At 42.2% G+C, this 141,177-nt stretch overlaps 2 protein-coding genes and 1 long non-coding RNA gene across 8 annotated transcripts; 2 read left to right on the forward strand and 1 right to left on the reverse strand.

Annotated features, from left to right (window-relative positions):
- The first annotated feature begins 5,038 nt into the window (after positions 1–5,038).
- Positions 5,039–98,994, forward strand: FGD3 (FYVE, RhoGEF and PH domain containing 3). Of its 5 annotated transcripts, none has more exons than XM_064723716.1 (19): positions 5,039–5,365; positions 52,719–52,860; positions 57,187–57,355; positions 58,464–59,061; positions 65,586–65,675; positions 66,880–67,016; positions 68,311–68,467; positions 72,355–72,493; positions 73,288–73,346; positions 74,896–75,042; positions 75,713–75,805; positions 77,699–77,778; positions 78,164–78,194; positions 78,681–78,782; positions 82,819–82,881; positions 87,197–87,319; positions 89,602–89,754; positions 91,275–91,415; positions 97,594–98,994. In XM_064723716.1, the coding sequence occupies exons 2-19, from the start codon at positions 52,836–52,838 to the stop codon at positions 97,816–97,818; spliced, it is 2,532 nt and encodes an 843-aa protein (XP_064579786.1). In that variant the 5' UTR covers positions 5,039–5,365; positions 52,719–52,835; the 3' UTR covers positions 97,819–98,994. The 5 variants fall into 5 exon arrangements, 4 of the variants coding, with proteins under 4 accessions (XP_064579786.1, XP_064579787.1, XP_064579788.1 ...); XM_064723717.1 differs by lacking the exon at positions 5,039–5,365 and adding an exon at positions 32,966–33,259; XR_010441764.1 differs by lacking the exon at positions 5,039–5,365 and adding an exon at positions 95,920–96,012 and having other exon boundaries at positions 52,696–52,860; positions 97,594–97,731.
- LOC135453076 (uncharacterized) lies at positions 66,606–68,948 on the reverse strand. Its single transcript, XR_010441765.1, has 2 exons — positions 68,776–68,948; positions 66,606–66,985 (listed from the first exon to the last, which is right to left on the reverse strand). It is a non-coding gene; the product is annotated as an uncharacterized LOC135453076 (long non-coding RNA).
- An 11,631-nt stretch (positions 98,995–110,625) lies between the features above and the next one.
- On the forward strand, positions 110,626–136,764 carry SUSD3 (sushi domain containing 3). Of its 2 annotated transcripts, XM_064724114.1 has the most exons (5): positions 110,626–110,864; positions 123,910–124,098; positions 126,349–126,496; positions 129,674–129,841; positions 136,367–136,764. In XM_064724114.1, exons 1-5 carry the CDS (start codon positions 110,780–110,782, stop codon positions 136,578–136,580), a joined length of 804 nt encoding a protein of 267 aa, XP_064580184.1. In that variant the 5' UTR covers positions 110,626–110,779; the 3' UTR covers positions 136,581–136,764. The 2 variants fall into 2 exon arrangements, with proteins under 2 accessions (XP_064580184.1, XP_064580185.1); XM_064724115.1 differs by lacking the exon at positions 129,674–129,841.
- The last annotated feature ends 4,413 nt before the right edge of the window (positions 136,765–141,177 follow it).

Here is a 141,177-nt window from a genome sequence, read left to right on the forward strand (position 1 = left end):
GCCCAGGCTGGGCAGGAATTTGGTGATTGTCCGGTTTTCGGCTGTTTGAAGGGCCTGGAAAGGCCCGGAGTGGCCTTGGGGCAGCCTGCGTATCAAAGAACGAGAAGAGGCTTCAGTTCTTCTTTCGGTCTTTATGTTTATTAATTGTTTATCTAAAAGATTTTCTTTCGGCCCGACAGAGGTCTGCTCAGCAGTCAGCCATGAGCACACTGTGCTGCCCTCCGGACAGCCACCTATCTTTATACCCATTGTTACGTGTACAATATTTATCATTTTTCCTCAATACCATTTATTCTTATTGCCCGGTGCACTTTTAGTAATGACCAATCCTAAAGTGCCACCATCACCATAGAAGATGGAGGAGAAGAAGAAGAAGAAGAAGGACAGGACACGCCCCAATTCCTCCATCTTACTTCTCTAAACCCCCCTGTACATAAATCCTAAACCCTGTGTCTCACCCTCTAATTAACTAATCCCTTCACCATTCACTCCGGTGAAGTCCTCCTATCCTCATACAGGTGTCGTCTCCCGTGTAGGGTCAAAGTCCAGCCACCAGACACTTCTGGCAACATTCCAGGACTCCCGAGCCCCCCAAGGGTGGTTGCGGTGGCTCGGCACCTCAGGACTGAGATGCTGAGATCCCACAGGTGATCACCCTGGGATGCTTGAATAGCTCATGACACTATTGAAATCACCAAGATCCTGGTAGCACATAGACCAGCCAAGTCTGTGAGAAGAGCAATTGATGATGGCTGGTGTGAAACTTTATGAGAACCTTTGCGTAGTTTCATGAAGAGTCATAGAGAATCTTGTTTTCAAAAAGCATACATCTGTATTCTGGATAATTTAATAATAGATTACAGAAACATTGTACTAACCATTTTGCTTTGGGTTTTTTTCAGAGCTAAGTTTTACTAAATATTTTGGCTTCAGCTAATTTGCTGGGTCACCCTTCAGTAATGGAGTGATTCCATAATTGATGAATTGTACGTAGAGTAACAAAAAAAAGAGATGAGAACTCTTTTATCAGAATTCAAAATGAGTCAGTGTTTGTTTCTGAACCCAGATTATCAGTGGCTAGGGTGACAAAAATCAAGTGCTGAAAGTTCCCTCTTTCTGTTTAAAAGCTATACCTTATGTCTGCCAGACCACTGTGGCATGTATTATAAATCAACATTTCTGGAGTAAATTTCTAATCTAGTGGTGCCCAGGAAAAAACAGTATTTACCTCTCCTGTTTGACAGAGATTCCACTTTTACTACCTTTCTAATCAAAGCAGCAATCTGACAGAACCTCAGTTTGGCTGATTTCAGGGTGCTGAAAATCTTGTGCAAAATCTGCAATGCCCTTTAGATTATTTAATTTCTGAAAGGGCTTAACTCTAATTTGCTCATTGTTAAAAGCACTAAGGTACCTCTGTGCTTTTTCCTTTTGAATAATGAGATTTGTGTTCCTGAAAGTCATTGACTGCAAAACACATCACCCTTGATGCATGATTCAATTCTTAAAGCACATCTTGTTTTTGAAGGTAATGCAAAAGTCAGTGTTGTTTAAAAGTGTTAAATTGAATGGTGACAAGCTATAGCTCCTCATTTACTTTATAATGTGATACAAGAATAAATTATGAGCATGGACCTGAAAAAATCTTCTGGGTCTCACTGAGTTCACCCCCACTGCTGCAAATTAATGTGCACATCTGACAAGTGTACAGCTTTAAGTAATCCAAAATATAATGCAAACCCACAGTAAACAGAACCTAATCTATACACAGAAGTTTCTATAACGCTACTGTGCTCTGTCATGAGTTCAGCCCCGGTATTCTGGTAACAGCCAATAAACAGAAAGACAGTGACTGAACAGGCGAGGATTCTGGTGTCTGTCACACATATTGGCTGTTAGCTAGTGGTCAGTAACACCTCCTCATCCTCATCATCCTCTCCGGTGAGGACAGTAACACATCAAGTGTAGCCTTTCTGGTCAGCATATTATGAGTCCCCTAATGATCCACCCTCATTTTATACCCCAGAGACAGAAGTGAATGAATCCACCACCCTTGTATTGTAGCTCAATGGTTTTTTGTCAAGCAGTGGCAACAGGATTGCTGTTTTACTGAGCCCAGCATTTAAAAGGTGAAGAATGGCTCTTGTGCCCTCCTTGGACATAGAGGTCATTTTCAGTTGTGAAGATAAGGCTCCAAAAACAGGTGATGCAGTGATCATTCCATTACCTGTTGTATGAACCTAATTCTGCTTTCAGAGAGCCCAAATAATAACTCAGAGGTGTATTACCTTAGAAATATCTGAATCAATTTAAATGAAAAAAAAAAAAACCACCAAACTGTGAAGTCAGTGTATAAAAAATACTAGTGATATTAGAAAGTCCAGGATTGGAAATGCCTCATTGCCTCATTCAAGCCCCAGTAAATATTTACATTCAATTACTTCATGATGTGCAGCTAAAATACTATTCCAGTCTGCTATAAAAACCTCATGCAAGAGTTTAAAGGCTGCCACAAGACCCATGTCCCAAATGGAGGGCTGCTTTACTTTTATCTGCAGTTCCTTATTTCTGTATATTGTTCTGTGGGTTTTTTCTTCTGGATTCTTGGCTGCTGTGATAAGAGGGGTTGGTGAATAAGGAATAGACTTGCTATTGCCTAAGATATCATTAAAACAAAACCCAAATCCTACCACAGCAGAGTTTTGGCTTAAATAAATTTTGTCTTGAAAACTAGCTTTGATCAATCATTTCTTTCAAACTTTTTTTTTTCAAATTCAAAAGCAACAGAATAAGTTTCAGTGCTCCCATAAAATTTATTTGTTTTTATTGCATTTTCTGGTTTAGTCTGTAATGAGAAATAAAGCAGTTCTGCTTTATCTGCAAGTGCAAAGGCCCAGCCTCAAATTAATGAGAATGAGATTGCACAAATACTCAAAAGACGTCACAGTAATCTTCAAATCTTAATTTTCACATGAAAAATAGTCTTTTCAGAATGAGAAGAAACTCCAATCAAAATTCCAAGATTTATAAGTAAGGACTCAGTGCACAAAGGAACTCTGTGTTTGCCGTAGAGTGTCATGTGCAAAAGCATATGAAGGTCACCCCAAGGACTATGTGATCCAGAACAAAACACAACATGCATCTCCTACAGGAAAAGCGTGTCAGAAAAACCCCATGTATTTGCAAAGCCTTGGTTTTTTGGTCTCCAATGTCTTTTTAAATCTAGAAGAGGTTATTCTTTCCCCCATTAAATCTATCTTTCCTGGACATGCAGTGGTAATCCTCATTGAACTGCAGATACTGAGTGCCTAAAATGAAAAATGGTCCAATTCTCGAGAAAAAAACAAATAAAAGTGCTGGCTAGGGTGAGGAAAGAATTGGATGGGATATAAATAGGTAATTTTAAGGGATGCTGGTTATTTGGTGTTCTGGTGCTATATCTAACAAGTTAAATGCTTAAAATAAATCTTGTCTCAGCTTCACACTGTATAGCATGGACCTTGCTTCCATGAGAGCAAAGAACCTGGGAAACTTCCAACAATTTGTAAGTTTTTTTCTGCTGCTGTATCTCCATTATACCTGATAACCATGCAGTGATTGCTGGCCAGCTTGGCTCTTTTCTGGTGAAAATGCTATAGAGAAGACCCACTTCACTGACCTAAAGGACAGGACTAATCTAAGAGAGCCATATCCATTTTTACAGTAATATATTTCTGAAATAATTTGTTGTGTATTAAATTTGTGTATGTATATTAATGCTTTAAGGTAGGATTTGGAAAGTAACAGGTTGGATTTTCAAAGTAACAAAAAATCCAGATTGGTTCATCACTGATGAATCTGCTTTCTTACTCTGGTTTATCTAGACCCTATTTATTCATAGACTTGATATAGAACAGCTGCTTTTGTTCTGGAATGATTAGTCCATGGAAATTATTTTTGGGAATGTCACTGCAAAACTGTGTTTCCATTCCAGCACACTATTGAAGTCCTTGACAGTATATTTCCACACTAATGCCTGCATCAACATTGGCTATTTCAGGGGGAAGGTAAAGAGCAATGACGAACTACTGGGTAATAAAAAATAGACTGAAGCCCAACACAGATAACTTTTCATTTTATTGTTTTGCTATTTTTTTCCTGAAAGTAAATGCCTTTGTGAAAACCATTTCACATATGTTTTGTTTTCAGAGACAGATTGCTTGATAGGTACTTTTGTTTTTCTTTGTACTATTTACTCCTTGTGATGAGAAGCTGGGAAATCTCAGAAAGCTCTCCTTTAAATATGTGCCTCACCTGAAGAGGCAGGGTTTTACCTCTGTGGAAGGAGCACTTCACCAGGGCTACAAAAGAGAGCATCGCCCTCCAACTCTGCTGCAATCCCTCCAACTTACAGCATCCTACTCCCTGTCCAGGCACAGAGTAGTATGTCAGGTGGGCTTTTGGGTCTAGCTATTTAAGAAGCTCTTGTTTTTTGGAGCGGTTCTGGGAGCTGGGAAGAGGCTGGCAGGGTTTGGTTCCCTCAGAGAAAATTCGTATCTGAACTGCTCTCTGATGCATCCATGGAATAACTGGTCAGCCAGAGAAGCCATGCACAGCCCGGGGTCTCTCCTCTCGGCTTGTGTCCCACAGCCGCCCCCAGCAGCTGCACCGAGAAGCTTTTGCCTCCAAGGGCAACAGCCGGGATAGAGCCTGTGGCCATTAGGTTTCCTTTTCTAATCCTTGTAACGTGATTTTGAGCTTCGCCCTGGGTTCGTCCACTAAGGGGCCCATAAACATCCCTGTGGCATGCGAATGATGAGGAGCTTGAGCGCCTCGTGCTCCCTGCAGCTGCATCCCGGAGCCCACTGGTTCGCTCAGGGGCGAGTGGGATGCGCACGGTTAGCCCAGGACGGGTCTGGCTCAGCGGGAGCTCCTCGCAAGGGGCCACGCAAGCGGCAGGCGTTGCTTCCCCAGTGTCGGGCGGGAAGGGGGCAGGAAAGGGTGTTTTCCCCCCCTCCCCTTGGCTCCCGCTCCCGGCCCTAGGGAGGGGCCAGCCCCGGCGGGTGCGCCCTTTCCCCGCCGCTGCCCCCGGGCCGGGCGCAGCCCCTGGTTCCCTGGCAGCCGGGGCGGCCCCTCCGGCGTGTCCCGTTGCCGCTTGGGCCCGAGCTGGGCCGGGGCCGGGGCGGGGGCGCATCCCGCCTCCGCCGCCTTCAGGGGCGCCGCGTCCCGCTGGCGGCGCCTCATGGCGCGATGCAGCTGCAGTGGGAGGGAGAGGAAACCCACCCCCCTCGCCCGGCGGCCGCCTTTGTAACCGCCCGGCCCAGCTCAGCGCGCAGCGGCTCGGGGAGCGCCGGAGCGCGGCGGCGGGAGCAGATGGAGCCGGAGGGTAAGGCTGCGCCCAGCTCCCCGCACCCCGGCCGCGATTCCGAGGGAGTTCTCGGTGGAGGCTGCGGCGGCCGTGGGGACCTGGGCCGGGAGCGAGGCGGCGCCGTGGTCCCGGCGGGCCGCGGGGTCTCTGCAGAGCGGGCGGGAGGCTGGTTCCCGGGCCGGCCCCGCTCCAGGTGTGCGGGCCCGCCGCCGCCGCCTCCTTCCCCTGCCCTCCCCTCGCCGGCCGGCGGGCGGGCGCGGTCCCGCCGGCTCTGCTGGCGCCAGGGCCCCGCTCCGCCCGCGCCCTCGGCGGGGAGCCTGGGGTCGGGCCGCTCCGCCGCGGGGAGGCGGGGGCCCAGCGGAGCAGCTCGCACGGACTCGGAGGCGCCTTCAACTAACTTTCTTTCTTTAATTGATTTTTTCTTTTCGTTCCCTGCCCCCGCGAGCGGCTGGCGCGGTTCTGATGCAAACCCATCGCCCGGGGGGCCGGCCCGCCCTCCCCAGGCTGGACCCGCAGCGGCGCTGCCCGCGCTGCCGCGGCCTCCCAGGCGCCAGCTGCGGGCTCACCCCGAGCTGCCCCCGCACACGCACCCCGGACCCGGCGTCCCTGTGTGCCTCACAATGGCCAAGGAATCCATGTTTGAGTAAATGCAGCACTGAGTTGTGTAAATATATTTTTAGTTCTCGTAAAACCACACAAAATCAGTTCTGTTAAACATTAATTTCATTAAGACTGCTATTAACTGTAGAGATTAAATTTATTTCCTGCCAATCCATATTTAGGCACTTATGAAATGCTGAGGTTTTTTTCCTTCTCTCCTTTCTCAATACCTTTTGGAACTGTTACTAGTCTAAACATAAACCATTTCCAGTAGCAAATTGGAAATCTCTGAACCATAATGATCTGTTCTGTTTAGCTGGCTGCCTCTGTAAAACCAGGATTCTCGTGGAAAAAAACAAAAACAAACAAAACCCCCCCCCAGAAACAGAAACAAGGAAGGAAGGGGGGGAAAAGCCCAAAAAACCCTGAAGAGATTTATGTTTAGAAAACTGGCCACATTCATCGTACTGTTTTTTAAACTTCAGTACCTATGTCACATTTTCCATTCCAAATATTAAGAGTGGTGTAACTGTGTTAAAGGGATATACTCTACTTTCCATTGCAAGCTTTAGGAAATTTTAACACAAAGGAAAACAGCTCTGCAACATAAAAGAATCTTGCAGTGCCTGATACACAGCGGCACCAAGGAATTGGAGAGACTATTGGCAATTGTTAATGACCAGAATTGGTTTTGTTGAGAAGCATGCAGAATGGAAAGGGGTTATGTATGGCGACCAATACATTGATAAAAGGATTCTTGCATTCTTTAGAAGAAGTTTGTCTTTCATAGAAAGCTGTTTTTCACAATTCTAGGAGGGTGTTTTAGAGTTCGTACTCCATCTAGCAGAGCTGTGTTTATAATATCCCTTGGAATAATCAAGCTGGGTTGTTCCTGATTTAGCTCATTTGTGACCCAGTTCGTTATGTTGTAAGTGTTCTTACCTTAATAATGCTAAAGAAAAATTATAAAAATTACATTGAGTTTGAAGGAACTCCTTTTAAAGAAATAAGTTCTTATTTTTAAAAAGTGGAGGTTTTCTGTCCTGCTTTTACCTACAAAAGCTGGGTCAACCTAGGAAAGATGATGGCGAGTTTCAGAGCTGCTGAAGTTCCCCACCTGCCCTGGATCCAGAGATATTCAGGCAATCTGACTTCTGGAACCTCCTGAACTTTGTGTACCAATCTTCAGTACATTAATTTTTAGAGGCTGGTCCTCCCACATGGGTTGGAGCCTGCGTTAGTGAAATGCCCATGTTAGCAGCCTCCTGCTCTGTTAGTGAAAGAGTCAGGGCTCTCATGTCAATTGCTTGTGAATTGCAGTATGAGCAGTATGTAATTGCAATGTCAGTTGCTTGTAGATTGGTGCAATATGTGTCCCTCTGTATGTGTGTGTTTGTGATTTCCTTGAGTGTGGTGCATCTCGCTAAAGAGCATCAACCAGTGAGCCTTACTCTTGTTTCCAGAGTCAGGGGACTCAGAGTGTGGTAATATAAGGGAAATAGAGCTTGCTTGCTCTTGTGGCTCTGATCTGATGTGCCCTTCTTGCATAGTCCTGGCTGGAATCCTTCTTGAATGGAGCTGGAATTGCTGTTGTTCGGTCATATTTGCCACAATTTCCTGCATTTAAATGTATATCTAAAACTCTTGCTGAAAGTGGAGTCAGGACTTTCTCTTTCCAGAGGACCTTTGCCTCTTGCCGAGTGTGCAGATCTGAGGCCTGGCAGGTATCTTCTACAGAAGCAGGAAGAAAGATGGAAAAAAAAAGCTTGCCCTTTCCTTAAGGAAATCCAGTGTAGCGTGCGAATGCTATGGAAATACTGACCGACACAATTCTTGTGGGTGTCTCCCCCGCTCCCAACAATGGCTGAGGTGATAATGTAGGACAAGGTTGGGACTGCAGGGTGTATCTGGTCTTGGAGTGTCTCAGAGGTGCAAGAGAGAATATTACATTCAAAACAATAAAAGCAGTAGAATCATAGTGATGATGGTCCCCATGGCTTTTTGTGTGGGATGAGCTTCTGTAGCATGATCCAGAATGAGGAAGACTGCCTTAGGTCAGTGGTAGTGGAAGTGGGATGTTGAAACCTTGTGACACCAGGAGTGACAGACTTGAAAAGTCAAAATCCCAGGTGACGATTTTTTAGTTGTTCATTGTTTGCACTGCATTGTTTTCAAGGCAGTTTTTGTCGCATGGTTTTCCAATGGTTTTACTCTGAGTTATACTCTGAGTTCCCTGATCAGGTTCAATGTGTTTGGTTTTGAGGAAGCTTTGTTCTCAAAAAAGCTCTGTGAGGTGCAGTGGTGTGGGCAGGGCTGCTCTCTGAAATATGACCGAAAGTCCAACTGTTTCCTACTGCTTTTCAATGAAAAATGTACAACTAATTTCTGCAGGAAGTTTTGGGAACAGCTATGTCTTCCCATGTGTCTATAAGCTTAAAAAACACTGAATTTTCCTAACTGAAGCATGTCAGTTCCTGCTGACTGAGCTTAATAATTATGGGTGCATGGGTTTTTTTCCAGACTGTCTGGTTGGGTTTTTTTTAGGGATCTCGATAAGATTATTGGAGATCAATAATAGTCCTGCTTTGGTCAGTGAGTGTGACCAAGGGGTCTATGTGAGAATTGAAAGGGCAGGGAGTATACATGCAGCAATGATGTGATTAGTGCTTTAGTTAGTTCCTCTGACTGTGTACTGCTTTCTACCACATAGCACACAGAAGCTGTGAACTTCTGAAATGCTTTTGCGCAAGATTTTGAGTAAGATTAATTTTCTTCTTCAAGCTGTTTTGTTGAAATTTACATTTTAATTTTTAAATTTAAATTTTTCATTTACTGAAAACTCAATTTGAAACTAAAAGAGGTGAGTGGTAAAACCTAAGTAATTAATATTTCTAGCTCCCTGGATACAGATATTGTGTTAGACATTTGAGCCATTGATTGCATTTGAGTTGAGTGAACAGTGGTGAATAAAATCAGTAATAACTACTGTAGTATCCATTTGTATTGGCAGCATCAGATTTGTGGAATTTGATGTTTCACTTGAGAGACAATGACTTGTGATTCTTACACAATGGTGAATATTGATACTCTTTTGAAAATATGTCTCTTGTTTCAAATTCTCTGAACTAGCTGAAAGTTCCTTTTAGGTAAAAAAAATAATGTGACTTCATATATTTCAGATGTGGGAACAGAGCATATGACATAACCTGAGCGTATGACATAACCTGAGCTAAGATGGGTATGAGTGAGAGAGAGGAGGAGGAAAGTAGGAGGGAGTATTGTTGAAGTCCTTTCCATGATGTGACAGCTCTTGAGCCATGCTGCATGCCCGTCACCAGCTCTCAGGGCTCTCATTTTTTTTGTTCTCTGCCAACCCCTTTGAACACCATGCTGAGAGCTGAGCCTGGCACCCCTGAGCGCAGGACCCCAGACCTCCATGGTGGAAATCCATGTGAAATTGAAAATAGATGTCTGCAGCTCATTGTTGCATTCTCTGGAGCATTTGGGAGGCAGTCAAGTCACAGCACGGAACTCTGGCTGGTTTGGAGGTTATGAGTGGTGAAATTTGAGATGCCTTTGTTGGTGGAACAATAGTGAGGTATACTGGAAAGTGCTTCCAGGAGAACTTTTTTCCCTCCCTCTACTCTCCCCCCTCCCATTCACAGCCAGGTCCTAAAAACAATGGTTATTATAACTTGATTTACATTTTACACTTTGCAGCATCTTAAAATTTAATGGGCCTTTGGGTTTTATTTCACAGTTTGTGGCTGTTCATTCTGTCTGTGCTGCCTGCAGTTAGGAGTTGCTGATATTACAATACTGCGTGTTTGCTTTACCTGGGTATCCAGCCTGTGCAGGAAGATGTGCTGGTACGGGCTGTCCCTGCTGGTGATGCTCGTCGGAGTGACAGCCTCATGCTCATCTCCACTCCCTTGGTGGTGTGGCTGTTACCTTTTCTGTCAGTGGTCACCGCGTCCTCTGTGAGAAATATCCAGGTCTGCAGTTGTGGTCTGTCTTGTCAGGGTTAACTTGTTGAGTTTAAGTGGCATTATTTAAAGCACATTGCCTCTGTGGTTCCTGACCACTGATCACAAAATGCTATTCTCCCTGCCTTTTCTTCTGGTTTTACTGACTTCCATTGCTTTTTTTGTTGTTCTGTGAAAGAGTTTATTGGTATTACCTGCTTCCTTGTTTTCTGGGTTGCACTTTTCTTGCTATTTGTCTGGGATTAAGACCCTTGTGTGGGACAGAAAGCGAGTGATTCAACTGCTGTGAAAGGGCTCGGTGAAGAATTGAGGTGGAAGGCTGAGAAGTGGAGGCTGTTGACACAGCATAATCTCAATCATGGCATACAAGACTCCCTGCAAGATCCTTAAGGGGCTCAGCAAAGTGAGTTCATCAACTCCTCATCTGTAGCAACCTCCATTAACAGAGGGATGAAATTCCTATTGTGAAGCCAGGCCGTTTGAATAACCTTTCAGATATGGGCACAATACTTTTGTCGCTCAGTCTTTCTTTTCTCCCTCTTAGTATAATTAATTTTGTGGTTATGAACTCTAAAAACCAACAGCTCTTCCACAGATAACCATCAGCATAAAAAAGTTGCAGGAGTGCTAAAATGGGATTTTTCTCCTTTGTTGGGGAGCTTGGTAGTGCTTGAATGATGTAATGTATGTTAATGGTGGGCCTAGTAAATCTGGGTTCACTGTTACAAGGCATCCCCAAGAGGCATTGTTGGTCCCTCTCTGTGCTCGTGTTGGGCACCAATAACCTGAGAAGGATGTTTTGTGTCTCAAAGAAATATGTCAAGTGTTACCAGCTTTGGTGTCTTAAATGCTGGTGAATTTCTAGAGAGCTCAGAGTTACTAGAGGCAGCTAGTAAACTAGCAAAACTAGCAAACTGTTTCTAAATTTAAAATTTCATAGGCCTCTAGAGTACATTTAAATGTGCTGGAAGTATTGATAGCTGTTCAGAGAGCACTCTTGAGGCTGGGTCAGAAGCAGTCGTTGGGCAGTGAATAAAGTAAGGCAGAATTAATGGTCTTCAAATCTGTTGATTTTTTTTTTCCTAGTCATAGTAAAAATGCATCTTTTGGGATGACAGAACCTTCAAGGTACTAGCAGGGACAGAGCAGACCACTGACCTTTGCTGTGACAGGTGAGGAGCTTTGAAACTTTTTAGGTCCTCGCACATTTCAGCATGGCCATGAGCAAGTACTTTACTGTAATTGCATTTGAAAATCCTGAAATGTCCCCTTTTGTAAGATTGCTCTAGTTCTTTATTTCTTCTTTATTTGTTATTTGTTGCTGCTTTGCAGAAATTCTTTTGTTTAATGAATGTTCAAGGAGAGAGCATTTTTATGCTGGACTATTGAATGAATCAATTGCACATGCAATTTACCATTTTTCTCTCTTGAAGCATTTTGAGTAATCTCCACTGAAGTATACAGAATCACTGCTAAAAGTGTAGTACCTTTACAGGTAGATTCTGGTACTCATTGAGCTGGTTAATTAATGAGAATGGCTAAAACACTAATAGAGAGTCCAAAGCTGACACTGGTTAGATGTCAGCCTGTTATTGGAAGCCCAGCCTCTATCCTTGGGATGGAGCATTTGGGTACAGTGTGTACAAACAGCATACACACCTCTACATGGCATCACGGCAATCTGCATGGAGATTTTTGGAGGATAGCAGTCTTCATATTAAAGAATCTAATTTCTAAAAGTCTGAGGAACCCAGTAGTCCCAGTATTTTTTGAAAGACAGGGTGACATCTAAATATCACTTGGATGTTGGAGGTTTCTCCTCTTTATTTTATACTTCTGAAAAACAGGCAGGTGTCTGACTATAATGAAGGAATTTATCACTGGGCTCTAGTTTTCTTAAACTCTTGGCCTCTTTATATTCTCTCTTTTTGGACTTGCAGGCTCTGAGCAGAAATTCTCTCTTGGTAATTTAACCTTGAGCAAATATTTACATTCATGAGATTCTTGCTACTTCAGTAATCATTTTGAACCGTGAGGTTGGGACAGGGTGAAAGTTAATGTACCAAACACTGGGCAAGGAACTGTGAAAGGAAGACCAAAGAAGCCTCCAGACCTGGGTTTACCATGTTTGATATGAATCACCTGCTAAGTGTAATTTGGTTATCACTTCCAGAACGAGATCTACAGAAATACCGTGTTTTCTGCCACTGGCCCTATGTGTCTGATGGGGGCTTGTGATTTGAATTTTAAAAAGCTGAATAAAACTGTTTGTGTAAAAACTGAATGGAATGAAGAAGTAGAATAGAAGACTGAGATAAAAAAGGAAGGAAAAAGTAAGTACCATGCAAAAAAACCTCATAGGGGTGTAGGAAGAGATTTTGAAGAAAGAGGGTTTTAAAGTCGAAATTAGTAAGTAATCTGAATTTTGTGGAAAAGGAAACCTGTACAAAACGCTCTGGGAGATTAACCTGTGGGCAGGTGAATTCCCTTACTGCAGAAGTGAGGGGGAAGTTCTCAAGGGTAACACCAGCAGAGAGCTGAATAAATGCAGTAAAGGAAGGAGTGATCTCTCAGCAGACCAGTGAATGAAAATACCACCAGATCTCAGCTTCCTGTGGGTTTGGTTTTTTTCCCTGGATTTTGCTGTTTCAATCTAGCATCGTGCCCTGTGCTGGCTGCAGTGTTTCTGGGAAAGACAGGGGATGAGAGTGTACTCAGTTCTCACACCTCTTGGGGGAGAAATATGCAAGGTTTCTCATGGAGGTTCTCGGTGGAGGATGGAGCTTCCTCATACAAGCCCACCTTGGCCACACCTTTTGAGCTGTGTTTGGAGCTGCAGAGATTTGGTAGTGGTGTGGCCCTTGGGTCACGCTGCAGCTCCATGCTGCTGCTGGTGAGCTGCCAGGAGAGCAGGATTGTGTGCACCTGCATGGGATAGCTGAACACATAATCCAGTGCAAGCTGGGCATTGTATTCCCTCTTAAATTGGATGGAAAAGGGGATTGTGCCCTCATAGGTAAAATTGTACTGTTGGGTGACATGGTTGTACTGGAGCTGTGCAGAACCTACAAAAACTGACAGTGATTAAGGCCTAGCCTCCAGGCTGTAGTAGTGTACATCTTGAAACTCTTAGAGGTTTGTATTAAAGTAACATATATGGGTTTTCTATTTAATTTTTTCCCCTTTTTTCCTTGTTTGTTGAATATCTGCAAAGCCCTTCACTGGGGGTAGATGAATTTTGCCCGGAGGAAACTTCAGCCATTCCAATTTCCTGTTGGAGCCAGGTGTGCCACCTCTGTGAATCACTCTCACTGGCTGTGGGAGTCATCCATTCAGAGAGAAGTTTCCCATGGAGGAACAAAGGGTGCTGCCTGCTGTACTCTCCTGGATCTGTTTTGCTAATTGCTATTGAAAGTCTAACAGCCTGTTTCTTGGCTGTAGAAATTCTGGGGCCAAATATCAGCACTGTGGGGAGAAGTCCCCTTCTAATTGTGGCATGGTTGAGAAATGCATTTCTTAAAATTTTTTTCATCTTATGCAAATACATGCCTTGCTTTGCTATTTCTAATTTACTGTTGGAAGTGCAAGTGTTCCCAGCTAGGGGAGCGTAAGATTTCCTCAAAATAGTAAAATAAAAGTAGTAATTTAAGAAAGTCCTGTCTCATCCATGATGTGTGGGGTTGTTGGAACTGGGTCTTTGATTGGAGTTATGGCTGCTTGATCTTGATGGCTGTGCAGTCAAAAAAGTTGCTTCACTTGGAATGCAGAACAGATGCTTTTCTTATTCACTTGAAAGGATAGTCTGGTTTTTTATTGGTATTTTCCAGACCATGCAAGTCCCAAAAGTTATTTTTAAAACTGCTAATCCTCTTAGGACAAAGAAACTGCCGAAGCAAATGTTGAGTATAGGAGAGCTGCTGAGTTACTTGTCCCTTTACTTTGGGGTTCTGGCCACAGACTGAAAACCTTTGTAGCAAATTGGTTATAGAATAACTGGCAGCAAGAGGTGGTTTTATTATTTCTTTTCTTCTCCCTACTCTCAATTGTTTAAAAATTCCGTTGTGTCTTAAAGCTAGAGAGTTCATTGACTCACAGAATTCACGGCCTCCACAGAAATTGACATTTTCTTATGGCTGGTAAAGAATTTCTAGTCGTTCAGAAGCTGTATACAGAGTTGTGCCAAGTTGCTTTACTTGCATGTTTGAAGTGTTAAAATGTTGCATCATGACAATATATTAGGAGGGTGAGGTGAATGTTCCAACCCACTCCTCTGTACAAAGTGTTGAGTTTTGGGTTTGAGCTGATTCATTCAAAGCTGTAAGGAACCCGCAGGTGAGTTGCCTCAAACTGCACAGTGTGCACAGTTTATTGCTCCCTTTACTCCCTCTTTGTTGGATTTTCATGGAGAATTGAGCAGGATCTTGCTGAATGATTTTTGATGACAGCAGAGCCTCTATAGAGTGGTGGCTTCCTCTCTCTCCCATGGAGGGTCAGAGACCCAGGAGTCATAGATGGTGCCTGTAATCTGGGAGAGCCTTGGTGAAATGCTCTTAAAAATCTTAAACTGTGAGAACACAGCTTTTAAATGTGGCTGCTTGATTCCCCTACATCTGCTTTTGCACCTACATTGCTTGGGTCTGCCAGCCACAAAGGTCTTGGCTGCTAAGACTACATTCCAAATTTGCCAAACACATTAGATTTTCCTGTCTCCTGGTTCCAGATCTGTTCCATTAGCTTTATAGGATGAACATCAAACTCCTGTTGAGTCCTGGTCATCTGTTTGTCCCACTTCACAGTGCCTGAAGAATCCTTGAGTACTACTGATGTGGCTTAGCATCAACTTAGCACTTTTTTTTCCCTCATTTTCAACTATTCTTGGTCTCTTCCCTCTGACATATTTAGTTCTGAGTGACACAGTTCTGTGGAAGCTCGAGGATATTCCTGATGACATCTGTTCTAAAATGTTTCTGCTGTTGCGTCTGCTTGGCGGACTAATAAAAATTAATAAACCCCAAGTTACTGCAGTTGGAGCTGAATTTAGCCTTGATCTTCAGATCCTTCTGGAGACCAAATTGCAAAAATGCACATTTTTGTGCATTACTTTCTGCCCTCTAAAACTTTTAGTTTCATATCCAAAACTTATTGAGGTTTAGATAGATTGTGTTTGTGGAGTTATGATAACTCTGTGCTGCTGTTTCCCTCATTTTTTAATTTTATTTCATTTAATTCCCACCTCCCACTGAATTTATGTTCCTCTATCTTGTGATGGAAGAAGTGATTTTGCATATTAAATGAGAGTTTTGAGCATGTAATCTCTTGGTGTAGCTTGAAGAATTCTGGATGTGGTGATATGATACGTAACAAAATCCATTGTCATTGTCATTTCTTAGTACCATGCATCCCACAGGGAATCCCTTCAGGCACCTACTGAGGCGGTGCTTGGCACTAAAAGCTGATTTTTTTATTTCACCAGATAGTGAGGAAAATAAGATGAGACTTAATCTAATATCCATTTGATTGGTAAATCAGTATATTGATCTGTCTTTTGAAATGCATTAAACATGTTTAAATAACATATGTCTTAGTTTCTAAAAATACTGCAGAATCATCATTTGCAGTAAAGGCCTTAAAATACTTTTTTATGAAATAAAATTGGTTTTTCTTTTTAAAATGTTAGTAAGAATTTTCAAGGGGATCACATTTATAGAAGGGGGAGTAGTTAGAATATGATTCTCTAACTTCCATTTTGGTTTTGTTTGTTTTTTTAAGAATTGAAAATCAGATGGTGGTTTAAGGATTTTTTAAGTTGATGCTGGGGATTGCAGTGGTGTGCCCTTGCTGAGAAGGCTTGTGGCAGACCTTCAAATCCAAATCCTTATTTTTCAGTCTGGTGTAGTGAAGATTACTGTCATTTATTTCACTTAGAAGCAGAGTAGGCTTTTCAGCAACTTTGGTGTTAAAAGACTGACAACCCAAAAAAATTTTACAGCTTTCCCCCTGATGATTCTGCTGCCAGATAGATTTATTGGAGGGCAGTCAGACTTTCAGGGATTAACACAGCCTGGAGCAAGATAAAGCCTTCTCTGAACAGAGTAGGCAGAGCTTTGCCTGGGCATTGCTTCTTCGATGTCTTCCAGTGTCAGTGGGTAACCAGTGCAGGACGAGAGCTGATAAGCCAGACTGCATGCCCAGATTGCATCCCCAGAGAAGGGGAATCTGTTGGAAAAAATGCTTATCCAAAAGGGAGCCTGAACTGGAAATATGGTGGTAACGTTCAACTTACGGATGGATTTATAATCAGAGTTCTGCTTAAAATGATGCATCTTAATTTTATGTATTTTTAGATCATGTTACTGCTGGGTAATAGACTTGTGTAAATGTGTCTACTGAATAAATGTGTAATTAGTGTCCAGAATAGAGGAAATGTAATTAACAAGATTTTTCTTCATAAGGACCGCATTTATCAAATAGGTTTGTTTTTCTATGTTAGCAACCTTGTCTAGTGGAAATTTTCCTTGCCCATAGCCAGGGGATTGGAATGTGGTGGTTTTTAAGGTCCCTTCCAATGCAAACCATATGTAATTCTGTAATATGAATATGCAGAAACTGGATGTAGATTGTTATATGTTCTTGTTTTGGCTTTGACTTGTACTGGGTTTGGTTTTCAGTGATAAAAATGTGTTGCTGCGTCTTTAGCTGACTCTGAATTTGTCCCCATGCCCTGCACCCAGCTGGTCTGTTCATGATGTGGTGTAGAGTCTTCATTTCCACTTGCTGATATTGATTAAACTGTAGTGCCCAAATTTTTTTTCCTCTTCCTTTTGGAATACATTAAATACATTTTTTAAGAGCTGGATGTCACAGTTGCAAGATTTGGACTAGTTTGTTCAAAAACTGGAAGTCTGTGTTTTTTCTACATTGTTATGTTTAGGTTTATTTAATGACAGTCATGATAAAGGCTGATTTATGCAGGATTTGAAGTGTAGCTAGGCTGTGGATTTCTACAGCAGTTTATAGAAGGCGTAGAAATGTTTGTGGAGGCTAGGTAGTGACAGTGTTTGGTTCTGTTGTTTGGCTGAAATATGTAGCATACTCATTAAAGATATTGACATCTCTGGTCTCTTGGAGTTAACCTAGATAGGTCAGTGTTGCTGCTCTCTGTCAGTCCTGCACATTATATCTGTTCTGATTTTCTGGTTTTGTTGATTACTGATATTCAATCTAATGTGTTTTTTGACTAGGATTTTGTCTTGTAGGGTTGGGATTTTTTTTTTTTTAACTAATTGTGTTTTGAGGGAAATCAGGAGTATGGCTTCCTTCTTTCCATTTTTTTTTCAGTGCTGGCAATTGTCTCCTGAATGTTAGATCTGAGCTGACAGATCCACACTCCATCATGCAGACCTGCTTCTGAATACATTCCCAGCACACTAACTATTCCAGAAAGCTAATGCAAACACCTCCAGTTTCTTCTTCCCTCAGCTTCTGTCATACTGACCATGTAGAAAAAGCTATTTGTGTCTAGATTTCATTTGTTTCCCTGTGCTAGTCTCCAAATTTGGAGCGCTCATTAAACTCTCTTCTGCTAAAACAACTTGCAGGAAGTCAGCTCCTTCCTTTTTGGGGCTGTCCCTGTTAACTCACCTGGAGTCTAGCCAGCATGGCGAAGGGTCTTCTACCTGGGAAGATAAAGAAATCTTTGTTACAAGTACTGTTTCGGGGGTGTTTTTCTTGTTTTTATTGGGTGATTTGTGGTTTTTTTTTTTGTGGGAGGAGGATGTGGTTGGTTTTGTTTGATTTTTTTTTTGTTTGGGGTTTTTCTTAGTTTTGTTTGATTTGGTTATTTTGTTTGTTTGGGATTTTTTGAGTGTGTTTGGTTTTTAAGAAGACCTTCAAAAATAACATTATGTGTTTTATACATGCTGGAATAGCTTCATCCCAGTGAAGGCAAGCAGCAGATCCTTGGCAGTATAGCTCAGTATAGTAAAGCTCAGGTTTAGTTTCCATTATATGTTATTTGATCCCTGGATGGATTTTCCACTAGAAAAGAAGCATTATCTTCTGAGTTCAGGTAGGCTAGCCCACTATTAAAAGTTGGCTTGCAGTGTTTGTAAATGTGGGCACATCATAGTTTTATATCATGTAACCAGGATTATGGTTACGTGTTTTCTGCTCTTTGTCAACATGCTCGGTTTCATGTGTCATGGTTTGGGAATGTACTTCCCAGCTAAGTGTTCCCACCAAGACTCTCCAAGCCATGCTCCACTTGCTCTCTCTCCCTTGTGGCAGCTGGATAGGAGAATTGGAGGCGCAGCAGATAAAGATCATGAGTTGAGAGAAGACCAATTTACTGAAAACAGCGATGAGGTCAGAAAATAAACAGTAAAGGCAGCAATAGTAATACAGAATGAACAGGAAAGAGGCCAACAATTCATGTCTCATCACCATGCAGGACCCTTGACAATACCTGACCACACCATGCTGTGCCACCTGGAAGGTACTCCTTCCCCCATCCTGGAAAATGATGTGAAGTAGTACAGCATAACCTCTGGGCTCTACAGTAAAAATTAACCCTGTCTTGGCTTGAGCCCAGGACAAGTGTTCTTTTTGGGATGATGCTTCAGAAACGAGTACTGACACTTGAGGTTTTAGTACTGTAGTCAGCTTGCAATACTAAGCAGACCCAGTATAGCAGAGGAAAAGTGTGTGTCTTGTTAGGGAAAAAAAATATTCTTCTGAGTTCATGGGGGTTCAGTATATTCCCTTGCAGATCCAGCTTTGTAAGAAAACAGATATTTATTTTCTCCAGATTTAGGTCCCAAGTATGCTCAGAGATCTGAACCAAATGTAGAGTTCCCTACAAGTCATTTTATGAGTGTCCTCCACATTCAAATGTTGAGTAATCTCCTTAGATTATCTTTAAAAGTGTTTGAGGATACAGATTATAAAATAATCTTAGTTTAAGATCTGGGGTGCTTAGCAATTGAGGATTGTCTTCAACATGTCAATATCATTAGGTAAAAGCCCAGGCTATTCTAAATAGTTCTTCTATTATCTTTTCCACTCTCTATTTACAGGCTTGATAGAAATTTTATTGTTTATGTGGCATGAAAGAGTTTGGTCCATAAGAGCAGGAAATGACAGGAAAAAAAATCTTTACTGCCTGTTACACCACTCTGTTCCAATGGAAAAATAAAAGTAGGAACAAAATTTTGTCTCCCCCCCCCCTTTATTTTCCTCTTTGTTCGAGGGGGTGTGTTTGTTACAGTAGAAATTGATTGAAGAAGTTATTTTTGTGCTTCAGCTTGTGAAGCACATGGGTCCATCTGGAAACACTAGATTTCTTTCAGTTTGGGGGATTAGGAAAAAATTGCAGCAGTCACAGAAAGGTATCTGTCATTTTTTGAGGTAAACAAAGGATATTTAGTGATCAGTGGCTAAGATAGTTATGTGAAGGCAAGGGAAAAATGTGATGCTGAAAAGTGGGAGAATTTGAGTTCTGCCAAAGAAAAGAGCTTTGTAATGGTCTTATTCCTTGGTGAGTAAACTGTTGTCTCTGCAGAGTTCACAGGGCCCTGCAGTCACAGTGGTAACAGAGGTTGTCTTATAATGGCTGATCGGGTCTGAGAGAAGAAAATAATTTTCTGCATTTCAGAGGTGTTCACCAGTCAGTGCTCTGCTGGTGTTACAGGAAACTCCTAATTGCTAATATTGTCAGGAATGGTCCTCTGCCCCCCTCCCCCGTTACAAACTTGAGTTACTACTGTACTGGCAGCCAGCAGTCTTGAAAAACTCACTTTGAGGTACTAGTATACAGTGCTTACACTTTGACCGAATCAGCTACTTCTGCATTGAAGTAGCTGAGGTAAAGCTTTGAGGTAATGCTTTTTGGTCTTTGTGGGCTCAGTTGGACCTCTGACAGCAGTTGAGAAAGTCAAGAAGAGGATTGGCTGTGTTTCCTCTGGCCTCCTGAAGCTTTTTGTCTCTTCCGTAATTCATCTTGGTGAGCTGAGGACTTTATTTGGAGTCTGTAAAAAACAGGATTAGGTTATTTGAGCTGTCTGGAAAACCCTGTTAGACTTGGATCTGTCGCTGAAGGACACGAAAGAACACAAGCACACCACCGCTCTCAAGGTGAAGGAAAAAAAGGGCAGTTTTATTCTCTGACTCCGATATTTATAGTTTTACAAAAGTGACAGCGGATTGGAAGGTGACAGGGACACCTCTGCAATGACACAGGTCAAACCAACAGTCCATCAACTCTCTCCTCCTCCATAAAGGAATGAAAAAACAATGAGTTATTTACAGAAAGTGTGTGAGAAAATTCACTACAAGAATGTCAACATCAGAAGGCTTAGAAAATCTTAAAAAACCAGGGTGACATGGATCAGCTTTAAGGCTACCCAAAAGATTGGGCTGGATATCTAGGCCAGTGTGTTGCTAGCAAGACACCTCTTGGCATGAAGAACTAGTGGTATTTTGGATAACCTTTAAGATTTCAGCTTGATCCAGAGTGCGCAGATGCACGCTCTCCCTTGCAGCTGGATGGATTCTCTCCCTCTGTAGCATTGGCATTTATTAGTGGCAACTGTGACTTGGGATGCAGAGACTAACAGTGTCTACAAAACTTTTCTTAGTGAATGCTTCCTGTTAGAAATTCCTGATAAGAAGTCTGGTCTCACTTGCTCTGGATAGGCTGGACTTGGTGATTGCCTTCTCTCTTGTGTCAGTTTTGGGGAAAGACTGGATTTGGCTTGTAAGTGAAGAGTATAAAAAATTCTTGGAGTATTTCTGTTTCTGATTGAGGTGCGGGAAGCAGTTATAGTGGACATTGTTCCGTTTGGGATGTATTCTTAGTTTTTGGTATTTAGCAGTAGATTTTGCATAGGTAAGATGTTTACTTCAAAATATCAAAGAAAGAAGAATAGCTTGTATTTGCTATGACTACATCAGCCTATGGAACTGGATCTGTGGAAGGAAGATGGTGCTGAGATTCACCATCTGCCCTGGGTGTGAGTGTGAAGGGCTTTGAGATCAGCTCATGGTAGGCCCTGAAAGACCACGTGCCTGTCAGCTGCTGTTGTGTGCTTGCACACTCACTGAATGCCTGTCCTTTTGAGAGAGAGCAGGTCATATGCTCCCAGGCTGTGCTTGGCTACAAACCAAAACACAGTAGTATGAAGTGAGGTGGGAGATAGCTTCAAAGGACCCCTCTGGCTAGCACTAAAATGGGGAAGGTGACATATCCTTGGAAAACCCGCACAATGGAATTTGACAGCCAGCTTGGTGGGGCCACGACTCAAGGCTCAAATTGAGCCTTGGCCACTCTTCTCTTTGATCCCACATAGGAAAGAAGTGTCAGAGAGCAGATTAATTCTGTGTCTGTGAGGTGTTCTTTGCTCATCAGATTGACTTTGGATAATGATGAAATTGATGTTTGCAAATGTCTGACTGCATAACACAGAACAACCCAGTCTAACACAGAACTCAGCCACTAGACCCAAAAACTAAAGTAGGAGAACCTTAATCCTTTGCACTTCTTCTGGTTTGATGGCAGTGACAGCAAAAGATACCCAGAGCCTGGAGATGGACCACAGGTGAGCAGGAGAGCACCTGAAGGACAGTGCAAAGCAATTCCAAGCCAGTAGATTGGCATCACAAGGACCCAGCTTAAATTCCCCTATGCACATGAATACAGCATGGGATATGAACAAGAGGAATTAAAAGCGTCCAGTCCCATGATTGTACCAGCTAGGGCTGGAGCTGTGCTGAGAGAGCTGGAGGCGTTCAGCCTGGAGAGGAGAAGGCTCTTGGGAGACCTGAGAGTCCCTTGCAGTGCCTAAAGAGTCTCTAAGAGATTTAGAGTGGGACTTTGGAAAAGGGCCTGGAGTGACAGTGACGGTAAATGGCTTCCCACTGCAGAAGGCAGAGTTAGAGTAGATTTTAGGAAGAAATTCTTGGCTGTGGGAGTGATGAAGCCCTGGCACTGGGTACCCAGAGCAGCTGTGGCTGCCCCTGCATCCAAGGCCAGGCTGGACAGGGCTTGGAGCAGCCTGGGAGAGTGGAATATGTCCCTGCCCATGGCAGGAACATCTTGTTGAAATGAAACAATCTTTAAATTGCCATTGAGCCCAAATCATTCTAGGGCCTTGACAAATAAAGCCATGCTGTGAGGGCTGGGCTGCCTTCTCTGACAATTGGCTTTTGCTGTGATTTCAAACAATTAAAACTTGCTTTAGTGCTATCAGTAGCCATGACCTTCCACAATAAGCAATGAAATTGTTTGAAAGGTCAGGAAGATGTTGCTGTTTTTTCTGCCTCCTAAGTTGATCAACACTTGTCTTCTTCCTATAAACTGGAGTGTTTCCTGGAGGTATATACCCCATTGTTTGCTTATCAAGATTGCTAAATATGTTTTACAATCAATGTCTTTAAAGTAATATGTTCATTTGAAGGGGGGATTACTTTTAAAACTGAAGCATTAAAACTGATAGAAAATAATTTTGTGGTGATCCTGGCAATTGCTCCTTTTTGTTTGTTTATTTAGGTTTCATTTAAAAAAAAAATTTTGATTTGTCTCCAGGAGCTTCATTAGTAGGAGTTTCTTGTAATCTGTCTTTTTCTTCTTGGTTCAGTCTCTTCTCTTTAGTGGAATTAAAAGGGGATGTCTGGTTTTAAAAATCATTATATCAGAGCTAATTAACGTTGGTTGAGAGAGAAGCACAGGATATATGTTTCAAAGGCACAGAAAGAAATACAAAGCTTGATTTCTAGTTAAAAATTTGCTTTTATTTAAAGGTTTGCAGCATCTCTGTTTGCCTTGATTAAGGCATCTGATTTTTAATTCCTTTGAATTATTTTTTTTTCCTTGATGAGGGAAAACAGCCTGACATTTTACCCAAGGTGACAGATTTCCTTTAAAGCTCCAATTCTAGATTCAGGTAGTTACTTATGGATCTCAGATTAGATTAAAAAACTAAATAAATATTTGACTGAGATTTTTCAATGTTTTTGTTGGAGGCATACAGCTTTTTAGACAGTAAGTCATAAAAAAATTGCGTCTCCCAAATTTCAGAGAGGTAAGTCCACCAAATCCCTGGATGTGTTATAAAAATCTTATGGCCGATTTCATAATACCTGCACCTGGCAGAGGTTTGGGCTTCTATTCTTTACATTTCTGAGGCCATAGGTAAATATTGGCCCTGTTTAGTTCATTTATTTTTTCCTCCCTAGCAAAATTTTTTGTGTGAGGTTCTTTGGTGCAGTTCTGAGTCAGTCCACCAGATGACACTTGATGCTTAAGGATGAAACCATGAGTGGTCCTGCATGAAAAATTCTGCATTCCTATGTTGATTTAGAAAAAATTTCAGAACATCTTATTTCCAAAATGTTTTCTTTTGATACCTGTAAAATTTGAGGGGTATGTACAAATGATGCTCCCCGTCCCTGGGAGTGTTCAAGGCCAGGCTGGACAGTGCATGGAGCAAGCTGGGCTAGTGGAACGTGTCCCTGCCCGTGGCAGGGTGTGGGATGAGATGAACCTTGAAGGCCCTTCCATGATTCTATACTCTTGTTTAATGAGAGGTTACTGGTGGGGGTAAAGACTCTCAGAAGGGTGTTTTCTTACCCTGTTAAAGTCATCAGAATGTGAGTAGTTTTAATATCCATTAGTGTGGTGGAGCCCCGGTGCCTTTGCAGGTTTTACCACAATATTGGCAGCAGTTACAGATCCTCCAGGCTGGGGTTTTACAGGCCATAGTTGACAGGCCATGGTATGCGTTTGTTGTGTTCTTTGCTGCCCTCCCTCCTCCCTTACCATCTGTTCCCCAAATCTTTTCTTTTTCACTTTAACTCTTCTTTCACAACTTTTCTTATAGTATTCATGATCAACTCTTCTGTTCCCTTCAGTTTTGTCTCAAAACCCCATAAAAGAATTACATCAAAACCATAAAGCAGTAAGTGAGACAAACGGAGCTTTTAAACTGTGTTCAAAAGAGATTTGAAATTGAACAAGGGGAGGTTTATGCATCCCTAATTAGAGGCAAAGCTAAGTAAGCATGACAGATTTATTGATGATAAACCTCAGTCCTGTTTAAACATCTGTTGAAGCCCAACTTAATAAGTAATAGCAGATTATTGCTGCCTCAGATGCAATTCCTGGGTGCCTGTGGGACTCTGGAGGAGCTGCGCTGTGATGTGGTTGCAGGGCCAGTCCCAACAGTCCTGGGACTCTGTCTGCTGTGCAAGGTTTACTACAAGTGTCCAGAAAATTGTCTTAAAATCAACTTGTTTCACTTAAAAAAGAAAAAAAAATCCAGAATATTCTCAAGGTGTATTACTCAAGGGGGCAAAAGATGCATAAAATTTATTTTCTTTTGGATTAAAGAGGATCTGAAGAGCTCTTAAAGGCAGGTAGAAGACTCTAATGTTCCAAGGGCAACAAAATATTTACCTTAATATGAACGTGAAATTACTTGTGTGGAAAATCGTGTTTTACGGGTCGGAGAAGAGTGGAGTGGGACATCAGTCACAGGGTGGTTCAGTGCAGCTCTGTTTTAGTGCTGCTGGCATTAACTGAGGGTGGTTTGTTTGACTGCATTTGCACACATTTTCTCACAGTAGGAAACTTGGAATTTATTGGAAGTGGTGTTCTGCCTTTTCTGTCTTCACTTGTGCCCTGCTTTTCTTCCTGTAGTCCAAGTTTCATAACCAGTACAGTAGTTCTCCACCTTTTTCATACAGACATCCTAATTTTTCATATTCATTTAACTTGGAAGGATGTTTCCTTGAGAAAATGTGGGGTTTTTTAAGCCAAGAGTGCATTGCCAAATGTTTGTCTAAAGGATGTCACTAGTATGGAGGGAACAAATGATAACCATCCTAAGTCCAAACCTCTTGGCAGCAAGCTACAACAAAGAGCTTTTTGGACTGTCTTGTGCCAAACATTTAAACCTGTGTGAGAGGCTGTGCTTAAAAGAACAATATTCAAACCAGAAGCCCTGCGTGCCATAAAATAGGCAACTCAGTGCAAGACAAATGCATTGTGACCTTGTTCCTCAAGCCAGGGTGCAGTTTCACGGCTATTTGAAAAATCAGAGGACTAAAGTAAATGTTCCTTCTGCAGGTACTGAGCTAGTTCTGGGTCCAGAGCATCTCAGACCAGGCTCTGGTCACAGAGCAGTGCTCTCCAAATTGCCATGCTCAGCGCCCAAAATGGCAGCTGGCAAAATTCAAAACTGAGTCTTTTGATTTGTAGTTCTTTGTCTAGGTGCCTTCATCAAAAGCTTATAAAAATCTCAGCTAGGAGGTGTTTGAATGTCTGTAATTGATATATTGTTTCATATGAATGGGAATGTTACTTCATGAAGTGCTTTGGGATTTTTGGGGGGTTTTGAAAAACACCTTTTGTATATTAAGATTATTATTAAGCCTGATTTATTCTGATTGAATGCATTTCAAAATCCAAGATGACGGCTCTAAAAACTACAGGCTTGAGTTGATTTGAATTTTGCAGATCTTTGTACAGGCACTGATTTTGGATCAATGCAATACTGAAACTAGTAGAATTTTTTTCTTCCTTTTTAATTTTTTTTTTTAATTTGTATCTATAAAGCTTAAACTTTTCCTTTGGTGTGGAGTGAGATGCATGGATTTGCCATGTCAAGCAAGTGTGCTGCTGCTGTTTGCTGGCAATGAAACAAGGGCATTTGTACCTCTTAGGCCTGGTAGAGAATTGAGAGAATTGAGAGAATTGAGTCAATTGTAACCATTTACTTTACAGCAAAGGATAAATTGAAAGACAAAATTGAACAAAAACACTTTTTCTTTGTTTTTCATGAAAGCATGCATATATACAACTAATTGCAAAAGCTGCAGAATAAAGCTTTGAGTGTTAAAGCTTTTTTCATAAACCAGAAGTAGAGCAATAGTCCATGTAAAAATTGCTGATATAATCACAGGCTCTTTGTTGCTGTGCAAATTTCTGCAGTGTTTTGTTTTAACACCATTTTTGGTGTTTCTGAATTGGAAACTAAGTAAGAGAAAGAAGGACCGCTGGTGGTCCAGTTGTATGTTTGATTAGAGGAAAGCAGTGTAGCATTCCGCCTGCTCCAGCAGGAGATGCTGCACTGAACCCAACAGAAGCCCAGAGGGGAGCTCTGCTTTTCCTCTGTGCTGAGCACTGATGAGGCTGTGCTTCAAATCCTTGGTTCAGTTTTGGGCCCCGCCTTGAGAGTCTGGAGCGTGTCCAGGAAAGAGAACAGAGCTAGGGAAGGGTCTGGAGTGCTAGGAGTGGCTGAGGGAGATGGGGGCAGTAAAGTAGGGTCAGGGGAGACTTTGTCTCTTTCCACAACTCCCTGACAGGAAGGGGGCAGCCGGAGGTAAATCATGATCTGCTCCTAGGGAACAAGAGACAGGACAACAGGAAATGACCTCTTCCCCACCAGGGAAGATTTAGATTGACTGTTAGGGAAAAGTTCCTTCACTGAAAGTGAAGCATTGGACAGGCTGCCCATGACAGTGGTGGAGTCACCATCCCTGGAAGTGTTAAAAAAATGTTGCTGTGGCACTCGAGGATGTGGTTTAATGGTGAACGTGATGGTGCTGGATTGGCAGTTGGACTTCATGATCTCCAGGTCTTTTCCAGCCTTAATGATTCTATGATTGCAAGGTTCTGTCACCCTTAGTCATGAAGAACAGATGTTAACTCAATGAATCCTTACACTTCTTTTTGTCTAAGGCTGCTGTATTATGGAATTTGGATGGGAATTGGCCCTTGTTTTGGACATCCCATATTTACATTATAGATTATTACAGAAATACGGTTTCTGTTCTGGATAGTGTTACTTTGGTATAAATCCTTATATGAGCCTACCTGACACTCTCCATGTGCTAACAAGTATCTTTAAAAACAATTTTAATGGGCTTGTGACAAGTAATCCAAGGGTCTTCTATTTGTAGAAGACAAAATCTTTGATCCATTAAACCTTGTATGGCAGCAGTGGGATGACCCTGTTTTAGTGTGCCATGAAGAGGATTTAGATTCTTTGAAAAACTTGAGTTTTTGCTTGGAAGAACTGATTTAAACCTGATTTCTTTCAAATACTCTTACTGCTCAGTGCAACTGAATCAATACAGGATACTACTCTCTTCTTTTTACTGCTTCTTGCATGAAATGATACTAACTTCTCTGCATAGTGTCAGTATCTGTGCTTCTTCCCTTTTATTTTTTTTCCTGCAGAATTGTGCATGCTGTTTGCATTGGGCTGTGACTAATGTACAGATTTGCTTTCTGTAGTGCCAGTGATGTTCTGCCAGTGTTGTAGTAGGGGATTCCCACAAGAATTCCCCTGCCTCCCCCATGTGGAGGAGTTGTGTGCACCAAGAATACATATACTTCAGTTATTTACTTTGTGGGGTGGGAGAACAAAGGTTCCTATTTACTTCTTTTTATTTGAAACAATACTACCAGCTCGCTAACCAGTGCTGAAGGGAGTTAGCCCTGGCCCAGGAGCTGGGTAGGACACTGGCCAGGAGTCCATGCTACACTTCTGTTCCTGCTGCGAAACCTTGGCAACACTTTAATTTTTTTCTTTTTTTTTTTTTTAATTTCTTCCATTTTAAAGCATAATTTGATTGAACTGTGAACAAAGCCTGTTTTTAGTAAGTATTTGTACAGTGCCTATCTTGATGGGCTCTGCTTTCTTTTGGGATTGTTGTGTGCCTTTGTAGGAATAATAAAATTAGAAACAGCCAATGGTCCAACAAGCTGCTATCAAAGGGCTCTCACCAAGAGCAAGCCCTGGTGTTCCACATCCCTGAGCTTCCAAAAGACTGTGAAATCCCTGGAAATGCAGACGGCAAGTTGCTTCATTATACATACGCACATATTCAGCTAATTGCAGAGATTCATTCTCCTCTCTGACCACTTCAGTATATCACAGACCTGAGCACAGTGTGCTGCTCTTGTGCACTGTCTGCTATGGGAGCAGTGATAGGAATTTTGGGAAGAAAATTGTTCAGTGATGTTATTTGTGGATAGATTTATATTAATATTTTTCTTAAAGAGATGATACATAAAATTAATCATGAACAATTACTGTAACATTAGCAAACTATGTTTCCTTAAGTTTGAAATTATTAAAAGGAGTGGTTTTCAAGGTGTATATGAGTACATATATATATGTATAGTATATGAATGCATATATACAGGTATTGAAAATTAAGAATTACATATAAAAAATTAAGAATAATTGGCTTGGCTCATGCTCTTACTATAGCTGTGTGGTGTCATGCACCATTCAGAGCATACAACTGTTGTTCCCCTTGCACAAAGACAACCTTTGTTTTTTGGGTGAAGTCATGGTCTATTTTAAACCTCGTGTTTTAATAATGAAGTTCACTGTAAACTGAAGGAAATGAGACCATGAGATTTTGTCCTGATAAAAACCAAACTGGAACTTGCAAAGTCAACTGTGAATAAATGTGCATGTCATAGTTTATAGTTTCTCCTTTCAAGTCTGGTTCCTCTTTTCCAAATGTTTTGGAAGAAAAATACGCTCCCATCAGTGACCTCATACAAATAAGTTCTGTTTACTTTCAAAGCATTTTCTGACTATGAAAATAAAATGAAAGTGGAAAAAGGCACTTCATACGTCTCATACTTGTTTGACAGATTTCATTGAGTTGAACTTCCAGCTCCCCCTGTTCCCCACTTCATGCTGGCTCAGTTCTGGGTTTTCTCCTGGTGTGATTCCAGAGCAAAACACTCTGGGGACATGCAGCTCCAGGATGAAACGAGCACTGTATCATATCGCTTTTTAAAATTGATATTTATAGCAGCCAGGGTCTGTAGGGTAGCACCTATATGTGTTATTAGTGTATGTGAGGAATTTTTCTGCTGCCATATGAGAAGCAAATGCTGGGTGTTAGCAGAGATGGTGTTAAAATGTTGAAAACTCAAGGAGAATTGTGAAAAGTCATCTTTTAAAAAATCACTTCTGTTTCCTTTCAGGTGACTTGGACTAGATTGGACTAGACTATGACAAACCTGTGTGGCTCACAAAAGTACACCCTGAGTGTTCTGCCTTTCTAACCAGTTAGCTCTGCACAGGAGAAAATTATAAAAATACATATTGCAAACCACAGTGTGTCCTCGGATGTAACTGGGACCTCTGTAAATTTACATTTCCATGGGCTGGTGTACCATTTCACCTTTAGTGGTGTTATTTGGGAACCAGATAACATGATGCACTTGTGCAGCTCTTAGACAGATCAGTAATTGTATGTATTTTTGTTGATTATTTAAAAGATATTATTCCACTAAAAAAAAAAAACAAAACAAAAAAAAAAAAACCTCCTGGCTCACTCCACTGTGGCTTGAGAGATTTATTGTATATTCTTAGTTTGGTTTTTTGTTTAACTTTGGTGAATGCAACTAGTGAAAGTAGGAATATACAGCAATGCAAGTGTCTGCATCAGATGTTGCAGTTAGGCAAGCTGACTTCTCCTTTGTTTCATTGGCAGATGAATGTAGTTGCCAGAACACAAAAAATAAGGTAAACAAATAATAGCTATCAACTTGTTCCCTGTTTTTCTGGGTACATTATTTGAAATGGTAGTTTATCCTTAACAATGTCTCCTTTTTGGTTTTGGGTTTTTTTTTTGTAATTTTATGTCTGTTCTTCCAATAAGAGGTTATCAGTCATCTAAAAGCTACCACCACCCATGAGATCAGCTCTTCATTTCTTTGCACATGCAGTGTTCTGATAAAAAGCTTCAGTAAGATTACAGGAGGATCATGTAATAATGAATAGCCAATCATTTGTCAGTTTTGTTCTGTTTATTTTTTTGCAATAAAAGACTAAAGTCCGTTTTTCCCCTCAGCTTTGCACATCTGATACCTTGCCTTGTTATTAGGAGACAAGGTATGATTTCTATGATGTGCATGTTCCTGGAGCACAAAGGTTTTAGCCACATAATCACAGAAATGTTGGCCGGTCAGTCTGTTGCTATTTAGCTGTTAGAAAGTCTAAAACAGTGATGCTTTTTTGTTTGTTCAGGGTGGCTTCAAAGAAATCTCCTGGCTGCCCTTTCCAAGACATACCTAGGTATGTATGATACACATAAAAATCAATATATTCTTGACTTTTAATAATCAATATATGCTCTCCCTGCAATTTCTTGGCCTTCTGCTCAGCCTCACTGTATACCTTTGTCTCTCCCTAGCAGGTGCCTTTTAAAGAAAAGAATAATCAATCTGAACTGCTCCCTGGTCTTGTTGATCTTCCCTGGTAGTTGATGGTGTGGCTTTTTATCTGGTTTCCTGAGTAAGTGAGGTTTATGCATTGTGCTTTCTGTCCCTTCTTCCTCCTCGGGCTCATTTCAGACTGGTCAACAGAAGGGCTAAGCAAGTGGTTTTTTCCTTTTCCTTTCTGTTTTTCCCTAAAGTCTACTAGCCAGATAGACTGGTTCCTAGAGAGGAGACAAGTGGGCAGAAGCATCAGGATGACAGCTGGACAGTGGACATGAGTTGCTCTGGACTAGCCCCATCCTGCACCGCTTGGTGCCTGCTGGAGCTGGGAGAGGGGCACAGTGGAAAGCTGGCATGGTGTGAGGCAATGTGGCTAGAAACACGTAACCCATGCCAGGTGAGCCCTGCAGAGCTGCTCTGTGCTTTTGGCTTGCTCTGGTTTCCGGCTGTTTGGATTTTTAAGCCCTTTCAGCATTCTCCATTGCTTGTGTGTAGTAGCTAGCATTTTATAGTGTTTTGCTGTGCTTGCATTGGCAGATTTAATTCTGTTCTTCCTTGACTTTGCGTATGAAGTGAGATTTTGCTGTGAGTGAAATTTTGCTGTTGGCAGTTATAAAGACATGATGGCGAGGCCGCCTGGAGGAACTTGGGAAAGCATGGAAAGTTGTACTGTGTGATCTGGGTCAGGTGTGATCAGCAAAACTGATTTTTATTGTGATACCATAAAATCAGATTTGTGTTTTATTTTTATTAGGGTTTTTGATTTGTGGTCTTGTAAAGAAATGTTGAACTTGTATTTGGCTGAGGAGGAACACAGGTGGAAATGGTGGGTTGGACTGTTTGCTCCTGCCTTCCTCAGGTCCCAGCAGTGTGTTCTAGGGATTTTATATGTGTAAATGTAATGTACTCGTTAATCTTACTGCTGTGACATGTTGCAAAAACCATGTTTTCATATTCTTTTTCTTTCTCTCAATTCAGATTGGGGCAGAAATTGCTGCAAGTGAGAGAGGAGTCAGAAAGGGACCTAGCCGAGGTTACTTCTCAAACCAGTTCTCCCTGGTCCCACTTTGGTAGACGATATCAGCCACTTCTCTTGGGGCCTCAGTGGTGTCTCCTTTTCTCTGACATGGGACTGGAGAGATGAGGGAGCTCCAGGGAGCAGGTGGGGACTGGCTACAGCAGCTGTGGAGCAGCCAGCACCGGGGTTTTCAGAAGAAACTCCAAAGCCTGACAGGTTTTTTCCAGCCTTGTGCCCAGCTGGCTTGTAATTGCTCTCACAGTATCTCCACCCCCCACCCCGGCTTTACTCTGTCCTTTTATATGGCCCACAACTTGCTTACCTCCTCTCTTTTTGGCTTAAGTTTCTAAACAAGCCCATTGGAATTGAGAAGTAAATAAATGGTGCCTTTTGAAGTGAATTGCCTTTAGCTGCTGTTCTTGCAAATCAAAGTGGTCTTTGTGTTGATGCAGGCTTCTTGGTATCCTCTGCAGAGAGGCTGAGGAGGGAGGAGGTCTGGCTAGTGTGCCAAGGTGGAGCTCTCTATTAATTAACTACTGTTAAAAAACATTTTCTGTGTGTTCAGAGACAGTGCTTGGAGAATTTTTTGATGTGCAAAATTAAATTGCATTGGTAGTAATCAGTGGTAAGCTGATGACTGTGGAAGTTGCTTTGTTTTGTGGCAAATATTGGACAGTGAGTATTGCACTTTGGTTGGAGCAATGTGTTAATGTCGCTGTAGTGAGCAGCTCTTACCTCTTTCTGAGGTTGGAAAAGATCTCCAAGATCATCAAGTCCAACATTCGACTGAATGCTATGATGGCTCCTAAACCATGTCACCAAACATCATGTTTGCTTGTTTTTTGAACACTTCCAGGGACAATGACTCCACCACTGCTCTGGTTTGCCTGTTCTAATGTTTAGCCATTCTGTTTCAATGAAAGAATTTTTCTTAATATCTAAAAAATACTACTAATAATATCCTAATTAAATTTGTATAAAATATAATCAGTTTGATGAAATTGCATTGGCTGTTCTCACTGGGATTTTGGTGCCAGGCTTCCACCTCCCATGGATTATTTTGGTTGACTTATCGTGGGGACCCTGACAAGACACAAGGAGGGGAAGGGTGGGATGGTGTGAGTCAGGATCTCATGGAGGAGCACTGTGGAGCAGTGTGCCACAGTGTCCACCCTGCTTTTGTTGATGAACTTTTCTCAGTTTCACAAGGGACAAGATCCTTGAGGTGATCTGTCTCATACTATATCCAAGAATTTTTTGTAAAGGAAAGGCTACCTTGTATTTTCATGATAAAGTGATGCTTCTTATCAGGCCTTTGTGAAACTAGTCCTCCTTGCTACATCCTCAGCTCTGCAACATGTTCATCTTAGTCAATCAAGTTTTAATTGCGATTGAGCATTAATTCCTATCTGTGTAAATATGTAAATAAAGTTTCTTCAGCTCCTCATTGGAGGGATCTTACACCGCACTTGTTTCAACCAGCATCCCCTCAGCATCTCAGGGAAGTTTCATGCTTTTCTACTGTGTGAAATCTGGTGCAAATGAAAGGGAGTGCAGATAAAATTATAGTAGTAATAGTAAAATGCGTTTTCTTCTCCTGGACTACACTCCCACGCAGTCTGGCTTTAGAACCGAGTAGCAGCAATTGCCATCAGTGAAGCCCCCTCCCCTTCCCACATTTATTTCCATGGTAACCCACAGAAGGCATTCTGCAGCCTCAAAACTACTTTTGCTCTTTCATCATGCAAGCTGGCATTGTCAAGGGCTGAGTGTATTCCTACAGCTTTGAATGAATATAAAAAAAAGAAAAAGCCTGAATTTGGCTGGGCAATTTTTATTTGGGAGGCCCTGCAGCAGGAAGGAACAGGCAGCCTTCAAGTGGCTTAGTGTCCGTACATTGCTTAGTAAGGAAAAAACAGTCTTGCTTCATTAATTGATTAATGGGGAGGGTGACGGTCATCAGAATGGTCTGTCTGTGAAGCAAATGCAGTGATTTCCTGAATGCTGGGAGGTGGAGGGCAAGGGCAGATGGCTGGCCAGGCTGGGCTGGCGAGCTGCCGGTAAGTGTGCATGCTGTGATCTGTTCAAATAGCGCTTTCTTGTGGAGTCTGTAATGCTTTTTCAGGTATGATGTAGAAAATGGTGTCTGACTAGATGCCTCCTCCTCGACTGTGTTATGCATTAGCCTTTTCCTGGTGTAGAAGTGGGGGGGTTTGGCAGTGTTGGTCAGTGCTTGCTGCGTGTGAGCAATTTAGTACTGGTAGTAAAACATTTGCTATTTCTGTACAGCGCCATAATGAGCTGTATTGATTTTTTGCCTTTTTTAATCCATATTTATGCAGTATTTGCATGTAAATGTTGAGAGGATTTTATGCTTTTTGAACCGGCTAAGACTGTTTGATTGCTCTGTATGATAACAGCGGCATGTGGAACACATAGTACTTGGTAAAAGAAAACCAATTGCTTGCAAACAGTGTCTGCAAATGGGGGATGAATTAAATGATATTGTAAGTAATTATTTTTTTAATAATCTGAAAGCAGAAACCTGTCTGGTTCAAGTGTGTTCTGAGTCTTGTATGATAAAGGGATTGGATGGATTTTTAATTAGAATTTTCTGCTGATGTATTCCGTGTTGTCTGAGTATCTGATTCACAGTGCAGGAAAAGTATTGGTTAAAATATTTCAGGGGTCCTGCCTGATCAAAGAATTTGGTTGCCATTTGGTTGGCTTGGGACAAGCTAGCAGGGGTTTTTTTCCATTCTTACATTATTTGGCAGGGAGGGGTGAAAATATAGCCTTTTTCTAAATGTCTCTGAAGTACATAAATGACTGGGAAGTCACCATGACAACATGGGGACTTGGATCAGACTTCTCTCCATGCTTATGCCGTTTTGGTTTTTTTTGTTTAATATTTGTTATTTCGGCATTCCCTAAGCTGTTTGAGAGAGTATCCTACAGCTCCTGTTGGTATAGGACTTTTAATGCTATCCGGCTTTTAAAGTAAATTATTTATGCGGGGCTTTTTTGGCTCAGTCCAATGTGTTATTTAGTTTGCGGTATAATTAAGGTAGGATCTAAACAAGGACATGAGCACCTTCAGCAGGAGTGAAGGGTCTGCCTTTTTTGCAATTTTGGTGTTGCAGATCTTTAAAACTTCTGCTGAGCTTTTCCTTGGTCCTGAGGATTCCTGTGTGGTGTTCCCATGTAGCACCCAGAGCCTGGAGATTCCTGAAAGTTATGTGCAAGCTAAGGTGTAAGAGAATGTTTGTACAGGAGTGCCTGGAGTTAGGGGCAAGCTCGGGAACAGCAATAAAAGGGACTGATCATAGTCAAGAAACAAACAGTTCTTCTACCCTCCTTTGCTAAGGGATGCTGAGTGTAGCTCTCAGGGAAGAAGAGGGTTTTGTGAGATATGTTTTGCTGGCTGTTCCTCTGCACTTGTTGGGACATAGTGAAGTAATGTGGCCTGAGGGGAGTAAGGTAAGGTTTGTGTTCAGTTCCTTTCTCCATCACCACTTACAGATTTTGGAGTGGTGAACACAGACTGTGAGAAGTTGGACCATACAGGGCATTCTGAGCTCTCCTGAAGTCCTGGCACTGTTCAGAAGGGAATGAATGACTTCCCATGTTAGAGAGGGTGTGCAGGGAAGGCAGTAGTGGCAGCATAGTAAAAAGCTTTGATGGGAAGTTATGGAGTTTGATTTCTGGTCTCACTGCCACAGCTATGGACATGTGTGTGGAACTGGATGTGCCTGTTTTGTGGTTAATATTTTAGGGTGATCCAGCTTAGGAATCTTCTAGAAGAGTATTTACTTTGGGGAGGAGACATCTTACCTATAGATATCTCCCTGGTGCTGTCTTCTGCTCCCGCCTGGCAGGGTTACTAGGGTTGGAGAGGTGTTTGTTTCATACTTGTAGCAGCAACCTATGTAATTGATAGTGAATTTGGTAGAATGATGTACTAGATGTTCTGTGGAAGTGGTGTTTCAGTGTCAGCAGAGGAGGGTAATTACATGCTTCTCAGTTATCATCATACTTGATGGAAAAAAGCCATGGTAATTTGGGTAAACGAAAGTAAAGTCATTGCAGTTGTCACTTGTGCCCATCTAAACTTGGAGAGAAAGTAGGTCTGTGATGTTTTCTGAGAGTGTATGGATTTACTTGCCCTTGTGGCAGAGCTGTGAGTATGTTTCAGTATTGGGGCAACTGAAAAGTAAGTACAGCATGACAGTGACTTTCACGTTGTATTATTACACTACATCTCAACATGAGAATGTGAAGAACCACGCATTTTCCTCTTGACACCCATTAATCTAATGTTTTCTTTGATGCCAAATGAATAATAAAATGACTTTTTTAATTTGGAAAAATGTTGAGTTCTGTCTTAAGCTGGAGCAAAATTTTCAAGTATTGCTGAAAAGAAATTTTCTACATCTGGGTAGGATTATCTCCTTTGAGATAATCCTCCACAGACTACATCAGTATGTCTGTGTGATGTAGCCTATTTTCCCTTTTTCTTGAAGTTACCTGATGTTATAATTTTGAATATAGAAAATGTGAGGAAAATTTAGTCCTTCAGAAATCCATCTCACATTTCTGAGAAAAGATTTCTTTTGAGCTAGAGGCTCAAATAATGAGATAAATCTGTTATGAGAAAAAACAAGTAAGAGCAAGAGACTGGTGGAGTTTGTTATATAGACTTCTGTGGTTACATACCTTGCTTTCAAGATTCTTACAGTTATGATACATAATATTAGAGGCAAAAACTTGAAAGTCCCAGATTTAGGAGTAGCTAATAAACAAAACAAACATAAACCCACCCTTCCTTTCCCTGCCAAAAATCTCCAACTGCAAACAACAAAATAAACCTCTTCTTACTTCTAGGGTGAGAGTCAAGCTTGATGCTGTAAGGAAATCAACACCAAAAGAAATAGTTCTAACATATGAAAATCCAGTGGGGATAGGGCAGAGTGACACTGGTGATGCCATTACAGCATTCTTGGTACTTTGGGATTCTGAGGATGAAAATGATGCTTTTTACTCCACCTGTTCTCAGCAGTAGTGCTCTAAGAGCTCAATGACAGTCACCTGAAATCAAGGCATCTGTATTTATTTTTTCTTACTAATTTTTTTTCATTTCTAAGTGGGGAAAGAAAAGTCTTGGTATCAGTCCTACAAAATAGGATTAAATTAATTTGCAGTATTTTATTAGGAACAACCTGGTTTTGCTGTGTGTCAGAGACTGGCACTAGCTTGCACTTTAATCCTTCTTCTTGTCCCTTCCTAGTACATGGACAGTGTGGATGTATGGACTGCCATGAAGAACTACATCCAAAGTTTAAAAATTCTTTCCCACTTACTGGGTCCCACTTACCACCCCTTCAAAAAAAGGGAAGACTTCATCATAGTGTATAAATTCACAATTCAGTGTTAAAACTGAATCTTGGTTTTTTTAGAGCTATTGTTCTTTGCCTTGGCGCCCCCCCCCAAAAAAAAAGAAGTTTTTGCATATGCAAGTTCCAACAGGAAACCAAAACTCAGCCTTTTCACTTAAGCATGGGATCAGTTGAAGTTTAATTTCCCCTGTACATGTGATATGGCAATGAAAAACCCTTGCCACAAAAATTGTAGATGTCTAGAAAACACACTTCAATGAAAAAGCTCAAGGTCTTGACCTCTTTGGTTATAAAAGACAAACTGCTTTAACCTGGGTTATATTTAGTGAATGAATGGTAAAAATGCTATAATCTGAGAAGGTGGAAAGATCAAACTAGAGTTATTTTCCTTGTAAAGGTGACTTTGCTTTTAAGAGGAATAAATGGTATCAGTTTTCGAATACTTTCAATACTTCTGATTCCCAGTGAAAAAGTATTTTGTTGCAGAACAAGAGGTTTTGATATATTTTTTTCCATGCCATTAGGTAATAATAACTGAGATGAAGTGTTTCTGTTTGCTGGCCAGTTGAGTTGCAGTAAACCATGTCATTCCCAGGGTTCTGCAGAGTGTAGGACCTGTTACAACAGCAGCCCTGCTTGCAGTACCACTGTAGAAGATGCCTCCAAGCCCAATTCCTTTTTCTGCTGCCTGTGGTCTTACTGGCTTCCATCCTGAGTGCAGCTTTCACACCACTGCCCTATTTATGGGATCAGTTCGATCAGTTCTGAGCTGGGTCAAAACCTTCCAAGTAAGAATAATGTAATGCCTGTGGTTGAGGGAGCAGGGCAGGAAGACTCTTTCAGTAGGAGGACTCAAAGGGTAGTATTAAACCATACCATTAGTCCCACCACATGTATCTCGCACCTGTGTAAAATTCTGTCCTTTAGCCCAGGATTTACCATTTCTTTCTGCAATTGGGTGTTTTGTCTGGTTTGTTAAAATGGAAAATACTGCTATGAGCAGCAGAATGACAGTAGATACAAAACATGGAATGCTCGTGGTGCTAGTGTGCCGTTCTTACCAGGTATTGAGTCCCTTCCAAAGGAGCTGCCCAGTGCTCTTGTGTTTCTTCTGACCAGCCTGGATGGAAAAATAAGAAAGGCCCTCAAAGAGTTAAATACACAGAAGTATTAATCAGTGAATATTTAGGTCATGGAGGACTGAGACTGGAGAAATACAGAACATTACTGACAGCGAGGGGGGTTTATGTTGGTAATGGACTGGGGAATATCTTCTTGTCGAGTAGTAGCACCTGACTTTGACTTTGTAATTGTAGTTTCTGTTGTGTTTGTGTTCTTAGTTGCACTGCTGTTGCTTTGCAAGATGTGTGATGTTCAATAAGTCTCTAAATGGGCTTTCTAGAACCATTACTCGTGTCTTTCATCATGTCCTGCAGCACTAGTTGGAGCTGACTTCCTAGTAATCGCAGACATTTTGATTACCTTTAATCTTCAGGTAATTAATTTGTAGTCTTTTCTGAGGAAATGATTACAAAACTCAATGTCTTACTGACTTTTTGCAGGGCTCTGACCCATAAATCACTTGTCAGTGACAGGGATAGTTCCAGTTTGAAAAGTGTGGTATACAGGCTTTGCCCTGTCCTCCAAGGCTTTGGTTCCTAAGGGCAGGACTTTTTTGTCTTATCTGTCTGTAAAATGTCATTGAACATCCATGGTGTGATCTGCATAAGAATGGTAATGATGAGCTTACACTGTGTGTATATCCCTGGGGAGAGAGGCAACTCCTGCCTGCTGTCCCTGATGCCCAGATGGTGGTGACTTCTAAAAGGCTTGTTTGCATCCTCTTTGAACACCAAAACTGCTTGAAGCCTTTGTCACTTTCAGGTGATTAAACAATCAAATGTAACAATTTGTTTAAATTTTTTTTTCAAATGTCAAAACCCAGTAGTTTTAACATTATCATGTGTATTTCCAATAGATTGCTGAGTGAATTGGAACTTTATGCTGTTAAATGTTATTACAATTTAGGTTCTTTAGTCAAAGAAGCCAATATATTGTTATGGCTTGTATATAACTTATTATATTTTTAATTCTGAAAATGTTTTGAAATAAAGCATATCTTACTGTACAGAAGAAGGAGGAACCCTAGTGTATAATAGTTTAGAATGTGTGATAAATTGAATTTTACTTGATATTAAGAAATTTGTATAGTTTTCATAGCTAGAATGAATTCTTTCATGGAACTGTAATATAGCTGTTGTAATTCCATCATCAGATGAGGTCACTAAACTGAAATATTTGGACAACATCCCTGGTTGGGTCACTTATTCTGAAAACTGCTTATGCTTTGTGTATGCTATGCACTCTGGCATTCTAATGTTATTTAATGTTTTTAAATGACAGATGCAGAATTGTAAGATTGCTACAACATGTATTGGGTAGCCATTTTTATTAAGTGCAAAAAGAACTGGAGGTTGATGCACTTAATGTTTGTTATACTAAGCCAGTCACACGTTCCTATTATCAAGTGTAGAAGATACATCTACATTTGATGTATCTTCTACATTTGATAATCTTGTAGAAGATTAGTAGAAGATGAATATAGTATCCTCAGTAGAGTGCATCTTGTGCTTTATGCCTTTCTGAACATATTTCTGTTGCAGGGGATGTTGCTTTTTTGTGCATCTGAGAATTTCAAACTGGCTGCTCTGAGAGAAAGAGGGATCTGTTTGGTCCAAGAATGTTCTTTGTAGATATTGGGTTTGGGAGTGCTGTAGGAGTTGCATTCAGGTATCTGGGCAGGAAGAGAAGGTGCACTATGGTAAGAAAGAAGACACTTTTGGATCTGTGACCAGAAAATTGGAGAGATTACCTAGGATTTTCAACTTGCTTCTAGTTTTATTTTGTTTGTTTTTTCACAAGGCCAGATTGAATGGGGCTCTGGCCAACCTAGTCTAGTGGAAGATGTCCTTGCCCATGACAGATGTTGGAACAAGATACAGTTCAAGGTCCCCTCCAACCTAAACCATTCTGTGATTCTGTAACTCTGCAGGGAGCAAAATACCTGATTCTTCCTGACCATTAGTGCAAATGGGCTTTTCAGTTAAAAACCATCTTGAAGCAATTATTTTGCTCGACAGTCTGATTTTTCCTTTGCCACAGTACCTCACAGAAACTGATCAAAGTGTTCCATTTTGAGAACACAGCTTTAGCCAGTAGACACTGGAGCTCAGGGCTGGTCTCTCTGAGTGTGTCTCTGTGGAGTGTTTGCAGGGAACACAGAAGAGGAATGGCCCCACAGCACAGTGGTGTGGTATGGAGTGAGGGTGGGGGAGCAGCAGGACTGTGCAGGTCTGTGCACGATAGGATGTGCACGACAGGCTGTGCTCTTGGCCTAACTTAGAAATTGCCAGAACTGCAGCAATCCTGTTTGGCTTCTCTGAGGAGAGCTGTCCTTCTTGAGCAGCGCAGGTGGGGAGACATGGCTGATGCAGACATTTATGAATGCCAGATTTGAATGTGGAGGGATGACATCTGAGCTCTAAGTGTCTCTGAATTAGCCTCAGTTTATTTGTGAGCTAGGATCATGTGGCTTAAGGTGCCTTTTGAGCAGTAACTTTGTGTGGTGACAATCATCACAGTGTTTTAAGGGGTCTGCCCATCATGTGCAGAAGCTGACCCAAGTGCTGCAGGGGAGTGTGGCTAAGGACTGTGCCACACAGTGTCATGATTAATGACAGTCAGTGAGTTGGGGTGGGTCAATCATCCCAGAGTGGAGCAGGGTGGCCAGGGCGTAATCAGGCCTTATTGCAATTCGTGTATGCATGTGTTTGGTGGTTTTTGTTTTTCTCTTTTGGAAGGGCTATGGAGGGCTCAGTGGTGTTTGCTGACACCAGCATGCTGCAAAAGGAATCAGGAAGTGACCTAGGCAATTTGGAGTTGTATTAATGTTACTGTTTTGTTCTTTATTGATGGGTGCCAACTCAGATCCTCACTTTACATGTAAAGATATTGCTCTGAAAGGTGTCTTGTTCCTCTCCTTGTGAAGTTGGCAGTAGTTAAAGCTCTCTGGGGCCAATATGACACAATAGATCTGAAAAAAATCCAATCAAACAAAAATTATTTATCCATAACCCATTCTAAGCAACTGATAGGATTATGATGTTATTACTAAATTACACTTTCACTGTCAATTATTATATGAGCTCAAGATTGTAAATTCATTACAAGAGTCATTTATTATCTGAAATAATCTTGTAATGATTTTCTTTTACTGTTTTTCTTGTACAGTGAAAATTCTTTGCATTTGTCTTAATAGCATCTAAATTTCTGTATTGAGTTTTATTTTTAAATCGCTCCAGTCATCCTTTCTTAATAATGCAGCTTTGCCAACAAACATACATTGTATGCATGGAGATTTCTCCAATAATGAAAGAATAATATGGAATAACGTTGAAGAAATTATAGAGAAACCAGTAATTTATTGAAACAGTGACTGCCACGCAGTATGTGCTGTTTTATGTAATATAATTTTAAACACAAACATTCAGCTATCCTGTGCAAGTGACATAGTTTGTAATTATCCACATTGGCTATGCATACATATTGGAAAATGCTAGTTGCCTGTTATATTTTATGTAATGATAGACCACACTCTAAGTTAACTTCAGAATTGAAAGCTATCACCTAAGCAAGACAGAATGTGTACTATTTTCACAATAATAATTTGAATGCATATTTTGGGTTAATGATCTGATTCTGAAATTGTTGCCTGTTCCTGTCCAGCTTTAAAAAAATTATTTATTTTAAAAAATTATTTTAAAGTAATTTCTGGCAGATTTGAAATTCAATTTTGAGATTGTGGTTTTTTTTTTCTTTAGAATGGAAATTTAGCAGTCATTCACTCGGATTTTATTTTTTGTGATTTATAAGTTATGTCCCAAATGATAACTTGGGTTCTTGAAAAATGTCCTTTGTTTTCATGTTGTATTGACGATGGATTGGATGAAAGTGCAGTTGTAGATAACTGGAGAGATGGAATAGCTGCTATAGATATAATTAATTAACTGAAGTTTTGTTGAGAAAACTTAATACTAATTCCTTTTACTCCAGTTTTTCTCTGTACTCTATATTACAGGCCTTTGATCTGGTGTTACTTTCTTTGGAGCTTGCCAGGCTGAAATAAAAGATACTTAATCCTATCCTGTGACTGGGATCCAAAATACTGGAGCTGGTTCAGTGGTTTTCAGTCTCTTCCACTTTGTTTATCTGTGTGTTGTTCCCATGGAACCTTTAACCTTTCCCAGGTTCTTTTTCTTGCTCTCACTTTGGATCTTAGAGACTGTGGATCGCAGAGTGAGGAAGCATTCATCTAAGATAAGGAGATGGTCATGCAAGTGAAAGAGTGCTCTTGGCTCTTGGTTCCTCCATCTGCAGTGTACAGAATGTGGTTGTGTGTCCCTTCAGAGCTGGAAGAGATGTGGAGTTTGACCTCAGGAGTGGCTCTGGGATAACCTGGGTGTGCAGGTCTCTGGAGGAGCAGGGTGTGGAGCCTGAGGCCACAGAGAAGGGTAAAGATGGTGTTCTCTAGTCAGCTGAGAAATCAGCGCAGTGTAGTGTGGACCTTTGGTCAATGTCATAGGCTGCTCCAAGTCTCCAAAAAGTAGAGATTCACAGTGGCTAGATCCCTCCAACATTTTCTTGCGTTGGATTTGCAGTCATTGTGTGGGATTGCTTTGTTGGAAGTATAGATATGAGAAAGGGGCACAGGACTAGGGATGCTTTTGCTGTTAGCCTCTCAGTGCTGTCCAGGCTCTTCCAAACTGCGACTGTGCTTTTGTGAGCCCACGTAGCACTCAATCACCCAGTCCACAGCCGAGGCACCACAGCGACCTGTTTGCTTCTCATGTTCAGATTATCAGTCAGAAATGTTTTATTCTGTGTCCTTTTCTCAATATAGGAGTTAATATTTGAGAACGTTATTTATTGGTAGTTTACATTGTTATTTTGTTACATTTGTTTTAAATGGGACAAAAAATATTATTATACATTGTACATTATACATTGTAATATGTGTGATTGACCTAGTCAAACCAGCAGCCGGCTCTGAGTGGCCCTGCTTTGAGCAGAGGGGATGGACTGGGTGATCTCCGCAAGTTCCTTCCAAACTCAAAGAATCTGTGGCTTGGCCGTTTTCTGTCAAAGCTCTCAACTTCAAGTAGGATGTTACTGAGCCACACTGAGAGCTGAAATATGTCTTCTTCTAGTGATTATTTTGAAATTGTTCTGGATTTTGAAACATGCAGCTTGTCAAAATAGTGTAAAAATACTCCTTGTGCGTTTCAATAATGAAGTTGTATTTTCTTAATTTCTGCAGTGTGGAGTGACAGCACTTTGTGATCACACAGAAAAGCTAGACCTGCCCTGCAAGGCTAACTTCTGTAGCAATGAACCTGAGCTCAGTTTTGAGCTACTTTTCACTTACCTGCTTTTATTTAGTACCTAAATAGACTTTTAAATCAGCAAAGGCTAATTATTGGTTTACTAAAACTAATGAAACAATTCAGGATTATAAAGAGAAAGCAAGTTGGTTGGGACACTGTTGGAGATGAATTATATTGTCATTAAATCTTAAGTGGAGGGTGATTTTTACTCATCTTGCTGGTTAAATAAGATCTTACACATTGCAATGTGTAGCATTAAGAAGATGCACAGGCACATCTGCTGAGCAGAAAGCGAGATCCTTGCATGCTGCTTTTGTCATTAGGAATAATTTAGTAAGCTTTCAGTAAGAGAAGAAACAAAGCACACAAAGCATTTTTTGACATGGTTTTGAATGAAGGCTGGAATTTGCTCATAGGACTTGACTGGGCTGTTTCTCATCATTTCATCTTTTAAATCACTGGAAGGTGGGCAGTGTAATGCTTTTCCCTGTTCGGAGAACAGAGAAACTCTTCCTGCAACTCTGGGAATTGGAGATCTGCCATATTTCTCTTTGTTCTTGGGAGAGAATCCCAAAGACAGTAAATCACACAGCTGCAGGTAACCTGAAAGGAACAAATTGAGATGGCTTTGACTGCAGTAATTTGTTTGTAGAATAAATCTCTTTAGGTTTTCACAGTAATGGATCGTTTTGATGTTGCAATTCCTGTGTTAAAGTAGTACAGATGTGAAGTTGTGGGTATATTATTAGGCTGAAATAGTTCATTGATTTGCAAAATCAGTGTAATTATTAATTGGGACTCTTTAATCATAATGAAAAACCTTTTACTTGAAAAAGAAAAAGAAAAAAACAAACTGTGCTCATCTAAGAGGAAAGCCTCAGGAATGCTGAATAAAGATTCTGTCTGCATCCCTTCATCAGGATCTGGTTTGTGCATCTTCGAGGAGGCTCATCCAGTGTGGGCATCTTAGAGGTGGTATAGACATCTGACATCAGTGAGGGCTCTGAGGCTGTCAGGCAAAATGATAGCTTCATCTTTGAAAATCCGTGGTGAAAATGCATTTATAGTTGCAGCTACACACTGCACCTCGTGCTCAGCTGCCTCTGGGGACCCTGTAGAGAGATCTGTTTGGTATGGGGTGTTCCCTTCTGGGAGACCAGGAGTTGTCCGTGGGTGAGCATCCCTGTGTCATGGAGGAAGCAGCCAGACTAAATGTGGAGACCAGAGCTAAACCAAGTGAATTACCAGAAGCATGAGATGCAAAGCGAGTTTGAATGGGAAAGAGGCAGGAGGAGGAAAAGATATGTTGAAATGCTGCCGCTGAAAGACTGAAAAGTGGTGGTGTGTGGGACTTGTCCTGTAAGTCAGAGAAATGCCCTTGCTTGTGCTCACCTGGCTAGAATAAGAACAATGAGGGTAAAATTATGGTCAGAAATGCTTCACTATAACTAGAACTTCCTTTGAGAGAGTTCTAGCCTGTTACAAGTGCTTACTTTATTTTTTACTCTGTGCATGTTATCTGCCCAATATTCAGTCCTGAACTCAGGAAAAAATTAGAGGAAGGCCCATTTATCTTCCATCTTCAATGAATCCTTTTGCAAAAGAAGAAATCAAAACAAAACACGGTCTTTCAAATTAATGAATTCTGGGTTTCATGTTAGTTATAATGAAATATATGAATGAAAACCAATTCCCCTTTTCCCTTCTAAATTAGGCACGTGCAACAACTTAAGAGGGACTTTGATATCTGGACCTTGGCATCTGCACCTTGGCCAATGCAGAAATTAAGTCTTGAAATCTACTGCTGAAGTTAAACAAGTTGCTTTGCATTTCATCACACAAAAGTAAGACAAGACTTGTATGCACCAAAGAAATGAGTCTGACTGGTCATCTCTTCTTACCTCCATTTTCTCTAGTAGAGGAACAGTGTTTGACAGTCCCATGTGATGGCTGAATCTCCTGTTGTGTGCAGCGTTCTGGCAGGGCTTTTGTCTCCTTCAATGTCAACCTGGCTGACACCTACCCCAGGCTCCTTCTCCTTTTCTTTGTCACTCTTTATGCCTCAGTCTTTTTATGTCATCTAACCTGCTTTTCTTACTAGATAGAGGAGTCTCAGGGGTTTTTCTCTTCTACCTTTGATCTTGTATCACAGAAAGTAACTGTGATGATAATTTTTGCCTAATTAAACCATTTCCTCATTTGAGGGGGAAAATCAGCTAAATGTTTCCTCCAGAAGAATGAGATTTTCACAGCCTCTTTGTTATATTTTGTTAGATCATAAAAGTTTGTAACTGCCTTCATTTATAGGGATTTGATGTTCAGTATCCCCTAACATCCATTCTCTATATGTCAATATGAAGAGCAGGCCAAATGTAAATACTGAGAAGACTATGGCTAAATGCAGGAATTTGCTTACCAATGAATAGTCTCCAGCCCTAGACAAAGATAATAAACATGTTTTTTTCAGATTGGAAACCTGTTTCCCATGTGCCTTGTCTGTTTCCTGTACAGGAATGTCACTGGAGGTTTGAAATCATAATGCCAAAGTTTCAGGGACCAGATCTGTAAAGATATGGCAAATTCTGAGGTATGACAGAAATGCTAATGCAAAAGTTACTGATGGGCATCTGTGTCCAAGTCAACTGAGAGACAAAACCTAAGGCCAAACTGATACTCTCCAAAGGGATACAAATATAAACAAAATCTGAAAGAATAACTTTGGTACCAGTTTGTCACAGAATAGCATGGAAGAACTTGAGCATTGCCACTTCGGTGGGTGTCAGTCTCTTCTCCCGTGTAGCAAGTGACAGGACAAGATGAAACAGCCTCAAGTTGTGCCAGGGGAAGTTTAGGTTGGATATTAGGGAAATTTTTGTCACTGAAAAGGAGGTCAAGCCCAGCACAGGCTTCCAAGGACAGTGGTGGAGTGCTCAAAAAGTGGAAGTGTTCAAAAAAAATGTGTAGAGGTGACACTTGGGGGACATGGTTTAGTGGAGAACATGCAGATGATGGGGAGATTGATGGTTCAACCTGGTGCTCTTAGAAATCTTTTTCAATCTTAACCATTCTGTGATCCTGTGATACTGTGGAGAAGCACACAACGTTGACATTGGTTCAGGACATTTACTGTGTAGTTCATTATCACACTCAGCAGCACTGCAGACATAGATCTAGAAATTACAATATTTGTGTTAAACCACATGAACATATATGACTACTTAAAAAAATCTCCCAAGCCCCCACAAAATCCATTAATCCTCATCTACTCTCCAGCAGAGTTTGGATTATAATCACTTAGAAGTTTATTAGCAAAGAAATAATTACATGTGGAGTTTTCCACTCTTGGGACTTGCGTCCATGTAGAGCTTTGATAACAGTGATGCACAAGGAGGAGCTGCTTCACCACAGTCCCTCCTTCTCTGCAGGAGATCCTCAGGCTGGACTCGTCCCTGGGGTGCCAGCTGGATGAGCCAGGTGCCTTCTCACAGAGGGGTTTCAGTGCAGCCCTGTAATTTGGGGCTGACTGCTGTGGCTGAAGGAGGCTGGGGCTGAGCAGCAGACTGCATATCCTCAGTCTTGTGCATGTTAACAGAGGACTCAAAACACAGTCAATAAAAACACAAGACCTTTTTTTTAACTTTGTACCAATAACCCCAGGAGCCGAAGGTAAGTTCTTGCTAACTGCAGTACCACATCCTGTTTCATACAGGAAAGAAAAATATTTTTGTTTTGAGACTTTATTGTGCCTGTTTTTAGTCTTGGAGGAGAATATATTCTGTGGTGCTTTTTCTTTCTCATTTTCCTTTTGAGTGAATTTATTCTGTTCTCTGTGTGGCTTTTCTGGTTGTTGCTTCCACTCCTTAGGCCCCCTTGGAATCCCTAGGGTTGGAAGCTGGCCCTTCTTCCCATTCAGCTGTTGTGGTTTTCCCCTTCACTCATTTTTTGGACAGAATTTGCTTGGCAGCCTGCTACAGAATAAAAATAAAATAAGAAATACCACTTTCCTTCTTAACTAAGGAAAGATTCCATACAGTTAGTGACAGATTCTGATTTTTTGTTCTGGAAAGGAGTTTAAATTTTCTCTGTGGCAACTCAGTGGCAGGTTGAGTTGATTCTGTATTATGTCTCAAGAGATGGTATCATTGCCACTATGGTAGAAATTATGGGGCATATTTGACTGGCCTTGGAAGGATCCTTGCTTTGTGCTGTCTGTGGGGGATGTAGTGGCCAGCTGCACTCAGAGCAACATAAAACACCTAACAGTAGAGTGCCTGCTTGATTTTTTTTGTCTGTTTTTTTTCCTTGCCCCAGTGTAAAATTGTATGTAATGACTTTATAGCAGCAGGATTTCTGAGATGTGCTTGTAATTTTGTCAGGAATTTGGTTCACACATCTGTGTTAACTAGTGCTGCAATAAAGAATTAGATGTGGATGCTTCTCATTTATGTCACTCAGAAATCTTCTCCTGACCATTGTAATTATATAAATTTAAAGTAAACACTTAAGAATCATTATAATAACCAGTTTTCAATAGCAGTTTGCCAGCTAACCCATATCTAAGAGAAAAGCCCTAGTGCCCAAGCTGCCCCTGCAATGGTGGGGGCCAGAGAGCCTGTACTGACACTGCATTCCTGCTTCATGTAGAACTAACAGTGCTAGGAGTGTTTCTAGCTGGAGAAATGTGGGTCTGCAGTGTGAAGTTTTTTTATTTACATGCAAGATAGAACATGAGGACTGTACTGTACTACCCTGTCTAGGGAGCATTGAGTGGGACAAGGAGTGTGCTTTATTGTTGTGAGGAAAGGGCTGATGTACTTCTCTTGAAAAGCTAATTCTTCAAATGAAAGTATACCAGATTAAATGAGTAATGAAAATTCTGTAATGGTTCCTTTAAAGCAGTTATGGAGAAATCCCTTGCTGCAGGATCAAGTGTGAAATGTCCCAGAGGCAGAGAAGTGTTGGAAAAGCTTTGCACAGGTAGCTGGGTTATGTGCTGTTCTGGACAGGGCAATAAAAACAAGAATGCAATGACAGATACAGAGACTGCACTGAAATGAGTGTGTAAAAGAGGTTTTTACTCTTTGTATGTAAAAACCTGTTCAAGGAGAACAGAAGTCAGAGCTGAAAACTCCTCAGGAATATGCCTGCTGTGATTCAGATGATGAGATGTAAGGTGTGTGCTAGTGCTGGTAAAGCACAGCCTTTATTTGGATTAGCTTGCAGGAATGTACCATAGGAAAATCTAATGAGAATAAAGGTGGGGTATTTTGATCCAGATTTATGGAAGATACAATGACAATGATGTTCAGTAGTGACACTTGAGAAGCTATGAAACATCTGTTAGAGAAAGCATTCTCATCTAAGGCAGTTAAAATTAGTCAGAGCAGGATAAAGGTACACCAAATCCCAAATTCCCAAATACTAGTGTTATAGGTCTAGGGAAGGTTTTGGTCCTTTCTTGTGCTTTACATGCACAAATTTGTTAATTTCAGCAATGTGCTTCTTTCACAAAAAACTTTTTTTGTGTCTGTGTTTCTGTGGTGGTGTGAGATGAACTGAATAGACCAAATTTCTGGCAGCCCTGCTCAGACTGAGCAATTTGTCAGGGTTTGTCAGGTTTGTGTTTTTTGTAAGAGTTCAAAGCAGCAGCCCCTCTGTGTCTCCTCGAAGATGGAGTCTGCCCTGCAATGCAGCATTCATTCAAAAATTTTAGATTTTGCTTCATCCTTTATCATTTCCCATGGAGATTCTGATGGGAGAGCAGGATAGGAGAAGAATCTTTGAACATCTTCAAGGCATTTGATGTAAATCTTTGAGCAAGCTCCATCCCATGCTGGTAGAATTGCACTTATTGTCACTTTTGTGGTCCCTCATTTCCCTTCTCAGACTGTGAAGCAGAGTGAGAGTTTGCATGCTGAGAACTGTGTTTTTGTTGGTTTCCATGACATGTTACTGCTGTTACTGACTGTTCTTGCATTAATATCAAACTATATTTAATTAAAAAACTCTATAAAAATATGAAGGAGGCCTACATCTCCTCCTACAAGGAGATGGATTTTTTACAAGGATATGTAGTGATAGAACAAGGGCGAATGACTTCAAACTAAAAGAGCTTAGGTTTAGGTTGGATGTTAGGAAGAGATTCTTTTTGAGGTTGGTGAAGTTGCCCCGAGAAGCTCTGGCTGTTCCATACCCAGAAGCATCCAAGACCAGGCTGGATGGGACTCTGAGCAACCTGGTCTAATGGAAAGGGATTGGAACAAGATGGTTTTTGTTTAAAGTGCCCTCTGCTCCAAACCATTCTGAGAATCTATGATTCCATAATCTAGCTTTCTCTTTTCTATTTCAGAAGATTCAGGCATCTAAACCATCCACATCCTTTGTATCGCATTTCAGATGGTTTGAAAGTCAAAGCCAGCAGAAATCTCGTGTGACTTGTGCTTAGCACAGCTCCTCCATGGGCATTTGCCACGTTTATATGCTTTGACTCACCAACCGCAGTGGTGGTCGGAAGTGAGCTGGGGGAGGTCACTTCCTGTGAACATGGCATTTAACCCATGAAATGAAAGCTGCAGCAGGAGCTGTTCTTCCTTCTTTTTAGTTTTCTTACAACTTAAGCAAGTAAGAAAAAATGTGTGAGTCTCTGCTCTGTCACAAGTAAGTGATATGCCTCTCTTTTGGTGGGGAATTGCAGTCCATGCCAGATTCTTGCTTGCTTTGGAGCATAATGTTTGTTTGATTGCATCTGTTTCTGAAAGCTTATGGTGGTATCTCTGCTATCACTTTTTTTGCTGAATTTGATGTTTTGGAATGTCTGAAAAATGTAAGCTAATTGTTGTCAGTGTCACTGAGCTGGGTTCTATAGCAGGGCTGTACAGCCTCAGCACAAACACTGCCTTACACCCCTGCCGAAGTCTCAGCAGGAGGACGGGAGGAAGAGATGAGCTTTAAGTAGGTTTGAGCAAAATGCTGGAGCTAATAAAGCAGCATAAGATGAAGAATTAATGTGTGAATTTATAAAATAAGGGTCAAAACACCTACTTTGCAGTACTGTAAGTATCTCGTAAGAGGTTTTTGCCTAGACAAAAGGGGTGTCTGGTGGTGCCACACATTTGAAACCAATGAAGGAGCCACTAGCTTTTGCTTTCAGTATAAATGTAAGGTGGCTCACAGCAATGAACCCCAGGAGGAAAGAAACAGCAATTGGGGTTTAATTCCTTTTGAAATTTCACAAAATGATACCAACATGTGACAGTGGTTAAAAAAGAATGGGGAATGCTTAGGGTAACTGGTACTTTATCCCAAGCCAGCATGGGGTAGCTGGGCTCAGCTTAGGATGTCCAGTTGGGGATCTCCTGGGGATGTGGTGTCTGAGGGCAGGAGAAGCTGTGGCTCTCCTGCTTCAGCACCTGTGGGGGACTGTGGACGTGTCTGGCATCTACCAGGAATTCAGTGCTTTGCCAGATCTGAAACCAGTGCTGTGCCTGTGTCATCACACAACAGAGCGCAGATCAGAGGGGTCTTCTCATATTTTTCTAGAGCTATGGTAGGGGCAGAGATTTGACCGTTGAGGAATTGGATCACTGAAGCAGTTTTTAAGAACATACAACATTGCTAGATTGCATTCCAGTCACATGCTAGTGAATACCTGCTGAAATATTGGGCTCTTTTTTCTGCATGCTGCCCTTTATAATTTTCTCGAATTCAAGCTTTTCCCTTGTGCACTGTTTTAATTTCTGGCTGTGATGAGCTACTGTTCATAAGGAAGAAGTTCTAGTCCCTCCCCTTAAAATCTGGCCTGTGGCAGCACTGCTACTGTCACAGAGAGCTTTTGGTACCCAGAGCCAAGCCATCAGCGTAAATTCTGTCAGTGATGATGTGTTTGCAGTAATCTATTAATCTGCTCTAATAATCCTCTCTGTTTTCACCGCATTTTTCTGTTAAATGAAATTATATTTGAATAGAACTTAATACTTAAAATTTCCTGGTTTTAGCTGGAAGGATGTTTTAATAGCTGGTCTCAAATCTGCTGAAAAGAAGATATTTGTGGTAGAAATGCTAATGAAGCTTCAACCAGCAGCAACTGGCATCCATACATGGAGAATTCAGGGATTGTATATTTGGGTGGCAGAAATCAGTAAGCAGATTTGTGCCATCTGAATCTATTTTTGACAACAAAATCTGCAGTCTGCATGGATCAGACTCCAGGGGCTTTATTCAAAAGGTCACATCCTGATTTAATACCATTAATATAAATCTAGGAAAATTTAGTTGATGTGAATGGGAGTGCTTTTCATTTCAGGCTTTTGATCTTAATAGGAATCTGGGAGAAAGCAGGTTGCATTTTTGTAGCTAAAGCCATGTTGTTGAAGATATCACAGAAAGGCAAAGACAGGTTTTTCTTTAGATGTATTGTTTCTATGTGATGTAGGCCACCCTCCACTCTGGTGAGATTCTGGTAAATTCAGCTAGTCCATTTCAAAACAGTAATAGGGAAAGAATGTTTTCTTTGCCATTTTTTAGTGCATTTATGTCAAATTTCTAAATTTGATGTGTTTTCCATTTCTGAGTACTGCCAGAACCCCATATGATTTATATGTTCAAAAGCAGCAACTTTAAACCACATTCCTTTTTAAATTCCTTTTTCAGCCTTCTTATGACACACTAGAAAAGCTGATGTAAGGGTTTTATGTAGCCTTGCCACAAATCAAAAAAAACTTCAAATTAAAAACTGTGGGGTCCATGTTGGTTTGTTTGCTGAGTCTTCATAGAATTGAATCAAGAATGTAAAACAAAAAAACAACAATCATATTAACCACTTCTTTCTCTCTGTTGCCACTGGATTGTATCTTAATGGCATCTTCTACACTGGAGCTTTTGCAGGCATGTTAATCTTTTACATAAGGAGGAATAATAAATAACTGGAGTGATTAAATCTGAAGAAATGGCACTTGTACCATTCCCACCACATGGAACATATTCCTGAATCATCCTAATACAGTTGTATTTTATCAAGTAACAGAACATTATATGCTATAACACTTGTATTTCTTTTTGGAGAAATAATTTTGAAATGTTTTTTAACTTTTATATTTGCTCTTTTATTTTGGGTGCCTATGGTAAAGATGTAAATAATTCATTAAAGACAGGAATGCGGAAATTCTGCCTGTCTTATCAGTCAGGCAGTTTAACAGGATTATTAATGCTGGTATATTGATTGTAATAACTTGTGAGTGAATGGCTCACCCCTCTCCTTTCCCCCTTCCCTTCTTCAGGGACTTGAAAGAGTGATATAATTCCAGAAGTAGCACAAATTTTCTTCAGGATCAATAGAACACATACTAACATTTTCCTCATTTTCCTTCCTTCCTTCCTTCCTTCCTTCCTTCCTTCCTTCCTTCCTTCCTTCCTTCCTTCCTTCCTTCCTTCCTTCCTTCCTTCCTTTCCTTCCTTCCTTCCTTCCTTCCTTCTTCCTTCCTTCCTTCCTTTCCTTCCTTCCTTCCTTCCTTCCTTCCTTCCTTCCTTCCTTCCTTCCTTCCTTCCTTCCTTCCTTCCTTCCTTCCTTCCTTCCTTCCTTCCTTTCTCTTCCTTCCTTCTTCCTTCCTTCCCTCCTCCTTTCCTTCCTTCCTTCCTTTCCTTCCTTCCTCCTCAGTTGCCTTGTTTCTCCTTTTCAAATCAAGTGTCACATTGACTCCAGTCCTGCGTTGGAAGCATGTGGGGAACTGCAGCACATCAGCTCAGCACAATGTCTCCATCAGGCTGGAAGGAAGCCCAAAACCAAACCTGCACTGGCCAAAATGCATCCTTTGCAGAAACCCCAAGGTAGGTGGCTTTGTCCTTCTAGAAATTGTACAAGTTTCTATTGCACAGGAAGTATAATATTTTAAAATTATTGCTTCAGTTTGAGTCACAGCAAACCAGTTACTTTTGCATTCTAATGTATAGCTGGTATGGTTTTATTATCTTCATTTCCCAATGTTAAATAACCACCTAGAGAAGCCTTCAAGAAGAAATTGATTCAGCAATAACCAGTTACTTAACTTTTCACTTTATATTTCTTGTCCTGTTGGTATACTTCATGCAGCTGTGAAGCGTAAGTTGAATTTAGCAACATTGTTTATATTTTTGATAAATTTTTTTAGAAGTATTTTAGGTAATAATATCTTATTGTCAAAACCTGGTCTGTTTTCCATTTATTGTAAGAACTACATGTGGCAGCAGGAAATGCCTAGATGGAGCAAATGTATTTTGAAAATATGGTGTAGAAGCTAAACCAATCACCCGTGGGTTGTGGTACTTCCACAGAACTGCCAGCTAATAGTCAAATAGATGGCACACCCAAAATATGATGGAAGAGGAGCCAGGAAGTAGTATGTTCCAGCTGTTCTTTTGGTCTCCCCAGGCTTCTGAATTCTACAAAAACGATTGCAGATTCTTGAAAGAGTAGAAATTGTTTTCATGTTTCTTCATCAGTGAAATGACATGTGGTCTGTCTTTGTAATGCCAGCTTGCCAAGAGTCCTACTCTCACCACCCCATGCTTTGTAGAATTAATTGCACTTATGTGTGTAATGGGTGCTTGCATCAAGGGAATTGGAGATGCAAAAAGCATGGAACTTGAAAGGTATTTGAACAAAGGAAGCTAAGCCTCAAGAAGATACTACGTTCATAAACCAAAATGTTTAGAAGATATGGGTTCATGTGATAGATGGTCATTGTCATCTGAAAAAGAAGATGTTCTTATGTTGTACACTCTAAGCCATTGCACTACCACCCCATCCCAATTAAAATATCTATACAAAAGCAATTCAGCCTTAAACAACAACAAAGAAAGCATAGTATTTTCTGCTTCTGGAAGTAAACCTTAAACATTAAATTAATATACTACTTAATGCTTGACACATCTCACAAGGTCTGTGTCTTTATGGAGCTTTCACCTAGAGGTCTTGGTAGCCCAAGTTTAATTAATGATTGTTCCATGAATGAATGTTGTTATTACGGGCAACAAAAAGGAATAGCGAAAGTGTCTGTTCAGTGAGAACTGGAACAAATTCATCTGGTGCAAATACTTTGCTGTTGTATTCATGGGCACTGATTTCCAATCACTGAGGATGTTTTTTCTATGTGTGTATTTCAGAAAGTTGGAGGGGCCCTAGATAGCTTGATTCGAAGCCATGAGCTGCTGTGTAAAACCTTCAGGAGAAGGAGGAATGAGGAGATATCTTCCCAGCATATGGCTTCAGCCTTCAGGTGGCACCTGAAAGTGCTTTGTAATGTTGGTATCTTCCATGTAGCAAACTTCTAGTTTTAATTAGAGCCAAAGAATCACAGTTTGGGTGAAAAGGGAAACTTAGACTTATCTTGTTCCATCCTCTGCTATAGGCAGGAATGCATTCCACTAGACTAGGTTGTTCCAAGCTGTGTCCAACCTGGCTTGAACACTTCCAGGGATGGAGAAGCCACAGCTTCTCTGGGCAACCTGTGCTGGGGCCTCACCACCCTCATGGGGAAGAATTAATTCCTAATTAATTAGGAATTAGGAAGAATTAATTCCTAATATCACTTCTAACCCTGCTGTCAGTCAGGAAGCCATTCTGTCTTGTCCTAGTGCTCCAGGCCTTTGTCCAAAGTCTCTCTCTCCACTTTTCTTGGAGACCCTTTAGTCACTGGAAGGGGCTCTAAGCTCCTCCTGGAGCCTTCTCTTCCCCAGGCTGAACACCCTGCCAGCTTTCTCAGCCCAGCTCCTGAGCAGAGAGGCTGCAGCCCTTGCAGCATCTCTGTGGCCTCATCTGGTTGCAACCAGTCAACATCATTCTTGTTTTGGGGGCCCCAGAGCTGCAGGTGGGGTCTCACCAGAATGGAGCAGAGGCAGAGAATCTGCATTACCTGGTGCTCGTGCTATAGGTGGGGATGCAGTCCAGGACACTACAAGGTTCTGGGCTGTCAGTGCATGTGCTCAGGTCATGTGAAACATCTTGACAGCCACACCCCAAAGTGCTTCTTCCTGGGGCTAATCTTGATCCATTCTCCACCCAGTCTGCATCTGGGATTCCCCTGATGCAGATACACTTGGCCTTGAACCAAGGTGGTCTTGAACATCTGGTGTGGCTGAAATTTTGCTTGCTAAGTAGTCCTTGGTAGGGTTAGTGGCTTTGCCTCCATGTTGAAGTCTTCATTTCTCAACATTACTTCAGTAGGTAAAAATTCAGAATTAATGAAAGGGTTTTCCTGCATCCTTTTGGTCCAGTGCAGAATTTGTTGTCTGATGTGATTCAGATGAATCCACTAACAGGAAAGACATCAAATGTTTACATGGACAGCAGTAAGACCCAGTGTAAATGCTTTGATATTATTATAAAACCTTGGGTGTATGTGGGGTAGGTTCTGACATGTCTGCCTGCTGCACTGTGCACCCTCTGTAAGGAGCACAGAGCTTATCTTTGGTTGATGGGCCAGATGGCTGTGTGCTTACTTGTTTTTAGGTTGTTTTTTATTTTTACATGGAGAAACATGGTCAGACGCTCACTGATCACGTGGTCTGCACTTGAAAACACAGATCTTCACCATCCCATTTATATGCAAGAAGATTTTCTTCTCCTGTTTCCCTGTTATTCCTGTATAAGATAGGGCTTGTAGAGGTCCTTTCAGAATTGGACTTTAACATCTTTATTTTATGATAGAAATTTCAGATGATTTTGGAGACTGGGCAAATCAGTCCTCTTATAGGAAGTGTTCTCTTAAGGCTCAAATCTTTAAAAGTTTTGATTTAATTCTTTCATGCTGAAATAAACTCAGTTATGTAGGAAGTCTAAAATCTGACCTATACTGAAAACTCCAAAATGCTTTAACACCTCTTCATCACTGACCTCAGACACGGTCTGGCTATGGACTACTGTGGCAGCTCCCCATTGGCTGGAGCAGGGCAATCTGGGCTGATGTGGATCTTAGAACAAATGCAGAATGAAGGGACTTATGCAAGGAAGGGACAACTGGAATTTACTTTTTGGGCACATATGCCTCAGTTTATCCTCCTAAAGAAAGTAACCCTGGAATTACATTCAGAACAGTTGTCAACTCAAGCCCCATTACAATGCTGATCACATGTCCCAACTGAGGGACATGTCAGAAATGGCTGAAAGAAACTGTTTTCAAAAATGTTTTTTCAAAATACAACATGTAGTTAGAATTTCCTCACGTAATGTGTCAACTCATTGGATAGTCTAGATTGGAGGGCACACTTGGCAATCCTCCTCCATGCAGTGTGTGCTTTGGGAGCAATCCCACAGCCAGTTTTCCTGCCTTCCAATGTCAGTTTTTCCTATGGGAGTTGTTTTCCCTGTGTGAAACCATGACAGCATGGGAATTTGTTGCCATGAGTTACTGCCTGTCTATGCTAAATAATTTACTCTGCAACTAATGTTAAGGTCTGAATAATCTTTTTATAATAACATTACAATTTAATGCCATTTTTAAAAAATACTGTATTAAACTTTGTGCCTTGGCCTCCTTGTGAGTCCTGAAGAGGAATGTGAGTGTTCTTACAAGACTTGTTTTATTTATACCATATACAACGCAACGTAGAACCAAAAGAGGAAGGAAATTTGTGAAGACTAGTACACCACAGAAGAGAGGGGGGAGAGAGAAGGAGAGGAAGAAAAGCCATTATGTTCAGCCTGTGGCATTTTGGACCAAGCAAATGCAAAATCCATGCTGGGGTTGGGTTTTAAAGGTTTATTTTGGGATATGGTTCATCCCTCTACCTTTTTTTTCCCCAATATAAGACATTCAATGGGGTACCAGAATTTTGAGAAGTCATGGAAGGGGAAGCTCATTAGTGTGATTGAGATAGCAAGCAAATTTGCAAACTGAAGCGTAAGCTCTGCATCCTGTTTGGTAATGAGGAAGCAGTGCAGTGCTGCAAGCTGCTCAGTTTGTTAGCATGGCTGAGCAGCTGTAGAGACGCAAAATAGAAGCCTGTCATATTTTCTTTAGCAGCTTGCTTTGGTGCAAGCAATACTTCAGGACTGCACCAGTGCCGCTCATAAAAAATGAGGAAAGAATGGATACCTTTTGGTCTGGATTTTGTTCCCAGTTTAGGATAAAGACGATGGAGATTTATCCTCCTGTTTTTTCTCTTCTCTTTCATTAGTACCTCCTAAGCCTGTCCATCTCAAACCTGGGCAGGAAAGAATTCCTCCTGCACCATCTCGGCCTTTACCAGCTGATCCCAAGTCATCAAGGAGCTTAGCACCTGGAGAGGAAGAAATACCAATATCAGCAGGAGTCAACACGCTCATTGAGAAATTTGAAAGTATTAGGTAAATATGGCTTTGCCAGATCTGCTCTCCTCTCCCTTTTCTGCATTTTTAACTTAGAATATAATAGTAGAAAACATTAACTATAATGATTCCCTGGAAATCATTGGGATGTACATCTTGTCATCTTGTACATCTACTTTCCAGTAGAAAACATCTTGGGATGTTTTCTACTGGAAGTGCAAAGTTTCACTGAGGATAAAGAATATTTTTAATACAAGCTGCAAGTTTTAGTTTGTAACATGCAGTCATGCTTAAGGAGTTTAAGACCTGCTGAATTTGGTAAGATTCTAACAAAGGCAAGTAGCCCACAGTCTGCTTTTGGTAAGTTGGCTAGATGTGGGAATTGCATAGTAGGAACTCGATTGTTATGACATTAACCAATTTAGCATTTTGTCTGACATACAATAAACATCAGATCTTTCTTCTTGGAGGCAGGGAAGTATATAGGGTACTGTAAAACAATGTCATATAGAACAGCAGCTGTTTTAAAACTTTGTAATGAAAGACACTAAATTGGATAATATATATATATATTGGTGTAAAACCAGCTCATTTTGCAAACACACAAGAACTTTTCCTGAAGAATAAATCTGCCTGATGGAGCTAAATGATGGGTTTTTTTCCACAAAGAGGGAGATGGAGACAGTCATCATACTGTGCCTTGGAGTGTTATCACCTGGGTGAACCTGGTGTCTTTCAAAAAGGAAAAGTAGTGCCTTCTCATGCACATCCTCTCTGGCAGAAAACACCTTGCCAAAAGAGCTTAGTTCTGTTGAAGAATGAGAGTTTCTGTTTAAATGAGCCCAGAACCAACTGCTTCTTTTTAGAGGTGATTTCTTCTCCAAACCCTTAAACCAGACTGTTCTTCAAGGTGACATGGAAAGCACTAAAGGCCCAGGATTCTGGTGGTGCCATTTCAGTAGCATGTAGGGGTGATGTTTTTTCGCTGGGTGTTGTTGGGTGATCATTATTATTGCAAATGTGCACACTCTTGCCTTCTGGGATTGTCAGTGGGGTGCTTGAATCAAATGGCAATCACACCCTCTCTTTCAGGCACTTGTGAAACGTGAGTATTAATATGACTGTGGTGCTTTGTTTTCACTCACAGGCAACCTGTACATATTCTTCAAAGAAACCAGCTAAATTTAGCTCTTAAAATGGAACCTGGCCTGGACTCATCCAAGCAGATGAGCTTGTGTGACCGTGACACAGTGGCTTCCACTGACTCTTCCACAAATGACAAAACTGAATTGGATGAAACTGAGCCCAACATACCATGCAGCATGGATCTAACTAACACAGACATAATGAAAATTAAGGAGCTGAGCATAGGTGATAGCAAAAGCCATGAAGACTCTACTGCTGTGACTTTGAGCAAAGAGTCCCAAGAAGAGCTTGGCAGTAAAGATTCAACTGCAGAACTGAATGGGAGTGGTAAAATTCCCAATAGAGACAGTGGCATTGACAGTCCTTCTTGTAGTGTGGCTGGGGAAACATTCCCCAGTGAAGAAGGGGCCGAGCAGAAGAAGTCCAGCATGGCTGGGAACCCAGGAGAGATGGAACCTGACAGAAAGGGCACCAAACCTTCCTCTGTAGAGCAGAAGAGAGACTCCACGCAGGATGACGACAGTGACATTGATGAAGGAAGCAGTGAGGAGCAAGAGATAGCAGAAGTGCCAAAGTTGGAGTATTTGGATGTAAACAAGGTAAGGGAGTTTGTTTGTTGCTCTCGTGCGCTCAGAAACCAGTTCCTGACGCTTGCATCACTTTAATACATTGTTTGGATCATTTGTTTCGTTGGTTTTTCATCAAAGGATCATGATAGTCAGTATTGTTTCCTGCTTTATGCAGGTCCTAACTTGTTTCTGACCTAGATAGTTTTTTAGAAAGGTTCCCAGCTACTTCAGAAGGTTTTATATAAGAGAATGCATCACAGCCAGAGGTTAGCTGTTAAAATTCAGGTACTTTTGTAGGTCAAGACTCCTACCTTGTGTTTGTTGCTTGGGTTTGTCTAGGTTCAGCTTGTTAGAGCATGTTCTTTTCCATGGAGCTCTGTTATTCAGAGAGTTAATTGGCTAGTGCATCTTGCAGGGTCAGGACCTTGCATCTGAGTAGAATGGGCAGGATCAGAATCTTGTCTCACGCAAAATTTGGAGTGTTTTTTTTACAGAAACCTGTGCTGCTTTTGATGTGACCACTTCTTGAGTGCAAAGAAGTTGTTTTAATGCTAGTTATGTCAAATTACTCTTCAGGAAACTGAAGGTGGAAAAGAGATTTTTCTTTGATTCCAGAGTAATGTAATCCAGTTGTGTGTTTGCAGCAGCTATGTAAGATTAATGTCAAATTCTTTTGATTATCAGCTTATCAAGACAGTTATTTTTAGAAATAGTGCTGTTAAAAGGGATTAGATTTTTCCAGAAAAACAGAACAGAGCATTGCAAAATATCTGCAAAATATTCCACTTTTTGCACTTTTTGTTTGGTGGCTGTTTTTGTTTGTACTTGCAGGTGTTTGGGTTTGTTAGGGTTTCCCCCCCCACCCCAAGCCATGATGACAGTAAAGTTAATATGTGGGATTTTTGTGTTTTAAAGAATATGATCAGCAGCTGCAGCTAATGATCTGTAGCTAGTGAAATGTAGTGTCCACACCTCAGTTTTTATAAATCGTGTGGTTCTGTTGAAATCACCAAGTACATAATGATTTGTGCCAGTCAAGGGCTTGTCCCTTGGGAAATGTGGACATTAGAATGCATGTCTTAGTTTCTAGGTCAATCATCTAATATAAATAAAAGAATGATGAAATGGCATGCAAGTTCTGTACCTCAGAACTTGACAAGTGTGTTTATACCTACATACACACACTTTGACATACTTTAATTGTTTTATATTCATAATGTGCATGTATGTGCATGTGTGCCACTGAAATATTATTTGAAAGATATGTTATCAGTTGCAACAGGCCAGCAAGAAAGCCTAGAATTGTAGAATTTCCTGAGTTGGTAGGAACCCATAACAATCATCAAAGACCAACTCCTGGAAAATAATATATTACATTAAAAATCTTTAATCTGGTAATTAAATTTACGGTTTGGACTAGGAATGCTGTATCAATCCAACTGGAACAACCCCAAGCTGAACACTTTACCATATGATTAAGAAGTGCTTTGTTGACAAATACCACTGTTTCATATGATATCAATGATTTGATGGCTGGTTTTGAGTCTTGTTCCTTAGGTTATGTGTCCATATAGTAGGAAATAAGGATGACACAAAATTATGAGGCTATAATTCTCTGGAGCTCACCTGGTAAATTTATGAGAGGTATCTCCAGAAGAAAACTCATTTGTTTTGGTTTTTTTGTATTACCCTTCCTCCTTTATGTGATGCACTGCAGGTTTTCCCACGCAGTTGGAGTTTATTTCCCTTTCCCAAAGGCAGTTTTGAAGCTCACCAAGCTACACTAAGTTACCTGGTTTTTGCAGTCACATAGAGGAGGAAGGCTGAGAGAGCAGCTGCCTCTTCTTCAGTGTAAAGATTGTGCCCTCTTCTGGGGACACATTGGGTGAAGCTAATTTCTGTGTCAAGTGTCCACATAAAATCATAGAATCATTATGGTTGGAAAAGACACTGAAGATCATTGAGTCCAACCACTACTCAAACACTGACTGGTCCACTGTGTCCCGAAGAGCCACATTTACCTGTCTGTTGAACACTTGCATGGCTGGTGACTCCACCACTTCCCTGGGTAGCTTCTTCCAATGCCTGACCCTTCAGTGAAGAAATTTTTTCCTAATATCCAATCTAAACCTCCCCTGGCATAACTTGAGGTCATTTCCTGCTCCCCTCTTTGATTCTGTTGCAGATTTGGGGCACTGTGGACTCAGGGTTAGAGTGAAGGGCCACAGCTTCCAGCAAGGAGAGCTAATGTGATTCAAAGTTGACTTGTTCCATGGTTATTCTTAGGCTGGAATTTCACATCATCCTTGACAAAACTGATAATTTTCCTGCTTGAAAGAAGAGAGAATTCAATTGGCATCAGCTGCTGGCCTGGGAGCTGGGGAGCCCTCATCTCCTTCAAAAAGCCTTAGGTTGGGAAAGTATTTTTATTGCATTTCCCCTCCTACCCCCAGTACCAGGCTTTGCAGCTGCACCATGAAGGTAGCCAGTGGTCTCATTAAATGTGAAAGCTGTTATAGTTGGAGGAGAATCGTAAGTACAGCTGCAGAGTGATTTAATGATGGATCAGTAACTCCTAGGATATCAGTGTAAGTGAAGATCATGAATAACTATTCTTTTCTACTTCAGTGGTCCCTCTATCTTCCACCCAAGCTTGCACACAGCTCATGCTTGGGGAAGGTAACTTTACCTGATATGTGAGTGGTAATGTTTTATTTATAGGCTTAGCTATGCAGTGATTCGTTAAGAGTCTGCAGCAGTCTAACAGGGCTCAGTATTAGCACAAATTATGTTTTTAAATCTCAGGAGTGATTTACTGAGATTTCCAGTTATCTTTTATCAAAATAAAAATTAACCAAGGGAGGTTATTAGTTTTGATAATGTCTCAGAAAATGTCAGGAGCTCCAGGAAGTGATGCACATTAATCTGGATGGTTACAAAGATGGCTGCAGAGAAAAGAAGTGACATAAAAGTGAGACTGAGGGACTGTCGTGCTCCAAAGTCCCAAGACTTCTGCTGACTGCCTGAGAGCCTGAGTAATGCTTCTGGGAGGGGTATCTGTGCTTCAGAGGGGTTTTTTAGGCATTTTTTCACTAAGAGTCATATATGCTCATTTGTAATCACCAAAGAATGTTTTTCTCCCTCTGTCATGCTTCCTGATGTGTAAATAGTAACAATGGAGCCCCCCTTGGGTCTCATGCATTCATGGACACATGCTTCCATTCTGCCTGTACATGGCTGGGGTTTCACATCTGATTTCATTGTCTAGTGTTTGTTGTAAAATTTGGCCTGCAATCCTGCTACTATGACCTTTGGGTGAGATTATCTCCATGTATATTCAGAAAAAAAGTCTGTATGTCAATGTTTTAGTCATAATGTTGGTTGAGAAAATTCAGATATGACATCATCATGATTTAAGTATCTTAAGGAAAATGTGATTTCAGTGCAACAAAGACAACCAAGCACAGGATAACTTTTCTGTATTATTTTCAGGATTGTTGAGTAGGAAGTGGCCTGTAATATTTCTGTGACTTTTTGTGGTCTTTGCAGGGCTGACTGATGGAGTTTTGACACATAACTATGTATGATTTTAACCTAAGCTCTATCCCAGCAGCTCTCTTGCAAGATTTGCTGAAAGCCCTATGTGCCCTATGTGAGACTGATGCTGACTGAATGTAGTTGTGCACACCCATTGTATGAAAAATGGTTGCTGCAAGATTTAAGGTGCAAATGCATTCCAAGCGTGAATCTGACCTTCATTAGAAACTGGTTTTGTTTGATTTCAGGCTGTTGTTTCTTTAAAAAAAAAAAAAAAAACAAAAACATATTTTAAAATGTTTTATGGACAGTTGCAGCTGAAAATGAATTTTTGAATCGTTCACAAAGTGAAAGTGCATCATGCTGCATTGAGCACTGGAGTGAATTTTGTGTTGTGAAGTCAACACCTCCCTCTTCAATTTTCTCACCTTTCTTGTCACCCCACCAGCCACACTGTTCTGTCCAGACTTTGCAGTAGGTGTAAGGCTCTAGGGAATGACTGCACAGGAGATGCTGTGGCTTGTGGCAAGCAGTCACTCAGCAAGAACACTGCACAAAGCAGAGCATAATCTCAATTTGCAGGTTTGTTTTACTTTTCCTTTAGAAGCATGGACCATGAAATATCTTGTTCCTAGTGAACTGAATGATGGCTTGGGCTTTGTTAAAGCTATCCCACCATGGCACAAAATGAAGTTAGAAGAATGGGACTGCCTCACGTTTAATTAATCTATAGTTTCATTTAAAATGTTATGCCCATTGAAAGCCAAATAAGTTGCAAATTTGTCTGAAAAATGTGCCTACCGCTCTGCTTAGCAGAGAGAGCAACTGAAGATAGTGTCACTGTAAAACTGAGCTGAAGCTGATTCTGTTAAGCCCTTGTTTGGTATTTAAGCAGATGTCAGCAAGTTTTCTTGAAATATAAGCTGAATTGCAGATGGTGAAGGTCAGGACCTAAAAAGCTACCTGTGCTATGTAAAGATTTACTTCTGAGTACAAATGTATTTGGTTGGCAATAAGTATTTTTCCAATTCTGAATTCAAACAACTCAAAGGATGCTCTTGGTGACTGGCATGCCAGCTGGTTACATCAGTGCCTTTCATTTGAGCACTTCTTTGTACACAGCAACACCAGTAGATAATATCTTTCTCAGTGAGAGATCCTTGTAGTTACTGGGTTTGACTGGGCCAGCAGAGCACTGCAGTGTAAACGGTAATAAGACGTATTTGCTTGGAACAATTTCAAGAATTATTGTGCTGTGGTTTGTTTTGTTTTTCACTTCCCCTAAATATTAATATCTGGTGAACAGAGCACGATGTTGTGTAGCATGTTGAAAGAGTGTAAAAGAGTATTTGACTTGGAATAATTTGAGAGGCGGGGCAAAGACAGTCCCTGTCAGAACTTCATGTTTGCCTATCTTCAGATTTGTGCCTGGAAATAATTCAAATTTGTGCCTGGATTGCTTCAAAGGAAGTCTGATGTTGCTTCAAATAAAGGAGAGCTATTTACTTTCCTTCAATAATACTTACATCATGGAGCTATGAGTACTTCATGCCAAGTAGCACCTCATTCCATGTAGGATAATTGTGGGTCTGATTTGTTGGAGTTCACGGCTTTCTGTGAAAAACCTTTGAAGTTTTCAGTTGTACTGCAGTTTGTCTGACTCTCTGTGGAGGGCTGGTGTTTAAATTTTTCTCATCAACTTTATTTGGAAACAAAACACGGTAATGTTGAAGAATCTTAAAGAGAGCCTTTATTTGATGTTTTCCAACAATCTGATGGTGGCTCACAGGGTTATATCTACAAGTCCTTGCCCCAAATGTGAGCACCAGAGACAGACATTTGGGATTGAGCACTGCTGCTGGTGACAGGCCCAGGTACTTCCTCAGCTGGCAATTGCCCCATGTGTTTAATAGACTTCAGCTAAATTTTTCCTCTGTGGATATTTCTGGTTCTTTTGTGAACCTGTGTGAAGGTTACTGCCAGCAATGTTGTGTTTCTTGAGGAAGCAGCGCCTTGGTGATTTTATTTGATGCCCTTCAGTTTTCCCATAGAAATAGTGATTAATTGCACCCAGTCAATGTTCTGCATTCCAGGAATCGTTAATGCACCTCTTACCTTCAGTGCATTTGTCTTTTTCTGGATCCAGCCCAGTATAGTTTCCCTACATTTGATCATCCTTGCTGCCCATTTTCCATGCTTGTATTCCTGAACACAAGCCAGCCAACACTGTTTTGGACTGGTTTCATTATATGTAGGCATGGTGTTTAAAGTCTAACACTTTAAAAGATTGTTGGGAAGCTCAAACCTGTATTCTAGTAATTCAGGTATTATTAAGCACTTAGTGAGTGAAGGGTCTATGTAGCTTTTGGCTGAACAGTGCCTAAAGTCAGTGCTTTAAAACTATATTTAGAGTTTTTAAGTAGTCCTTTCTCTCTCTCTTTTTTTTTTTTTTTTTTAATGAGCTTGATGAAAGGCTTCACTGAGTAATTTTGGTTACCTTGATGAAAATTCTTTCCAGGGAACTGGCCTGTGTATAAAGCTGCACAAAAATCTTAGAAATATGCCATAGAGAGTAATGCTGTGCTAGCAAGAGTAGAAATCTGGCCAAACAGCCTGATTTCTAGTTTTCATTTAAGTTACAGGACCTGAATCCAAAAATGAGAACAGTTTATTTACAATCTATTGCCTTGTTTTTCAAATTAACTAGACTTATTTCCAGGTTTACAGGATGTTTCTGGTTCTTTTTATAAAGCCATAATGAACTCAAGTGATGTCCTGACCAGACACTGATTGCATTACTAATTGCTCTTTCAGAAAACAGCATTAAAATATCTCTGGAGCAAAGTGATCTTTTGAGAGGTGTGGGACAGATTCTGGAATGTGTTAACCTCTTTCACTCCAGGCTCCTCTGCTGGTAGGATTTAGGCCACTGACAAAATGAAAAACAGAACAGTTAGTGGAACTCAGGTGTGGAGGTGCAGATGGATTGTGTCATTTGTAACTTTTTTTTTTTTCAGTGTACAGAGCCCCAAAAGCTATTCAACATCGCCAGTGAGCTGCTCCACACAGAAGAAGCGTATGTTAAAAGACTCCATCTCTTGGACCAGGTAATTCCATTTTAAATTAACTCTCCTTTCTTTCCAGTGAGCAGCAATGATGTCTCCTGTCCACTGCCTAAGCTGTAGCTCAGTACAAATGCTGTGTGTAGGTGGAAGATGGAGTTTGCCTGTCAGGCTGTGTGCCGTGGATCCCAGATGTGAGCTTTGAGCAAGAGGGTTCTCTGAAAGGAAACAGAGGATTGGGATGGCAGAAAGGGAAATGGGAAAGCAGCAGTCCAAGACACAGACACTGCCAGCATTTGGTTCCTCCCTGGGTGTATGGGGAGAGGAAATCATAGGGATAATGAAAGCACTAAGAAATGATGAAATCTGTGATTGCTCTTTGATGTGCAAGAAGTTGAAGTTTTACTAAAATCAGGCCACATGTGTTAGCCCTGAGCCTACAGCAAGCTATTTTTTTACCAGTCTGTTTTGTAATTGTTGCCCATCATGTTTACACATGGTGATGAAGTGAAACTGGTGTGATGAGTCTGAACTTTCTTCTCCATAGACTTTGAGTTGGCGCTACACAATTCAGACATTTCTATAATTACCTCAAAGAAAAAAGACATGAATATGCAGGAAAGAAATAAAGATGAGGATGAGACACATTTCTAGCAAAGTGCTTTTTAAAAGTTAGTAGAAGAAAAAAAAAATAGAAAACTGTCACCTGGCAAAAAATACTGTTAGAAGCTGTAACTTGGAGAATGCTTCACCCTACAACTCTTGGAGCTGTATGAAAGACTTACAGTGCGTATATTAGATTAACAAAAACTGTTTCTGGACCATAAAAATCTAGGCAATGTCTTTTCCTTTTGTTCAGTATAGTGTAATTTTTCCTACTGAGAAAAACCCAATCACATTATTTATTTTGCTTTGTGTAAATAGCAGTAAATGCTTTTCAGGGACTGAATGATGTTTGCAGCTTGCACTCAAATATGAGATGTCTGATCTTCCCAGTAATTTCAATCTTTTTTGAATTATAGCTCAGATTTCCTAGTTTTTTCAATGGCCTATAGTGATATATCTAACTCTGGGTGACAGTCCGCTTAAATTTTGTGAAACTCCTTAAGACTCCAAGGAGTGGCTACCAGGGGTGAAAATCTGCAGCTCTGTTCTAAGCAGTCAGCTTTGCAAAATTGCAATCTAAAATCAGCATGTCTAGGACTGTTTTTAGTTAAAAATGTTGGTACTGTCTTGTTGCCTTCTGCAGGTTTTTTGCACTAAATTGTCCGAAGCAGGGATCTCATCTGAAGTGATAACAGGCATCTTCTCAAATATTTCTTCCATCTATTGTTTCCATGGACAATTTCTTCTTCCTGAGCTCAAAACGAGAATTACACAAGAATGGTAGGTAGCTGTCATTACAATTATTAAAAAAATACATTTTCAAGAAACTGTAGCAACCATGAGGCCTAGTCTAATTCCAAATTTTTTATTGTTTAATGCAGTAGTTACTTTAGTTATTTACTAACTCTCAAACATTTCTGAAGTCTCTCAAACATTTCTGACTTAAGGAGTAGGCCTGAGCACTCAAAACTTCCAGAATACATTGTGAGCGTTTTTTTAGTTGGAAGTATTACCAGAGCTGTTTTCCTTACTGCATTCCTACTCTCCTATTATTGCAGTACTATGAAATTACAGTACTAGGAAGGAATAAAATTGCTTCTTTTGACCCCATAGCTGAAATAAATATTTTCGAATACCATTTAAAATTTGGCTGCTTTAATGAGGTTGAAGGTAGAACTTATTGGTTTTAGAGGTCTTTTCCAACCCTAATGATTCTGTGATGCTGTAAGCTGTAGATAAGGCAGAAACACAGTGATAGGTCGAAAGGTTAATTGTAAGTCAGATCTAGGAGATCCAATTTGAGGGGACACATTGGGTGCATGGTGTCCTGCAGCGGCAGGTGCAGATAGTGCTGACCTTTGCAGGTCCCCTGATTGATCAAGACAAGACCAGGGTTTGCCTCTCTCTTGGCTGAGTCCAGTCTTCACATGTTTGTCAGTGAGCAGAAGGGGTAAATGAGTCTCAGCACCTCTGTGCCTGACTTGCACTTGCAGGGACAGCTGTAACAGAGGAGAGGAAAACTGCAGAGTCTGGGAGTCAGAAGAGGATAGAAGCTTGTCAACTGACTAAAGAGGGGCTTGCAAGCAGACTGGGGGAGAATGGCTGGCTCTCTGCCTGGCCATGTCTTTGGCAGAGAGAGATTCGTGGTTACTGCTGCTCCAGCCTGGGGTTACTAGCCCCTAAGGATTACCCTGTTGAACTGAGCCATCTCTTTGCATTAAAACCAAATCAGTTGTTTGGCTGTGGTGGAAGAGATTATTTTTGATAAGTAAAAGTTTCCCACAAGATTTTGTGTTGGGCAGAAGTTCTTTTAATGATGTATAGTCAGTCTGCTTTTCACTTAAGACAGTGAGGGGGGAAATGTCATCCCTTTTACAACAGGATTCACGTTTGAAGTTTCATCTAGGATATTGCATAGATTACCATAAATTGAACTTAGCCTGTCTTGATTGCACATATGTGTAAATGCTTCTGCATGTGGGAGACAACTGTGGAAATCTCACAGCTGTGTTTTCTCTCTGAAGATACCATTCATTTCCAGAGATTTCAGTAGTTACCTGTCTCTTTACCACAGGAGCGTCAACCCACGGCTAGGAGATATCCTGCAGAAACTTGCTCCTTTTCTGAAGATGTATGGAGAGTATGTAAAGAACTTTGACAGGGCAATGGACATAGTGAACACATGTATGCAGCGGTCCTCTCCCTTCAAAGATGTTGTTCAGAATATACAGGTATGTTTTGAATTCACATAATAGGACTTGGAGATTGTAATGGTTTAGGAATGGTACTCCCCAGTTTAGAGACTCCAAAACCACACTACTACTCCTTTGTTTTCCCCCACTGCCCTTTTGCCCTCCTCCTGGAGTACCTGAAGAGGAGAGCTGGAGGCCCAAAAAGCAAAAATCATGGGTTGAGGTAAGAACAATTTACTGGAAACAATGAGATAAGAAAACAAACAGTAAGAGCCACAATATTAATAATAAAAATAAAGGTGTACCAAAAAGAGAGTGCAGAGTTCAATCCAGCTGCAGCTACTCACCAAAACCACTTCCTCCAGTCAGGACCAGCATCACCCAAACTGCTCCATGTGCCACACTTGCTCCACCATAAGGAACCTTCTCTGAAATAAGACCCTCTCCTCCAGCCTAGCAATGACCTGAGGTGTTATCCACTAACACTGAGGCCCTGGCCACACCCCTCCTGGCTACTGGAAAAAATTAACTCTCTGCTGGCTAGAACCAGGAGTGAGAGATCCTCAGTTCAGTGTATTTATTTGTTTCCCAGTTAATGACACACATTGTCAAGATAATAAGGCATACTAAAATTACACAATTTTAGTGGCATTCCTTTCTTCTCTTTTCTGTTTTTCTGGTACACAGATTTCACACACAGCTTTTATTCCACTCAAACTTTTTTTTTTTTTTTTTAATATGGCTTTAAACTTACAGAGGCCAGGGTTAGATGGGATATTGGAAAGTAATTCTTCCATGTGAAGGTGGTGAGGCCCTGACCCAGGCTGCCCAGAGAAGCTGTGGCTGCCCCTGGATCCGTGGAAATGTTCAAGACCACGCTGGATGGGGCTTGGAGCAACTTGGGACTGTGGATGAGGGTTAGGCTGGGTGGTCTTCAAGGTCCCTTCTAACCCAAACCATTCCATGATTCTGTGGTTTAAGGAGAGTATCAGATCACAGAATGAAACTTCACCCTTGGACCAGTAATTCTGACTCTTTTGAATTTGTCTTCCTCATTTCTAACTTTATTTTTTTTTTTTTATTAAAAAGAGGTGGGTGTGCTTCGGTTTGGATATGTCACTGACAGCATCTGCTGTTTGTCTGGTTTTTCTGAGGCTTCCAAAGTGGCAATCTGCTCTCAGGATCACAGTTCCACAGGAGGATGCTTGAGATGGATTTTCATGTGTTTTCTCATAATTGCACAAAAAGCTGTGCAGGGAGAGAGGAAGAGCTCTGGTTATGCTGGTGTATCCATAAAACTGTTCTATCCTGCTCATCCCCTGGGCCAGGTGAATGGATGCAGGCTCCAGGATGCTCATAAGCATCTCTCTGCCAGTCTTTGGAAGGCAGATACCATCCTTTGAGAAGGAAGGGCTGGCAAGGAGTGGGTTAAGCTGAACAGGGAGCACAGCTGCCTGCCCTAAATGGGAGGACTGTGGCTGGGCCAGCTGTTGGGAATCAAGTAATCCCCTGGCAAGCTGGGAGAGGAGAGGCCCTGAGTGGAGGTTTAGGGCTGTGTCAGAGACTCAAGACAGAAGTTTGGAGAAACAAGGACTGGGGGAGGTCCTTTCCTGCCACGCTACTGCTCCACAGGACTTTTCTTACCCTTTTTTTGCCTGTACCTGTCCTGCTCCCACTAAGGGCACACACACCTGTGTTTTGCTGTCCTCAGCCAGTGGCAAGCCATGACTTTCTGCAGGGTAATCCATTTGGGACTGTTTTCCCTACAGCACAGGCAGCTCCCTTCTCTAAAAGTCACCTGTCTCTTCCCACCAAGGAGCTTCCAACATAAATGATGTATGTCACCTGTTGGTCTACACCGGTTCCAGACCATGGGCAGCTCTGCTGTTGCTTGAGCAGAACTCTTGCCAGGCAGTGTGGGCACTGGTGATGCAGGCAGGAGATGTGACTCGGAAGCCTGCTGATGACAGAATTGCACTGTAGGTTATTTAGTCACACTTACACAGCACCTTTTGCTCTGTTGCTCGGTGATTATAGCTGCAGGAGGCAGAGATTGGACCCAGAATTCTTAGTCCACTTATTTGACATATCTCTCAGAAGCCACTGATAGTTTTCAACATACCAGTTGAAGTATGTTGTGATCCTTCAGGGATGCACTGTCTACCTAAGCTGCTAATGGAATAGTGTATATATAATATACAGCATTAGGCATTCACTGTTACTAATTATGGTAAATTAGGGAAAGCAGAAAACAAAAATCAAATGTTACTAATAAGTTGATGACTGTAACTTATCAAATTTAGTCCTTTGAATTTCTGGAAAGATAGCTAATATTTTTCTCTCAGACATTCATCCCATTATCTCCAGTTTCGCTGTGAGAATGGAACGAGTCAGCAGTGTGGTGTGGGCTGGAATATTTATGAGGAAATTGCAGATACTTGAAAGAAGTTCCTTTCTCTGAGAAATACACAGTGAAATTAACATGGTTATAGAGAGGTTGTTTACATGAGAGCAGACCACATTAGTGGGCTGATGTAAAAATAATGCTGTGTAGAAGAGCTTGTGTGTGTCTGTGGTTAACATGCTGCTGTGGAGTCAGATTACATCACTAGCAGAAACTTCCTGTGTGCTTTAAAGCAAGTTACTGGTTCTTACTGAGATTCTCATCTCTCCTCTTTTAAACGAAAATATTCTTTTGCTTCACGAGATGCTGTGAAAACAAGTACACTGCAATACTCAGTGCCATTGTAAGCAGAGCACTTTGGTGCCTTATTGGATGATGTTTTGTGTAACCAGACTCAAATCTCCTCCCCTTCTTGGCCAAGTGAAAAAGGAGCAGAATTTGAGAGAGCTCTGCCTCTCAAAGCTGATGTGTGAGCAGCGTGCCTACTGCTCATACAGTGAGCTCTGGCAAGCAGTACATTCCTGGGGGCATTGTGATTTCATGAAGTTGGGAGAACAATGGTGCACAGGGCCATGGATGGGAAAAGCTTTTCTGAGCCTTCTGAAAGAAGATAGTTGCATATCAGCAGAAAATGCCTGACATGGGATGAAGATTCACATAAAAGCTGCCAGCTCTGATATCTGCTATCAGGCAGCCCAGCTCTGGAGAGGCTTGATCGTAGGCCAGTGATTGAGGCTGAACAAGGCCAAGTGCCAGGTCCTGTCCTTGGGTCACAACACCCCTGCAGCTCCAGGCTGAGCCAGAGGGGCTGGAAAGGCCCTGGGGTGCTGTGGCAGTGGCTGAACAGGAGCCCAGGTGGGTAAGAAGGACCAGGGCACCTTGGGCTGCTCAGCCCTGGTGTGGCAGCAGGGCCAGGGCAGTGCCCACCCCTGTGCTGGACATGCTGGGGTCAGTTTAGAGCCCCTCGCAACAAGAAAGAGCTGCAGGGGCTGGAGTGTGTCCAGAGAAGGGAACAGAGCTGGGAAGGGGCTCAGCCTGGAGAAGAGGAGGCCCAGGGGGGACCTCTTGGCTCTGCACAACTCCCTGACAGGAGGGGGCAGATGTGGGGTAGGCTGGGCTCTGCTTCCAGCGAACAAGAGACAGGACAAGAGGAAATGACCTCAAACTGTGCCAGGGGAAAGTTTAGATTGGATATTAGGAAATATTTCTTGATGGAGAGGGTTGTCCAGCCCTGGCTCAGGCTGCCCAGAGCAGTGATGGAAACACTATCCTTGGAGGGATTTAAAAGACATGCAGATGTGGCACTTGGGGACTTGATTTAGTTGGCCTTGGCAGTGTTTTGTTTATGTTTGGACTCAATCATCTCAGTCTTTTCCAACCTAATGAGTTTGTCGACCTATGATGGCTTGAGAAGCTTCTGTACACTCTTCTATCTGTATGTGCATGGTCATTTTTCATTCTGTTATGCACCAAAGGCAGAAAAAAATCAAACCCTCCTGTTCTTGCTTTTTCTCCATTTCAGAAACAGGAGGTGTGTGGAAACCTGACTTTGCAGCATCATATGCTTGAACCAGTGCAAAGGATTCCTCGTTATGAGCTTCTCCTGAAGGACTACTTAAAGAAACTTCCAGAAGAATCTCCAGACAGGAAAGATGCTGAAAGTACATGTAAACGCCTCTCTGTCTAAAAGCACAATGAAATCCTGGGCAGTTTTTCTTTGTGTATTCAGATACTTACAGCCAGGACTATGGTAGAAATGGAGATTTGAATTAATCAAATTATTACCAAACAAAGGGATTTTGAATGCTTTTGGAGTTGAGAAGAAAAGGGTTGGAATACCTGCTCTAGGAATGAAAGCAGCTTTGGCAAACAAGCAGTGACAATATGTTGAAGTTTGCTGTAGTAGAACATCTAACTTTTTTGTTTACTCCATTGTGTGGCTAAGGACAAAGACAGGAAGACATCCTTGCAGTAGCCAGAGGAAGAAAGGAAGAATGGTTTTAAATTTGTATTGTGTTTAAATGTGTATTTCTTGCCAAGAAAACCAGATAGACTCTGTTTATATGGTGAAACAGGAGAAGTGGTCTTCTCTTGATTACAAGGAGTTTTTGCTCTCAACAAAAAGAGTGTCCATATCACCATAAGCCGGCAATCTCTGTGTTAGGAAAACAATCTTAAAAATATGCTTGAGAAGACTTAAGTGAAACTTGACTTTTAATAGGTGATTCCTAGAAAGTGAGGGTTCTTTGTCACTGTGTGCTTTGGCTCATCTAGATTTTTAGGAGAGAAAGATGAAACATAGATCAGTTGAACAGGCAGAACTGATTGTGTCCATAATTGCTTATGTATCATCAATTTTGAAGGAAAAACTACTCAGAGAGGTGAACCTGTCTCCCAAGGAGCTATTAAAAGATATAATCTAGAGAATGCATAACTGTTGGTACCTTTATTGCAGAGTCACTGGAGCTGATATCGACAGCAGCAAACCATTCCAATGCAGCCATCCGGAAGATGGTGAGTAGCAATTCCAGAACGGAATTGTTGATCTGACTGAAACACTTGGCTCAACTGAGGGCCTTCCATTGCAACAGGCTCAGCACGGTAACTGGAGAGGAAAATCTGCCTGTCACTCAGGCTTTAAACATGTGTTGGATGTCTGAGTCCTTTTTATTGCAAATGCAGTTTTCTGTGGCTCGTTCGGCTTAAATTCCACCTCCCTCATTCTTAAGGACCCAATGAGTTGAAAAAGGAAGTCTTCATAAAACTCGTTATTTGCTTGTCCTTGAAAAGTGTTGGAAGTATTCCAATTAGACCCATTCACAAGGTGTCCTTGCAGATTTTCACACTGTTTTTTTAGTCCTACAGTTCTTCAACAGAATGAAGGTTGCTTTGATTTGATTTTGGCCCATCTTAAGTGCACAGAATGTGCATTTTGCATGCATCAGTAGCTTCAGAAAGCTGTGCTTCAAAAGCTGGGCAGTCAGATGTGGAGATTTTGGACATTAGCACAGGTTTTACATATAGAAGAACTAGTGCATTACTGTTAAAGTAAATGGGCTTTACAGCTGCAGATGTTATCCCTTTGGTGCACCCAGGTGTCTCAGGATATTTTGTATCAAACAGACCTGAAATGCTGTGTATCTGGCTTAGGTCCAAGATTTATGTTCACTTCCCTATCAGACCATTACTTCCTCTCTCAGCTGGTGGGCACACCATGAGACCATGTTTCCTGTGGCTGCTATGGGGAAGTAGCCAGCTGATGTCTGTGTATTTCCAGTATGTCTGAAAGCATAGTTAGGAAACCGTCTGTTTCTATTTGAGTCTGGCATGTTCTCTTGATAAGGATATATTTTGGTGGAAATTTTTCTGGTTTTGGGCCTCTTAACTCCTTGGAGCTTTGTACAGTATCTCTGCTGATATCAGGAATATGAAACAACTTGTTGGCTCATTGGTTTCTGTGTTGGTTGCTTTTTCTGTTAGTACACAAGAACACATTGGAAAAGGCTGTTATAATAATTTTGCTGCTTGAGGTCCAAGCCAGACTGAAAGGAAAGTGAATGTTGTAGCAATATCCCCAAAAGTTAGTGGAGGGTTGAATTAATTGTTGGCTGCTTACTCTTGTTGTAGTGCAGTAGAAGAAATAAATCATGCTTCCATTATTTGGTAGCGTACAAGTCTCCAGCTTGGCCAGTGATTTTATTGGACATTGCTTCTAAAGTTCCAAAGATTAATATTTGGACTTGATGATCTTAGAGATTTATTTCAACCTTTATGATTCTATAATACATATTTAGCGTTGAATAGTAATAGTCTAAAAGTATCAAATAAATTTATCTCAAAGTGTCATTAAATGGCACAATCCAAGTATAACTAATCCAGTATGACAAATCCAGAGTGGGGAATAGCACTGAACAATATGCAATGCATTTTAATATAAATGCAAAGCTATAAGACTGTTTTCTTTCAACTTACATGCATTTACCACAGAAATTAAAGACTGGAAAATAGACCACATGGAATATTTTTTTTTAAAATTTAAATTGCTGGATATTTGTACTGGCAGGAAAAGATGCACAAGCTTTTGGAAGTCTATGAGCGCCTGGGTGGTGAAGAGGATATTGTTAACCCAGCCAACGAGCTCATTAAAGAAGGACAAATTCAGAAACTTTCAGCAAAGAATGGCACAGCACAGGATAGGTATTTATTCCTGGTGAGTGTTTCAGCTGCTCTATTTATTATTTTCAGGGCTGTGCTCAGGTTGGATGGGCCTTAGAGCACACTGGTCTGGTGGAAGGGGTCCCTACTCATGGCAGGCAGTGGAAGGAGATAGGCTTTAAGGTCCTTCCAACCCAAGCCATCCTTTGAATCTATGATTCTGTGGTATGTTTACATCTTCCCAAGCTTAAAGACAAAAAGCATTCACTAGCTGAGCCCAGCTACTCCTTCTGAGCAGCAGTTTTCTCTTGTAGTTTTTTCCTCAAGGATTTCCTTCTTTCTTTCATACTGTGCCTTTACTGGCCCAAAGGGGTCTTTTCCATCTCCCTCCTCAGAGGCTGAGTTTTTGCAGAGTGCCACAGGAGGTGGTTTCCAGCCAAACCACCTTGCTGCAGGAGATGGCCAGCTCTCACTGGCACTGGGAGAAGAGCTCTCGTGCTTTCAAGGCAGTTCAATTCAGAGGGAGATGCAGAAGGGAGAAGTGACTGGCTGAGGTGTTTCTGTGTGCCCACTTCTCTCAGTAATGATCCATCAGTCTCACTTTCACCTTAAATCTCTTCTTGAGAGCTATATCTTAGAGTAAAACACACCAGAGCCCTAAACCTTCACAGTGCAAGCTGTGTCTAGCATGTAACTGCCTAAGTTAAACTCTTGCCTCATTGCAGTTTAACAGCATGGTGCTGTACTGTGTGCCAAAACTGAGGCTGATCGGCCAGAAGTTCAGTGTCCGAGAGAAGATGGACATTGCAGGACTGCAGGTTTGCATCTCTTCTTTCCTCTTTTTTTAATGTTGTTGATAGCTTTGGATCCCTGCTGAATCTAAATACATAACATTGCATGAATGTAAAAATATAGTAGAATTCTAAAACCCAGGTTTGGATCACTTTGGATCAATGCAGTTTTTCCATGACAAGAAAGATCTGAAGGTGCTGGAGTGTGTCCAGAGAAGCACAACAGAGCTGGGGAAGGGTCTGGAGCACAAATCTGATGAGGGAGCTGGGGGGATTCTGGAGATAAGGAGCAAGACCTTCTCGCTTTCTACAACTGCCTGAAAGATGGGTGTAGCCAGGTGAGGGTTGGCCTCTTCTAACGTGTGACAGGATGAGAGGAAGCGGCCTCAAGTTGCACTGGGGGAGGCTTAGGTTGGATATTAGGGAATATTTCTTCACTGAAATGGATTTCCAGCCCTGGCACAGATTGCGCAGGGAAGAATTGGAGTCACCATCTCTGGAAGTGTTCAAAAACCATGTGGATGTGGCACTTGAGAACATGGTTTTGTGGTGAATGTGATGGTGCTGTTTTGATGGTTGGACTTGAGGATCTTAAAGTTCTTTTCCAACGTTAGTGATTCTATGATTTTATCTCTTTTTGGGTTTTTTTGGTTGGTTGGTGTTATGAACCAGTTTAACACAGAAGACCATAGGAAACTAAGCCTCAGCGAATAAAATGGATCAAACCCAGAAAGGTTTGAAATGTACCCCAAAACTTGATTAAAACCAAATGAAGTTCAATGTTGGTGCCAAAAAAAATGATATATTTTATTTTATAGTAAAAGAGGCAAAGAGAAAGAAAGAGAAAATAAGGACAGAAATAGAAAAAGAGGTGTGTATGGGTGGGGAGAAAGGGAGAAGGTGACACCAGTTGGGTGGAAACATATCACCCTTCCCAGGGTCCCTACAACATCTCATTGCTCCCCTCCATCTGTTATTCTTGGTGGTGAGGGTCCCACTGCCACCTGTTGCTGGAAAGTGTGGAATCCAGCGGATTGAGAAAATGGTTTGGGCCAGGTGGGAGCACCCACAAGCCTCCCCTGAGTAGGGCACATTTGACACTGTCCTTTGCAACACTATGGATCTGTTGCATCATCTCTGGTGCAGGGTCTGGGGACCCCTTTGTAGGGGGGTGTTTGATGGACCATGACTCTGCTGTCCTTCATGTGGATGCGGTTTCTGCCAGGGTGAGGGAGCCCAGAGCTGAGCTCCTCTGCACAGCGGCGAATGGGTGTTCACTGCTCGAATCAGAGGCTTTTTCATCACACACCCAAAACCTCTCCTCCCACCAGCCTTTGGTGTGAGGGTCTGTTCCAGCCTGGCAGCTGATAGCCCTGGGGCTGTGACTTCCACCCTGAGGGTGCTAAGCTTGATCTCTCTCTGAATGTGTTCTTCTCCCCTAAGTCACTTTATCTTCATCAATGAGCAGTGTAGGGCTCCATTCAGGGTTTTGGTGGTTTTCTCTGCATCTGTTGTACGGTTTTGCTATAACAAGCCAAAGTCTTTCATGAAGATGTTTAAGACATAAATTATAGCATTTCAGTCTCTGACAGCTGGGCTTATGAAATTTTTATAAGAATCATTCAAAAAGGGAGCATAGTAATGGTGACTGTGTGACATGTTTGGATTGAGAGCCTTACCTTGTTCCCTGGCTGGCACGCCTACCCCTACTGCCATAGGTGTCTGATTGGTGATACAGACACACGAGTTGTGCAACAAGACAGGTAACTATGGAAACAGTCCCTTATTTTTTCTACTTCTGTACTTTATTCCAAATGATCTTTTTGACTAAGCATTTCTAAGAATGACTGTATTTCTAAGTCATTAAAAATGTTGGAAAGACAAGTTCAATGAGTGAAAAAGTTGATGTGCTTTTTCCAGGTCCAAGAAATTGCCAAGCAAAATGTGGCTCATACATTTTCCATAACAGGAAAAAAGAGATCATTGGAACTGCAAGCCAGGTATGATACTTGTTCTGTCTTTGAAGGTTTGTGAAATTGATCTACAGGCTGTGCTAGTGTGACAGAGCTTTAAATTACGAGGTGAGCAGCAGAGGTGGGTAACAGATATGTAAGAGAATGTTGGTCCTAAGTCAAAGTGTGTTGATTGCCTTTATTGAATGCAGTGTTTATAGTAGTGCCTGTAGGGTCCGCTGTGTCAACAATTCAAGTATTTTTGGCATTTGGTAATAATTGCTGTGAATAATTATCAATAATGTTTTTTAAATAGTGGGTAGCAAAGCTAAAAATCTAATGGATATAAAGGTGTGAAGCTGTGAATTGAATTTACTGAAAATATTTTAAGTAGAACAATGATGTTTTCTCTATTTTGCTTTTGTTTTAACAGGACAGAAGAGGAGAAGAGGGAATGGATTCATGTTAGTACAAAATACCAATGATAAGGAGGGCAATCACCATGCAGGCAGCAGTTGAAATCATCTTTTTGGGGTTCTGAATTAATGTGGCTGTGCAGGGAAGCTGGGTGGGCCAGTGTGGTGGAGTTGCTCTTGGAGAAGTGTGGAGCTCAGTCAGGGTCCTGGTGCTGACCAGCTGGCCCCAGAAAGTATCTGGGGGCTCCAGCTGGGCTCCCCTTCCCTGCATTCCTCAAGCCCGCTATGAGAAGAGACTGAGGCACCAGACCTTGTATATTCTTCCAGTTTGACTTGTAGAAATACTGTCTGATAGCAGTCTTAGTTTTTAACTGAAACAATAATGGGTTTAACACCACCACTTAAGGTTTTTAAGTTTCCCTTTCATTTATACAACTGTAAGCGTTTTTCACCAAATAGTAATCCTGCCAATCTTCCTATGAGAGAAATTTTTTTTTGTGATGCTTCTTATCTTTGTTGACATCTTTGTCTCAGGTCATTCAAGCCACTATAGAAAAGCACAAACAGAACAGCGAGACCTTCAGAGCTTTCAATAGCTCTTTTTCACAAGAGGAGGAGCATCCTCCTGATTCCTCAGTAAGTACCAGTGCTTCATTCTCCTTTGCCAGAACAGTTTTACCAGCAGTTGAGACTTGCACAGCTAACTTTAAAATAGTGAAGTCTTGTTGTGGATTTTTATATGACATTACAGGGCAGTAATCTCCATTTCTCTGGCTTTCAAATGTGTATCAGCCACAGTTAGTCAGCTGTGCAGATACAGAATAAATTACCCAGGACAATTCAATTGCCTGAGACCCATCACCATGTTTTCCAGGCTGGTGGCTTTTTTTAGCAGAACAGGTATAATTCCTCAATGTTATAAGTGCTTAGCAGTCTGGAATGTTATTTGTGTCCCTGAGAGATATTATTCATTACTTTTCCCCATCTCATCAGAGATGCATTTTGGGATTATTTATTTGATGTTATTTTATTATTATTTAAAGTATTTTAAAGACTCGGAAGGAAAATTATGCATTTTAAAAGGATCTTGAAATACTGTTCTTCTAGATAGTAAATATATTTCAGAAAAATACTCTTCAACTGAATATGTAATATAGTCTTAAAAGTTTGTTGTTTCTCTACAGCCATAAGGTATCACTCTGTGTTTGCTAGGAATTTTGTTTTAGAAGTATTGACATCAGGACCGTATCTCTCCATTCAACTTGAAAATGATGGTGATAACCTTAGCACAGGCATTTGCTACAAACTAAAGAGGAATGGGGCTTCAGAGAGCAAAATGTTTAGGAATATCATATGGTGCTGCCTATGACTTTTATGACTTCACATGGTGGATCTTGGAGCAGAGGGAGAGAAGGTCCATCTGCAGAGATTGAACTTTGGGAGCTTTTTATCTTCCCCATTCCCTGCCAACTAAATTGTTTGTTTGGGGTTCTTTTGTTTTGGTACCTAAACCATTTTTGACATCTCTCCTTGGAGATTCAGGACTGATTTGGTGACTCAGATAAAAAATCTGGATTTTTTTGTCTGCCTGATTTTCCAGGGGCCTCAGGAGAGATGTTGGATATGCCTTTCCTCCCCACATAGTCAGATTGACAGTGAAGATCTTCTCAGCACTCCGTAGAGTCTAGAATACTGCTATTGATAGCTGCCAGCAATGAGCCATTTTCAGAATCTGGCGTAGTTTACTTATCCTGAACTATTCATCAGCTAAAAATACTTGGGGAAAAAAATAGAAAATAGTCAATTCATGCCTATATTTTTCAGTTAACTTATGGCTGCATTCACAGCCAGGCTGCATTCAGAGCCCAAATAATGAGTAAACTAATAAACACATTTCTTTCTATGTAATTAAAACACAGCGTCTGGTCAAGTTCATTATTATTATCTTACTTTGTAAATTCAATTTGATTTTGCTTCTGTGTTCATGGTGTAGCCTCCTACTTATATTCTACTCTTCATAAAAGCCAACCAGAGCAGGAGTCTGGTTTATCCCTGGCTGTGATATTAATGCAGTCTGTACTGTAATTTCTTTAATGCCAGAATACTAACTTGCATTTTTAGGAGATTATCTTCTCTAGATAATCAGCTTTGAAACTGATGTCACAGCTAAATGTGACAGAAATTGCTGTCAGTTAAAACAGGTAAAGTATTTCTGTAAGGAAAACTGGACAAATACTGAGAACATTCTAACTGCAATACACTGCACTAGGTAGCATCCACCAGACATATCATCTATGGAACACTGGGCAGCAACTTTAGAGGGAAAAGTGACCCTTGTTTTTCTCTCAAGAAATGGATATGCACTCATGGATTCCTGTCTGCATCTGTAACAGCCACTAGAAATTAGCCTGTGCAAAAAGAGTCAAATTGGTTTTTTTCCATCCTTGGCCATACATTTTCTCTGTTAGGGTGCTTAGGACTGGTTGCAGTTCATGACCACTGCATGCAACTCTGAACATGCTTGTGTGGTAGCAGTAGTAATTTAAGAAGGATTTTTACAAAGCTTTAGGGTTCCTTTGTGGTTTAGTTCCTCCCTTTTCACCTGCAGCATTTTCAGGCTGTGTGAAAGGTGTTTTTAAAATCATATAAAAGTATTCCCAAGGAAAAGGACCTCTTTCACCACTGCTTCATCTCAGAAGAGTTGGAGGCACCTGGTGTGGTGATGGACCCAATTTGTGCAGTCTTGGAAGGCTGGCAAGGAAAGGTGCTGCAGAGAGCTGAGCTCTGTGGAAGTGACATCTCTAGGATCTGAGACTGAGAATGCTTCTGTTAGTTAAATCATGAATGTTAGATGCTGCTGTTTCTTTCCCCATAGATCTGAGTGGTTCTGACAAACATGTCAATAACTGTATTGTTACCAGCTCTGAGACAGTGAGTGGTAATGGTAATGTAACAGAGGGAAGCCCGTTTGAAATATTTTCCAGGTAAGAGTAGAGGGTATTTGATTTTTAGCCCATTATTCCAAATAAACAAACAGACAAGGGGATCTGAACAGGCAACTGGAGTAATTTACTCTTTTCCCTAAATTTGCTGGGGATTTTCTCAAGCTCTTCTTCAAATCTTGTTTTTCCTCCACATTTTTCTTTTTCCAAGTGCCATCACAGCACACAGATGTCATTTTACTAGGCAGAGTAAAACTCTGGGTTGATTAGGATTCCACTGAAAAGAGCCCTCTTTGCAGAGGACTGAGGAACAGATGATGTGAACACCTCAGGGTTGCTGGGTTTCTGCAGAGGCAGAAATAGCTGGTTAGAGCTGAGTAGTGATGCTTCCCTTAATTCAATTGTATTCCCTTAGGAAGTGCTCTAGGGTGGGACAGCTCTGGTCCCAGGGGATGCATTTGCTCCTTTCCTTGTTCTAAAGAGTTGATTGATTGTATTAGAATATAAATAGACTCAATGAGGCATCAGAATGAATAGCTCTTCAATTTGGCCACTCAAACAGAGATTAAACCTTCTTGCGTTAAAATGAAATGAAGCCAGAGTGCCAAAATGCACTGGCCATTTGGATAATCTTGAAATAAGAGATGTTGTCTGATTGGCAAAGGAAGAATGATCTATGGGTATAACAGGAGAATTTATCATAAAGAATCTGTTAGTTTGAAAACCTTGTGTAAACTATCAAATTCCCTGTAAATTCATTTGCAGGTAAGGTGGTTTTCCATTCTTTTTAGAATGTAGCCTGTGATTTTGGTACTCAATGTACAAAGCTTATTTGCACTTTATATCTATTGAATACTATTGAATGTATATATATATGGCTTACATATAGATATATGAATATTATATATTAACTCTGTAGGAATATATATATAGATATACAAACGTCTGTGTGTATTTAGTACATCTACATCTCCATAACTGTATAAATGGAGATGCCACTTCACATTTATTTAGGGATTGAAATGGATTACGAAGAAGAGAAACTTAATGGAGTGGTGTTTTAATAGAGTAAATTTTGTTCCTCTCAGAATCAAGTACCTTCACAGAGCTTTTGCTGGTGTGGCTGGCAGGCTCCAATAGAGCCAAAGTGTCCTTCAAACTTTGGCACTGGCTTTCTGCAGCATGTAAGGGACAGGCACAGGTTGCACCCAAAGGAAGGTTGGCAGTTCAGTGCCATCTGTAAAATCATCCACATCACAGCCCACCCAATATTTGAGGATGGCTGAGCATATGTGCATCTGGGGGTAGTGGAAGGTGTCCCTGCTCATGGCAGGGGGCTGGAACAAGATGAGCTGTGAGATCCCTTTCAACTCAGACCATTCTAGGATTCTGTGATCTGATTCTATAAATTAAAGTGTGCTCACAAGCAAAGAATTGAGGGGCTGAAAGCAAACTCTTTTTCTTTTCTCTCCCCCCACCACCCCCACCTTGTTTCCCTTCCCTTCCCTTCCCTTCCCTTCCCTTCCCTTCCCTTCCCTTCCCTTCCCTTCCCTTCCCTTCCCTTCCCTTCCCTTCCCTCTCCCTTCCCTTCCCTTCCCCTTCCCTTCCCTTCCCTTCCCTTCCCTTCCCTTCCCTTCCCTTCCCTTCCCTTCCCTTCCCTTCCCTTCCCTATATATTTAAGGAAGAATGTCCATGTTGAAGCTGTTCTGTGTCATTCTCTTTCTCCTCAGATAGCCAGCACCAGCTCAGTTGAATCAATGCCAGGAGCAGATGGTGGTGGTGCATTAGGAGGGGTGAGTAATTTGAAGCTAATACTTTAGTCAGAGCTGTATTGGGAGGTGGGTTATGTTTATAGCAGGAAAAAATAATCATACTTCAATATAGGTTTTATAGAGTTTATATCTTGCTGTCTGTGGCCTCAGCTGTGCTGTCATTAGTTTCCTGGCTAAGTTATACCCACAGCTAGTTGCCATTTGCAGCATCAGGGAATTTGAATCCTGCTCAGATGTGTCATGAAAACCAGGAAATAAACTCTTCTACCAATTTGCTGGGTTAGAAAGTTGACATTACTTTACTAACAGTGCTGGATGTGAGGGGGTTTCTCCTCAAAGCATGAATAGACTTCTTAGAGCAATATAACTCCTTCGGTAGTAGATGCATGCTGCACACACATCAGAGTTGATTCCTTCAGTTTGTAGCACTGGGTTTGGAGAGGGGGAGATTTGTGTGGGGGTTTTTTTGTTTCTTTGTTGTTTTTTTGGGATTTTTGGTGAGGGTGTTTTTTGTTTGTTTGGCTTTGGGTGCATGTATTTAAATTGTGATAGCGAGCTACACCGATTGAAGGGAGAAGGACAAAAAGATACCAGGAGATCTATCTGATTAATGCTGTTGCGTTGTATAACTCAGGATTTCATTCCAGAACCACATTTTGAATAACACTTCTTCCACAGTATGCTTTCCATGTTTCTGCGAATGCAGAGGAAGAGATGATAGTACTTTTGTATGTCTCTGGCCTGTTAAACATTGGCTGCCATGAAAGCAAAATATACTTTCAAGATATTATTCATTTTGCTCAGTAAAATGGCTATAACTGCTGCTGAATCAAATCAAGGGTTCAAGTTCTTAATAAGGTCTATTTTTTATTGTTCTTATCTCTCTCTTCTAGAATAAAAGATTTTCAGGAAATGCCTAGGTTTAGTTGAATTTACTAAAAATGAGCCTCGACAAGAACAACCAACCACCAAAAATACCCTTACCTGTAGAGACATGCTGTAGGATGTTATGTATTAGCATGATGATTTTAGGAACTAAGGAGTCATTTAGCAGCACCTCCAGACCTCTGGCCAGGCTTGGAACCTTCTGGTAGAGTGCACAGTGTCAATGCAAAGCTGTTAAACAAGCCAGCAACCTGACTATAAAAAAAACCAAGTTATAAGAGTTTGTGATTAGTGTGCTCCTTGCTGGTTATTTTTTTGTCTTAACTTAATATTTTCACTTAACAATTTTTACTTTATTTACAGTCAGTTTTGTTATTAGTGTTTTGTGCCTTGTGTTGCAGATGCTGTATTTAGTGAACTACTTAGAAAAAAATATATTTTAAAGTATTAAAAGCCCCCAAGCCTACATAAAAATTTTGGGTGGTCTTAAGTACATAGATTTTATTGGTAATTAAATAAAAAATTTGTATCTTTTTAGTTGATTATAAATTGTTGTGTCAGTAATTTACATATGATAGCATATACTGATATGTTAAGTAATTTTCCTTAAATCATGTATTTAAAGAAAAATTTAATTCCTGACATAGAAAAAAAAGTGGAGTTGATCAAAAAGACAAAAATACCCCAGTTTTTTAGTATTGATTCTGGGCTCTAATTTTGCTAAAAATGAATAATATCAAGAGAATAATGAATAAAAATGTTAGTTGCAGCTTCAGAAAATATGAATTTTTGGTGCTGGCATCCCTTTAGGCAGCTCAGTGAGAGCACAAGCAATACATTGTGTGGTCACTCGGTGGTAGTGGTGGCCAGCTCTACACTGGGCGCTCCTTCCTGTGCTTCCCCAGCCTGCCTGAGAGGCTTCTGGCATTTTCCTCAGCTTCTCGTTCACGCTTGCATAACCAGACAATGAAGTCCTGCTGCAGGAAGGATCATCTGCTTGTCTATTGCATCATGGTACCTCTTTGCTGAATTCTCTTGCTGCTCTGTACTGCTAGTGCAGGTTATGCTCAGACTTCTGTATTCAGGAGGAAATGTGAGCCTGTGTTTAAAATGTCTTACACATAATCTTGCCAATATAATGTTGGCATGCAGAGAAACAAACTAAAAGATACAAAGTACAAAATCTGTTATATAATTTAAAATTATTTTTCACTTATAGTTAGCATTTCCAGAAACACTTGCTGATTGCAACCCCATTGTGGGTTGCTCCAGGTAGTTAATTTATAAATGGAAAATACACCTGTAAGAGAATAATGAGAAGGAAAAGAATTGAAACTGCTTTGTAGCTCATGTGTCTGCTCATGTTAGAGTCTCATCAGACTGTATTTATGGGTCACATGAACAACATTGGGGCTGAATTTCTACCTGCTGGCCCAGACAATGAAATACCTGGCACAGAGCAGCTGTGGCTGCCCCTGGATCCCTGGAAGTGTCCAAGGCCAGGTTGGACAGGGCTTGGAGCAGCCTGGGACAGGGGAAGGTGTCCCTGCCATGGCAGAGTGGGACTGGATGGACTTTGAGGTCACTTCCACCCCAGACCATTCTGGGACTGTGTGATTCTCTGACTGTACAGCAAGTAATAAAAAATGGTAACAGCAGCCTCCCAAGCCCCCTGCTTTCCTTGCTGCTCCTACCAGCTTTTTGGTGATTCTCGCCTGCATTTCAGAAGCAAATGGAGGCTGCATAATTCACTAAGTTCAAGATGTCTGCTCACCTAAGGCCTGCCACAGGCCTTCATCTTGCAGTCACATGAGTTGTACCTCTTGCTGGGATATATGCTATTTTTCCACCAAAATTTTAAAATTCAAGGAAACTGTCAAGATTTAGAGAGTTAAAGCAGTAGAGTAAAAGCAAATTAGCAGTCAAAACAGCCTAGTCTGAAAGAAGTAGATCCTGGCTCTGAACAGATTTTATGTGAGTGTTTTTTTCCTGTCAGACTTAGCAGCTTCAAAACAGAGTTGGGTGTATTGAGAAAGGTGAGAAATATGGCAATTATTCAAGCTCATTATTATCAAGATGCTGAAGCAAGGGTAGCTCTGTGTTAGCACCTCCTTTAAAAGGCATCAGCAGTAAATAAAATAGCTTGTGTAATAAATGACACAGATGCAAAGTGACTGTTGAATTTATCTAGGATGAACAATGTGAGTTACAATGCATATCCTTGTTTGCTACAAAAGCCCCTTTGTTCAGACCATGTGTTGTGAGTCTGTGGTAAAGTCACCTGAGCCATCACTGGTGGCATGAGGGCACTGCCAGTGCCTCATCTTTTTCACAGGAACGGAAAGGGATTTTTTAAAAATTCTTTTTCAGTGTCAGTAGTTAAATAACATTTTGTTGAAAAAGTCTTTCTTTTATAATAGCTCTCTGGAATTTGCCAAGTAATAAAGACTTTTTCATTTTTATTATTTTTTTCTGCAGCTACAATGCCATGTTTCAAACTCTTCTGTTCTCACTGTATTCTGACAATGTTGAGAAATACTCTGAAATGTTGCTGGCATTCTTCAAACACTTAAAGACATCTTTATACGACATGTTGTATTTTTGTGATCTGCATGTTGGCATGTTAATCATAGAATCATGGAATGGTTTGGGATGAAAGGGACCCTAAAGATCATCTCATTCCAAGCTCCACCATGAGCAGGGACACTTTCCACTGGGCCAGGTTGCTCAGAGCTGAATCCAACCTGGCTTTAAACACCTCCAGGCATGGGAAGTCCAGTTTATGCTGGATCCAGTAATGCTATTCAATTTATCAGGAAATTGTGCAATAAGGTTTGCTGAGTGACTTTAGGTATTGGCTTGGATTTAGAGGCTAACCTTGCCTGGCCACCTAGACAGCAGGTCCCAGAGAGGGCAGGTCCCTGGCAGAGGTGTCCCTGCCTTCCTGAGGAGCCTTATGGTTCATGTTGTGCTGGGAGGGAGACTAAGGAAACTTCTAAATTAAGCATTTGAAGTTGGGTGGTGCAAAGTCCACTCCTAATACCATCTTCTTCTTCAGTCAAGCCATTTTCCCCTAAATCTTCACATCTCCTTCCCACCAAGAGAGGGAAGTTTACAGCACACTCACAAAGTCAACGTGCACCTTGAAAAAGGAAGGGATGAGTGCTGGAAGGGAAGTTTTCTTGAGATGCACACCTTGGCCATTCCTCCACCTCTGCGCTGACAGACAGGGAGAGGAGATTGCTCCATGGTGGTAAGGAGATGAGTGGGCAGAGAGGGGCTGAGACCACATTACGTCCTCCCGAGACGCCTGATGGTTGAGCCAGCCCTCCAGCTGAGGCAAGCAGCAGAGCCATGCAAATTCTTTCCCAAAATGGTGTGAACCCCAAAGAGGATCTGCGAACAATGTTGCCATTATTTTTTAATCACATAATTGTACTTTTAATTTCAGAGTGATTCCTCTAGGAAATCTTCGAAATCCAAGCGAGACAAAGAGAAACAGTCTTGTAAGAGCTGCAGCGAGAGCTTCAACTCCATCACAAAGAGGCGGCACCATTGTAAGCAGTGTGGGGCTGTAAGTATCCCAGCACGCTCAGCTCTTGCGTTTCTTCTGCAGAGACCACAGAAGACAATTTTTTGTTTTATCAGAACAGGGACTAAAAGACATCCTGGTTCATGGCAAGTCATTGACAGAGCAGGTTTTTCCACTTGCTTTACTCTCTGGATATCAGGGGACAAAGCAGCAAAACTGGTGCAAGGGTCCTAGTTTGTGCTGGTTTAAAGGCAAATTCAGTACCTCAGTGAATAGAAAGAAAGGTGGTGCTTTTTGTGGGGATGAGCGTACATCTGGGAAGGGAGTTGTAGTTTGTTTGCAGAAACAATGGCCTTTAGACAGCCTCACTTCACCCAGACAGCAGCTCTGCTAAAATGAACAGCTGAACATGCAATATTAAAGATGGTATTAAGCTATTAGAGAGCGTCCAAAGGAGGGCAATGAAGATGGCAAAGTGGAGCCATGTGAGGAGCAGCTGAGGGCAGTTCTTCTCTTTAGCCTGGAAAAGAGGAGGCTGAGGGGAGACTGACTGGGGTCAACAACGTTCTCTGAGAGGAAGAGGAAGGGCAGACTCTGATCTCTTTCTGTGATCTCTTTCTAGAGCCCAAGGGGAAGGCCTGAAGTTGTGTCAGGGGAGGTTTAGGGTGGATGTTAGAAAGAGATTCTTCCCCCAGAGAGTGGTCAGGCACTGAAACAGGCTCTCCAGGGAAGCAGCCAAAGCACCAAATCTGCCAGAGCTCCAGGAGATTTTGGAAAACGCTCTCAGGCACAGGGTGTGATGCTTGGGGATGCCCTCTGTGAGGCCTGGAGCTGGACTTGGTGATCCTCGTGGGTCCCTTCCCACTCAGCACGCTCTGTGATTCTGCGTTTCTTTCCCTAAATAAATGTTGTGCAAAAGTGTTTTCCTCCTTCTTGAAAAACCAAAGAAAATCCATCCCAGAGGCTGGGTTACTGAAGGCCCTTAGCCACCTCCCCTAGAGCCATTTATCAGTGCCTGAATTCCCTTTTTTTTCTGTAAATCAACTATGGCCAAGATGAGATGGATTTCTGCAAAATTTTTTGAAACCCCATTCAGTGTTCCTAATGTAACCAAGAGTAATGTTATTTAAGTAACATTAGTCATTTGAAGTAGAGATAAATTTTCAGCTGCAGAGAGATCTAAATGTATAGTTAAGGTGTTAAAGGAAACCTCAGTCTTAGCAACTGAAATTAAATTGTGGAGGAGGCATTTCTACCCTAGAGTTGGGATTTTCAGTCTTCTGGGTTTGCTTTTATTAAATCATGAAATACATTTCTGGGGGTTTAAAATATCCCATTGCAAAGTCAGTGCCACTAAAGAAATGAAATAATGGCTTTCCCCCAGGAACAAAGAGATAACAAGAAATACAAAATGAATAATTTATCATTAAACCACCATTTTTTGTGCAATGCCTTGTGGTGTGGCAATAGCATTCGAATTAAAGAAGTTAATTTTTCTGAAGGAAAGACTATCACGTTGCTAAAAATGCTGTCTTGCTTTTGTTTGGGTAACACTGCCTGAATTAAGGCAGTCTTCTTCATATAGTAAATAAAGTCTTACAGTGAACCATATAACAACATATGTGTGTGCTGTGGGTTTTTGGTTATTATTGTACAGAAAGTCAGAATGGATGTCCATCAGGCTGACACCCTGGGGACAGTTTGTCTCCCTGGAGCAGGTGTATTAGAGACAAATTTTTAGCATGAAAACAGGTTCTGGAGCTGAAGATCCAGCATTGTTTCCAAGCACTGGTTCCTTGGGCCCAATGTGCTATTGCATGCTCTTGGCAGCTGGGACAGACAAATCACTTTTAATGGATAATATATTGGACTATGTTCTTAAAATAGTTGGTACTTTCTGGATTACTCAGTTCTCCAGGATGTCCTTGATTGATGAGGAATGTCAGCCACTTTCATTCTGAAAATGAGTCTTTCTTAGACCATTAAAAAGCACTAATTGCTTTGTCAACTTAAGCTCTTTTTGACTTATAAAAGCTTGTAAGAAAAGGCAAGAAAAGAAAACTTGCATGATGTTAGTCATACAATATCCCCCCAAAGACATAAGTTTTCCTTAATTTGGTATTTTGGTATATGGCATGGGATCACAAGCACATTAATTATTAATGGAGGTAGATATAGTGAATATTCTATTGGTCTCTCTATCTTACATTTACATAAGCTTTCATTGAATTTTGCTTTACTAACAACCATTCTGCAAGTCAATTTCTTTGATAAAGGATTGTGCTTTAAACATGACACCATTAAACACCATCTGTCTGTTGCAGGTGATCTGTGCAAAATGCTCTGAGTTCAAGCCTCTTGCAGATAACAGCCGCCATAACCGCGTGTGTAAAGAGTGTTTCCTGCAGCTCCCAGTAAGCCCCTGCAGCCCTGGCGTGGAAGCAGCTGGGGAACAGAAGAAAAGACTAGCTGCAGAGGTACAGTCTTTGGCTAAGAAACCTTGTAGACTCTCTCTTTTTTTAGTGTATTTAGTAAAAGCTGATCAAATTAGTTTTCTTTTCTGCCCCACCATGGTATTTAATCCTCTGACCTATAAATCTTACTGAACACGCTTGCAGCCTGGATGCTGTTTGTAGATGGTAAGCATTCATCATAGCATGCTGATCACACATGGATGCATACAGGTTTGACAGCTAAGCTTCAGCTTCCGAACTTACAAAAAAAAGGAAGACCCTCTGACTTCTTTTTATTATGGTGTATTTCCAATCTTGAGCAGTGCATAGTAACTTTTCAAAAAATGAGATCTGTTTTTTCACTTTTAATTCCACATAGCAACTCTGTTTCTTGGGGGCTTTGACAGTTTTGTACCTAAACACGTCCAAGATCTCAGCAATAGGGTGGGGTAAAGCCACAGGTCCCCCTTGGCCTGAGCTGCCGGGTCTGCAGAGCACAGTAAAGTTCTGGATCTGGAAGCTGACCCCATCAAAACCCTCAGATATGGTATCAGATATTGCCCTCTGAGGCAGGAGGGTGGAATGAGATGGTCTTTACAGTCCCCTCTGACCCCAGTGATTCTGTGATATATGCTCCAGCTGTGACTCCAGATTGTGAGCTCTTTATGGGTGCCAATACAGTCTGTGATATCTCATGACAAACTTTGCAGCACTACTATTTCAGTGCAAACCTGCACCTACACAGGAAGAGAGAGCCCTGTTGAACTGAAAAGCTGAGAGGCAAACCAATGAAATGGGACCCATGGCTTTACTTCAGAAAGCAGATTACAACAAAATGCTGTAAAAACCCAAAAACCCATTTTTTCCCTCCTCTACTCAGGCTGCTAGTTTTTTTGTTAAATCCTCAAAGGATGAGGTAAAATGCAAGAAAGCCAGTATATATAAAAAAAAAGATCAGTCAGGCTTTTTCTTTCCCTTCTATTTACATTAAACTTTCTTAACAAGCTCAGTAGAATCTGAAGAGATTGCCACTTAACAAATGTTATTAGCAGCTGCCAGAAATCTTTGGAAGGCTTCTGTGCAAATCCTAATGCAAACAGGAATTTTGATTTTCTTTGCTTTCTATGAGAGCACAACAATTTCTTCCATTTTTTTTTTTTCAGTCTGATTTGGCTCCACCATGCACAAGAGGTTCTGTTAATAAACCCTTTGCATTAATTTGAAGTCATCTCCCAGCCTACTTAGCTAAGCAAGAAATGAGGCGCATCATCTTAATTACCATTTTCAGTTTACTGGGTGGAGGTTGAATTTAGCTTCATGTCTGCTGGGAATGGTGGTTCTGCCTCTGTTACATGGAATTATGCTATTTCTTAATTGTATATAATAATTATTAATTTCTTATTTGGTTTTGGCCTACCCAACATTTGCCCTCAAGTGTTATTTGACTCTGCACCACTTGAGTATTTTATATTTAATTTTAAGTATTTTGCACACTTAAACATAAATGGAAACAGCTCTGTTTTATTTTTTCCCCCATCATCCAGAAGCAAAGCATCCTTGTGGCTGAAAACAGCCTCTTCAGCAGCTACCTCCAGTTCCTTGAAAAAGGGAAGACTTGGAACAAAATGTGGGTGACCATCCCCAAGAGTGAACCTCTTGTTCTGTATCTGCAAGGAAGCAGCCAGGTGAGATGGCAATTATGAGGGCTAACACACAGAAAAAGAAAAGCATAAGTTTAAACATGTCAAGCTGAGAAATGGGTCAAAGGATTTGGCTTGGTTTCAGCAACAAAACTGAATTTCCTATTCTGGATAGCACAAAGCCTCAGAGATTTTAGGTTACACCTTGTTATCTGTACTTACTGCTGATACCATTGTGAGCAAATATTAAAGCTCATTGCTTTTTCATTTATTTTTTTTTAAAAAGAGGACAAAAGAAGGATAATTAAGTTATGCTTTAGCTTTTTTAAGGTTTTATACAGGTGTAGTCAAAGGTTATATTAAGCTGTCATTAGGGAAAGCACTTTCCTGTTAAATATATAGAGCTGCAAAGGAGGCTGGATATTGCAAATGCTGGAGCTGCTGGTTCAAGCTTTTTTTTTTTTTTTAAACCTAGTTCTGGATTGATGAGATAGAGGAATTTGTGAAAATGTAGATGTTCTTCGGCCTGAAAAATTATAAAGCTCCTTGTCATAGCATCATGGGGTTTTTATCTTTAATTGAAATACTTACATTTATAAAAGTTTTTTGTCTCTAAATGTACTGTTGAAGCTAACTAGCATTTGTGTGTGATGAAAATCAAGGGATAGAAACATCTATATCTAAACCAGAAATATCTCTCATGCTTCCTTAGCACTGAAGAACAACAATGCTGAAAGGAGATTCCCCATATCCAGTTTTGCATTTGGCATTTGACACATTTATACACAGCTTTGTTTTATCTCCTGTGTGGGATGGAAGTAGTAATGGAACTGAATTCAGCCAGCAATTACCTTGCTGTAGTTGTAGCAATAAAAAGGTTTTCTTTTTATTAGCATCTGTTTGTGGCTAGGATCAGTCAAGGAAATAAATTTTCCCTGTGATTTTATAAAGCATTTCAGAGTAAAGCTCACTCTTTATCTGATTGACAAATACTACACTGTCACAGACATTTTTTCATAGAAATCCTTTCTTTCACATTTGTCCATCTTCTGGGAAGCAGAGCCCCAGAAGAAGAATGTAAACAATTGTTATCAGCTGCTGTGAAATGTAGCAGGTGTCCCTGTGATTGGCTCATCTTCCATGGGTACCATTAAAGGCCAATCACAGGAGCAGCTCAGGGACAGATTCCCTGGACACAGAACTTTGTTATTCATTCTTTCTATTCTATTCTTAGCTTAGCAGCTCTCTGCAACTTCTCTTCTTATTCTTTTTAGTATAGTTATAATGTATTATATATCTTATATCAATAAATCAAGCCTTCTGATCAAGAAACAAGATTCTCATCCTTCTCTCACCACAGTGACCGTCTAAGGTCGCTGTAATACTACACCTTGTCGTTAGAGCTGTGTTCATTTTGCAGCCTGTCAGCAGGAGCACCTCTGGCTTTTAGAAAGTTTGTGTAATGTTTGAAACATGGTGCTCCAAAAGGCTGAAAGCTTGAATCTGGAGATTCATGCCCTCTGGCTCCATCTGTGGTTCCAGCCCCACAATGGGTAAGCCTCCAATTTGTCCTGCAGCCAGCGTGGCTGAAATTATACTTTAAAAGCAAACAGCCTCAGACAAACAGCCTGGCTTTCTCTGGAGCCAGGGTCTGGAGAAAGGAAAAATGCTTTTAAAAGCCAAGCAGAGAGAACAGCTTCACCCGCAGAACTTTTCAACTGATGCACAAGCTGTGCCTCAGCCAAGGGCCAGTGCAAGCCCTGCATCCACACAAAGCAAGCCAGATTGTCTCACACTTGGGCAAGGAGAGTGGGAATAGAGGGAGAGAAGTTTAAATTCTTTAGCCTTCCTCACACAGAAATGTGTGTCATCTAAGAGGTGGTGAGGGGAGAGGTTGGGAGGAAGCAACACCCCTTACACAGCATGATTGAGAATTTCTCTTACTGCCCAGCCGATTGTTGCACTACAGCACAAATAATAATCCATGGACATAAGTCACCTGCACTCAGTGCAAACTCAATGATGCTTGATTCTGCAGGCCCCACCTGACAGTCATGCAAAACCACAGATGGAAGCTGGGGGAACTTCTCTGCTTCAGTTGCTGTGTACTTTGTCCATGTCCTGCCAAATTTGATCTTGAGCCTCTGCTGATATTATTAGTAAGATTCTATTTTTTTAGGGAAAAAGGCTGCCTTTGGTACTGATTGTCAATTTTATGACAGTTAAATTTAGAGGTTAGTGTCCTCAACTATTTCAGGGGTGAGAGAATTCTCCCAATAAAGTATCAAGAAAGCAAAAGAACAAGGTTTATCTTACATTCCAAAACCAGCATTTACTGTCAGGAATGAGACTATAAACAAGAAGTTATTCCTTTCTTCAAGAGCCTGCCATTCCCATTTGTATATTTCAATTTGCATCCAACTGCAAGAAAAAAATAGGAAGTTCTATTTCTTGATATTAATCCAACATTCTTCTTAATTCTAATTTACGCAGGATACACTAAAATTCTGAGGAAAATCTCTTCCAGAGCTTCATTACTGGTGTCTGAAAGTCTGGAATCAGTTGGGAGGCACTCATATGCTTAAATATTCTTTTCCCAGGCATAGTTCTTTTTTGCATAACCACCTCTGTGGATCTCACAGGCCTCTTTAGACCTGCAAAGAAGCATTTCAGTGCCTGAGATGTGTCTTTTGGAAATAATATTGCCAACAATACTATTAAACTCTTGAAACATAGAGTAAAGCATGACTGTAGAAGTTTGAAAGTCAGGGGATTATTGTTAAGAAGAACAGAAAGAATAGAGAATAGCTGCCTCTTGGGAAGAAGGAGCAAACCAAGCTGAATCTGGAGCTTTGAATACAGTGAAAGCTTCTTCCTCTGCGCCCCTGGCCCTCATGCCAAAGAAGGGATGCTAATGCAGGTAGAAACCTGACTCACAGATTTAAAATAGCAAGAAAACTGCTCTTTTTACTCTTTTGTTCCAGGAGAATGATTAATCTCCTGAGTGTTCACAGTTCAAGTCTTGCAAAAGACTTCACGCATCAGGTTTCCCAGTTTATTTAGGTTTGGGAATCATACGAATTTGATTTGTCCTCAAATGGCGTCACAATTTGTACAGCTGTTTGTCATGCTCATCTCAGTGAAATTATAAGAGTTTACTTATAAGCAAAGGCCACTTCAAGTGTAAGGAGCATCAGTTTTAAGATAAATTAGTCTTTTCAAGGGCTCCACCTGGACCATGTGCCCCCGTTGGCGTTGTAAAATGCACAGCTATTTGCAAAGCTCTGACATGAACTTACCTGAGTGAGATGTGCAAAGGCTTCCAGGATAGCTGGAAAAGTAATGGATTTTGAAGAAATATGAAGGGTAAAACTAGTATAGCTAGAGCTGTACTAGTACATTAGCTATATTTATGTATATATCAGATATATAGCTATATTTATATATCTCTTAGATCAGGCTTGATCCAAGAGAAAATTTTGCTTTATAAAGAAGAGAAATTTTCCATTCATCATGTAAATGTGATTTACTTTTAGAAAATAAGGGAGTAGCTAAGTTTGAAATTGACCTCAGAGTTTTTGAGAAGTTTGGGGTTTTTTTGCTTGCCTGTTGATCCTGTTTAGTAGAAGCTTTACCTTGCCCTACACTAAACTCTGCTTGCCCTTTTTTGGTTCTGAAGATCACAGGAGTCTCTCGATGACTTGTGTAAGGTTGGGGCTTGATCACGAGTGGATAAAGAGTAGAGTTTGGGTAGAAAAAACATGGATTTTCTAAGCCCACTTGGAAGTAGGAGGTGGATAATGCCATTGGTGGGTCATTGTTGTCCAAAGGGCTTATACACTGCAAAGAACTGTGCAGTGCCAGAGGTGCGTTTGTATGCAGGGGTGCCTGAAACAGAACTGCCTGTCTGATGGCACTGAGTATTCTGTTCCCAAATCTTAAACCCTGGATGCTGCAATGGCTGTAACAAAACAATAAATACACGCTGCTCTAATAACCTAGGTAAATAACCCATTTGTGTTGTGCCACTGAGAGCCAGGATGAGTGCACAGTGCATGTGATTGCTGACAGTATTATACATCCGCTAAATTTTTATCTATCACTCACACTACCTGAGGAAAAATATTGTAATGAGCCCTAAAGTGAAGCTCTTTCAGCACTGGGTATTTTGGTTTGATGAAATACCAGTATCTTGCAGTTGTACTATGTTGCACACAGAAATATTTTTTTTAAATACAGTCCCACCAGCTAAACCCTGTAGGCTCTTAAAACGAAAACATGAATTTCATCTCTCTTATAAGGCCTGTAAATCCTACTTACATACTCAATATAAGGGTGGAATTCCTCATGGGTGCATAATAGCTGCTGGATTTTCTGGGCTTCAGGTAGGAGGGAAGGGCTCAGCGGCAAAGGACATGCACGGGTGCTGCCGGTCCCAAAGAGAAGTCTGGATTGGGGCTGGGGTGTTCCTCAAGGCCAAGTGCTTCACCTTTACCTCTCAGTAGTACAGCTTTTCAGAGATAATGTAAATCCCTTCCTTTTGGATCAGGCAGGTACAGACAAAGTGTCAAGGGCAGCATATTAAGGGAGGATGCAAGACCAAAGGCAGACTGCTTAATTTGCCTGTGTCTGCACATGTTGGGTAGGTGCAACACATACAATTCAAACATCAATTTGCTCCTACAGTGCACTTTGTGGCTACAAATAATATCATTTGTCATTGTCATGGGCAACCTACAATTTTCCGTTTGACAAGTCTAAATGTCTGCTCTTCCAAACCAAGACTAGTGAAACAGGCATGGTTGAGCATGCATGTGCTCTTGTGCATTTGTGTTCATCAGTCTCATGTTTGCTTGCTTGAACAGTGCCACGTGTGCAGGAGCTGCTCTGTACATGCCAGTTCCTCTGCATGGGCAGGCAAGACCTTCCTGTTTTTAGGGATGTTGCTGTGGTTTCAGGGAATAGAAACTGTGCTGCATTTAGGACAACTAGTTACACTCAAATGGGAACTGAGTGTAACTTTAGTGTTTAGTCTAAAGCTGCCTTAAATCTTGTTGAACAGTGCTTGATCTTCAAGCAATTGGACTCTGGCATTTTTGCATGATAATAACAAGCAATAGATGAATAAATCAAGAAGCCTGTATTGATAAACTCTATTAATTAGCTGTGATACATTTTTTACTGTATTTCTTGCCAATTTAGTTCATGTGTCTGCATTAATGTGAGCAGTTTTGATACTTTAATTATTTTAGACAAAGTGTGGAAAAAGTAGGCAACTTTTTTGACCATTGTTCTCAGAGTTTTGGTCCTCTTCCAGATTTACCAAGTCATTTGCATTTGGTGTTGGCTGACAAAAGAATGACTTTGCCACTTCTCTGTGGGATGCTTTGTCAGCTTTTGTATGGGGCTGCAACAGAAGCAGCTGCTACAGAAGGTGGTAGCTTTGTACAGATGATTGATGCCTATGTGATTCAGACTTCAGTTTGGGGACTCATCTTTAGAAACACTTTGCTGGGATCAGTTGAAGAGGTTGCTTGGCCATGGCACACCTTGCCTTGCTAAAATATGTCTTTCTTGAGAGATTAGGAAAGGAGTTGGTTGATGCTCAAGATGTGACTGTTAGAGAGCTGTATTGCTCCTTAGATCTGTGAGTCAATCTGGCTTTGAAAGCATGGTCAAGAATTTGAGTACTGGCTTTCTTGATATCTCCCAAAAGCATCATAAATTACTGAAAATCAAAAAATGTCTTTTCTGTCAAAGACTTTTCCCTTGCCCTTTAGTTGCCTTGGTATCTTGCAGGGTCCAGCTTTGCTTAATTGCTTCCTTTGAACCAATCCTACAAAATATCCCATGATGTTCAAAAGGGACAACATCAAACTCTTCTAGGCTGGCTCCCGTTGCCTTTACCTAATGCAGAGGAAGTTTTGTAAAAGGCACACACATAAGTTACATGAAATTACATGAAAATCCCTGGCCATATTTACTATGAAAGGAAATCAGTGAAGTAAGAATAAAGCACCACTAAGTCATTGCTTTTTGCTGGTTTAAGCTGAGCAGTCGGTATTGCCTTGTCCCGCTTCCTTCATTGCGGCGCTGAACGAGGAGCTGGGACTGCGTCTGTGTGCTTCCTGCAGTGTGTGCCTGCTGGCTCCATGCACTGTACCCCCTCCCACCTCAAACTGCATTTCGTCCTGAACCCTTACATTTGTTTTCTCTCCTTTAGGATGGACGAAGCCCACGTCCAATCCCTCTGCCTGGCTATGAAGTCAGTTTACCAGGTTCTGGTGAGAAGTTTGATCTGAAGCATGTTTTTAAGCTTTGCCAGTCCCATCAAACTCTCTATTTCAGTGCAGAAGATGAAGAGCTGCAAATGAAATGGATGGAAATTCTCACCAAAGCTGCCAAAGGAGAGACTGAGGATACAGCTGAAGGGCTCAGCAACCCATAGAGCAAGTTTCATTTAGTTTCTTTCCTACATGCTATAAACCATCACTTGAATTTGGTATTCATGGCACTTTGGAATCTATATGGCTTTATATTTTCATGTGTCTGCATAGGAAGTTCAGTGGTTTTTCACCTTTTATTGTACATTTTCAAGTACAGTAGTTACCTGCCATATGTTATGTTAAAGAAAGAAGTAGTTATAGTTGTTGGTGGTGTCAATGCTGGTTTTAAAACAAAAGGCAAGGAGCAAAGCATTAATTTTAACAAAGGTAATGGAAAATCATCAGTCTTGTTTTCCTAAATGTATATTTTCCAGTCCTTTTGATTGCTGTTGAGTGCAGGATGTGTATATTCTGTGATTAGTTCTATAAATGCTGCCTTTTAAGTTAAATGTTGTAAAGGCTTGTGCTGGCCACTGACATTCCATTCTCTGCCTCGCCCTCCCGGTAAGGTCTTTGTGATGTGTGAGCAATGTACTGAGTATTTTCCTGTTGCTAAAACCATGTCTCTGCTGTTTTGAGATGAGCTGTTCAAATGACAAATAGTGTAGAAGGGACTTCTAAAAATGACTTCAAGTGGTGCAGAACGGAACATTAAGAAGTCTCATTGATTTTAAGCATTTATTATATTGATTGCTTTCTTCTGGAAACAATACCTTCCTTCCTTCTATTGGAACCCATTTTGATGTAAGTGAACAAACATTTTATACTGCAAACTGGGTTATGATCAATAAACAAAAACATTTTTAGTACATACCATACAAAAAAGTGACTTTTTTGTTGTATTGGTTAATTTAAGTGGCCTAGATTTTATTTATATAATTTGTAAATAATGTTTCATAAGTATTTTAAGAATTTTTAAAAGACCTCAGCTAATTAACAGGATTTATTACATAGTGTAAGAGATATTTGTATGAACTGAATTTGTAATTTAATTTCCTGTTCACCTGTTTTTGTCTTATTTTCAAACATAAATGCTTATCTATTTAAATAAAAAATCCTGCAGTTAACTCCTGAGCCAGATTTCCTAGGCGCAGCAAAGTTTAGGTCAACATTTAATATAGGTTAAAAAAAATTATAAAAGTCTAAAACAAACCAAAAAAAAAAAAGCATGTTTGTTCCTAGTCGTAGTAAGCATGTAGTATCGATCAAAATGAAATAAAATCTGTCACAGTACTGTATTTTTTAATGGTTTGGTTTAACTTTTGTTTCCTCTTCAGCCTTCTACATTTTCTGATATTGATAGAGAGGAATAAATGCTCCATACAGACAGAGTTTTTTAGGATTGTTGAAAATTAGTGATCTGCATCAGTGAGTATTTTTCAGACCTACAGAAAAGGACTTATCCTTGTTCGGGGTTTGGTTTATTTTTTACATTGGTGAATAAATCATATATCTGAAGTCCATGATGATAAAAAATTATAGGCCATGTATTTGATTATCTACTGGAAAATTTTCTTGAGACTTGCATGTTTCTTCCCTATCCACCCTCTCCCAACAGTCTACACAGAAAAGATGTCTTGCAGAGTAGTTTTTACCATGAAAAGGAATTTTTTCCAGTGTGTGTTATTTCTTCTCCCAGGCTTCCTTGAAAATGTAATGATGTAGAGTGCTTGAAAATTTACTCTTTTAGAAACATTTCTGGTTTGGAGGTGGGCTTTTTGTTTGTTTATTTACAATGTACTAGCATTCTCTCATTCTATGATTTTAAGCAAATCAAGGGAAATGTGCATAGTGAGTACATTAACAAAGCAACATGCAGCAATGCAAGAGCAAAGCACCCTCAGAGAACAGCCCTAGGCTACAGAATGCTGTTGTAGGAGAGTCTCTCTTGGTTGGCATGGACTGACTAGCACAAGGCCCCAGAATACAGTGCTGCTATGAAACCACAATCAAGCTCTGAGAAATCACCACACATCTCTGAAGGCTTGTCCTAAATTTGCAGCAGGATCTAATATCATCCAGATCAAAGGCTGGAGGGGTAGGACCTTTGTTTCATTCTCCTTCCTCATCTTCTCTCCTTTGGAAGGAAGTCGGAACTCCCAGAGCTGAAGAAATATGTGTTGCTGACAGTATTTGTCATAAAAGCTGTAAGCTTTAGACTTTCTTTTGTCATAAAAGCTGTGCTGCTTAGCTCAGCCTGCCTCTGTGCAGAGGGTTAGCACAGGGATTAAGCATCCCATAAATACTACATATGCCTTCGTATTAGTGCATAAATAAGATTTAAGCTGCTAATAACCCCTTTCTAGCTCTGCTTAGAGCTGAATTATATATGCTGGCCATGATAAGACCTGAGAAAAAAAATTTAAATGTGGCTGCAGCAGTTAAGTTCAACAAGGGGACTGAATTTTGATTAAGTGGGGATTAAAAGCACAATACTCATAGCTGTGGTGTCCTGACATCAGCACATTTCACAAAAGAGGCCAAAATCTCACAATAAGCTAAGAACCTTCTCTGTGCATGAGGGATGTGGCCTCTGGAGCTGCACCAACAAATCTTCTGCACTTTGCTGCTTGCGACCCTGAAGTAAAACCCACCAGGTCTTTCTGACTCTGCGTGTCAGGTCAAGGCACTGGACCCTACCTGCCAGACAGACACAACATTCTTGCTCTGAGCATGGCTGGTGCAGAATTAAACCAAGCTGTGGGGCTCTGGGCTTTTAGGCACTGCAGGATGCCAAAGTTCTGCTGTGTTTGGGAGCTAAACCTCACAAATCTTGAGAGAGCTTTCTTGGTCCTTCCTGTCAACAGCTGGATAAACCTTTCCTTTGCTTCTCCAGGAGCTGCTGTCTCTCTCCAAGGTGCCCATCATCTCTTGCCTGAATTAAACTCATGTCTGTAATTTTTTTTTCTGTAAATTGGCAATCACAGATAAAGGGTTTGAACAGCCCTGGATTTCTTTCAGGAAGATTTCATTAACAAATCAATTAGATGTATTTAATCTCATTCCCACAAATTTTTCATTCTGAGTGTTTATTTATTAATTTTCCTATTAAAATGTGGCATTATGCCTTCAGAAAGAAGAGCTGGTAAAGGCAAAAATACAAAGAACTGGCAAGAGAAAAAGGCAGTGACAGAGCAGACAGACGGGGCCAGTATCCAATTATTTTTAGTTTCCTGGAGGTGGGATGCATGTTGGTGAGTGGTCTTATTTTGTAGGTGGTGAGAAAGTGAAGTGATCAGGATGAGGAATGACATTGAACTACAACTCTGAGAAACACAGCATTCCAGAAATTATCTAGATCCAGTTGATTCACCTACATCATCTCCACCTACATTTGAGCCTTTGGTACTGTACAAGCAATCCTGAGCTCCACCGCTGTCATCTTTGAGCTTGGACGAGACTCACTGTCAACATCAAGACTACAAAAAATCAAACCAATCAGTTTAGAGGTTTTATTTGAAATCAATGTCTCCATTCAAAATGATGAAGAAGGAAGTTGGGGTTTTGCCAAATGATGTGTGGCCTTTTAGTATCTCTGGCCCCAGATTGCTCATGGGTATCTAAAGTATCAGGGGTATTGTATCCAGGGTCCATCAGGGGCAAAGTCAGCATGGACAAATCTACTAAGAACCAGGAAAACTGGGAAATCTGCTGTGTCTGCTGCAGACCGTCAGCACCAGGGAATCTGGGCCAGGTTTTCACAGAGGCAAATGGGACTGATCCATTCAGATGGACTATTTATTATTTGCCTTAATCTCTTATAAAAGGCTAGATTTCAGTGTGCTCATTTGGTTTACTCAGCTTCCAGCCTCTGTTGGCTGTGATGGGTTGCACAGGGTTCATTGACTGAGGGTTCAGGAGAACTAGTGCCACCATATCAATGCCTGGTTGTGCTCAAATAAGGGTTTTTGCTCAATCATAGAATCACAGCATCGTATGGATTGGAAGGGACTTTGAGATCATCTTGTACCACCTCCTACCGTGGGCAGGGACGTCTTCTACTATCCCAGGGTGTTCCAAGCCCCAGTGCCCAACCTGGCCTTGGACTCTCACAGGGATGGGGCAGCCACAGATTCTCTGGGCATCCTGTGCCTGGGCCTCAACACCCTCACAGGGAAGAATTAATTTATTTCTTAAATCTGAACGCCATGAGTCCTCACGAGGTGAGCACAATCATATACATGTCTGTAAAACTGCTTCTAAAGGTGATGCAAGGGAGGGAATCCCAGATGTTTTGTTTTCATGGAATTCCTTGTCACTGACAGATGCTCACAGCTTCTTGAGAGAGAAAGATGACAAAGCTGTGAGTTTCTTGTTTTTTGCTGAAGCTGCTCAGAGAGATAAAATACAGTAGAGCAGTGAAAATGGGGGATATGTTTTTATGTCCATTATAAGCATCTTCAGAGACGGAACAAAGTAGTCACTGTGTGCTGGAGCACACTGAGACTGTGTGTATGTCCTTCTCCGACACTGATGTGGAGATGAGGCTTGTGGATTTGGGAGGTGGGCACCTGTACCTGCGCAGAGCACACGGCTTAGCCAGGTGAGGAACCTGTCTCCAAAGCAGATGTGAAGGAACATGTGTGACTGCCAGCTGCCTGATGCTCACAGATATCCCAAGCTAGAGATGGCCTGGCTTTTAATAACCCCGTAGAGGATTTTTGACCTAGAACTTAGCCAACGATATTTTTCACTGTATTTTTTTTTTTTTTTTTAATATCCACAATATCTTGTGTCAAAGAATTCTGTACCTAAACCCCACTTTGGCTAAAAAGCTTCTTCCCTTTTTTGAAGCTGTAGTGCTGGCACCTTCCAAGTCTGGCCTGGGAAGCAGCACTGAACAGCTTCCCTGTAACCTTCCTCAGGACCCTGAGGTTGCACAGAGCTCTCCTGGGTCTTCTCAGGTATCTCTTTCTGTAACTAAAGAGTCTGTTTCTTTGTTCCTTGCTGGGTAGCTCTGATCACATTTGTTTCCCCTCCTTGAGTCTCTTTTCTTTGGCCACACAGGACATGAGGTGGGTCAAGGGCAGATGCTGGGGCAGGGAATTTTTTTTCTCACATTTCTGTCCCAGACTGTTTATATCTGGGGCAAAGAATACTTGAATATTCTCTTTTTTCAGCATCTTGTGCCATTTTGACTGTCTTGAACAATAGTGGTGTGCCAGGGCTTTGCTGGTGGGGAATACTTCCCTAGTTCAGTCCCTTAAGCCAGCTGGAAGAAGAAATATTAACCAATATCAGTTCAGTCTGTTTTGAAGTTGATGCTGGACATGTGTACGCATATCCTTCAATCACTGCCCTTTGCTAAATGAGCAAACTAACAATGTTGCAGAGCATCTGTGCAATTACATTTGAATGCACCACTCAGAGACCTTGACAAATCCATTATGTGAATTGAAAAGTGCAAAAGGTTAAAATAAAAATTGCTTAATAGAATTGCAACAATATAGTATTTGCAGGGATCCCTGTGGCAGGGAGTACTCCATCTTATCATAAGGCTAATTAATTACTTTATAATACCATATTATTCTATATTATATTACACTATATTACATTACATCTAAACTGAATCTGCCAAGCACTCAACTGCACACAAGTGCACAGCATCTTGTGACTGTCAGCCAACAGTCCTGACACACACTCACTTGGCCCTGATAGGCCAAGGAAACAAAACATCACTTTGGGTAAACAATCTCCATATTGCATTCTGCCTTTACACAAACATAGGCACAGCAAATGAGATAAAAATTATTTTTCCTTTCTCTGAGGTTCAGAGAATGTGAAACCCAGAAATATGCTTGGGAAGAATTGTGCCTTGCTTTTGTCTGTGAAGAGAAATGTGGCAACACACCAATCCATTTAAAATTTCATGGAGGAAATGCAGAGCTGTGAAAAGTACTGAGCATCCACCATAAAATAAAAGAAATCTTTATTTGTTAGAATGGACACTGGTTAGCTCCTTGGCTGGTGTAAATGGATGGATTTAGTAACAGCTCTCTGTTAAATTAGCTGAGGATCCAACCATATAGTTTTGTTTTATTTTTAAGCATTTCTGCTTCCTACCAAGATTGAGATAGTCAGCGATTTACAGCACAGCTTTTGCTGTCCATAGATGCACAAGAAACTTGAGCAGGATGTCTGTTCCACATTTGGAGACCCAGCAGGTTTTCATTGGTCTTGGCTTGCAAATAGTTAATGTTCTCTCTCTACGGTGAATTTCCCGCCATTTCTCCTAGCACAGAGAAAACCTGACACTACAGTATTATTCCAATAGCTGCTATTTTTTTTTTTTTTGCCTGAGAGATCAATTTTGTGTCAAATTTGTGGCATGTTAGCAATTCTTCCCTGATTTCTGAAGTATGCAGTAGGTTTAGGATAATAATGCATTTCTATAAGTCTGTAATGAAATTGTCACTGTCAGGAACAGCACACTAACACTTTACTATGCTCCTTAGAGAATGCTTCCTTTTGCTGTTTTGAAAGGATAAAAGCAAATCTAATATGCATCTCATGGAAGGGTCTAAAGCACTTGCTGGTGTCACATGAGCTCAATCCTCTTCTGAGTTATGCAGATCAGATCCCCAGGATTTGATCACATGTGCCAACTTCACCACACCAACCTTACCAAGGCGCCGTGGTTCAGGACAGGTTCTGAGCCGGTTCCACCAAGTGAGTGGTGTTTCTCTGAAATGAGGGAAATTTACTTGATATTCACCAGGGTATAGAGCAGTAAGACAAGGGGAAGCAACTGTAAACTGAAGGAGGGCAGTATTGGACTGGATATTAGGAATAAATTCTTTAATAGAAGTGGTGAGGCCATGGCACAGGCTTCTCAGAGAATCTGTGGCTGCCCCATTCCTGGGAGTGTCCAAGGCCAGGCTGGATGGGTCTTGAAGCAGCCTGGGCTAGTGGAAGGTGTCCCTGGCCAATGTAGGGGGTGGAACTGGATGGACTTTAAGGTCCCCTAACCATTCTGTTTCTGTTTGCGTGAAGTTTATAAAATATAAATCTCATCTCTGGTAGAGAATGACCAGGTATAGAATGAATATCCTGACATTTGTAAAAAGTAGATATTAGGAGAAGGAAATTAATAAATGAATTTGTAAGGACATGTCTGCTTAACTGGAATCGTTCTGATTAGCCTCAAGCAATGTGGGAGGAGATAGCTTTTGTGAGTGTTCACAGCAACATTATATCTTGGACTGAAGACACGAATGCTTCTTCTCAGAGTGTTTGTTTTTCCAAGCTACTGACAAACAGAATGTGTATTGATGCCACTTGGCCTGTCACACTGTATTTATTCATTTCTATAAAAGAAGGAACAAAAATGTTCCCTCCTCAAATTCATTTAGCATTTTCAGACTCAGATGGGATATATCTGCTGTGTTTTTCTATACTGTGACGCTGGACTGCACTTAATGGTAATACAAGAAAATAGTTCCTGGCTGTGGCCCCAAGCTGAATCCACCATCTCCCTAACACCTACTAGAAACAAGGAAAACACACTGGAGTTTGCAGCAAGCAAGGAGGTCACATGTAATCAGCCATGAGCCATCTTTACACGAGCACAGCAGAGCTCTGTGCCACTGATAGCCCAGGGGAGTCACCAGAAGAGCCAAAATGGAGCTGGGCATGGGCATACAGCGTGTCCTTGGCAGAAAGGACTCTCCAAGTCCCTGCATGCAGTATTCCCTGGTACAGGACTGTGGAAGAACAGAATGTAAGAAAATAAAGATAGTGCAGAAGGTAGTTTCACACCTGAGGAGTTGCAGCTGTACTAATCACCAAAGATTAGGAACAGGCCTGCCCTTAATAGGCCACAGCTGTGTCCAATAAGAAGACAAGTGCTACAAAAGAGTGGGTTAGCTGGTTGAGGAGAGAGATGGAGTTTGTTGGTTGTGCTGTGAAGAAGGAGTCAGTGTTATGAAGAGATACCCATGAGAAATCACTGAGAAGGTATGGGAGCTTCACAATACGATGGCAACAGTTGGTGACCCTGATACGATTCTGACGTGATCCTGAGGTGATTCAGGTAGAGAACTGCAGAGAGAACAGTAAGGAGGTGATCCTGTTGTGGTTTGGGAAAAAGGACATAAGTAAGACAGTGGAGTCAGGCAGACCAAGAGCCTAAGAGCCTAAAAATCTGCATGAGCTATAGCCAGGCAGACCTGGGAGCCTAGAAGTTGGGACAATGTATGGGATACTACCCCCAAGAAGAAAAGTGCTGGATATGAGGAGTAGACACCACACACTTTGGTTATTTGGTGCATTGGACCAAGCCCCGCTAAGGTATGGCTGCAGTCTGGAGGGGACCCAGGACGGTGCCGAGTTCCCTCTGAGTGGCAGTGTGCGCAGCAGGGCACAACGGGAAAGGCGCTACTACATGAACAGACAACACGTAAGAGAAGCCTTCTAAAACTGTATACAGGCCATCTCCACAGTAGCCCGATGTGATTCGAGATTGGGCTGTAGGGCGAGGTGCAGCCAGAGATGGAGCCCAGCGCAGCACTGAGAGCAGCCGGGGAGGCTGCCTGGTCCAGACCTGACGAATTTCAACACCTGGAGCACAGGTGAGCTGCTAGAGACACAATGAGAAATAACATATGGTTTGCTGAGTCGCTGCTACATGAGCACTGGAACAAAAGCAACGAGGAGCTCTGAGAGGCAGAGTCAGAGCTGCACAGACAACATGTAAGAGAAGCCTTCTAAAACTGTATACAGGCCATCTCCACAGTAACCCGATGTGATTCGGGATTGGGCTGTAGGGTGAGGTGCAGCTGGAGATGGAGCCCAGCGCAGCACTGAGAGCAGCTGGGGAGGCTGCTCTGGACATGACAGATTTCGACACCTGGAGCACAGGTGAGCTGTTAGAGACACAATGAGAAATAACATATCAAGTGAAGAATAGATTGTTTCATCAACATGGAAAACAGAGCAAGAGAGGCTTGAGGTGGCCAACTAATACAACAAAGAACTGTAGAAGGAAGAAGAGAATTATTAAAAGAGCAGTTAGAGCTGGGATCAGAGTAGCTCCATCATTCAGTACAGTGTTTTCGTTTGCTGATGAAATGTGCATTTTGTTTGTGAGTGGCAACAATTAATCTTTGATTAGGTATAAATGTAAAAGTTTATATTCCATAAGCATAAGTACACTCGACAGATACTGGATCGATGTTCTTCAAATTCTATAGCTATTGATAAAATTATGTAACTGTTGATTTATTACTATCCTAATACATAGCCTTTAACTTATTCTTGTGCGTTGCCTTATAAGTTGTACATCTATTGATATTGTCAATATTCTAGAACTGTAAGTGTAAGAGTTTCCGGTAATATGTAATGTAAGTTTGAGTAACAAATCAAGGTCAGCGCACAGACACATTCCAAAGTTAAACAGAACTTACACAAAAGATGATTGTACTGGGTTTACTATCTTTTGCAAAGGGCCCTGCAAAAGATAGTAAACACAACATTAGTTTATTAAAAGCCTTAGGTTAACGTTCTTGCTGTGACATGTTGCCTGAACATTTGTATACTGTTATACTTTCCTAAGTGAGATATGTGAATATGTTATAATATCAATTTACTCAAACATCTTTCCAGAGATGCTGCAACTTTGTAATTAAAAGAAAAGGGGGAATTGTGGAGGGATAGAATGTAAGAAAATATAGCGCAGAAGGTAGTCTCACACCTGAGGAGTTGCAGCTGTACTAATCACCAAAGATTAGGAATGGGCCACAGCTGTGTCCAATAAGAAGACAAGTGCTACAAAAGAGTGGGTTAGCTGGTTGAGGAGATGGAGTTTGTTGGCTGTACTGTGAAGAAGGTGGAGTTGCCCATGAGAAATCACTGAGAAGGTATGGGAGCTTCACAATATGATGACAACACAGGACCAGGTTGGTTTTTTCCATACTGGAGAGCATCACTCCTCCCTGCTTAGAGAAGCCACACTTTATTCCCACATCTATCATAAAATCACAGAATGGTTTAGGTGGGCAGTAACCTTAAAGCCCATCTCGTTCCACTCCCTGCCTTGAGTGCTGTGTCCAGTTGTGGCCCCCCCAGTTTAGGAAGGCCATGGAGGGGCTGGAGCGTGTCCAGAGAAAGGCAACAAGGCTGGGGAGGGATCTGGAACACAAGTCCTCTGAGGTGCAGTTGAGAGAGCTGGGGTTGTTGATCCTGGAGAAGAGGAGGCTCATCAGTCCTCATCACTTTCTACAACTCTCTGACAGGAGAGTGCAGCCAGGTGGGGGCTGGGCTCTTCTCCCAGGCAATCAACATGAGGATAAGATGAGACAGCCTTAAGCTGCCCCAGGGTAAGTTTAGGCTTAACATAAAGAAAAGAAAACATAAACAGAAAGAGTGCTTTGGCATTGGAAAGGGCTGCCCAGGAAGGTGGTGGAGTCACCATCCCTGGAGATGGTTAAGAAAAGACTGGACATGCCACTCGGTGCCATGGTATGGTTGACAAGGTGGTGTTAGGTCATAGGTTGGACTAGGTCATCTCAAAGGTATTTCCAACCTAGTTAATCCTGTGCTACTGTGAGTGAAGCTTATAGCTGGGAGAGGAGGAAGAGGCAAAGTCGGGGCCAGAGTGAAGCCATGTCCCTGGGCCAGCAGCACACCACTGATCCAGTAATGGCAACAGAACTGACAACCCACCAGATCATTTCATGTCACTTCTAAAGTTCACATTTTTCTTTCAGCAATCTAATTGTTGAGCTTTTAGCTATCACACCTGTGCATGTGTGATCTAACTAAACAGAAGCTGAGGCTGAGAGCTAATATTCTCCTTTTCAAGAGTTACAGAACAAGCAACAGAGTCTGCCTAAGGCTCTGAGCAGTGTCGGCAAACCCAGGAGTCGCTGCCTGGGTCTGAGGGGCTGATGCTCAGCTGAGCCAGCCTCAGCTCCTGAGGCTCAGGGAAGAAGGGGGTGGCAGCAGGGCCAGCCAGGAGAGGAGAAAGGGGATCAGCTTGCTGCTGCTGGAGGGCTGGAAAGCTGCCATCACCAACTGGATCTGGGAGCATATCCCTGTTTGGGTGGCCCGTGAGTGGCAGGCAGTCCCTGTCTGGTGCCTGCAGCTGTCCAGGCACCTTTGCTGGGCACTGTCACTTCAGTAGTCTTGTGCCCTTGGCATGCCTGCGGCTAGCTCGAATAACTAGGATTAAAAGAAAGGCAATGTCTTAGGGCAGTTTAGTGAACTCCAACACTATTATTTAACTCCAAGTTAAATAATCCCTAAGAAAAAGTAGCAAGTGTCTGGCTGAGGCTGCATGGCTTCCCTAATGCTCAAGGTTAAACCAGTGGCATTAAAAATTATGAAAGCACTCACCTGCAGCTAGGGAGGTGAGTGATGTTCTGGGATGTCAGGCCACAGGGCTGCCTGTGGTGTTCCAGGACATGTGGAGCAAAACCAGTGCTGTTGCTGATTTGCTTACAAAGCAAATCTGAATGCTGCCATGAGGTGAGTGGAATTCAGATGCTGCTGCTTAATTTTCTTCTGTAAGTGCTTGTAAGGAAAGATTTGACTTGCTTGTGTACACTTGCGTTCAACTTGCATTTGTAACAGCAGCTGCAGGGCTAGTGGCTTACAGAAAAAAATACTTCTCTGTCTTTGGTAATCCTCTGGTTTCACTGGACTTGACTGGAGGAGCTTCAGTTTCTTTTTGACCTAGATTAATATTTGGCATTACTAGAAATACAAACCCAATTCATAAACTGCAGCATTTTCAGAAATGCTGGTGTTTTACTATAATGTGACCAAGCATTGCTTTATGAATGTGGTTTAGTGGTAGAGATAGAAATAGCAATCCCTTATATCTGCAATATTCCTGAGGCCTCTCTGACAGATGAGATCATAGCTCCAGTGCTATGGCCAGCAGCACACTTAGCTGTCACCATTTCATGTGGGCATGATCCTGCTCTATTTGATGTTTCCAGAAGAGCCTTAAGAGGTTTTTTAGTCTATTTGGGTTTTGAGTACCTTGGAATTTAATCTCTCTAATCTGTTCCTGCAGACTATTTTTTCCTTCTAATTCCAGGTGAAAAAAAAAAAAAAGAGAGGGTATAACAAGTGTGAGAGAGTGTGAATAGCTGCAGTGCTTGGTGTGGGCCCCAGACTACAGGCTCAGCACCAACATATAGAGCTTCTTCAGCAGAGCCAGTTGTTTCTCCTCTTGTTTTCTGTGGACACACAGTGCAGACCATTAAAGGCGTTTTTTGGATCAACTGCCAGTGTCAGCAAATCAAGGATCTCAGCCAACACTGCTGAGACCCAGACTCACTATGGTGATGCTGCAAGGGCAGTAAGTGGCAGGGGAGACGTGGCCAGGATGTGACAAGCACAAAATGACACACACAGCATGCACAAGGGACTTGGGTTTTGCCAAGTAGCCTGTGCATGTTTGTGTGTGCCACCCAGCTCCGGACAGGATGATGGATCTGGGAACCATCCAGTGAGCTTCCTTGCAGATCCCAGTGAAAACAAAAACAACTTTGTAGACCATAAACTGGGTGTATGTGAGAGATTCTGCTCTTGGAATATAACCACATAAAGAGCAGTATACTGTGTTTGCTAAACTAGACCCATGAAAACCAGACTGAGGTACCTGAGGCTCTGCAGGCTTTGAGCACCAGCCTGGCTGCATCGGGGGCTGATGGCAGGCAGCGGAGGAGGACAGGCAGGAAGCAGGGCAGGCAGTCTCTGGCCGCCCGTGAGGTGCCGCGCGGGCCGGGCAAGGGCCAGGCCAAAGCCCGGGGCCGTCAGGGCACGGCGCGATCCCCGGCCCCCGGCTCTGGCTGCGCCGGCCCCGAGCGGCCCCTCCCTCGCCCCGCGGCCCCTCCTCCCCGCCCCGCGCTGTCGCTGAGGGGCCGCGGGGCGGGCGCCCGGCGGGGCTGCCCGGGATGGGCCGTGCCGCGCTACTCCCCCCGGCCCGGCCCCGGCGTAGGGCGGGCGGGTGCGGGTGCGGTGCACCTGCCGGGCGGCTCGGCGCGGCGGGGCTCGGCGGCGCTCGGCGGAGCCATGCCGGCCGCCAGCACACCCGGGCTGGACGCGCCGCGCACCTCCGCGCTAGGGCGGGACGGCGGCGGCCCCCGCGGATACGCAGGTACGAGTGTGGTCCCGCGTCGTTCCTCGCGCAAGTTCCCTCCTGCGTGGCAGCAGAGGGGAGGGAGGATGTCAGCGGGCGTAGCGCCAGACCCCCGTCAGGGTGCAGGATCCCTCCCGCGTAGGGATGCGGGGTGGCCGGGGCAGGATGCGGTATGCCTGGACAGAGATGTTGTACGTGCCCGGGGAGGGACGCGGGAGACCCCAGCCGGGGCTGCATTACCTTCGCGCTCAGCTCCGGAACCCCGCGCCGGGCAGGGGCCCCTCCCGTCCCGCTCCGTGCCGCCTGCAGCCGCGGAGCGCGGAGGGGACGGTGATCCGCACCCTGAAGTTCTCGGGCACGCCTCGAGACGGGCGTCCCGGAGCCGCCTCGGCACGGGGGTCCCGGCGGGTCCCGGCGACCCTTGGGCAGCTCTGCCGGGGCTGCACTCGGGAAGCCGAGCGGGGCCGGTGCTGGACGGTGGGCCGGGCGGAGGCGCCGAGCCGCCAGGGCTGCACTCAGCAGCCGCGCTCCGGAGCGTCCGAGCGGCTCACCCGGGGCTGCCGGGGCCTGGGGAGGGTGGTTGGTCCCAGAGAGGAGGCGCTGCGGGTCAGTGATACAAGTTTGGGGTTCAGTCGCTGGGATGGCCACGGCGCAGGGGACGAGTGCATAGGGGCAGAAGGGAGTGCTGGTTCTCAGGGACATCGCTCCTGGATGTGTATCATCGGGCTGGGAAGGAAATTAAGATATCAGTGGTTTAATGGAATATGTTAATACATGGAGGGGTGGAACGAGAAATCAAGCAAAGCTTTTTCCTTCTTGTCTTTCTGTTCCCTGAAGTTTTCTTACCCAATTCAATTGCATAGACTATAAAATTATTTTAAAACCTCTTTGGCTTAAGTGGGTTCCATAATTTGGAGGTGATGTGAGGTGAGGGAGGGTCTGAACCGGTGGGACACGTTTGCTGCGCAGGGCTGTGGCGCTGGTGGGTGTCTGGGCCTGGAGGGAGCAGAACCATGGTCTGGACCTGCTGGCCCAGGCAGCAGGAGATGCATATTCCCAGCCACAGCCACCTGTGCAGTCCAGGACCAAGGTGAGATGGACGGATGCTAGAGCTTGGTGCAGCTGCCATGACCTGCTGGTTGCGGGGGTTTCTTCCTCTTTTCTTCAGATCACAGAGTAGCTGGGCTTTTCCCTGGCTTCAATGCAAGCGGAGCTGAGTGCTGCTGAAATCCAGAGACCTCCTTCTCGTGTGCAGCCTGTTCTCTCATATCCTTGCGATTTATTTGGCTCGTGAAGTTCTAAGAGACTTCATTAATGATCTGAATTTGTTGTGCCTATGGAAATCGGCAAATGTATTTTATCTACTAGCTAAATGCTAGCAGCAGTGCTTTAAATTGTATCTTCTGAATGTGCTTGGCTGTTTAATTTGAGTTAATATAGCGGTTAATTTGAAAACACTAAACAAGTTCTGGGAAATGGGCTTAGAGAATTAACTCAAACCCAAGTGTAAACCCTGTTGCTCTAGTCTGATAGTGTTGCTAATTACTGACTTTTCTCTTATTTTAAATAATGTATCTTTAGCTGCTTTTTATGTTGTGTCAAAGTCTTGTGGGACTGGGTTTGGCCACACTAAAATGAGTTTTGGAAGTGGCATGTCCTGTGTTACACTCAGCCTTTCTGTTTCTGTGTAGGTTAATCTTGCTTTGTGTAGATCTGTGACAAAACAGCGAGGAATGCTAATCTGCCAAAAACTATTTGGTGTTCAAATTAGAAATCCACCCCCAATTAATCCCGTGGATATCTATAGACCTGGCACCTCTGAGCCACGTCTCCAGCCAGAACGAAAAAGACCATTTTTCAAGCCAACTACACCAAAACTGTGGAGCAGGAGCTCTCAGTAAGGTGCTAAACTGGAATATGCTGGGTGAGGGCTTGGCTGTGCTGCACTGGCTGTAGGACCAGCAGTGATGTTTGAGCACCCAGGGCTTTGCCAGACCTTTGCTAGGTGTCGGCTCTTCACCCTCTCTGCTGCTTCATGGGGCTTTTCCATGGTGCAATTTCACCTTTGCAAAAAAACCATTTGGAACTATTGAGTCAGGTGGATGTACTGGTGGCAACCCTAAGCAGTTTAGATAGCTAAAACGATGGCTACTTGTATAATTTTAAAATAAACTCTTGTTCATCTAAATGTGACCGTGTTATTTATACGTCAATGTTTGCTGCCAATTGTTGCACAGTATACAGTATCTTTCATTGCATCCTGTCCTTATTGGTGATCTTTTTTGATGCTAACTACCCCCTTACATTATTTCAGACCATGAGCAATAAGGTGATAATAAAGATTTGCACAGATAAACTCCCTCACATGTTCCTTCTGAGAGGATGAAAAAAATGTGGCAGGATTTCCATTTGAATTAACGCATGAATGAGAGAGAAATTAAAGGAAGTTCCTTAGTACAGCCCTGATGCCTGTAGCATTTAGAGGTCTTAGAGCTTCCTGAGACACAGCTGTGAGATTCAAACACCCTGCACTTTTCCTGGTCTTGCCTTCGTTTGAAGGACTGACAGGAGCAGGGAGAACGATCCCACCCTCAGACTGGGGAGGGTCAGCAATGCGGTTCCCTGAGGAGCTGTGGGAGCCGGGCTTACCCCGAGGGAAGGTCAGCAAATGTGTAGGGGAAGAGCACAATAGATGTCTGGAGCTGAGAAGAAGCCTTCTGTACTGTGGCTGTTGTGCTGTCACAGCAGCGTTTACAGTGTCATGCTGTGGTAGTGTTCTGTGGACACTCATCAACCAGTGCTTGCCAGGCTCAGTAAATTCTCTGGAAAAGCCTCTGAGATCCTGAAAGGCTTGTGTCGGGTGACCCAAGCACTCTCCTGCCCTGTGGGGATTGCCATGGCTGCTGTTGTCAGCCTGTGCCACTGAGGTACTGGTGCCCCTGAAGCTGTCCAGATTATACCGGGGTCTTTTGGGCGAAATGGGAAAACGAGAGAGAAACACAAAGGCATATAATTATTTTTAGTCCTTATGTTGCTGAAGTGGGAGTTATCCAGGGTGATACGTTTTTTTTTTGCTGTGGTTCCTCTCATTCCTTAATTAAAAATAAAATTCCTGTAGCTCTTTCAGACCAGGTAGCATGTACTGCTGCCAACACAGAGATGCATTGACAAACACATCAGTGCAGCCACAGACAGAGGAACAATAAATGCAGGATCTGGCAGAAACACTCATTATGACAGGTTTTTAATTAGTAGGTCTCACTGCTGGGCTGTTGTCTGTGGTTCTGCCTTGTTCCTCCACTTTCCAGGGAAGGGGAGAGTTTTTGTGAGGTGGGAAATGCTGCAGGCTGCAGTGAATGCTCTGTTCAGACCTAATTGTGGAAGGAATTATCTAGCAGACACCACTGAAAGAAAGGGACAGGGTCTTTTGCTTAGAACAGATAGAAGTTGCAGTTTGCTGCAGGATAGGGGCAGGACAGCATGTTTTGGCTCAGTTGTAGCCTGGATTTGGGTGGCCGTGGTGGGATGCTGGCACCGGGGTGGATGTACCAATGGTGTGACTTAAGCTGTTCTTTTGTTGTGAGCAACTTTATTTTTTCTGGAGTTTTCTTGGTAGTGCAGAAACTGAAATTAGCTAACTAAGAACTTACAGTTGCTCTTCCAGGACAGCAAAAACAAAGTTGTTCTTGGAAGCCAGGAGCGCTGCTGCTCTGCAGTACGGCCGCATAGAATTTTATCACCTTGTCCCTGCGATCCTCACATGTGGTTCCATTTTTAGGCTGCAGAAGAAAACCTGGATCCCAAATTTCCATTTCCACAGGGCAGAAGGTGATACAACTTGGAATATATGGGCTTGTCATTTCTCCGGAGTTATTTCTCCTTTCTTGTTAATCCATGACCTCAAAGTCAAACTTTGTATTAAGTAATGTAAAAGAAGTGACAGTTGCAGAATGTCTGGTAATTTGCTTTATCTCCTGTACTGCAAGGAGTTAATCTGGATGGTTAGGCATTTGCACCAGGCATTGATACTGCTTTGAGAGAAGGATTTTTGTGCTTGTCATTAAACAGTACAAAATTGAGAAGGAAGACAGCTTTTGGGTTTTCTGAGTCCTCCACAGTGCAAGATTATTCCCTGTGGTATTCTCCAATGCTTTGTCCTAGCTACTCTGAAATTACCTAGGATAGAGAGACAGACTATTAGTAGACATCTGAATTTCAGCTAATGAATAAGGTGAGCTGAATGCTTTGGATCCAAAACATTGAAATTTGAAAAATCACAAGTCAGTCTTAAAACACAGAAGCACCCCAATGACAGTGGATAACCCAGCATTTTCTGGGTGGTGTAGTCTATTTTAAAGGGCAAAACTGCTGCCAGTTTTGCTGTTCCCACTGTGTCAGAGCCAGGAGATCCTTGGACCTTTCCCCTAGAAAAGCAGAGCATCCCTAAGCATCACTGCAACTCTACAGCAAAGAGATTTATAACTATGATAGAATTGGCGTGATTTTGCTTACTAATCGTGATTGCCACTGACTTTTTATGTGCACTGTAGAGTCTTGCCTTCAATATTATGGTGGAGACAAGCTAACACATAGGAGAATTGTCGGTTCTTGTTTCGGCACTTTATCGACTCGCTGTCTTTGAAATGCAGCTGCAGATGAGCAAGCATGTTATTCTAAAGAACAGTTTTGACTGGCCAAGTGGATCAGGATTGGCAGAGAGGTGATTTTGCAGTCTGCATGAACGTCTGCCTCTCATTTGGTTGTCAGATGACAGAGAGAAATGCAGAAGTTGCAGAATGAGCAACTGCTCCCTAAAATAAATCAATTCCTGTGTCTGCTGAGGGTCTCAGGGGCAGGGGTTGAGCTGGTGCCTGGATTACAAATGAGCCTTTGCAGCAGAGCACAGCCCCTTTGGCCCAGCAGCATCTTTAGGGGGGTCAGTAACTGCCTGGGGGGCAGCAGTCACAGCTACCTGAGCCCAGATTGGAGTGGTGGTGGCTGGCAGAAGCAGGGTTGGGGAAAGGGATGGGTTAACTGCTTGCCTTTCCTCCAATAGACCTGGGAGAGATGATTCCATTGTTATTTCTGGGATGAAATAAAGCCAGTCACAAGGCTGCTTGTGTATTCCAGACTCCTAAGCAGAGTAGCTTTGATTGGGAATGAATTTAAGGAGAGGTCAGAATGGGGACAGAAGTTGAGTAGGGTGAAGGGATGGTGTACAAAATTCCCTAAGTGCATGTGTGGGCTGGGAACAGTGTGTAGGAGGATGATTTGGCCTGTGGGAGCTCAGAGAGCTGCAAAGGGCAAGTTTTGGGGTCTGATTTTTTCCTGTTCAGAAGAGCAGAAATCTGTGCCTTCATGTAAAAGCAGAATTACACCCAGGAAAGTTTCTGCTTACAGCCACAGTTATTTCCAAGATCTTTGCTAGCTGACTGGGTCAAAAGAGGCATCTGGACTGGTCACAGGGGTTCTACTTTGCTCTAAGAAGTGGTGCCCCACACAACCAGGGGCAGTTTTGCACAGGCAGGAGAGCCCTGGTGCCCATTATTCTTAATACCTGCAGAAATTTAGATTAGGACTAAGGTTTTGATTCATTTGAATCTGTTTCAGCCCAGAAGCTGAATTCTCACGTGTAGCCCCGAGCTCCCTAGCTGTGTACAAAGGAAGGGCCGGACATGGGGCTGCCCTCCTCTGCTCTGCTCCCTCGAGCTGTTTGTCATTCTGTGCATAACTCACCTGCAGTTCTTGACTTTTTAAATGGGAAAAGCAAACACAATGCACTGGTTCCCTGTCCTTATACTGGGATTCTTATCTGTCTTGGTGCCACCTTGCAGCAATTCCGGTGTGCAGGGAGGATGAAAGCAGGTGTGTTTATTGACTTGTGCTGTTAATTGTTGCTGTGCCTGAGCAGTTCCTGGCAGGGTGCTGCGTGGCTCTCACCCAGCACTGTGCAGCTTGCTCTGGTGGCCGTGGCCAGGCTGCTGGCTGCACGTCCCTCTGCGTGAAGCCCAGAACAGGAAAGCCAAACTCTCTCAGGAAAAGAACCAACCAGGGGAGAAGCAAAATAAAAAATTATAAAACCACAGAGATGGGTTTTAAATCTGGCTGTTGGTTTCTCAGCCCACGAATGACTTCTGTCACCATAATAAAAGGCATGCTATTGCTAACTTTTTCAGACTGGTGTCTGAAAAATCAATTCACAGAAATTCTTGCTGACAGTTGTGGATGCTAGGTCACAGCTCTGTGGTGTGCATTTTACAGCTTAACACAGCAAACCAAGGACAGGATTAGCTTCAGATTGCTCTTGGGAAAGACTTAGGGAGGCTAAAGTGGGCCAGCCAGGGGGAGGGAATGCAGGTAAGGTCTGTAGCATCCCAGCTTGTTTTGCTTAACAGGGTGATTGGAAATTCCCCATGAAAAATAACAAACCTGTATTCCATCATCTGTTTTAAACCAGGAAAGTGGGTGCAAAGATAAAAGGTTGAAAAGTTTCTATATTCTTTACAGATCAGTTCTTTGTGGAAATGCAATTCCTATGTTTTAAGCTTTTTGGCAAAAAATTAAAATATGACCATCAAGTAGCATGCAGATCTGGTCCACCTAAAATTTTACATTGGGGGTGGATTTTTAATGACTGAACTGTTTTTTGTCCAGCTCTGGACCCTTCCTCCTTGAGAACTTTTTTGGTCAAGTAGGTCAGTGCAGTGTGGCCCCAGCCATCCATAGAGGTTGTGCCCAGTCTGGCAAGTGTTGTGCAGAAGCAAGAGGCACCGGTCACATCGTGCAGGCACATCTGCTCTTATCAGCCCTGTCCAGCGCCCCAGCACGTGCCTGTTGCTGTGCACAAGCCAGAACAGAGAGCTGGTGCAGGCAGATAACCCAGAGCCAGGCAAGACAAATTTGCAGCCAGGCTGAGCTCTGTGTCTTGCAGGGCAGTGCAGGAGAGTGGAGCGTGTTGGGGGTGGGCAGTGGACAGGCGGGGATGCTGCAGGAGGCTTCCCGTGGGGCAGCACACAACTTCTGTCCTGTCCACTTTTCTAGTGGGGCATCCCTCAGCCTTCCTCTGTCCGTGGCTCCTAACAGAGATGTGCTTTCCCTGTGGAAATACATCTGGGGTTTCTTTTGGCTTCTTCAGTGGCTGGCTTTCCAAACAGCAGATCACTTTGCACCCTCTGCAGAAATGTTACAATTGTTTATTGAATGAGAGATTATTCATTAGTAGTGGGAAAAAGTAACGGAGAAAGTTGAAATTATAAAAATCCAGACTTCACTGGCCCAATGAAGGACACCAGCAAGGATGTGCCCACCAACACCTGTCTGAGAACAGAGGGACCTGGTGGGAGAGGTAAAGGGCACACTTGCCCTGGGACTCGCATGTTGCAAGTCCCATGGTGACGTGAAGGAATGGTGAGGCCCTGGCACAAGTTGCCCAGAGCAGCTGGGGCTGCCCCTTGGATTCCTGGATCCAAGACGAGGGGGACAGGGCTTGGAGCAACCAAGTGGAAGGCGTCCCTGCCCATGGAAGGGAATGGAATGGGATGAGCTTTAAGGATCCTTCCAACCCAAACCATTCTGTGATTCCATGAAAGCAATGCTGCCCAAAATGTGATGGATGTGGGAGTCTCAGCACCTGAACCCTTGCGTGTTGTAAATTACATGTGCCAAGAAATCAGTTTTATCTACTAAACAGAACATTGAATAAAATAAAGGAAGTGGGTAGGAGTGAGCCTGAGGTATCTGCTATAACAAGGGTAGGAGCAGAGAGCTTATTTGAGCATGGATTTGTGAACACAGAAATAAACTCTCTTCAAATACCTTTTTACTCTCCTTCTTAATTGCATGGAAATTACATATTAATGGGAGAACTGGCTTTTCTGAAAAGGTGTTTTTACAAATATTTAATGGTGGCCTGTAAGAATCATCAGATATTGGGTTCCCTCTATCACACTTTAAAAATAGTTTGATCAATAGAAACATGGAATGTTTTATGGGGAATATTTTCATTCAGAAATGCTAATATGAGGTAGGTGCCAGAACCACATATTAATAAGCTGCATTTCTTTTTTCAGGTAATGTGCTGTGACAGATGTGTTCCTTGGGTACCTGCAGGTATTACCTTGTGCAGTTGTCCAGGTGTTCCTCTATGTGACTGACCCAGAGGAACAGTCCTGTGGCTGCTGCTCAGTTCTTGCAGGTCTCCATCAGGATTTGGGGTGTGAAGCTCCTGGAGCAGTGGTGGCTAAGGCTGACGCTGCCTCCCTGCAGTGATGGGAGTGCAGAGGGCTGTGTTTTGGTGCATGTGCTCTGTGCCACGCCTGAACCGCCAAAGCTTCCCCCAGGAAATAATTTCAGAGAGCCATAGCTGTGTGCTGGAGAGCAGACAGGTCTGTAAGAGCTTTCCCACATGTTCACAGCAGCTGCCCAGGGATTGCAGCACAGCTGGCGACCTTGGTTAATCTCTGCAGCTTCTATAGCCTAGGTCTCACCCTGCTCTTTTACTGTAGGTCTGGTGTCATGCTTACACTAACTTCTTTAAAAACTGTGCCAGCATCTGGATTTTCTCGTGGGAGGATCAGATCCTGGTGGCCATTTGTTGCTTTAAAAACCCAGGCCTGGCAGCACTTGAGGCCAGCTCTGCAAGGAAGCAAAGGCATGGTGGTGAGGAGACCAATGCCAGGGCCAGACAGTTTCACTCTGTGCAAGATGCTTTGCTACATCTGCTTTATTTCATATTTCACTTCTAGCTGCTTTTCTTTTGCTTTTTAACACAATGAGCTCTTCCCAGAGCTCTTCTTTGGGATTGCTGTGGATGCTTAACATGCCTGTGATTTCAGGGACACCAGTTTCTGAGGTGGGCTTCTCTAGGAAAAGAGACTTGCAGCAATAATATTGGTGTTTATTTTCTACAGGGTTGATAGACCCTAGTGTTCTCTTTCTTTCTGGCATCTAGTTATTCCAGCATATTTTAGTGGTATCAATTCCCAACAGTAAGCAATGTAAAGGGGTACCCTTTGTGTCTCTGGGAATAATGAGGCAAAGACATGGATTGCTCTCTTTCTGCACAGACAGCAAGTGGCAGCCTTGCTAACGTGCTTCTAGGTAATTACTTGTGTAGTTTAGATAATTTTGGTAGATACTTATGCAATGTATTTGATTTTACTCATTGTTTTGCTGTGGAAGGAGCACAGGAAATGTTTACCAGGCAGGCATGCCTAGGTTGCTCTCTCATTTCTTTTTCTTATCAGCAAAACATAAACCCACAGCTTGATGACAATGAAACCGTATGTTTCTTCTTTTTGACAAATCAGTTTTGCAATACAGATAATCCTCACTGTACATGAGAAGAGATATTTTGAATTATTTTAATTTTTACATTACTCTATTTTTCACTGCCTGGAAATTATGTATGTGCTTATTTCTGAACCCAGAGGTTGGGTGAATTAAGAGTTCATGGAGAACACTATGCTTTAGTGTCTGTCTTACTTTGAGGACAGTTACTTGTCATATGCAATAACCTGTTTGTTGTAGCCAGTGCCATTCTGCACTGCCAGACAGCAGCATCAGATTCAGAGATTTTCTGAGCACAGGATATCCTCTCAGCGTGAGGCCAAGCTGAGTATTGCGTTTGCATAAATCAGCTCCTGCTCTGCAAAAAGCTGCAGAAACTGGAATCATAGAACTGTAGAATCAGAGGAGGTTTTGGGTTGGAAGGAACCTCAAAGCCCATCCAGTGCCACCCCTGCCATGGCAGGGACACCTTCAGCTGGGACACTGTCCATCTGGGCATTTCAAGGCTCTGGGCACCCTGTGCCAGGCCTGCCCACCCTCACAGCCAGGGATTTCTTTCCAATATCCCATCTAAATCTGCCCTGTTTCAGCCATTCCTCCTTGTCCTGTCCCTGCAGGCCCTTTTCCAAAGTCCCTCTCCAGCTCTCTTGTAGGCCCTTTAGCCACTGGAAGGGGCTCTGAGGTCTCCCCTGAGCCTTCTGTTCTCCAGGCTGAACAATGCCAGTGCTCCCACCCTGTCTCCAGAGCAGAGAGCCTCCAGCTCTCTAATTAGGGGATTTATTCAATTTTACAGTTTTTCATTTTTAATTTCTGGGTGCCAGTTATGCAAACCAAGACCTGAACATAACATTTTCTAGATATTTATAAAAGAAATACAAATTTAAATGTTAATCTGGTCAGCACAAATGTTTGTGTTTTACCAGGCAGCAGTGCAGCCTCAGACTCGAGTCTCAGCTGAAAACAAAAATATAATTAATTCTAATGATAAAAACAATAATAAAATTCTTGATTGTAGTAGATTTAGTCTGATAAACATGCCTGAAGGGTATTCAAAAAAGAAGTCTATATGGACCATCTGCTTATGTAAGTATAAGGATGGAAGCTTACTTAAACATGATTCTTTGGAGATGTAAGGGTAAAATTAACCCAGCAGAAAAGTGAATGCCATGGCTAACTACGAAAACATTACAGGTGAAGGAAGTGAAGGACACTAGAGCTTGCAGGAAAGTTTTCCAAAAGTTAATTGATGATTAAAATTAGGGCAAATTTTGTGCAGAGAAGCTGAATCTCAGCTTGGTTGAAATTTCAAAAGGTCATTCTGGCAAAGCTCCATCTGGGCATTTCAATAAATGCATTTGTGAAAAGCAAAAAGCAGTGACACATTTAAGTTTTTGGCTTTAGTGAGAAGAAGTGGTATTGAAAGCTCTTAAAAGAAGAACAGCATTTCTCCTCTGCACAAGTGCAGGTACATGAAGTTGTTGATGAACTTTCAGCTCAGGTACAGAAGGTTTTGGATGTGTAGCTCTCATTGAGAGGCACCTCTGTAGTTCCAGCCCCAAATACGTTCATATGAGAATGATCATCTGGGCATGATCCATGATGCTGTTGCAGCCCAGGGCAAAGCATGGAAATGCCCACATTTTCAGGGGATGCTGGCTAATAGACATTTCTGTAGAGCTCAAGTGGAGCAAAAATAATTTAAAGCCCACAGGTGAGGAATGGTGCTGACAAGGTCACTGCCATTCAGAGGTTTGATGTCTTGGCAGACACCATCTTGGGCAAGGACGGGGCAGGGAAGGTTCAGAACACTCCAGCAGCTGCAGCTGCACGTGTAACTCGGGATGGTCAGTGCTGGATTAAATGAAATATGGCTTGAAAGAAAGGATCCAGTGCCAAATTATTTGTTCTTTGGAGAACAAAGAGTGAACAATGAGTCCAGGTAAACTGGCAGATATACTGAATGCCTCTACTGAGGCTGCATGTGGTGGCCTAGCAGGTGTGCATCAAGTCCAGTTCAGCTCTAATTACTTTTTGCATCTTGTGCAGCTACAAGAGTCACCAATGTGAACTCTAAGAATGTGGACTGATCTCTAAAAATAGCCTTGAAATTGTAAAATTAAAAAAAAAACCCAAAACCAAACAATTATATGTAAAATCCTTATTTTACAGATTAGGACAATGTTTTCTCATGGTAAACCACAGAGTGATTAAAATAAAAAGGAAAGCCCAAACTCGTAACACTCATTTGGAGTGAGAAGGAAAATTGTCCAATGCATCCTGTATGTTGCAGGAATGGGATGTGGGCGGGAAGAGGTGAAGAGAAATCAGTCCTGTAGAAAATACTTGCTGTCATTGAGGCCAATTTCTGCCATAGTAAGTGCCTGAAAGAAGTGGCAAAAAAAAGAGAAATAATCAGCATGGAATTAAAGAGCTATGGTTTTCAAAGCTAGTGTTTGGTGCATATTTACTCAGTAGATTCCTAGTAATTGTCACTGGGACTTCTGTTTGGTCTTTTGCTGAGATTGCTTTGGGTTTGTTTTCCAGGGACAGGGAATTTAAGAGCATGAATTGGAGATAGGTAGGTGGGACACCTGCCTGCTGTGGTATGATTTAGGGGCTTAGCAACAATAATGATACGGGGGGAGTTTTAGCATTCAAAATAAAATACATTTGCTAACAACATGTGGTTCTGTCAGGATGTTCTCAGGGAGGCTGTAATTTCTTTTTGCCTGTAGACATGCTTTTAATATTTTGTATGTGTCATCATAGTGCTTGCAGCACTATGCCTCTAAGTTTTCTCAAGTCTTTGGAAATCCAGTGAAAAATAGGGAACTTGGGCTCTGATGCAGGAGCAGTGCTGGTATTCTGTAAATGTTAAAAATATCCGAGTTTCTAGATTCTGTCAAAGCACATATACAGACCCAGAAAAAGTATTTTTACCTTTGAAGTTATCTAGATGTTATATGTAGTTTTAATCATCTCTCATTGAAAGTTGTTTAAAATTACTGTGAACAAGGAATGTTGTGACAATAAAATTTAGTGTATGAAGTTAATGGCTAACATTAGGTGGCCAAGAGGAGAACTGCTCCACACCTCAGACAGCAGCTGTATAAACAACAAAGCAATAGAAAAGCGGAATGAACAAAAATATATTAAAAATTAATTATTTACTGTAAAGCAGAGTTTGTCACTCAAAAAGTGAGATAAGTTATATGTGTATGTCTTTCTATGCTCTTCCCTGTGGTTTTGACCCCCCGTCTCCTTTCAGCCAAGCCAAACAGACATGCAGTTCTTGTAAAGATAAGAAGTTTCAGTCAGATCATGCCAAGATGCTACCAAGTAGGCTGAACTGCATGACCAGTCCAGTAGATCTTGGAAATCTGTGTGCAGGAAGACACGTAATGAATACTCCCAGCCAGCCTGAGTACTAAATTAATCAGACTCTAACAATACAGGGATCCATAGGGGACCGTGCTACTCAGAAATTACTTGTTTTTAGTGTTTTTAGTGTTCAACATGTACCAGTCTGAGCAGATAATGTCACAACATCAGTTGCTTTGTGCTGGGGATGAGGGCAGGGGAGCTGTTGAATGGCACTGATGGAGGGCAGCCGTGGGCTGATGCTTGGCAGAGCAGCCAGCACTGGCCGCCCCGAGGTCTGCTATTTGTTTTGACCATTGACTGTGACGGATTTACAGTCTGGTGTCAGTGCAACCTCAGTGGATGGCTTCCCTGTCGGCAGCGGCGCTGCGCTGTGTCTGTGTTTGCTCTGCAGGGCAGTGCAGCCGCCTCCTGTCGCCGCCGCTGGGCTCGCTGCGGGTCCTTCACGGCAACGGCACCGAGGTGGGAACCGTGGTCACCTTCCAGTGCTCCGCCGAGCGCCAGCTGGAGGGAGCGGCCATTGTCACCTGCGTTTGGCAAGGGAACAGCACGCAGTGGACAGCCGGAGTGCCCTCCTGCAAGCGTAAGGTTCTTCCCAAACCTTGCCCCTCCCTCTGGGATGCAGTGCCTTCCTTTTGCCCTGCCTATCCTGCGATGTTAGGATTCTTCCTAGATACCTGTGCAAAGAAAAAGACAAATTCAATTTTCTTCAAAGTTGCCCCACTGATGGTAATTCCACTCCATATATGTTCTGACATGCCATTATCATGACACACAGAAAGACTCTGTTGGATTCGTCCCTGATCTCATGTCACTGGAATAAATGTGCCTCTAGCTAAAAGCTGTATGCTTCTTTAGAGAATGTATGGGTGTCTCCGTTTAGAGGCAAACACTCTGGAATGATTGTTTCCTCTAAAAAAAAGGGTTCCAACAATCCCTTTCCACCAATAAGAAATGAATACTAGTGGATGAAAGTGAAAAAACCCAACCGTTTATTGGCAAACAGATTGCCCATGCAGCACAGGAGAAAAGGTAAATAAATGCTAGATATTGAACTGTCAGACCTTAACACACACATCCTCTGCCCCGGAAAAAAACCCCAAAACACCAGAGCAAGATAAAAACCCACAACGGCCGGCAGGCGGGTGGGGAGAAAGATGACGCCAGCTCCTGTCTCAGAGAAAAAACCAAAAGGTTCACGCACAGCTGGCGCAAACAGATGGGAACCCAGTGAGTCTGTGGTGTTGGTCCCCTGGTGAAGCAGGTGTGCTTTCCCTGCCCGGCTCGGGCTTTTTCCCAGGTCTGGGGCCAAAAAGGAGCAGCCCCTCCCTCCCGCCGGGCCCGGCCAATTCTTCTCCTGGCACTTGTTCTCACTGATCTTGGACCAAAACCGAGCTGTCCAATTCACCTCGAAAAGCAGCTGAAGGATTGCTGCTGCAGCCTCTCCAAGCCCAAGAAAAACAAAGAAAAAAACCAAACAAATTTCCGCCTGGGCTAACAAAAAAACCCAAACTAGCCAAGCAAAACCCAGACTGCACCACACTCCCGGACGCCGGGGCACTGAGGCTTTGGAAAAGCCCAGCAAAGGACCCCAAGGCTCCCCCTTCCCTCGGACCCACGTTAAAGACACAGCAATCATATTGGGGCATAAAGCAGAGAATCAGGGAATAGACCCTCATCAGAAATCACCCCAACACTATGGGAATGACCAACTGATGTGCAAACATATTTGCGAACATTGTATCTCCTGGCAGTCTTTTCTGACAATGTTTTTGCTGTAAAAGAAGCACAGTGATATTTTTTGAACAATTCTTGGTTGTTGCAGCTGCATGGGAAATTTACCATATAGATAAATAGTGTCTGAATGGCAACAGCATGAACTACCTTTTAGCTGTGTTTCTGCTCATTTATTCTAAGGTTGCTAATAGTTTGACCAGAAGTAGACCCAAGGAAAACTTGGTACCTCTGAGCTTTGAGGTGCCTCAGACCTCGAGTAATTTCAAATCCCCAGTGGATACACTGCTCTTCAGACACTTAGTGCTCTCTCCCACACTCAGCTATTCTTACCTCTTCTTTGGAGATACCATAAAAGAAAAAATGAGAGAAATCATTCCCCCAGAGGCTGCAGAAATATAATACTTTGTGTGGAGGTCAGCTGAACCATTTGTGATACTGGTCATTGTGACATTGGGAGAACTAGCTGAGTTTTGAAGCAAGACATGCTTACTGCTTCAAGTGAGTTGGCAGAGATCTGCGTTAGCTGTGCCACATCACATTCCTACTCCTCCTTTTGTCTGGATAACTAGATTCCAGCATCAGATCCTTGTGAACACTCAGCCCTGCACATCACTTCTTCCATCCTGTATTCTTCCCCAAACTGAGGAAGACCTATTGTTTGCTGCCTGCCAAAGAGGATGTAATTACATGGAACTGTCCTTGCTCTAAATGGCTTCTTTAAGCCCATTTACCCGTGTTAGTATTCATTTCTGTAGCTTCAGTCCTTGTTAATAAAGAATTTGCAGCTCATCTGCAGACTTGTGCTTTTAAGCTACTGCAGTGCTAAGGGTGCTGTGTTTAATTAATTGCAGTGGTGAAATGCTTGTGAACAATTCATGGATAACTTATAAACAGGAGATTTTTACATAGTCCAGTTTGAGGCTTGCATAGGTCAAAGCTGAAGCCAAGATTCTCTGGTATCTTGACACATAGTAATGTGGAAGTCCTCACTGAGCAGAAGTGTGAAGCAGGCAGGCTTCAGCACGGTTTAATGAAAATGGGAAAGATAAATTCATGGACTGATCTTAGAAACAATTCTGTGTTTGCTTTGTTGCAGCCATATCAAAATACGAGACCTTTGGCTTTAAGGTCGCAGTGATTGCCTCCATTGTGAGCTGTGCTGTCATTCTGCTGATGTCCATGGCTTTCTTAACTTGCTGTCTGATTAAATGTGCAAAGAAAAGTGAGAGGAGAAGAACTCAAAGGTATGTCAAGATGACAGTTTTAATAACAGTGTAAGAGTGTACGTCATATGGACCCCATTGCTGTGATAACAAATGCTTCAAAGGATTTGCTGCTTGCAGCACTGCAATCATGTTCATTACTTAAAATCCTTAATTTGTAGGTCAGGCTTTAGGCATAGAAGGACTTGGAATTCCAGAGTACTTAAATACCTGATGCCTGTTAGTAACAGATAACCTCAACAGGCCTAGGCAGATCTGGATTTACCCAGGATTATGCAGAAGCTGAACTATTTTCTGAAGCTATTTTCTGGCACAGCATTTCTCTTCTCAAGTTATTGAAGATTGGCAATCATTCCCCTTCTTCTCTATTTCTTTCCTTTTTCCTTTTTGTTCTTTGATCACTGCTGGGAAATGGAATCTCCCTGTGTCAGAGCCATCCAAGGCCTCATCATCTGCTGAGCATCCTCAAAGCTGTCCCAGCATGGGGCTGGAAGAACGGAGGATTTTGTCTTCTGGCTTGGAGCACAAATTGGTGGATTATAAACAGGAACAGGAAAAAGTCAAATTTTCAATCCAGCTCATTATAAAAACTCAGTGTGGATAGTGTCAGCAGGAGCGTGTTTGCCTGTAGGCTGGAGCCAGGCTGCTGGTGCTCACGAGAGCACCCTCCTGCAGTCACTGCTGCAGAAAGCTTTCCACAGGAACTTGGCTTACCTCTCCCTTTTCTTGCTGGTTACTCCCACCAGGCCCTCCAGTGGAGTGGAGGGAGTCTGGGGAAGACAGTAGTGAAAGTTTCTATGCTGAGCTGTGATTTATCTGAAGCTGTGTGGGAACCAGCTGAAGGGGGAACTTCTGTCATTTGAAATCCAAGTGTAGCCAAAATAGAGATTTTCTGTTTCTCTTAAAAGACTTTTTTGTGTCAAATAATAAAAGTCCTTAGTGTCAGTCATAATATTCAGGTATTTACTGGTAGCATGAAATAAATTGTTTTGAAATGAAAGGTAAATTGACATTTTTGGAATTCCCCCTTTTTTTTTTTTATAAGACTATTCATATCACAGTCCTTGTTACTCATTTATTTTAAATGAAGTTTTGTAAAAAGTAGCCATTCTCATTATTTTGATGACTTGATATTTTTCCTCTTACAAGAGAAAAGCCCTTCACACTGGACATAATGACCTGATTCTGTCATCAGGCTGTAAAATTATTCCTTTTGCTGAGACTTTCTCAGTTCCCTGCTCCCCTGTGCTTCTTTCCCTGTCTCCTGAAGGAGCTGCTCCATCCCATTGGCAACAGAGTCCAGCTCCAAGGGGAAACCTGGGGGCACTGCAGGCATTGTGTATCTTATCCCTTCTGTCAAAAAGAATTGAAGTCATGTACAAACTATCCATGTCATGAGAGAAAAAGTGACATAACCCTCTGTGAAACTTGTCAGGTGGAGTGGCAGCATCTCTGTTGGCAATGGAGGTGGAAAAGTGGATTGACTTCTGAATGCACAAATCATTAATCTGACAAAAAGCTGCAGGCTTGATAACTTGAAACAAAATGAGAGCTCTTGGGGAGGAAATAATGAAGTAAGTGTCTCTTAGACCAGATCTGAAAGATGAGGTAATCTCCGCCTATGGAGCAGAGAGGATCTCCTCACCTTGCCTGTAACTCTGAGGTCTGCATGTCTGCTTCTTTTGGCTCTTAGATGGTCACCTGAGAGATCATCTCTGCCTGCAAACCTGCCTTGCATGATGCCTAGTGATCTTTGAAGTGCCATCTTGTGTTTAATAGAATCATAGAATCATTAGGATTGGAAAAGACCCTTAAGGTGAACTATCCACACAGCACTAACATCATGTTCACAGCTAAACTGCCACATCCACAGGTGTTTTGAAGAGAAAAGGGACAAAGGAAGCATGGCTGCTGTTTTCTTTGGAAAGAGCCGGATTGCATCCCAGGAAGACAGAAATGGCACCAAAATCAGCGTCGCCACTTCTCACAATTTGATCTTCTCCCATCAGCCAGTGAAAGTGTCTGTGATTCTCTTAGACTTCTTTTAAAAACAAGAAAAGAAATGGTGGATTTTTTTTTCTCACCTCAGAGTTGCAGAGAGCAGCATGAAAACAGCTCTGAACATTTCCAAAAAAGAATTCTGACAGTGAGGGAATATGCCCTCACTGTTATGCCTTAACAAACGCAACACTACCTGTCTCCTTCATTTTTAAGTCAATATCTTTTCAACCTGCCTGGTGATTTTGGAAACATTAAGAATAGCAGTGATGCAAAAAGTCACAGAAAATAATTTTTTTTCCTGAAATAATCTATCCCATAAAATGGAGACGATATGAACTCTTTTCACACATAACAGGTTGTGGCCTGATGTTACTGTTGAAGGTCCATTAGAGCACTGACACATCATCCCACCCTTATATGAGTTTTCTTACTACATGTAGTCTGGAAAAACCCTGAATCAAATGGACATAATTCTTGGAGGTTTATTTCTTTCAACTATCCATTGATGCTCATAAGAAAATCGTTCTCGTTTTCTTGTTTGTTTGTTTGTTTGTTTGTTTTTTGAGGAGTGCTGGACAGTACTTAAAACAACATTATTTTGCACAATAATATTTATGCTATTGAAGAACTCCCTGTTTTAGGGTGTTATTTAAATCTCTACAAATTTGGCTTACACATGAAGTTCAGCACGTGTTTAAGTGCTTTTTTTCAGTAAACTTGTGTCACAGACATGTTTTATGAAAAATCCTTTCCTTACGACTTTTTCTCCTGAGGCCTCAGGAACAAAATGTAAACAATGGTTATCTGCTGCTGTGGAATGCAGCAGGTGGATCTTTGATTGGTCTCATGTGGTTGTTTCTAATTAATGGCCAATCACAGTCTGACTGTCCCAGTCAGTCACAAGTCTTTGTTATCAATCCTTCTTTTTCTATTCTTAGCTAGCCTTCTGATGAAATCCTTTCTTCTATTCTTGCAGTATAGTTTTAATATAATATATATATCATAAAATAATAAATCAAGCCTTCTGAAACATGGAGTCAGATCCTCATCTCTTCCCTGGTCCTGGGACCCCTGCAAACACCACCACAAACCTGGAATGAGATTTAAGCTCTAGAGACTCAGGCCTGTGGTCAGCTAACAGCTCAGCTGTACAGCCATATATCACAAAACTGTTTCTACTGCTTGGTATATTCACAGAGAAATGCAGCTGTGGTACCAGCTGAAGACTGAAGAACTAGAGCACATGCAAGCTGCTTACTTTGGTTTTAAGGGAAGGAACAATAACAACAATAATAAGAAACTCAGGAATATATCTGTATTCGGTGACATGACTAAGATGGCATATGATAACCAAGGCTTCTACAGGTAAGGCTGTTAAAATAAAGTAGGTTTGAATGAGCTGATGGGATCCTGGCTAAACACTAACAAGAGCTAAAACCAGCTTATGAGAGCAGGTATATCAGTCTGTGCACCCTTAGCCAAAAGTCTGGCTGTTTTGGGTATGGAGAGTTATGGGCACTGCTTCTCATCAGAGATGGAAGTGTCATTAAAGGTGATTCTAAATAAAACTGTCCTGGAATTGCTTTTGGAACGGATGTGACCCTTGCTCATTTACACCTTGTTCTCTTTTTTCAGTCAAGTAAGAGCTGTTTAATCAAGTAATTTCAAGTGATTTCTATTCTTTAATTCTGTAAAATGAATAGACATGCAAGGTGAGATGTGGGAATTCTACTGACAGATTTCAGGAAGACAACAAATGGCCTGTCAGTTTTGTATTTCACTTGCAAGTTGTTTTTTTTTTTAGTGTGTGTAACAAATTAGGCTAAGTTTCCTCATCCTGTGTTCATCTGGCTTACTGGGAACAGGAGAACAATGCAGGCACTGGGGAGGTGCAAACATGGAGCTGGGCTGTGCTGGGAGGACCAGAATGAAAGGACACATTACCTGTCTGGGTGATTGCTGTGGTACCAATTCCCCTGCAGTGTGAGGTGGGAATGTTGGCAGCCTGTGCCTGGAGGAAATCTCTAAACCTGGGTGCATGTTGCTGCAGTGGTGAAGCTGTTACAGTATTGATTGTCCAAAGAAATAAATACAGGCATGTGGCATGGTTGAAAAACAGCAGCAAAACTGAGGGTGGGCAGTCCCAAAGGAAAGATTCCATATATTTCTGCATATCCATGGTCAAGAACCAAAAGAGAATTTAACCAAGACTCAGGGAAGGTTCAGGCTTGACATGAGTAGCCATTTGTGTACCAAGAGGGTGGTCAGACCCTGGAACAGAGTCCTGGCGTGGGTCAGTGTTGGTGGCCCAAACTGGCATTGCTCAAGAGGCATTTGGACAATGCCCTCAGTAATGAGGTTTAGTTTTTGGTCAGCCCTAAAGGGGTCAGGCGGTGGGACCCAGTGATCCTTGTGAATCCCTTCCAACTGAAATATTTCAGTCTAGTCTAGTCTAGTTTAGTGTAATCTAGGGTAGTCTATCAGACAGAACCCTATCCCTGTTCTCTCCTACCCTATCCTCTTCTTGTGTTAAAGTTTCAGCCATTTCGAGGAATTGCCCAATGCATCATGAGATCTCCAAGCACAGCAGCAATCCTGCTTGGTTTTTCTAGGCAGGAGCTGTCTGAAGAGGCCTTTTCCAGGGCTGTGGTACATGCTGTTTTCTGCAACCCAGCCATGGTTGCAGAACCAGAAAATGGTTCTGCAGCCCACTTAGAAGGGGAAGTTGAGATGAGTGCTGCCCATGTCTGACAAGGGAGAAGGTGGAAGCCTGAAAAATTCAGTAATTTTTATGATAGCTTTCTCTCTTTTCTTGAAGAGAGTTCTGCTTCACATTCCTAAGCATATGAAGTATCTGAAAGAGTAAGAAGTCTTCCATCCTTGGAGAAGACTCTCTTGAGTATATCTTAATTTATTTTTGACTAGAAAATCATGTAGGTTGTGCTACTTTTCAGACTTAATTGAATAGATTTTGACATTAACATTTTGATTCAGTACTTGAGGGTCAAAATACTGTAAGAAGAGATAAAATAAAAAGCTGATTCTTTTAGGTAAGGCAATATAATATAAAAAATCAATTCTTTCAGGCAGGTAAGGTATTACCAAATACAGGTTTACAAAACAAATAAAAGTTTACAGACAAATTTAAGATTAAAACACTAATCAGTTAAAGAGGGGGCTTAGGACGCTGACAAGATAATTTTGGCTGCAATGAGGCGACACAATGTGGGTGCAGAGTGCTGATGTGCAGAGCTTGTAAATAACAGAGAAGCCCAGCTGTGTGACTGTAGGGGCTCCACGGTGCTGTTCTGGACCTGGCTGCCACAAAATGAGAACTTTCTCCCCTCATGTTTGAAGCATATCACAAACATCGTGAATATGCAGTTTTGCAGGAAAACGTTGAATTTTAGTGGCAACTGCTTTAATTATAATGATCCTCATTCTGACTACTTTTCTGGTTGAACAAATTGCTTTAAAATGATAAGAAATATCTGTACAAATACCTGGGATCATTAACTACAGAGTGCTGTCACTCCAGATGCCGCCTCTTTCATTTGGATGTAAAGAATCATAATGAGGATGAACATACCAATTTTAAGCAGAAAAAGGTCTTATATGCATGAGCTGCAAGTATTTACAGCATATTTGCTCTATTATATTATTGAAAACACTGAATAATGTTGAGCAGGGAAAAACAAGTTACAGATCATGGTGCTGCTGGGAGGGAGGTGTTTCCCCAGCGTTGCTTCTGAGAAGTTCAGAGCAGCAGAGATAGCAGTTTTCTCTGTGGTGCAGAGGTTTGAGCCAGATTAGCTGAAAACAAGGGTCTGTGTCTAGGGAAGGGAGATTAGCTGCAGCCCTGGGCCACGCAGTTAGAGGAGAACAATGTCCATGAACCTCCAAAGCAGTCCCCAGGAGGATTGCTGGGCAGAGGGCTTGTCAGCATGTTGGGAATGGCTCTCAGAGCCTGACTGCAAGATGTACCAGGATGTGTTATTTTTGAGTCAGTTATTTTGTGATGAAGAATAATACCTGACTCTGCACTAACTGTTCTCTGGAGCACTTGCTTGGGCACCCACCACCCGAGACAAACAGCTCTCTGCCATCCCAGCAAGCAGCAATGTGGGAGAGCTAGGATCAGGCATCTGCCCAAGAAGGCAGGTTGTCCTCTGCCACATGACAGGCACAGGGTAAAATATCAGTAAAGAAAAACTTAATGGCAGCTGTCCTTCCTCTGTGCCAGCTGCTAGCAGTGTTTGAGAGATGAAGATCACCGAGGCGTTATGTTAAAGAAATGGGTGTCCAAAAGCAGAGTGGGATCAGCTTAATGCTGAAGGGGCCTGCGCTCACCCACTGCTCATGGTCAGCTGTAGCTGCTCCCCAGGTGAAGGTATTTCAGGGTTTGACAACCTTTTCTGTGAGGAATTTTTTTTCCCAATATCCAACCTAAACCTCCCCCAAAATGACAGAGCTTAAAAAGTGCCTTCAGTTTTCAGCAAGGAGGCAAAGCTTCACAGCAAACTAGTGCAACAGCCTCAGCAGAGCTGTTGCTCTGGGAATACAGCCTGAGGAAATGCAAATAAGCAATTGCTCTGATAAACACCATTGCCAATTTTAAAATTTTTAAAGAATTGTCCTGTCCACTGCTGTAATGTACATCAATTAAATTGTAAGCATCCATTCAGGATGAGGACTGTCCTGTGCTTGTTTAAGGAGTTTGTAGCATTTGCATTTGTTCTGGAAGTGAAGCCATCAGTTCCATAAAAAGCACGAGGAAATGCAAGTGTTCTGTGCCAGAAATAGGATCCTGAATCCATCTGGAACCATTTTTGTTCTGACAAAATATGCACAACCTAGTCTAACATTGTGAGAGCAAACAGCAAACCCTTCTGACATGAAGAGACATTAAAGAACCAGGCACTCCTCTTTTGGAACCTGTGTAGAAGACACTGTCCCAGGAGAAGCACAGATAGCAAGTGTAAAGAAATCACTGAGAGCTCATTTCAGTTTGCATCATCTTCCTAGTGATGGTCAGAAATAGCCACACCTTGACTCTGTTGCTCTGCTTTTCAGTGTAAAAGTCCTGTAACCTGTCCTGGAATAGATACTCCCTTGACTCAAGGGATGTGCTGATTTTTTGTGAGGGAGAATTGATGATGCAGCATTTTCCATACTGAGGAGAACTGAATGTACCTGTACTCTAACTCCTTTTCATTCTCTGGCAGCTAAGATGACAAGAAAAAAAAAGTAGTCCAGCTCAAAAATGCAATCTAAAGAGAATCAAAGAAATTTGGTGTAGTTTTTTTGTCTAGCATGGAAACATTTGGAAGAAGTTGGGCATTTCAAATTTGCACTGCTTAGAGGTGAATTATTTTTCACAGCTCTAAGTTAAAACATTCTCTGTGAAGCAGTTGATCTGACTGTAGAAGCTAGTCAAGTGGAAAAGCCCATGTCTCAGTAGGGTTAAAGTCCTCCTTTCAGCTATTCACACAGCTGGAACATATTACCAAGAAGAAAAAATCCTTCTGCAGAGAAGCAGGCTGGTACATTCTCCCACAGAAGATATTTTTACTTGCTGAAATTTTTGTACCAGAGACCTTTCTGACTACAAGATGCTTTACCATTCTACCTGGCAAACAGCAAATAAGGGCAATCCAACAACAAAGAATCCCAACTGAAAAGATTTTGTAAAAAATCACAAAGCCAGCATGCTATTAGGAGAGGCAGCTCAGCATTTTCAGCATCACTGCGGGGTTTAATGCTGCTTCGCATAGAGCATTCATTGATACAATTGTATGGAATTGACACAGTTCCTTACACAAAATATTTGATTGCATGGCACCATGAAGGGAAGACAGCAGCATAGGAGAGGGGCCGATTTCCTTTCCCTCCTTTTCCCTGCTTTTGCCTGTGACTGGTCCAGCCTTGAGCTTCTCTGTTCATGGAGTTATTCTTTTTTTACCTCTTGTTTTTCCTGTGCTCTGTGTTCCCCACCACCACCTTTTAGAGGCTCAGATCTTCCCAGTACCTTTCGACATGCAGGTTTCAAAGAAAGCTGAGACAGGAGAAGTGAGCTGTGGTTTCACCTTGGGGCCCTGTTACAAGGGTAGGATAAACTGGTTTTTAAGTTACACCCATTCCTGAATTTCAGTCTTAATTGTCATTGCAAGAGCTTGAAAGGGGCATGTACAGCAACATGTGCTTTTAATAGAGCTGCTATTATTGTTTTCATAATGCTTTCCTGATTACCCCAGGGTCTTGTACAAAGCCACTAGGCATACAGCAAGAAAAAAAATCCCCTCCCATCCTCTAGTATAAAAGCTGTTTTGAGAGGCAGTACCAGCACCAGGCAGCTTTGTGGCTGTGTTCTCACACGTCTCGGATGTCCTGTTAACAGTGTTTTCCCTCCAGCAAGGAGCATCTCTCAAGTCACACAGAAAAATATTCTTGTGAATCCTCTAAATCCCATTGACAAATGCTGTGATGGCTATTCTTCTCCCCTGATGGGAGTTCCAAATTTTATCTGTCAGATACAGTCTGCCCTTGTCAAATGCATCATGCCCTTGGCTGTGCAGTGCCTAGGGCAGGTTTATATAGCCAGGTAAGGGTGCAGAGAAGGGTTCTAATCCTCTTGCTGTGGTGTTTTGAAGTAGCTCAGTTGGGAACTGGAGTTAAGGAAAGTTGAAGTGCTTGAAAAAGCAGTCATGCTTATTCAGGACAAAGTGCAGAGCTTCCAAGGATGAGAGGAGAGCAAACTGAAGACTGTGTCTGACTGAAGGTCATGCACACAGAGCAAAGCCCACTGCATGCACAGTTTCCCCTTGGTGACACTGCAACCCTCTTAATAGCTCTTCTCATGCTCTGCTGAGGTGAAACCTCACTGCCTTCACTGTCCCTCTGATGTCCTCAGCGTTTAATCTATTGCAGGGAAGAGAGGTGCCTACTGTCTCACCCTACACTTACAGAATGACTTAATGATGGAATGGTTTGGATGGAAAGGGGCCTTAAAGACTATCCCATTTCCCCCCTTGCCATGGGCAGGGATACCTTCCACTAGACCAGGGTGCTCCAATCCCCATCCAACCTGGCTTGGGCAATTCCAGGGATAGAGCAGGCACAGCTGCTCTGGGCACCCTGTGCCAGCAGATGTCAATGAAGGCTTAGTAGTTCCTGAAATGGGAGGAATGGGGTGCTAAGCCAGGAGTACATTTCTTCTCCAAGTACAGTTTTAGCCAGTGTGGGTTCCAGAGTGGTGGACTCTGGGTAATTGAAGTGTTTCACAACATAGAGATTTATCGGGAAAAACATCAGAATGGGATGACTTCTGCCCAGGTGGACTGGATTTATTGCTCTATAACCAGCACACCTAGACTTGAGCTATAATCCTGGCAGAACAATTTGCAAAGACTTTTTTTTTTCAAAGGCTGTTTTGCTGGCCCAGGCAAAGCTTTTTTCCAGTCCTTCTCTGTCTATGTGCTGCTTTGATTTGATTTTTATTTTGACCTTTGACTACCAACTCAAGAAGATGGAGCCAAGTTCCTTATACTATAAAAATAATGAACAGCAGCACAACAGCAGTTATGTCAGAAGATTTTCTTTTGGCAATGTGGTGTGCAGCATTACCCCATGTAGCTTCTGTTCCCTGATGGCACGTCACAGTGGTGCTCAGTTGGTACCCAGCAAAAAGGTACTTGAGGTCTTGTTGAGGTTTTACAGAGACACAATTATTTGCACCTCTGCTGCCAACTGGTTTTGTTGCTGGGAGAAGCAATTTTTCATGTTACAGCACAAGTCATTTGCGAAACACCCGATGTGCCAATAAAATGCACAAATTCTGTACCTTCACCAGAATTAATGAAACAGAAATAACTTTTCCCTTTGTGCTTACAGGTGCCAGGAAGAGCAGAGTCGGGATGTTGTCGTTCCTGGGTGTTGCAAAGACAACAGTCACCTGCTGAAGGTAGCCAAGAGCAGTGGTGCACCTGGGGCACACACGGTACTGAGACACGACACTGCACTGCAGATGGTGAACTCCATACACCTTGTTGAAGTCTACAGTCATAAGGATAGTTACAACAAACCAACCTGCCAGATACCTGGATAGCTGGTCTCAAATGCAACTGCTTCTCTGGACCAAAATGAAATGTTGATAGAAATATGTGCCTTAAAGACAACATAGAAAGTTCATTATTCATATGAACTGTAAGTTTTCTATATTCCAAGATGGTTATTTAAGAGAAATGCTTCAAGGTCTGATACAAATAAAGATATGAATATTGGGACTGTCAGTCCAGAGCTGTTCTCTGTGGTGTGCTGTGCAGTGTGACTATGGCAAAAGCATAATGCCCTTCTGCACAGCTAGAGAGGTGGTACCCAGTTTGCATATTTGCCTCATATGAAGTTGTTGATAATAACTACACACCCCTCAGACTCCAGTCTTCTCTGAATCAGTGGGTTTTGTAAGGATTTCAGAAAGAAAAGTCCCCCATATTTTTACAAAGTAGCGTGATAGAACTACAAAAAAATTTGGTTTTAATCAAATGCCGCATTGTTTTGTATCAGAAAGGTCTTTAGTTCATCTGCTCTGTGTTTAGAGACCGTGTGAGACTGGGTGCAGCAGAGGCCTATCTGCAGGTCTGCCAGCCTGAGGGAGAGGAGGTGGCACATGGAGGGATGTGGTGTCCCCACCTTGGGGCCCCCACCAGTGACCTCCTGTACTGGTGTCCCAGTGCAAGAGCAGTTGGTGTGCAGGTGGGGACAGCAGTTCAGCCTTCCTGGAGCAGCCAGCTCGAGATCACTGCAGCATCATCTCGATGAGACCTCTCTAAATAAAGGGCTGAGGTAGCTTTTGAAAGCCTGCCTTCTTTTCCTGTTGTTCATCTGTACATCATGTGAGGAAACAAGGTGTGGTTTTTTTCTTGTTTTGTCCTTTTTGAGTAGTTAAGTAACAGATACAGTGCTTTTTCTACTGTTTATATGCAAATAGATGTATATACTACTAATAGTTATTTTTGTTCCAATTGAAGCCTTACCTAATACTGTCATCAGCTGTCTGTTTAATGGGTATCATCACATCTCTCTCGTGGGTGGAAACAGACCTTATAGCAGACTGCAGTAATTGTTTTATGGTATATTCCCTTGGTATGAATCAGGTATCGTCTCACAACCTGCAGTTCTGAAGCTTCAGTTTTGAAATTCAAATTACTGTAGCTTGCTGGCAAATGCCCTCTTCTATCCTGGCCATACTCTGCAGAGATCAAGAACACGTGCTTGAAACTCAGTAAGATGAAAGTTGCAGCAAAAGAGCTTTTTTCTTGTTTCTAATAAGCTCAGTTCTACTGTACATTATTCCAAGGTGCATCCTGCAACACCCTTCTCACTATGTACTGCAAAAAGGAGAATGGATGTACTTCCCATCACTCCACCCAATTAAGTTCTCAATTCATCCAATTAGTACTAGCTAGTGTTTATCACGATGTAGTGCTGTGAACTATTCTGCCTGCAGTTTTCAGTTGCCTGTCAGACCCAGACAGCAGTGTGGGCAGCAGTTCAAGGGAGATGGTTCTGTCCTTCTGCTCTGCCAGGATCTCATCCAACACTCTGTGTCCAGCTCTGGGGCCCCAGCACAGGAAGGACATGGAGCTGCTGGAGAGATCCAGAGGAGGCCCTGGAGCTGCTCCAAGGGCTGGAGCCCTCTGCTCTGGAGCCAGGCTGGGAGAGCTGGGGGTGCTCACCTGGAGAAGAGAAGGCTCCAGGGACACCTCAGAGCCCCTGCCAGGGCCTAAAGGGGCTCCAGGAGAGCTGGAGAGGGACTGGGGGACAAAGGGGAATGGTTCCCACTGCCAGAAGGTTAATGAGATACAGGAAAGAAATTCTTGTCTGAGAGGGTGGTGAGGGCCTGGCCCTTAGAAAATGGAAAAGGGCAAATTTAACTTTAATAAGGGGAGAGAAGAGAACCTCAAAAATACCAGAATTGGAGGGCTTCTCTGATCCCCTGAACTGTAGAACAAATGGTTAAACAAGTCCTTCACAAAGAAGATACAGCTCAGCCTAGGATTAAAAAGAGTTACAGGCATAGGAGGGAGGTGATCTGCCCTACTGGCAGTATTATGCTTAAGGTACACATGTGAAGGGTGGCCAAGATATCCTTGATCCTGCCTCTCTGTAGCTCTTTTCAGTTTCCTTCCTCTTCCCATCTCTATGATTATGCTCACAGAATTCCATTATTTAGTTCCCTGGTGTTTTAATTTCATTATTTGGCTTTAAAATGCAATAATATGACTGCAAGTGAAATAAATTCCCTGTTGGGATGTTTGGGTCAACACTTTGTGTGAGCAGACAGCCTGGCTCCTGTTCTGCATGAGAAGCTGAGTAATGTTGGATGGGACAAAAAGTGCACCCTTGAGCTGCCAGGGATGCTTGCAGCCATGGGAAGCCCCCCAGAAGGCAGGTAAATTCACTGTCCCTGTGCCAGAGCTAAATTACTGTCATCTACTCGGGCAGCTAATGCAAGAGGCAGCAAAGTTACACCAAGGTAAGGAAGCAACACCCAAACTGTTTGTGAAAGATTTGTGGCTTGGCTTCCTCTGGGACTGTGCTTAGTTCTGATGGCTGCACCCCCTGGAGTTAGCTTTATTGCTCGTGCAAATGTAATTTATTATCAGAAGGGAAGTAAGTGCTGTGCAGGAAGGAGACAAAAACAGCTGAGACTCTAAAATAGACATTTAAAACCTTGTAACCTTAAATGTTTGCTGGCCAGTGATTCCAGCTGGATTCAAGCTCCTATTTCTGCTACAGAACACTTGCATTTCCTTGTGCATTTTGTAAAACTGATGACTTGCACACTGCTCACAGAAGTGTTTCCCACAGGACTTACGCTGTATCTATGAGCTGGAATCTGCGGTGGCCTCTCAGCTGTTGCAGCACAGGCAGATGGTTGGTTGCTGAAACCTTCCTGAAGTGTCCTCACGAGGAGAGCGCTCCACCAAGCACAGAGCAAATGCCACACTCACACACAGCAGCTGCTTGTGTGAGACAGCAGAGGCAGAAGGGTCTTTGTACAGGTTTCCAGTGGTAGTTTATTTCACCTACACTCTGAAAGGGTCCAGGGACAAAGACAGGGAGAGGTGGAGGGTCCAGGACTTTATACTGTTACAAAGGGGCAGAGCCAACAGCAACAGCCAATAACCTGATGGTGTGAGCGAGAAAAATATTACAGAGACCAAAAGGGAAACACAAGGGTAAAAAGACAGAGGTACAGACAAACAAGGGTACAAAGAACAAAGAAACTGCTAGAACCGTGACTGTATATGGTTAGCAGGCAGTTGAACAGCCAATGGGCCAACAGGGGCTGTGGCACTGAGGTTGACTAACAGCATGTCACAGGAGTCCATGGGAGAGGTTGAAGTTCCAGTGGACATTCTTCCAGGCCAAAGATGCAGGAAGTCCCCTAGCAGGTCCACATGCCTCCACAACTCCCCTTTCTTTATTTATTAAAAACGCCTCTCCTATGGATTTTTGTAAACATTTAACTAAAGAGGAAAACATAAACAAGACTATGACTACAACTAAAACCCCCAAAATCCCTTTTACAAAAGATAAAGGCATCCACCCATCTGAGCAGACCATCACACCCCAGCAGCTCTCCATCAAGCTCCATCAACCCAAGAGCTCTAAGGAACCTACACTAACCCATGCCCAGGGCTTTACTTCACACAGGCTGCAGACCATCCTCTCGTTCATTCCTGGCTCTGGGGGTCAGGTGAGGCCCAGAGCTGGCACAGGGATGACTTCCATGTGAGGACGTGTACCTGAAGTGGCTTTGTTCCCTTCCCACAGCTCTGCAGAATGTCACTTTGCCAAATCTGTCAACTGTTTATTTACACACCTATTTTAAGGGGAGGATGCTCCAACAATTTTATTTGCTTCCTATCTTCAAAGAATTCAATTGTTTGGTTTTTTAAAAAATAATTAGCTGAGTATTTTTTCATGGGTACAATTTGATTTGTGCTTTAGATAAGGAGCCAAGTGCAGTACTGAACATGTTTGTTCATTCTCCAGAATCTGTGCAGTATTTACCAGGACTATTTGTGATCACTGTACACTTATTCTACATGCCCATTATTCCCTTGTGCCAGGACTGAGATACACAATTTTTTCATTATCTGCATCATCTTCTTGTTTTACTTATGCTGTTAAAATTTCCAATGATAGGGTAGCATAGAGCAGAACCAGGGGTGTGTAATTCACCAGGTACACGGTGAATATACAGGAACTTACAACTGACCAGGGGTTTCCAGACCTGTGGATGCTCCAGGCTATCATAGAATATCCTGAGCTGAAATGGACCCTGAGGGATCATCCAGTCCAGCCCCTGGCCCATCCAGACCCCCAACAATCCCACCCTGTCCATCCCTGGCAGTGCTGCCCGAAGGCTCCTGCAGCTCTGGCAGCCTCGGGGCCGTGCCCATTCCCTGGGGAGCCTGGGCACTGCCAGCACCCTCTGGGGGAAGTTTCATCCAAGTCAGTTCTGTTCCCATTTCATGGTTTGGCTTAACTGGTTAGGAATAAAGAGCTGGGAATTTGCAGCACAGCTTCTGCTTTTGTGTTTGGAGTCAGATAATTCTTTTCTTCATCTACTTCTAGCCAACAAAGTAATCATACGAGTAATCATACTCTGACTATATAAATAATACTGGAAA

Source organism: Zonotrichia leucophrys, chromosome 12 (genome assembly GCF_028769735.1).
Source record: "Zonotrichia leucophrys gambelii isolate GWCS_2022_RI chromosome 12, RI_Zleu_2.0, whole genome shotgun sequence".
NCBI lineage: Eukaryota > Metazoa > Chordata > Aves > Passeriformes > Passerellidae > Zonotrichia > Zonotrichia leucophrys.

What these genes read in the sequence shown, in the direction of transcription:
- FGD3 (XM_064723716.1), top strand. Translation starts at nt 52,836, where the DNA reads ATGCATCCTTTGCAGAAACCCCAAG. An exon ending in AGGATAGGTATTTATTCCTG is followed by an intron (nt 75,043 to 75,712) that starts GTGAGTGTTTCA and finishes GCCTCATTGCAG; the next exon opens with TTTAACAGCATGGTGCTGTA. An exon ending in ATCTGCAAGGAAGCAGCCAG is followed by an intron (nt 91,416 to 97,593) that starts GTGAGATGGCAA and finishes TCTCTCCTTTAG; the next exon opens with GATGGACGAAGCCCACGTCC.
- SUSD3 (XM_064724114.1), top strand. Translation starts at nt 110,780, where the DNA reads ATGCCGGCCGCCAGCACACCCGGGCTGGACGCGCCGCGCACCTCCGCG. An exon ending in CGGAGTGCCCTCCTGCAAGC is followed by an intron (nt 124,099 to 126,348) that starts GTAAGGTTCTTC and finishes GCTTTGTTGCAG; the next exon opens with CCATATCAAAATACGAGACC. An exon ending in GAGAGGAGAAGAACTCAAAG is followed by an intron (nt 126,497 to 129,673) that starts GTATGTCAAGAT and finishes GTATATTCACAG; the next exon opens with AGAAATGCAGCTGTGGTACC.